The 144179-nt window shown below is 32.8% G+C and overlaps 4 protein-coding genes and 1 non-coding gene across 7 annotated transcripts; 3 read left to right on the plus strand and 2 right to left on the minus strand.

Annotated features, from left to right (window-relative positions):
• The first annotated feature begins 7065 nt into the window (after nt 1–7065).
• TRNAR-CCU (transfer RNA arginine (anticodon CCU)) lies at nt 7066–7138 on the plus strand. Its single transcript has one exon. It is a non-coding gene; the product is annotated as a tRNA-Arg (tRNA).
• A 22817-nt stretch (nt 7139–29955) lies between these two features.
• Nucleotides 29956–55882, plus strand: LOC118186169 (mitochondrial pyruvate carrier 2-like). Its single transcript, XM_035356227.2, has 5 exons — nt 29956–30138; nt 36323–36363; nt 40116–40200; nt 45272–45383; nt 55739–55882. Exons 1-5 carry the CDS (start codon nt 30054–30056, stop codon nt 55776–55778), a joined length of 363 nt encoding a protein of 120 aa, XP_035212118.1. The 5' UTR covers nt 29956–30053; the 3' UTR covers nt 55779–55882.
• A 2424-nt stretch (nt 55883–58306) lies between these two features.
• On the minus strand, nt 58307–110703 carry LOC118186170 (EEF1A lysine methyltransferase 1). 2 transcript variants are annotated; one of them, XM_085827330.1, is made up of 4 exons: nt 110571–110703; nt 78521–78603; nt 58883–59163; nt 58307–58557 (listed from the first exon to the last, which is right to left on the minus strand). In XM_085827330.1, the coding sequence occupies exons 1-4, from the start codon at nt 110583–110585 to the stop codon at nt 58394–58396; spliced, it is 543 nt and encodes a 180-aa protein (XP_085683456.1). In that variant the 5' UTR covers nt 110586–110703; the 3' UTR covers nt 58307–58393. The 2 variants fall into 2 exon arrangements, with proteins under 2 accessions (XP_085683456.1, XP_085683455.1); XM_085827329.1 differs by lacking the exon at nt 110571–110703 and adding an exon at nt 83698–83866.
• On the plus strand, nt 63466–96735 carry LOC118204598 (ubiquitin-like FUBI-ribosomal protein eS30 fusion protein). Of its 2 annotated transcripts, none has more exons than XM_085827331.1 (5): nt 63466–63496; nt 84841–84919; nt 87014–87155; nt 91735–91790; nt 96535–96735. In XM_085827331.1, the coding sequence occupies exons 1-5, from the start codon at nt 63477–63479 to the stop codon at nt 96658–96660; spliced, it is 423 nt and encodes a 140-aa protein (XP_085683457.1). In that variant the 5' UTR covers nt 63466–63476; the 3' UTR covers nt 96661–96735. The 2 variants fall into 2 exon arrangements, with proteins under 2 accessions (XP_085683457.1, XP_035232797.1); XM_035376906.2 differs by lacking the exon at nt 63466–63496 and adding an exon at nt 84072–84191.
• Nucleotides 110704–121051: 10348 nt separating the features above from the next.
• On the minus strand, nt 121052–124873 carry LOC146994434 (uncharacterized). Its single transcript, XM_085827328.1, has 2 exons — nt 124624–124873; nt 121052–122448 (listed from the first exon to the last, which is right to left on the minus strand). The coding sequence occupies exons 1-2, from the start codon at nt 124777–124779 to the stop codon at nt 121063–121065; spliced, it is 1542 nt and encodes a 513-aa protein (XP_085683454.1). The 5' UTR covers nt 124780–124873; the 3' UTR covers nt 121052–121062.
• Nucleotides 124874–144179: the final 19306 nt, after the last annotated feature.

The following is a 144179-nucleotide window of genomic DNA, read 5'->3' on the forward strand; positions in this document are numbered from 1 at the left end:
CCATTCACGGGCTGGCTGCATGGGCCATTCGAACCTCAGACCGAACTACCAGTGTTCAGCGACTTTACCGCTCGGCCGCTGGTGGGCCTCGAATTACAAAAAGAAATGCGTGCTGTGGTTAAGGCAAACCAATTCATTCAAAACTGCTCTGAAGCATTTTAGATGAGTGTAACATAGATCCTCCCATCAAAGAATTAATTAAACAGTGGCTGAAACAGTTTTCAGAAATTGGAAGCATCCTTTTTCCAAGCAAAGGAAATTAGCTAGACGTAACGCCTCTGAAAAAAGAAGCTGATGCCATGCAAGTATTGGAAATAAAAGGAAACATTCCACTTGTCTTCCATAAGTTATTTCTGCCTAGACAGCTTTTTGGGACTGGCGATGGTTAAATCTATAGCTCAGGAAATGGTTTCAAAGAAATTAAAATTTAATCTTATTAGTTGTAAATTGTGTACAAACATTGTGACAAGTCAATGTGTCGTCAGGCATTCATCATAAAAATATTTAGTTAAGTATGTCACCATAATCAAATCTTTGCTAATTCATTTAGGTAAAGTAGCTTATAAGGACCAAAAACCACACTTCAAAGCTTTAAAAAAAAAAAAAGTAATCGTACAGCTGCTAACTTTGTAGATCATGGATCCTATGTCATCTGATAATATCGAACAGATAGCCGAAAATCATTGTAGGTTATTCACTGGCCTCCATAACTGACACATTTCTCTTAGACAAACCAAGTGTCAGCTCGATGTTCGGCAGCTGGATCTGACACCATATCTTGCTCTAGTACCCCTCTCAAAAAATAATGTTCAATTTCAGTCCTTTAAATGCATTAGTTTATTATTTTAATTTCACAACTACACAAATACATAAATTTATCAATTTTTATTAATCTGAATCTATACTATCTTTACTGCTATGAAAGATTAAGAAAGTTCAGTTTGACTAAGACTGTTATCTTTCTTTTGAAACAGACCACTTCTTCTCGGGCTGGTTGAAATAATATTTTGATACTAGAACTGCCAAATAGCTTCTCAGCGCTCTTTCAGTATCAAGATTAAAAATGATGTCATATTGTCCATGAATATAAAATTGCTCTTGAATCTCGCCGGCACGTGACCTTTTGTTCTGGAAGAGACGCGTCCTAACTTCTCCGTTATTGATGTAACGATAAAGAAAGTCTTTAATAAGAAAGACTTTTTTTTTTTTTTCATTAGTTACCAAAAGTCTGGGCTCCTTCGGAAACTAGAATTCTGTTATCTTCTTGCCCCAAGAATTTACTAAGAAAGTCTGACGTCATAGTCTGAGGTCCTTTCAAGAGTTTCTGTTATTCAAATTACCTGAGACCTAAAGGCTTATGCATAGGCCTTGCATGGTCCTAGATGGTCTCTCTAACCCACAATACCCAATTTCTACCTGTACTCAGTTTCCATATTTCCCTCCTATTCAAAAATAGGATTTGACGAAGAAAGCCTTTGCTGTACAAAGACTTATTTTTATTTTCATCAGCCACATTAGTCATTTTATTAGTCTGGGCTCCTTCTGAAACTAGAATTTTCTATCTCCTTGCCCCAAGGACTGATTAAGAAAGTCTGAAGTCATAGGCCCAGCATTGTTTCAACCGTTTCTGTTATTCAAATTCCTTGAGACCTAAAGACCGGGGTTTTTAGGCTTAGGCAGTAATCAGGCCTTGCATGGTCCTAAATGGTCCCTCTAACACAGCACCCAATTCCAGTTTCCATATTTCTTCCTTATTCAAGGATAGGATTTGATGGAAATCTTCGTCAATGTGAATTTGGCAGTCATTCTGATTGGGCGCACGCAAACAAGCGCATATATTTTTAGAACCAGAGAATAATATAATTTGTTATTATGAAATTTTCGCAAAAATAATTATCGTTCATAATGAATGTCTGAAAGAATCGATGCGTAGGAAAACGTAATCATATTTTTTATCCTTCATACATAGATACAGCAGTTTATATGGTGCATGCTTAAACATATGATATTATTTTTGATAAGAAACTAACTCGAGATGATAACATCACTCGAGGCACTTTTTTTTGCAGTGGAATTCAAACCGAATTTTCTATACTATGAAAGATACGTTTGTTCCTTTTTATGACGAATGCGTTCTTTGATAAGACACCACCGCTATATCTATCGATGCAGACCACGCAGGTAACCGTCGAGAGTTGAATCATAAAACGATTCTTATTAGCAGCCCGAGTTTCGCCGGAAACAGTGTTAGATAAACACGAAACAAGATGCAAGCGCCAAGACTTTTTTTGGAATGATTTTGCACATTCTGCAAGGCTCGTAATTTGTAGATACTCCCGCTATCTTATCGTATGTCCTCCCTCAGCTAGAAGTGAGAATGACAAATTCGACACCTCTTATCGACAGTCGCCCACCATCGCTTCTCTTATCTCCAGAGCATCACTTTTCCATTTGCGGCAAGTGCAACGAGGTCCGAAGCACTTGTTGACGGCAATAGGTGGATCTGTTGCCAACATTCACGAAGCAGAAAGCTTGTTTCCCCAGAGTATTTATGTTTTCAGCAAGACTTCCATATCTAGTATTAAAAAATTATAGTATTTTTAATATCGTTTAATTCGAATACATGATGATGCCCTTTTTACTTCCTTGTACGAAGTAAAAAGGAAGTATTGTAATCGCGAAAAGTTGCAGGCAGCATATTTCAACGAAAATATCCATTTTGACCGCTTTCGAATGCAATTTAGCGATGTTTTTGCGTGATATCTGTACGTGAAGACAGAATAAAATACTCGTTTAGACAGAATAAAATTCCTCCAAAAAAATTATAAAACTGTTTTAAAATTAATTCTGAAGAGAATGTTTCGTGGTGTCTGTACGAACGTATGTACGTACGTACGTATCTCGCACAACTCAAAAACGAGTAGCCTCAGAACGTTGAAATTTTGTATATAGGACTGCTATAACATGCAGATGTGCACCTCGTATTTTGGCCGCACCAAACGTATATAAATATATTTATATAAAAATTGTAGAAAGTTCGCCTAAAAGTTACCAAGAGCTGCTGCTCCAAAAGGTTTAAAACGTTTTCAAAAATTAATACACATGAAAAGCAAATCATTAGACATGTAAAACATAAATAAAATTAAAAAACTGAAAAAGTTAAAAAAGTAAGCGGAAAATGGTAAATTAGCCCAATTCGACTTCCAAACAGGCTTTTCAAGGGAAATTTCATTTATTTGAACGTCGAATTAAGCTAACCCCATTACGCGTTTCGCCGAAACAGACAATTGAAACTTTTTCGCTAAAAAAATTTTTGACAAAGTGTCTTGGAAATTTTAATAGTCTCAATTCTCTGTTCCAATTTCCCGACGCGTCCATATGTTAATCAAAATCAAAACTTCCTAAATCTAGTCTAAAATTAAAATCAAAACGAAAATAAATAGCGATGAGCTATTAGTCCTAAAAATACAAAAACATACGGGCTGGGCCTGCAAGCTTAAAGATTAACAATTTAATTATAAAATAATAGATTTTAGAAAACTGTAAGAAAACCTGTAATTAATAAAAAATAAAAAATTAGGAAAAGAAATGAACAAACTCAGTGGGTCTTGCTAAGACCAAGAAAAAGTTGTAACAAAAGAATATATTTATATATATATCCACTCTGTTGCCCGGCTCAGTGATCTCAGTTTCTTTACTCTTATATGTTTGTAAATTGTACATTTTTTGCATTAAAAATATTGAATTATGTTGTTTTTATCTTCCGGTTAAGGTTTTTATGCCTTTAGTAAATCTGTATGCAATATTTTTAGAATTATCAGCAATTTTAAAGTTGTTTAAGTGCCGCTAAGCCGTTTTTTTTTTTTTTTTTTTTTTTTTTTTTTTTTGATGGAAGCAATTGATTGTTTACATTTGAAACAGCAGACTAGTGGATTTGTTGCCAATCTAGAGAGATTAAGCTTCGCAACAACAAAGATAACGCAGGAAATAAGTGTTTAAGATTTACTTCGAAATTTTTAATATAGATATTTTGACTTTTCATGTATTTTTGCCTTGTCGCGAAGTGAGAACTGAATTAATTGAATGAGAAGTATTCAATTGTCTGTGAAAAACTGTTTCTTTTTTGTTTTGTTTGCCTAATTTCTTTTATTCATCGTTCTAGCTTTATTATAGTATTTGAATAGAACATGTGGCAACGATTAGATAATTCTGTTCTTTAAATGATATAAATTTTGTGCATTCTTAGTTATAATATGAACGAAATTTAATACTGTTAAGTGAACCTTGCGCCAGAGTGTCACTATGGTAAACAAATACTAGAGTGAATTTTAAAGAATGCATTTATTCTATTTGAATTTTATTGAAAGTAATTTGAATGTAAATTGTTAAAAATGTTTAACGGGGACTTGAATTAAATCATGAATAACAAAATTTCAATTGCAAAAAGAAATTAAATTAAAAGCAAGTAATCATTGCCATTGATCGGAAATTAGTTGACTTTTCAAGGGGAACAAACCAACTTGCGTTCAATGAACAATAATTAAGAAATAAATACGACGGCGTTTCGTCCTTTACTCAAGTAATAAGGCGATGTCAAATTGGCAATTTAATTTAGGCCAAATATTTCCGTGAACCGAAGGGTACAAAACAATTCTTTTGAAAACAAAACACAAACATGCCTAGTATTTTTGCGCATAAAGCTGCAGAAAAATTATCGTTAAAGACATAAAGTAAGAAATTTAGAACTAATATTTCACAAAGAACCAGAAATTGAAATTTATAATTAATAAAATTTCAAATAATCATATAAATGCAACAAAGAATTAAAAATGTTAAAACCATAACATTTCAAACAAGCAAAACCCCACCTAAAAAAATTAATGAAATGTAAAGAAAGATGAACAAAAACAGAGGAAGAATTCAAGCAATCTCAGTGTCACTTCATCAGGGGTTAGGACTTTGAAATTAATTGAAATATCTCTTATACAAAATTCCTTGCTTTTCTGTACCCAGAATTAGCCGATGAACCATTTCAATGTATTTTAATTATAATTATAATAGTTCACCCGAAAGTTCCGGCCCTTCCCTAGTTTATATATATATATATATATATATATATATATATATATATATATATACGTATATATATATATATATATAAACTGGCTTTGGGTGGCAGAAGCTCACGTATTAAATGCTTCATTTTAGCTTAAATAGGCAAACTACAATTTTCATGAACTACTTTATATTATAGCAACTTATTGCACGTAGATCATAGATGTTCCTCTGTTGTGAAATAAACGGCTTTTGTAGGGCCTTCATTTCCATTGACTTATCATGCAGTAGCAACTTTAAGAGAGCTAAGGAAGGGCGACATCCCGTGGCGCTGAATGCATCGCACCGAATAATCAAGACATTTTGAGATCAAGAAAACCCCTTCAAATACAATGAGTCTGGCCCTGCAATTATGTATTAGATTCTGGCTTTCGTTTCACATATTCTTATAGATGCATAATATACGAAACGAAACTAATTAAAACAGTAGCGAAAATTGTGAAGCATACGAAAACATACAAAAGAACAATTTGTATGAAGGATATGAAAACATACGAACGAAAAATTATTTGTACGAAGGATATGAAAACATACTAAACAATTTGTATGAAGGATATGAAAACATACTAAACAATTTGTATGAAGGATATGAAAACATACTAAACAATTTGTATGAAGGATATGAAAACATACGAACGAAAAATTATTTGTACGAAGGATATGAAAACATACTAAACAATTTGTATGAAGGATATGAAAACATACTAAACAATTTGTATGAAGGATATGAAAACATACTAAACAATTTGTATGAAGGATATGAAAACATACTAACGATCAATATGTATGAAGCGTACGCAATAGAAAAACAGTTTGAATACCCTTCTTCAGGTCTTGAATCCATCCATGTTTTTGTAATGTCTTCCGTTCATAATGTTTAGATAACTTTTCCATGAGTTAGTGAATGCACTCCAAACTAGATGCTGCAAATATTGGAGGATCTGGACACAGTGCCGTATAGGCTCCCATGGTACAACTCTTCTCGGAAAGTTCGTCACTATTTGACAGCTATCTGGAGATTCGTCGTGGCAGAAGACGAAGTAGTATAAACACTTTAATGAATCATCTCTGTTAAATTTGCTCACCAATCGTATACGATGTGGAAGCTTTATCATTAATATGTTTAGATGTAATGTTTGTATGATAACCATGTAGCATGTACCATATGTAATCGTGTAGCATCTGGAAGTTTTATTATAAATATGTTAAGATGTAATGATGACCATATGTTAGATGATAATATGTTTAGATGTAATGATGACCGCCCAACCGGTATAGTGGTTAGCATCGCTGACTGCCGTGCCGAAGGACTCGGACTCGAATCCCGGAGAAGGCATGGATGTTTATAAATGTGTAGTGTCCGTGCGGCATGGGGACAATCTAAGTATGCGGCGAGCCGAAAGTTGTTGGTGATAGGGAAAGAGGGGTGGGAGACCTTTGAAGCCGTCCCCCCCCGGGGTGCACTCCATTAAATTGGGGGCGGAACTGAGCAAAATCGCACTGTCACCCAAAAGGTGCTCAAGGATGTTGCCATCGACATGTGTGAAACTAGCGTTCCTTGCCACCAGGTATTTTGTGGACTTAAGCTGATGTTATGGTCAGACAAGTGAGCATGTAACAACAACAACAGATGCAGTGATGATCATTAATATGTGTAGGATAGAAGTGACAACAACAAATGTAGTGATGATCAACAACAGATGTAGTAATGATCATCTACACATATTAATGATCATTAATATGTGTAGATGACTTTTCATATGATGTGCCTCCTATGACGAGATATATAATTCTTGAGTGTATTGCTATAATGTGTACCCTGGAAAGTATGATAGAGAAATATGTTAAGAATAAAATATCAAGTAATCGCTTTGAATCTCATTTAAGTTTAATGGCTAAAGTTACCGTAAGTCTAGTAGAGTTATTGCTAAGTTTACACCTTCAGTTGTCGCCCTCGTGGCCTAATGGATAAGGCATCGGTCTCCTAAACCGGGGATTGCGGGTTCGACTCCCGCCGAGGGTATGTGTATTGTTATTATTATTTTTTTTTTTTTTCTTTTAACAGATCTAGGTAAAACTATGTATCTTGATTTGAAAATCAAACTGCAGTTCTCTCTCGTTGAGAGAGTAAAACTAGATTTGCTACGTGAATGGATATACAAGTAACGCTTCACTATTGCAATTGTTAATTATTTAAAACCCAGTGAAATGGGAATGAAATTTGTTTTTAATTCTCATCCTGTTTTATGAAACGTTTGCTAAAATAAATGCTTTTCTGACTTTTAATTTTACTCAAAGAATGGGGCAAAATGAACACGAAGTTACAAATTTGGAATTTAACAAAATTTGCCTAATTTTAACTTAAAATATGTATTACGGATTTTGGCCCTATAGGAGTGAGTAATAAAAAGACATTTTTTTGATTTTTAAAATCTACATCTGAACACTGTACAGGTCTTATAGCCGCAATCTAATATTTAAATAAAATGATAAGAAATTCGTCACCTACCTTTCAATTTTTTTTTTTTTTTAATTTTTATTATTATTATTATTATTATTATTTTGAGGGAGAAGTTAGTATTAGACTGTAATAATTTTACTCACTTTTACCTTAAGTATGATGTTTGTATCATTCGATTGTCAACTTCTATATTACTCTCAATATATCAACTCCAGGTGTATGTAAAGCCAGGATTATCATACGGTTACGAAATGGGGGAAAACAAAAAAATTATCCGTCTTGCTTTTCTAACTGAAATATAATATCCTCTGTCCTGTTTAAAAATATTTTTTAAACTTATTTATTTATTTATTTCATTTTTATTTTTTCGTTGTTTTATATACATTTTATTTAACCGGCTTAAAATTTAAAAAAATTGGTTTTACACTTCCGCTCGTAATGCGGATACTGAAAGGATATTTTTCGTTTCTAGGTATTCAGTTAATCAAGAAGCAAAACAGATATAGTGTTATCTAGTACTCACAAAATATAGCTTTAAGATATATTTCGCTTTGATTTTTATAAGTTAAAAAACGAAAAGTTATCTGAAAAAATACATAGCTTCTAAGAAGTAGGATTAAGCGGGTGATAATAATTTCTTCATATTAAATTATAGGATTATTTTAATGGTGGTAGTGATGTTTTCTTCCATAACACAAATTTGTTAGAATATATAAAAATGAGTGGTGTTTTTTGGTAATAAATTGTGCTTATAAGATAATTTTAATATCAGGCTTAATTGAATACTAGTATATATTACAAGTTTGTAGAGATGTCTGCAATAACTAAACTGCAGGAACAGGAAGAAACTGACACTTTATTGAAGTAAATAGCAGTTTACAAAATAAGACAAAGATAGACAGTTATTAGTAGATGATAATAAGATAAATAGCTATCAATAACTGAAGGACAAAAAACAGAGATGAGGACAAAAAGACATAGAAGTCACTTTAACAAAAAGACATAGAAGTCATAGAAGGACAAAAAGACATAGAAGACATAGAAGTCACAGGACAACAGACATAGAAGACATGAGGACAAAAAGACATAGAAGTCACAGGAAGAAATTGACACTTTATTGAAGTAAATAGCAGTCTACAAAATAAGATAAAGATAGACAGCTATTAGTAGATGATAATAAGATAAATAGCTATCAATAACTGAAGGACAAAAAACAGAGATGAGGACAAAAAGACACAGAAGTCACTTTAACCTTTTAAATACATCTCTGATTACCGATATCATTCACAAAGTAAACTTTAAAGCAGTAATCACTGATAATCAAACAATTATGAATTGAAGCACTTGGCTAAGTCTTCGAAATGAACTGATTCTGAGCTTCAGCGCAGACGTATTTATAGGGTTGCTCAGGCCTCTGGAAGCTTCGGGGAAAATCGCTCCTAGGACTTCGAAAATGCATTTTCAGAATATTTCTGGTATGTCTCCGAGCTGGCGAAAAATTTCTAAATAATATAACCAAACCGGGATTAAAAACGTTTGCCAAAACCTGAATTTCTTCTTATATCTCAGTTTCTAATTAAGCTTTCTTCGTAATTTAAATGTCGATTGATTCAAAATTTATAACTTTCAGCCGGATCCAAATGCAATGTATTACATAAAATAAGCATTTCCAAACACAGTAACGTGGTTACAAATTTGATTTAATAAAAAAAAAAAAAAAAAAAATTGTAACTTCATTATTGCACAAAATTCAATAAATTAATAAACAAAGTAGCATAAAAAAACTATAAGAACAGCAGTGAAATAAGAACGAAAATTTGCATATATTTACAAAAAAATATATTAGTTTCAAGCTAAGTGTAAATATTGTTGCGTGCGTACGGGTTCGTATTGATTGAATGCGCATATTACAGTTCAAACTAATAAGAACGTTAAACACAACGCAGTGCAAAGTGCATCTAAAAGGCGGAGCTCTCACGGATACCTATACTCCGAAATTAGCTCTGAACTAACAACTACTACTTCACTCAGAAACTGATACTTTGATATTTTAGTGGACTACTCTGGAATTAGTAACTGTTTTAGTCCTGCTCCTTCCAGATTCCTTATAGAGCCCCGTCTGGGTCCTGGCGTATGTAAAAGTCCATAATTAATTTTTCTTCATCAGAGGTAGATCTAAATGGGTCAGGAACTGATGCTCTAGACGGTCTTCTATAGTTTTCATCTGGCCGCCGAGAAATCTTTAATAAGTTCCATTTCTGCAAATTACTGGAAGGCATATACGATTAAAGTTACATCTAAAGGTCTGATACGATTACAGTTGCGTGTATAGATTAATTACAGTTATTCTGTTACAGTGACCATTACAGTTATACAGTACATGACAAAATGTCACCAAATGGTTGCAAGTTCGGGCAACTTTTGGCGATATCTCGTCAGTTTAGCCAGATAGCCATATAAGATATTTCTGCCGCCTTCTTAGCATGCCTTCGTGGTGTAATGGTCAGCACGCTCTGCGCGTATTCGAGAGGTCCGAGTCCCAGCGAGGGCATTGCTCATTTTTCACTTCTGATTCCAAATAACGTAATATCTCTGCAGTGGCGCCCGAATTAAAAAAAGGGGCTGGATGATGATTCTCCATTACCAAGATTTGGTGATAGAGTCCCCTAATCCCCAGTCGTCCTTTAAAAGGGGGAGCATATAAGATATTTCTCATGCCTTCGTGGTGTAATGGTCAGCACACTAGGCGCGTATTCGAGAGCTCCGAGGTTCGAGTCCCGGCGAGGACATTGCTCATTTTTTCCGTCTCCTGCTTCCAAATAAGCTATTATCCTACAGCCATTCACTCAATGTTAAATAGGCTTGAGCCTGTATGCTTAATTTTCCTGTGAAGCTTTGGTTCTTTAGACTTTCATGCTACATAACAGAAAAAAATACTATAATTGCACATAAAATTACTTACGTATGCACGAAATACGTAACTAGGGGGGAAAAGGGGGATAAAATAAAAATTAAAGGGGAAAAAATAAAAATCTGATGTGAGCACCTTGTATGGCCTAATAAATTATACACATTTTTTATGCCATTTCATTTAAACTTATTTCGTCGAATTTCATTAGAGATACATTTCTCATTCAATTATTTTAGTTCTCTCACGGCAAAGCAAAAATACATAAAAACTCAAACACCTTCATTAAAAATGGCGAAAACAGTTAAAAAATAATTTAAATTTAGAGTTTTTATGCAAAAACAAGCAATTCGGCCAGCGGGTAAGAAGGCAGATTTTTCGGTGTAATATTGAATGTTATCTTTTGATCCCACTCAGCAGAAAGACACTAAAGATGCAGAAACCGACATAATTCTCATAATGCTACGTTCCAAATGTAAACAAATGGCTGTTCCGTTATCTTTGATCGCACTTAAACAACTTTTAAATTGTTAATAATTCTACAAATATTTCATGCAGATTAAAGGCATACAAACCTTAAACAGAACATAAGAACAGCATAATTCTTTTAAACAGCATAACTTTTAAAGCAAAAATTGCACAATTTACCAACATATAAGAACAAAAAACTAAGCTCACCGAGCCAGGTAATAGGAGAGGAATATACTGTTGCGTGCGTAGGGGTTCGTAACATATAGAATGCATAAATCCGATAAAAAGTTATCAAAATTTATTCTTATATCTATATAATTTATTCTTATTCTCTATTATCACAAGAAATATAACAAAAACGCTGGATTTTCCCTCAAAGATATTCGCACAAAATCACAATATCACGCAATATAATCAGTAGCTATATTTTAAACTACTAAAACATTAAATAGAGCACAATTCAAAGCGCAGCGAAAGTTAATAGGATCTCAAAATTACAGCAGCTAAGTAAACAACAGCAACTTATTAAACAACAGAACTGAGATGTTTTTCTCCGGCCTTTTAAAGCTTTATAATCGTGCACGAGAACATTCTGGTAAATTTCTATTTTCTCGAGGTTTCTGGAAAGCAAAAGTTACAGCTAACACAATTGCATTTATTCAAATTAAATATCAATTACGGAGATTAACTTTTATTAAATTTAAATGCACGTACTCTCGTATTTTTACTTTTCCGATGTTGCTTTCTCTTAAAATTCGTCACTCGCTGCATTGTACGGGGAAATGAAACAATTTTAATTACAATTCTATTAAAAATAGCCAACTAAATACAAAATCTGTAACAATATATTGTTACGAAATGTCCAGGCGCGATAAGATAGCTTTCCCGCAAAGCAAGTTTAGGGTTGCCATAAGATGGCAAGGGAAGACATGGTTGTCACATTTGGCGAGAAATCGCCATTTGGCGACATTTGGGGATATGCCATGGACGGATGGAGAACCTTCTGGAACGAATTCTTACCGGTTTAGCCCAGAATGTTCTCGAACAGAAGCCGAAACTATATAAACCTTGCTGGCCCGCAGTCAGTTAGTGTGTAGGTGCCTCGTCTAGAGTGCGAGATAGTTAGTCTCGAGTTAGTCAGTTCGTGAGGAGTCGATCGAGTTGACAGCCGAGAAGCGAGTGCCGAGTGGATCGGCGAGTGCACTGAAGAGTCTCTTAGTGTATCCCGGTTAGTGCATCGTCGGGAGAGTGTGTTAAGCACCGGGAACGACTGAATCGAAGAGTCGGGAGCTGTGCTCTGTGTGTCGTCGAGTGCATCGCGAGTCGTAGCGCAAAGAGACTCGAAAGTTCGTGGAGTTTCGAGAACGACCGAGCAGAGTCGGCAGCTGCAATCTGGCGCTTTGCAGTGAAGCTGTCTCCACCGTTATAGCCTGATAACCTGAAGGCTGTGTCGCTGATTGTGTCAGCGTGTTTATAGTAGATCTTCGACGACTGTAAAAGTGTTTTGCAGCTGTCCTGATTAGTACTGGCTAAATAAAATGTGATTTGATACTTCATCAACTGCTGTCGTCATTATTCACCCCAAATCCATACGAACCCCGTACGAACGTGAAGGACGAAAATAACGTAACAACTGGTGTCAGAAAAGAAAAACACAACAATATATATATATATATATTTGTAATAATAAAATTCCATAGTCAAGAATACACTTAAAATTCAAACTGTATGTTCTTTTCATTTTTAATGGCGAAGCTCTCTTATTTGAAAGTACGTGGAATTAAATCCACAGCCCCGTAGTCAGTACGTACAGATATCACCCAAAAACATCGTTCAAATATTTTGGAGAGTGGATGAAATGGATATTTTCGTTTAAACAATGATACCCGAAATTTTTCGCGGTTTCTATACTTCCTTTACTTCGTACAAGGAAGTAAAACACGGAGTTTTAACACTGATATATGATTATGTAAAAAGAAGCTTCTTTCAAAGCAAAATGATTTTTCAGCAAGGATAAAATGGAAAAAATTGTTCTTATTACATTGTTACCAACCATGGTATTATTAGGACAATAAATGATCTTAAAATGCTAAATCTGAAAAAAAATTATTATTATTAACTGAATGTTGCTGTTTCATTTATTAAAATAAATGTTAAAGCATCTTGAGATTGTAAAATGGGACGTTAAATTTAACCTGCATTCGTTTGATGAAATGATCGTTTGATCGTTTGATGAAAACGAACTATATTTCCGTAAGTTCCAGTTAAGGCTTGTCTAGACTGATTTTAGATTTGACAAGCTAGGTTACATGAATGGCGCGTTTAATGCTAAGGAAACTTCCACCAAACATTAAGGTAAAAAATAATAATAATAATAATAATAAAGAAAGAAAGAATGAAAAGCAAAGGAGATATTCTCATTTTCTGAAAGGCGTGGATAAAGATGAATGACCTAAACAGCTGGCATATAGGCAGTCAAATTCTCTTCCCCTCCTTTCTTTCTTTATAAGAAAAAAAAAAAAAAAAAGCAATATCAATAATGATAATAATATCGCCATAAAGATACAGGAAAACCTTACAACTGAGTATTCCTACTATAGTGACAGATTTGATTTGCCTGATCAATATTGTCACGTTAAATACAATAATGCTAAAATTTAACAGAAATGCAGAATGAAGACTTTAGATACCAGCTTTGAAATTTTAAACTGTACTTTATCACCTCAAAGAGGTTAATAAATAGAGTTTCATAAAATCAGAAAAATAGCTAAAATATCTTTAAAACATAAAAAATCATAAAATAAAAGAAAAAACTGAAATCTGATTTTAATATGCAGATTACAGTTTAATGTCAAAAGCAACTGGAAGTTAACAGTTGCGGCCCAACAGCGGCAGAGCGGTAAAGTCTCTGAACACTGGTAGTTCGATCTGAGGTTCGAACCGCGCAAGCGGGTTGACTGCATGGGCGTTTACGTGGTCTTCCCCATGTGTAACGTGTTAATACCAGCCAGTTTTCCTTAGAACGTCCTCCACGAAAGCATCCCTTCCGTCCGTGTAGTGCCTTAAAGCAGAACACATAAAATAATAATAATAAGTTAACAATTGCAACAAAATTCCTACTTTGAGAATTAGTTCCCCAAAATAAAAAAATATAGAACACAAAATCTTGCACATCGAATGAGTTAAAAGTTGAATTGTTAAAAGTCAAATGATAAAAAAGAAGTTTGATGAAGTTTTTTTTTAATTAAGTCACGTAGAGACTAATAACGAAAAGTCTTAATTATTCAAGATGTCGTTGTGCACTCGTTTCCCTGGATTGTTTACTCATGCGACAGTATTTCCTATTTTATTATGGCAAAAATTAATTTCCGGCGTTACCAATTCTGGCGTTGAAAACAATAAATATCTGGAAGCGTTTGCCCTTCAATGTATACGGTTCCCCTTAGTTCACTAACCATTTATTAGTCCAAAGGGGCTTTGTCCCTGAAGGACTATTGTTTTCGTTTTGCGATTTTGCGTTGGTTCACTATAAATGTCCGTTTCACTTTTCAGACTGTTGCCACCAAATGTTAGAGTCCTGCATTATATTTGGAGAAATCAAATAATGAGAAGTCTGCATAAATGTATTTATATTTCTAGCACTATGATAAAACAGCGGTACATAGAGCCATCGAATTTTGAATGACGTAATCCTATTGCGAATATGGGCATGTGGAAGCCCAAATTTGGAATTTGTTTTATTATCGATTTCATATTTTGTAAAACTTTAACGAATTTTTGAGTATCAAACTCAACGATTTAAAAGCGAGCAATGGCAACACTCTACGGGGGGGGGAGAAGCCTTTTTATCTCTAGCGCCCGCGGAACTGTGTATGAGAAATTCTAAAGATATGCTCATTTTAAAATTATTTTGGGACATTGCTGTTGAACTGAATTTTATGGTTTAAGGTTTAAGTACGAAAAACATGATATTTAATAAATAAAGGTAGCACACAAAACGGGGGGGGAAAAACCGCTCCTTTGGACGTAATTTAATAAAATCTAAAACCTTTCAGAATTTTTTTTTTTTTTTTAATTTTGGTATCTTTTTTTAATTTTCATATTTCCTCTCACATTTTCACTCCAGGATGCAAGTTAAGTAGACGAAGGAGAGTGTTTAAATGGGTAAAACGAGAAGATTAGACAGAGCATGATTTCGCTAGTGTAGTTCACGTTTGCTATTTTGTCCTCTAGCTCTTAATCTTAGGTGCTGCTATGCATTCATGGCGTTTAGTTACTCAATCGCCGGTGTAGGTTGCTGAGTCAGCCTGTTAAATTAGAATAAATTGTGTAGTATAGCACTACTTCTTCCCTTTTGAATTTATTGTTAAATTACAATTAGAATCTCCCACAAGTAGTAGGTGATTTTGTAAGCCCGAAGTCCATGCCTTTCTGTTGAAGAACTATGCTTAGTAAAAAGGGTTTTTTTACACTCTTTCCCTGTTGTGTTCATGTTCATGCCTGTGCGAGAAGTCACCAAGTTGGACCCTGAGATCTAATCACACTGTGTCATAGCTAAAAAGGCCAGATCTTACAGTACAATGTACCCAGTGGGATGTGAGAAAAAATAATCTGTTAAAAAAAAGATTACTGAAAAAATTCATAATTTTCATGGAAGTAATTTTAGTGGGTGAGAAAAAGAGGGGGGAGAAGCTGTGTCTGAAGCTAACCAAATTCAAACTTCATCCTAGAAATCGAACAAGAACGAATAAACTTAACTGAAAGTCTAGAGCAGGGTTTTTTAAACTTTTTTCAGTCGCGATCTTTTTTTATCACTGAGATTTTTTCGCGACCCCCAGAAGCCCACAAAAATTTTATGGGACCCCATAAGTATTGCGAAAATCCGATGCACGTGTGTGTGAAACTGCCAATTTTTTTCACTTGTACTGTAATATATTATTGCAGTTTTAAATCATTAACTTCAATTTCTAATTTTAAGACATAGAACAATGGGAAAATTTTAAATAAGTAACAGACGAAATGACAGCGTCACGTGCAAAGCAAGGAAAATGAACGCCTATATTATAAAAAGAATGCGTCGAAACGTTTTCGTTTTTTTCTTTATCTGCATTGTCTTATCTTTATCTATTTTCAGATATATTGTGTAAAAATATTTGGTAATTGTAAAATTATTATAATAAGTTAAAGAAATATCAAAACTGCTAAAATTTTTGGGATCACCTTCACAATTTAAGAAACCCTGGTCTAGAACTCTATTTGCTAAACAAGGATTCATCTTGTACGGAATCTCGGGTTTTTTTTTTTTTTTTTTTTTTTTTTTTTTTTTTTTTTTGAGTAAGAGAGATGAAAAATTAGCAATCACCTTCGCCGGGAGTCGAACCACGGACCTCTGAAATACCGGCTCAGTGTCTGACCATTACACCACGAAGGCACGCTAGGAAGGCGGGAGAAATGCCTTATATACTGCCCCCTTTAAAGGGCAACTGAGGTTCTTAGGGAACTTAATTCCCAAATCCTGGAAGAGGAGAAATCAACATCCACCACCCTTTTAGTTCGGGCGCCACTGTAGAGACATTAGTTTTTTTTTTTTTTTTTTTTTTTTTTTTTTTTTTTTTTTTTTTTCCGGAGCAAGAGAGATGAAAAATTAGCAGTCGCCTTCGCCGGGAATCGAACCACTGACCTCTGAAATACCGACTCAGTATGCTGACCACTACATCAAGGAAGGCACGCTAAGAAGGTAGGAGAAATAGAAATACCTAACAAAAGAAGCTCAGAACTTAAGAAAACAAATGCTTCATTCTTCCAGAACTAGAAAACACTTCTTCTTCGGAATAATGCCAACCAGCGACTGACTGAGCGGTAAAGTCGCTGAAAACTGGTAATTCAATCCGGGTCCAAAGCTTGGTTGTATTGGGGTTTCCTTGAATTCCCCTGTGTAATATGGATGCTAGCTAGGTCCCCTTAAAAATTCCTCCACGATATCATTCCTCCCTATAGGCAGAAATGAATCAACTTAACCATCTTCAAAAGATATGAAATATGTTAAGAAAATGCAAACAAATAAATATAATAACCCCCTCCCAACGGAAGTATGAAAATTTTTCAAAAAAAAAAAATAAATTGAATAAATAAACTAATAAAAATCTTAATATTAAAAGGAAATTGAACTCAGAGCTTAGTATGCATATTTCTGTTTAACACTTATTGAACCAATTAAGGCAAGCAACTATAAAGTATTTAAAAATTAACCCCCAAGAAAATAAAGGATTAAAGGTAGTGAATAAAGAATCATAAAATGAGTTTTTTTAAGACAGTCAGATGGCAGTGGAGGGAAGATGCTGTAGTCCTACTTGATCTTAAATTAACTGGCGAGAAGACATGTATGTTATTTAATGAAGAAATGATTTTATTACCGTATTTCTGAGAGCATTTGTCCTCTCGCTTATCTCCCCTAGCATTTTAACCCCAAGTTCTGAAAATTTTAGAGATATTCGCGTAATTGTAATTAAAATAGATTCGTCCCCGTAGTCCTTGTTTCGTTCTTACTAAACAAAACCTTGCACAGCGACAAAACCTTGCACAGCGAAGTCACGGCGAAGGTCACGCCGAAACGTTCCCTTCTACTGTTTATGCAAGCAATAACCGTCCCATTCCACCACTGCAAGCATGAACTGACATTCAGTCTATGATTCCGCCGAGTCAGCTGCATATTTGCCTTCTCTAATTATTTATAGATGACTTGAGGCCTAAGGAGTAGCCGTAAGAAGAATAAAAAAGGAGAAAAATTACATAAATACAGCTGGGAGTTACTGGGAAGCAGAAGCGAATATATCTCATTAGATAATTGTAATGTTAGTATTACTATGTATTCTTGGTTTCTTTTAAGTAAATAATATTCTGATAGTGACCTGTAACTTATTCATGACTACTTTCCATTTGTTATGTTCTTACTGTAACCGCAACCACCAAAACTTTAATTTTTTGCCTAATTTTCACCTCTTGCGCACGAGGTTAGCAATAAACATTTCCCTCAAGCTGCAACGTTTTCTATTTTGCCTATTAGCCAATACTTTCTACTTTTTCAGAACGGGAAAACGGAGAATTGAAAACAAAAAATACCTTGAAATTCCCCCTTCAAGATGTTTAAAAACCTGATGCTATAATAATGATTTATTAAGATTAAAGCCATGTCATTTGTTTCCTGACAGACATATTAAAAGCAATTTTATTTCCCCTAGAATAGTAGTTCTCAACCTTTTTTGCCCCAAGCGCCTCTTTCAGCATTACTAAACCATTTCCTTCTCGCTTTCCAAAATTCGGAAAATACATTCCCATTTATTAGATTTAAATCATTTTTAACGGCATAGCAGGAAGCAGGTAGAGGCAGACTGACCGCATCCCCCCTCTGAAACTATTCCCTAGTTGATAACCTCTGACCTAGATGCATAAAAACCTTTTCCCTACAATAAATTCATTGTATTTATGTAAGAGAATAGAAATGTTTTTGAAGTTCCGCACGTAAAAAGTAAACGGATTCCTAAATAAACGACTTATTTAAGTTATAGTTATAGGCGCTGATATAAACAAATGCAACAGAATATAATCATTGCAGTTGAATTTTATTACTGACGCACGTAACAGTGTATATAAGCAGAAACAAATAACTTTTAAGTGAAGTGCATAATATACAATGCTCGAAATAGCATTTTAAAGTTGTATTAACAATACAAATTTTAAACAGCCTTCTTGAAATACATCAATAGGAAATAAATATTATTTTCATATTTTTCACTTGATAAGAATTGTGCTGTTTTAGTATGAAAAATAAATCACATGTATAATATATATATATAAATAGATAGATAGATAATTTATTTACTAAAGAAATAATGATTATATTATCTCCTAATATTAATTTTAGTAGAAGTATCTAAAAATAGTGACCATAGGTAGGAAGTTTAATTCCGAAAATTGTTTTAAAGTAACTTGAACATAAATTGTTAAAAATGTTTTATGGGGACTTGAAGTAATATCCTATATAACTTAAATAGGCATGAGTTCTATTTTTATCTCGCTTTAGAATTATTAAAAAGGAACCTAAATTTTATACACATTTAAATATGATAAATGGAAAGCATTTTTCTGCAGCAAATAGCTTCATAATTTGGGAAGTTTTGAAAACTCTTATTCAATAGAAAGATTGTCTATTCGTGGAAGACATACGACCAATTTTTATAAACAACTTACTTAACAGGAAAAAAAAAAAAAAAAAAAAAAATTCTGAAATGTTTCAGATTTTAAATTACGTCTAAAGGGGCGTTTTTTAACATTTTGTGTGTTACCTTTCTTTATTAAATATCATGTTCCTCGCACTTAAACCATAAGATCCAGTGCAACAGCAATATCGCAAAATAGTTTTAAAACGAGCATATCTTTAGAATTTCCGATACAGAGACTCACGCGCTGGAGATACAAATGTTTTTTCTGCACAACGTTGCCATTGCTCGCTTTGAAATCCTTGAGTTTGTTAATCAAAAATTCGTCAAAGTTTTAAAAAATAGGAAATCGATCATAAAACAAATTTCAAATTTCAAATTTGGTCTTCCACATGCTCATATTCGTTGGAGGATTACGTTATTCAAAATTCGATGACTCTATGTACCGTTATTTTATGACAATGTGAGAAATATACCTACATTTACGCAGATTTTCATTATTTAATTTCTTCAAATATAATGCAGGACTCTAACATTTTATGGCAACAGTTTGAAAAGTGAACCGACATTTATCCGTCCGACGCAAAATGCCAAAACGAAACTAATAGTCCTTCGGGATTCAAATCCCTTTGGACTAAAAAAAACTGAAAATTTTCAGATTTTAACGGTCGCTCCAATTTTTTTTTTTTTTTTTAAGTTTCATTATTAAACATAATTTTCTTCTTACTTACGCCATATACAATTCAACGGCATAACTAAAAAAATTTTTAATGCAGCATAGCAGTCATACACGCAGAACAAGTATTAATTAGAAGTCAAACAACAAAAATATTTGAAAATATAACGCTGATATTTGTTGTTTGACTCCTAAATTAATTACAGTATACGTTTAAAGTTCTCGATTGCGGCATTCAATGCTGGCGTACATTTCGCTGCCCTTTTCAGTCTTTTCTCACTCATCATATCAGTTTCCCAGTCATCATATCAATGATCAGTTTCCCAGTCAAAATATCAATGATCAGTTTCCCAGTCATCATATCAATGATCAGTTTCACACTCATCATATCAGTTTCCCAGTCATCATATCAATGATCAGTTTCACACTCATCATATCAGTTTCCCAGTCATCATATCAATGATCAGTTTCCCAGTCATCATATCAATGATCAGTTTCCCAGTCATCATATCAATGATCAGTTTCCCAGTCATCATATCAATGATCAGTTTCCCAGTCATCATATCAATGATCAGTTTCCCAGTCATCATATCAATGATCAGTTTCCCAGTCAATATATCAATGATCATTTTCCCAGTCATCATATCAATGATCAGTTTCCCGTCATCATATCAATGATCAGTTTCCCACTCATCATATCAGTTTCCCAGTCATCATATCAATGATCAGTTTCCCAGTCATCATATCAATGATCAGTTTCCCAGTCATTATATCAATGATCAGTTTCCCAGTCATCATATCAATGTTCAGTTTTCTTATTCAGATGTTCTTTACAAAACCCTTTTTTTCCTTTTGATTATTAATGTTTTGTGTTTTCGATAGACAGTCTCGTGCGCTGAACCTAAAATATTTTATTCCGTACAGTTTTGCCACTTCTCGCCTTCGTTGAGTTTGTTAATCAAAAATCAGTTAAAGTTTTACAAAATATGAAATAGAGAATGAAACAAATTCAAAATTCGGGCTTCCTAGCCAAGTGCCCATGTTCCTAGCCCATGTTCCTAGCCAAGTGCCATTACAGTAATACGTTTTTCAAAATTTGATTGCTCTAGGTACCGTTGCTTTTCCGCAATGGGAGAAACATGCATATATTCATGTAGATCCTTCATTATTTAATTTCTTTAACTATAATACAGGGCAATAATATTTGATGGCAACAATTTCAAAAGTGATACGCCGTTTATAGTGATTCAACGCAAAGTGCCATTTCGAGACTAACATTCCATTCGAAACTATTGTCTCTTTTGGGCTAAAAGCTACAAATATTTAACTGCAATGATCTGAAGAAAACCGCATATGACACGTGACCCAAAGCACACTGGGGACAGTCACACAGAATGCTAAAAGTGCCTTTTCGAAAAGTCAGAACCATACGACAACACTTGACTTACCGATGGTCATTGACGGCTTTTGTGTATAGTTACTGTTAAACTCAGTTAAAAATGGCCGCAGATCATTTGTTGCCGTTATGCCTCATCAACAATTGTCAACAAATCTTCGGCTGTAGCGTCAAACACAAAACAGGAGAAATCGATTTACAGCGACCACCTGGTTGAGATAATTTATGCGACGTAATATACGGTATATCAGCTATCATTATACCAGAACAACTAAGTAACATCAGCGACATCATGTTCCCTAAGGCGATCGCTTTTAGTAAAGCCCAGAATGTCTGGAATCAAGGCATGGAAAACTTAGGACAAGTTTCAATAGGAAATTTCTAAAAGCAAAGCCGAACAGCAGGGAGAACAAGATGCACTCAAGTTCAAATACAGTTTTTTAAACTTTTAATGAATGACACTTGATGTTATTACAGTTTTTTTCACATATTATTATTATTATTATTATTATTATTATTATTATTGTATTTAAAAAAAATTTTTTTTGTTGACCTTAGTGGGAATTGACTTAATTTTTTTTATTTAATTAATTAATTTTCAATCGTTAATACAATACTTTTTATTCATCCACTGAAGTTCAAATACATTTTTTAAATCTTGTAGTGGATGAAACTTGATGTTAATACAGTTTTTTCACATATTAAAATTTTTTTAAATGTTTAATTTTCTTTAAAAAATTATATTTCAAGATTTTTATATTTATATATTTCTTTATTTTGTGTTTTAAATATTTTTTCTTTGTTGACCTTAGTAGGAAATGACTTAATTTTTTTTATTTAATTAATTAATTTTCAATCGTTAATACAATACTTTTTGTTCATCCACTCAAGTTCAAATACACTTTTTTAAACTTGTAGTGGATGAAACTTGATGTTAATACAGTTTTTTTTTAATTTTAAAATGTTTAATTTTCTTTAAAAAATTGTATTTAAAAATTGTTATTTTATTTATTGATTGATTTTGTATTAAAAATTTTTTTCTTTGTTGACCTAAGTAGGAATTGACTTGATTTTTTTTTATATTACTTGTTTTTAAATATTCTTTTCTCGATTTGCTACTTCTTTGCAAACAGATCCAAGAATTTAATTGATATTTAAACGGATTACTTAATTATCTTCCGCTAATTATAAAAGTTTGTACTGGTTACTGATGCGTACATAAATTTGAACCTACCTTTAACGGACCTACAGATAAAATCAAGAATTTTGTCAGTTACCCGGAAGATTCCGCTAACATGAGTACCTTGGTTTCCTATATCGAGGGTAACGGAATGACAAAATTGTTCATTAATGAAAGAGTGTCCGCTTAAGTGGGCAATCTTTTTACAGAGATTCGAGTATATTATGCTCTCGCGACAATACCATTTCAGAAGTTTTGCAATTAAAATAACCAACATTTTTTCCGGTTTATGAGCTTCAATTTTTTTAATATGCTTTACAAAGAAGTTATATATATGTCTGGCATGGACATGTATATATAACCGCGTAGTTCATTTGCATTTTCACACTGAATGAGTTTCTTCTTTCAATTTTTATGGTTCAAAATAGGGAAATGTTTTATGATTTTCGGAAAGTCTTTTTTTCTGTTACCTAAACTAGTGTTTTTCAAACGCTTCATTCCGGTTACCATTTAGTTACTGACCCAGAAAATATTCATATATAGTTGCAAATTCGGAATAACTCACAGGTTGAAAACAATATTGTCACATTATGCGATTTATCGCCACGGTATACGTTTACTAACTCGGGGGGGGGGGGGGGGAGGATTTTCCCAGAAGAAAACAGTGTAATAATAAACACACTGTTACGGTAAAAGCAATTAATCGAATTGTGCAAAACAGCCAATACCTGATGCGTTTATAAATTTGATTCATATACTATAAATTAATCGCATTTATTATTTATTTATTATCACCGGTTAATGGTAGTAAATATGATAAATCAGTGCTTAATTAATAGATATTACACATAAAAAGTGCAGTGACCTTGCACTTTTTCCATAATAGCATTATAGGTACTAAATACAAGTACAATTATTCGTTTTTCGAAACTAAAACTTCTGTAATATATATTACAAAAAAAAATTTTATTTTTTTTTTTATTCTGTATTTATGAGACTGCCACAGTTTCCATCTTGTAAATAATCTAGATTTAAATTAAAACTTCGGCGGTAAAATAGCTATAATTAATTAATTACTTAATCTTGAATCGCTGAAACCTTATCAAAAGCTAAAAAATCTAAGAACATTCTGAAACGAATTACTGAATTCATATTCATGATAATATTCACGAAGTCAGATAATTAAATGCACATACTCGTTCTTTCAATTTTATATTTAAAAAATTGAATATTCTTTACCAGGATCATTCCTGCTGGGTATTCACAGAATGCCTCTCATGTTAATTAATAGCTGCAAAATTTAGGGGCACCAAATTCGGGCTGGCATCCTGTAAAGCAGGAGTTCCCAACCCTACGCTCGCACAATAGCGCTCACCTGTCGTTTAACGTGTGTCCTCCGTTGTGCAATCACATTAAAAATGTTTTAGATCTCAATAAAATTCTGAATGAAAGTTTTCTCGTATTTAATGAAATGAAAATTGTTTCCAACACAGATACCAGCACAAAGCGAAATGCAACCAGTCTCTTTTTTTATGAACATGTATTGCGAACTCTATCCAACTAGTATAAATTCACCTTAAAAACGTAAATGGTGCCCGTCGTCTAACAGATATTCTAGAATGTGCTCTTAGGGATCGAAAGGTTGGGGACTCCTGCTGTAAATTTACCTGTGCAAGGAATCTCATTTTTTTTCCAAAAAAGACTTTAAAAAAGGCCTTTATTATTCAAAGATCAAAATAAATTATTAAATTTTATATTTAAAATTATATAGGGGTGCACCTGCACGCAGTCGCTCGAACCTCTAGGCAGAGCTTATTCTTTTGCGGACTATTAACTCGGGTCATAGAATAGCAGAGAAATATTTTACGACAAAACGAATGTTGTTACATATTCCATAGCTTCCAATAGATGGCAGCACATGACAAGATATGGAAAAGTAAAGAGTACTTTTGTAATTTATTTCTAAATTTTGTATCGATGGAACGAAATACAGGTACAATTTCTCAGTATTAAAATTATACAAACATTCTATATTGAAAGTTCTATAATGAAAGGGTGGAAGTAATTTCATCAGAATAATCACATTCAAGAATTAACATCTGCGAACTGATTTTTAATGAAGATTCTACTTCAATAAATTATAATGCGGCTTCTTTTTAAACATTATGCATAATTATTTACTATGCTTGCCAACTACTAAACAGATATAAGTACTAATTCGTTGGATTTCTGTCGATTTATTGTTATTTGCAATTATGCTTTTATTCAAAAGATACGCATGGCAAACTCTTAAAGTGAGCTCTTAAATGAAAATATGCGCGGCTTTTCATTAACTAAAGCTTTAACTGGTAATCATGTAGTATGCGATGTACTTCTTTTAGTTATTTATCTATTTTTTAGATGGTGGCACTAAAATGGCTGTTGTTTCAATAATTTCTTTTTTCAAGCCATTTTATCACCCGCTGGAAATTAAAAATATTATAAGGAGCGCCATCTAAGAAATAAATAGTTAACTAATAGCCGTAGATTGCATATTACATCATCACTCGTTAACTTAACACAAAGAACTCAAAAAAGGAATTTTAATATTAAAACCCCCCATTTCCAGAAAAAAAAAAAAAAAGGAGAGTCCTTCAATGACGAATTAAAATAACGAATCCTTCGCAAATAATAATCTCTTAAATTAAGTTCCTTAGAAATTATAATTTTACAACCACTTGATGAATAGTATTTAGAGCAAATGTTCCCAAACTTGTTTGTCGCGTAGACCACTTGCTGATTTTCTGTATTTTTTGTATATACCAGCCTAGGGATGGTTCTAAAAGTAGTCAAGAGAGTAATATTTATACTTGAGCGTTCGAAAATAGTGAAACTGAGGATAAAGTATCACCCAAGGCGTTCCAAAACATTAAGATGAAAGCAAAATGTATGGAAAAGTCTCCTGGCAGGTGCAAAATTTACTTGACCGCGACAGTTGTCAGATGAAACTTACACCGGCTTTTAGAAAGTTGAGAATATTCTAAATGAACATATTCTGTAATACTGCATTTAAAAGGTTTTTTTTTTTTTTTTTTTTTTTTTTTGTCAGCCGGTATAGAGCTACTCATTTTGACAGGGTTTACTATAGAATGGAAAATTTTAAAATAAAAAAATATGTTAAGTTTTTATTTATATATCTTTATCAATCAAAGCACCAAAAACTACAAATCTAGTAAAATTCTTACATAAAATACATACACCAAAAATCAATGCTTTTAATGAGAAGGATAAATCTGATGCTTTAACATTAAATTTTTAATATTTACTTCAAATTAGTCATGCTTAACCTTAAATCTTCTGGACCAGTTGTCTTCTTGGCTCGTGTAAAGGGTTGCACGAGCCATGAAGATGAAAAAGCTATCGGAAATGTTTCTACGATAGTCATTATGCAGAGTAAGTAACAGGTCTAACTCTTTGAAGCTAGAAATGTTGATAAATGCTTTTTAAACTGCACCTTAAGTTCTTCGTCAGTGATTATTCTAATCCTTTCTTCTTGTAACAGGACATCCGATTTTTCAGTGTCACGGTATGGACTAATAATTCACTGAGGTTTTTCCATAGTCAGAATATTATCAAACCTGGTTTTAAAGCCTATGCGAAGGTCATTTAAACGTTAAATATAGGCAAAATATCATCATCTTCTCAGTTCGTCTGTGACAAATTAGGAAACACAAAATTCCCATCATCCAATGTTGCTCCATTAGGTTAATTCTAGTAAGAAAAGCTGCAATGATGAATTGGTTTTTATTAATTATTTAAATTTAGATTCTTACCTTGTAACTGAAAATTAATTTCATTAAATTTAGAAAACAAATCTGTAATAAGTAATGACCGGTTTCCATTTGATTAAATTTTCTTCTAAAACGGGATCTTTAGCTTCCAAAAATTCTAAAACAGATTAAAAGGGCATGGGGGTGTAGTCTCGTCAGACAGAAGTATTTGATAGCCAGCATAAATTAGTGTAAATCAATGAAAGTTAACCTCATTTTCTTCACACAACTGTTAAAATAGTCTAGAATTCAACGCGTTACTCCATATTTTATTTAGTTTATGTGTTTAGAACGAATTGAGGATTAATGCAATCGACCACTTAGATTTTTAGCAATTAGATGACGGCTCCATCTGTTGCTTCTGATATTATATTTGATAAAGGGATCTTTTTTTTTTTTTTTTTTTTTTTTTTTTTTTTTTTTTTTTTTCATGAAATAATCTCTCAAAACACTTTATATTGCTTCGTCTTTAGTGCCTGTTACCAAAGTTCTGTCGAAGAACAGTTCGTTGCCAGTGGTGTAACAAGGATTCCAGCGCCCGGGAACAACTGAAGAATTTGCGTCCTTTTTTGTGTGCCAAGAATGGGAAACATTTCATTACAAAACTTCGTAGCATCAATTTGGAGTCACCTGGATGCTGTGCCCCAGAGACAGATGGGTCGATGCTATTCGCACCAGTAGAGCGGTGTCGGGGTACACCAGGGTACCTGGGCCGATGGTCTTACCCCTTGTAGATCATGTTTGAAAGTTACGAATTAGGATAAAAAATAATCTCTTAGGATTTAAGTTTTCTTTAAAATTTATTTTATAATTATTATTATATATTTTAAATTATATTTGAAAGTAAGATCATACTTCAATTATGCATTTAAAGTTTTAGGTTTAATTAATCATATGCTCTTAATTTTTTAGTTGCAGGGTGTGTCTGTAAAGACTAGAAAGCCGCTGAGTCTAGAAAGCAAAGGTATGAGTTATGCAATACAATTAGTTGAAGTACACATTACTATGCTATGATTTACATACTGTTGTGGGGTGGATGTACATACATAAAGATAGAAATATGGGTTACATGATCCATTCATTGAGGATGGCCAGTGCCCTGTCTATGTTATTTAAATCATAATGATCATAATTGGCAATTCTGATGGCAGGATTATTGAGGGTGAACTGTTATGAAATTTTTTAGCTATTTTGTAGTAGAAAGATCTTAGGGCACAGATTCCCAGTTCTTCATGAATTCTGTTGTTACGGATGTACCACTGTGCGTTACTGATTTGCCTCTGGGTAGAATTTTGAGATATTTGTAGTTTTCCTCTATATTTATTACATGAGTAAGCCCAAACAAGGCATGCATAGCATAGTAATGGACGCAGAATGGATTTATAAATGAGTAATTTATTATCTATGGATAAAACACTGTTTCGAGCAATTAGGGGGAAGAGTCTAGCTTTATGTGCTCGAAACTTCTGGATATTAGGTGTAATGAGTGGGTTCCATGAAAGTGTCTTACTGAGGATCATCCCAAGGTAAGGGACTTGCTTGGCCCAGGGAATAGAGCTGCCATAGAAGTGCAGGTTTTTCTTGAACTTTTTCTTGCGGGTGAAGGGGATGGCCTGGGTTTTGTTGATATTTATCTGAATCTTCCATTTCACTAGCCAAGTCTTTATTACATGTATGTAATTTTGTAGAATAACTGAACCAGCAAATGCACTTTGGGCAAAGATCGCTGTGTCGTCTGTATACATAGCTAATGTTGTGTTGTGTGTTGTAGGGATGTCGTTCAGGTAGATATTGAAGTAAGTAGGACCTAAAAGAGACTCCTGGGTGACCCCGGCCCTTATGGGATGTTTTGTAGAATTTGCACCTGAAACGTGAACGACAAAGTTTCTACCTGTGAAGTAGTACTTAGTGATGTTTGTGATGTAACCTGGGAAGCCCAGGTTGTGTAATTTGTAAATGAGGGCCTCCAGCCAGACTCTGTCGAAGGCCTTGGCTATATCAATAAATAGTTCACCAGTGACTTTGTTGTTTGTCATTCCATCAGAGATCATCCTTACCACCCTGCAGAGTTGGTTGGTGGTTCCTAACTTCTTTCTGAACCCGAACTGGCTAGGTATGATGATGCTTTGTTTTTCCAGGTGATTGTCTTTAATATGACTGCCTCATGGATTTTGCTAAGGGAGGTTAACAGACTTGTTGGCCTGTATGCCTCAGGATCATTAGGTGACTTTCCAGGATTCAGGATAGGAATCACTTTAGCTGTCTTCCATGGACTCGGATAGTATTGAAGCTGGAGCATTTTATTGAATAACTTGGACAGAAGGAAGATGACTTTGACAGGAAGTTATTTAAGCGTGGTATTGGTGATTTCATCGAGTCCAGGGCTTTTCTTCTTCTTTAGTTCATTGATATAGCCTACTACCTCCGAAGGCATAACTGGAGGGATATTGTTTATGTTTGTATCTGTTGTGAAGTTGGTATGAAAAGTGTGAACAAGGTTTTCTGTTGTAGGTTCATGTATCTTGTTTGTGCAAAACTGTTCCAATAGCTGTGCTAATAATTCTGCTTTCTCAGTTTCAGTGTAGTGGATCCTCGTAGGGCCTTTAAGAGGCGAAATTTTATTGTGGCATTTAGTGTAACTTGAAATTGCATTCCACAGTGAATTATCTTCTGTTGAAAGCGAATTTAGGTAGCTGGTCCAGTCTTTTTCTGCCTGTGCATGTGTAAGAGACTTTACAGCATTGCATGCGATTAGCCACTGCGGGGATGGATGTCCCCTCTTCCCTCGCCCTAGTATAGCTAATATAGCTACCTAAAATAGCTACTCCACTGTTCGTTGCACACCTATATTAATGTAAAATTAATTAAGTTTTTTAATATATTTATATCTTTGAGGCCAACGTCTATAAGAACTTGTGCCATATGCCTTGATAGATCTAGTTGGCATTGCACTAGATAATCTAGTTGGCCTTGCAGGTGCCTGCCGTTTCGGGATGGATTTTAAAATTTGTTATGATGCTCTCGCACTGCCTTTACATGTTTAACTTTATTTCTGTTTACATGATCACGATTTCGACAGCTCGTCTTACATGTCTGGTTCGTACGAGAAGAGCTATGTGATCACGGTATTTTTATGCAACTTTTGTCATTCCTTAGCATTTAGAAGCACCTCTGCTACTTCGCAGTAAAGTCGAAAGTAACTACTTACTCGATGGAAGTAGGTATGACGGTAGAAGGTGCTAGCACCAGGGTACCTGTGCGGAAGGCCCTATCCCTTATCGAACAATTTGGGTAATTTTTTAATTTTGCAAGCCATAAGGTGAAAAGTATTGAACAATGATAAAAAATTTTGGAGTACCGCTAGAAATTTAGAATAAACACTAAGTATACGTGAAACCAGTCGAAAGGTGAAAATGTCAGAGCATCTGGGAAATTGTTGGAGCTGGTGATTTGAAATGCTGTGTAAGAGAGTTTCTTTCGGTTTGGGGGAAAAAGAGTCCTCTATTGTGGCATGCAGGAAGGAGGAAGAAAATACCGTACATGAGAGATAAAGGCAGTACAGAAGCATTCGGTGAGATACAAATTAGGAATTAAGTTAGTTAAATAAATACTGTAGACAAACGATGAAAGTAAGTCGCCATAGGCCAATCCGGTGTTTTCACCACTCGAAGAAGCATTGAAGAGTTTGACGCAAAAGGTACCTTTTTTGGCAACAGTACAAAACGTAAACACGGAGCTTAAAGGAAAAAAAAGCGTATCGCTTCCGGAGCTTGCGCATTGTAGAAATGTGAATTGATTCAAGTGGAATTCAACCTTCAAAAATGTCTGCACTGTATAGAAGTTTCATCGCTGTATTAGATAAGCGTGTGCCTGCTAAGTTACGACCGCTATGGGTACATCCTGCTGGTGAGTTTCCGAAGTTTGAATAGAGTTTTTATAAAGTCTTATTAATTTATTATCTGTGTGAACTATCGTATAGTATGCTGTTGGATAAAACTAGGGAGTTGTAAGGAAGAAATGTGGGAAAACTAAGAGTTAACCTTAAAATATTTATTTTGAAATTAAATGACGAAATTGTCTAAATCTGAATTTAAAATTGTAATTTGTTAGCTACCGGAATTCATATCTCGGCACAGCTTTAGTATTAGTCCTTTTTGGCGAGAAATTTGTTTGGCGACATTTTGGAGCGATAAATGAAAAATTATGATAACCTTGGTAACCCTAAATACTGAGCTTCAAACATGCCGCCATTTCTGTCCACGTAACTTTAACCAATTTGATAGGTATCAGAGCTTTGATGGCAGGAGGGATAAATTGTGTGTTTTTCTTAAAGTTACTTTTGTGTTAGGAAAGCACAACATTTAAAATATTTTTTAAAAAGCCAAATTTTTTATAGTTAAAACTGTTGCTTTTAATATTACATTACATGAGTCTTGACATTTTTTCATATGTCAACTCTGCATATTATTATAAACTCCACCCCCCCCCCCCAAGGAAAACACATTTCCAGTAGCATGAGGTAAACTCTTGGTGTTTCTTTTGCTAAGGAGATCAAAATTACCATGGTCTAAAAATACTTATTTACCTCATATTAGAACTATAGGGATGTGTAATTGCATGAATTCATAGGTTCAAATCAGGACCAAAATCAGGTTTCCTTATTGCTTTTGTAACATTTTCATAATTTGTCTGACTATAAAAAATATAATGTTGCTTAGATTATGGAATATATTGCTTATAATTTAGAGTTCTCAAATTTTGTAAATCTTACAACCTAACAGCTGTATATGAATAACCTTCACTGAGTATTATTACTTTTATTAATAGTATGTTGACATAACAGTTGACTTTTTATTTTAAATTTTATGCAAATTTTCTACATTACTTAAACATTTTATCTAACAGAAATCTGAATTTTTTGTAATAAAAACTGTATAATAAAAGTAAGAGTACAATTTATATATAAAAATTTGACTACATGGCAAGCACTTAGATGCTGATTTCAACGTCTTAAATGTTATTATCATAAAGTTTAGATATATTCTTATTAAGTTAAGATATACTTTTATTCTATTATAAAGTTTAGATGTACAAAACAGAAGGCACACTTTGTGCTTACGACTCAGTCAACCACTTGTGGCAAGATAACTTATAATAACAATTAAGTTCAAATGTAAAATTTAAATTCAAATAAATTTGTAGCCCAAAGGCTGCACAAATCAATTTAATGCAAAGTTGGTTAGAAACTTAACTGGCATGGAATTCAACTATCAGCAATTATAATGCAAGGCTGAAGACTACAAATCTTTTCTTATCTAGCAACCTATTAATGTGGCCTCAAAAGGCAAAACGCGGTTTGTTTTACAAAATAAAAACTTCATTTGGATTCTGGTGAGAAAACGGATGAAGGAAATTGTCAGTAAAGATCCCAAGCATAAAATAACTCTGGTTATAAAATAAAGGAACATTACAATATACTTTGTTCCCTGATTAATTATTCAGTACATGAAATAGTGTAATGCATTTTTTTTTTTTTTTCTTTTTTGCATCACATACAAATTATTTAGTTTATTTAAATACTTTCCAAAACTGACAGGATTTTGCAAACATATTGACCATATTTTTCGACCTATAGCTGCAACACTTCTCTTCAGAAGTAAGATTTAGAATTAAGAAATAAGAAAATAAGAGAGAATTATGAATAGAAAATAAATACATATGCTGGCTAGCAGAAGAAGGATGCCTTCATAAAGTACTTTTTAAGAGAAACTGGCTCAGATTCATCTACGGAAAACTATTAAAACTCCCATATAGCCAGCCTGAACTACCACTGTTCAGTGGCTATCACTCCACCACTAGTGGATTCCAATGACTGTTCGAATTTTTCACAGAAATCATCATTTACGATGATTGTTGTATTATTATCATTGGTACAAAATTTACTCATTATGATAATTTAATTTTAGCTTTAAAATTATAATCATAAATTACTTGTAATAAATTGAGGGATTAAAAAATACACACTTCTTAATATTTTTACCATTTACAATATTTAATCATAAAAAATATTTCACTTGTACTGGTACAAACTTGCCCATTATAATTGAATTTATTTCCTTCACTTTGAAATATTTTTTTATTTTCTTTTAATAACAGAATCTAAGAAACTAAAGTAACATATACTAGTTTGAAATGCATTTATTAACCTTTTGTAAATTTCATTATTCATAAACATAAAAATTAACCTTTTGTAAATTTAAAATATTAGCTAAGTACTAATATAATAAAATATAAATATGAACTAACTACTTAAAATATTAATGTTTAATACATTATATTTTGTAATTAAAAATATTAACATTTTGTAAATTTCATTACTCATTCCATAATAATTGTCATAAATTCATTTACAGTAGTGTTTCAAGAATTTATCATAGCAGTACTAGAAATATTGAAAATTAGAGAAAGACTGTTTATTCTGATTAAGAGCTTATTTTTTAGGATTGTTATTTAGTCTAGATCGGGTTTTGTTGACAATCCGCCATTTTTTTCCAATCTTCAAAACAGGGTCTACCTTGGCGACGGAAGTTTGTCGCCAAATAAAAAAATCGCCAAAGGGACCAATACTAAAGCTGTTCCCATACCTCATTTTCCGATCAAAATTCTTGTGTGGAATTTTCTTGAGAGAAGAAGGTTGCACATATATCCACGTTGTTTTATGAAATGCCAGTACGATGAAAATAGTGAATATACGTATATAAATGGTTTTTTGATACAGATATATAAATAAAATAAGGCCATATCTGATAATACCATGTTAAGGTAAAGTTATAATAGTCAAGTTCAAAAAAGCATTATGCGATAATTATAAAAAGGAGGAAAACCTCTCAATTCAGTTAGTTAATTGTTGTTTTAAGAGTTTGTTTAGAAAACTGCTCCTGTTGACTGTAGAGAATTTGCGGATTAGCTTTCTCTAGCTGTTTGAGAGATGTTTGAGCTGTTTGAGAGATTCTCTAGCTGAAATGAACTTGACTATTTATAACCTGTTCTACTCAAGACCCATTTTATTGTCATTGATATGTCACTGTTGCATTAATATGAAACATTTTATATATGGACATCTTATGTCACTCACTGGAGATATGAAAAGTGGTTAATTTTGTTGTTATAGCAATGTATGAAAAGATTATTTGGTGAATGGATTCCGTCCTTGGAGGACTTATGGTCCCTGGACTAAGAGAAAATGTGCCATATTCATGTTACGCATGAAATAAATCTTAAATCCTAAGCAGCCAGTCCTTTGCTAGGATATTAAACAGAATTGAACTTCTAGTATTTGTCTTATTCTGTTGGTAAAGTTTTTTAAATATTGAATGCTTTACTATAGAAAAGTATTGTTGCATGCATATGGGTTCGCTATGAATTGAATGCACAAGTCCGATGAAAAATGAACAAAATTTGTTATTATCACAATAAATAAAACAAAATGTTTAAAATTCCTCAGATATTCAAGCAGTATTACAATATCTCACAGTAGTTATCTTTTAACTACTCAAACGTTCAATAGAATTTAATTCAGAACAGCTAGAGAAAGCTAATCCGCAAATTCGCTACAGTCAACAGGAGCAGTTTTCTAAACAAACTCTTAAAACAACAATTAACTAACTGAATTGAGAGGTTTTCCTCCTTTTTATAATTATCGCATAATGCTTTTTTTAAAAAATATCTTTTCAGAGTTTCAAGTAAAGTATAACTTTCGGTTTATCAGTTCACATGAAAATATGAAATGCTGTTTCCAGAAATAAAAGTCTTAAATACCAAAACTGAAAAACTGTGGATTATTTTTTAATTAAAATTTTTCATTAAAAACTGTTATGAAATTCAAGTAAATTACCACTTCTGGTAGTCCATTAAAAACTGTTATAGTCTTCACGTAAAGTACCATTTCCGGTTCTCCAGTTTTACCCCAAAATCTATTCAACTCTTCACATGAATGCCGAAAGCTTCAATGTGTAAAATGTCAAATTTTGGAAGTTGCATTTAGAAGAAGCTTTTTAAATCATGCATGAGATTGTTCTAGCAATTTCTTGAAATCCAAAAGAGATATTTATTTATTAAATGTTATTCAAATACCAAATCCTTAACACTGTCCTATTCACAAGGACTGCATGTCCCGGGCAGTACAATCCCTGGACAGGAAGCCAAAGTTACAACTAAGCATAAATGCAATAATAAACATTACATTACAGTAATTAAAAAACATGAACAATAAGTGCAATAACTGACTTGAACAAATCAAATGCTATGAAATACTAAATACAAATCAAATACTAAATACAAGTCAAATCAATTACACATTTAGAAACAAAAAAGACCATGGTCTTACACTATTTACATTATGTACTATGGTCATAGTAATGAGCTAATCTGTCATGAGGCACGACTTTAGGTTCAGAGTTCGAAGACTTACAGATCTGAACCACGACGTCATTCAGCCTGTTTAGGACTGTGTATGGACTATCCCAAGGTGACTGTAATTTCAGACACAGTCTTTTTCGTCAAATCGAGTTCCACAACCACACCTTGTCTCCTTCATTGAATCTGTGTCCAGTAGCTCTCGTGTCGTATCTGGTCTTCACTTTCTCCGTCGGAAAGTTGACTCGCTTTCGTGCAGAACAGTGCATCACTTCAAACCAGACCTGGACATCTTGGATGTATTCCTCAGTCGATGAAGGCTCATCCATAGGACAACCAAACCGGCAGTCACAAGGCAGATGAAGATCTCGACCGAAGAGCATCTGGGATGGACAATAGCTAGTAGTCTGGTGTTTCTCTCTGATCCTGGTATGATTTCAGCAGCTTTCTGAGTGGGATCTTTCACATGAGATGTCTGCATTTCCACGCCACCCAATTCCGTGGATAATTGGGAGTGTACTGTATTCAAATTTTTGCTATTTTTAGAATGATGTTTGGGTGTATTTCTGTGTACATGTGAGGACTATTTTTTCGTACATATAACTCTTTCTATGCAACTTCCAAAATTTTCCATTTTACACATTGAAGCTTTCTGCATTCATGTGAAGAGTTGAATAGATTTTGGGGTAAAACTGGAGAACTGGAAATGGTACTTTACGTGAAGACTATAACAGTTTTTAATGGACTACCAGAAGTGGTAATTTACTTGAATTTCATAACAGTTTTTAATGAAAAATTTTAATTAAAAAATAATCCACAGTTTTTCAGTTTTGGTATTTAAGACTTTTATTTCTGGAAACAGCATTTTATATTTTCATGTAAATTGATAAACTGAAAGTTATACTTTACTTGAAACTCTAAAAAGATATTTTTTAAAAAAAGTATAATGAGATAATTTAAAACTTCCCTAATTCGGTATTTAAAACTCACAATGTGACAGAGACCAGCATATTTATAAACATTAAATGTATTCTTGGAATTATGGCAAATGCAATGAGAATAATTTCATTATGAAGCATTTTGTGTTAACCTCGATCCTCAATTGTTTCATTTAAAAGGATGCGCCCATCAAATGTTATTGCTGTGTTTTTTTTTTAAAGAAATAATATAGCAAATGTAAATATATATATATATAGCAACACTTAACTCTCTAAAAATATGCTTTTAAAGATTTTTGCAATTTTGTTGTTGAATTTTGTGACATGAGTGTGTTCAATAAATAAACTAAAGTGACAAATAAAAAAGTGTGCCATCATATTAAGAAAACTGAATGTTGTTATCAAGAACTGAGAAAAGTCTGGAAAAAATATATGGCACAGCAATTCTAAAAATATATTGCTTTTAAAATTTTTGTAATTGTTAAGCCATTGATTTGTGAATCTGAAACAACATGACAAAATGACCAGTGCAACATTTTTAAATAAAAACATGAAAATGGATGAGTACATGGGCATGTATAGTTAATCATTTTTCATAAAGTGAAATCATTTTTTTAGTGCTTGAGCTTTTCTTTCCCTTTCTTTTTCTTTGTAAATGTTTGATATATTGTGCTTTAACATTGTTTGAGTAAAATATTTTGTATGTTTACTAATTACTTCACATTTTACATTTTTAGGACCCCAAACTGTGTTTTTCTGGGCTCCTGCTTTCAAATGGGTAAATCGTTTTTAATTTGTTATACAGTCAAAAGTCATTAATCCGGACTCGTCGGGACTTCGCCGATTCCGGATTATAGATCATCAGTTTAAATCTGGTAAGATGGCATGCAGAAATTATAAAATTAAAAATATGAAACCGTAATTTATGAAATAAAGAACAATTATGATCTAAAGGGTATCAAAATTTACAAAAAAAAAAAAAAAAAAAAAAAGCTTAATATTTATTTGTTTACTTTATTAAACATTTCTTTCAATGTAAGTTGTTTAGTTTTATGTAATAATACTTTCTCTTTAATTCTATAAACAGACATAATTTCTTCTTCAATTACAAAGTTTCGCTGTTCAAATCCCATAATTGCTGTGTCGAGAATACCGATTAATTTGTCAATCGAAATTTTTTCGTTTTCAATAATTCACTACGGAAGCGAATTATAATGACGAGGCATTTGATTTCAATCATATTAAAGACGGAGTACATCGAGATGAAATACTACATTTAGTAAGGAATTATAAGCCAAATAAAATAAAAACATCTGCCCTGAAGATAAGGATAGTGCTGACAGATCAACTTTCAATTCATTGCGCGCTCGCCGTGGTGTTCCCCTCCCCCCAGAGCAGCATGAAATTGATAAACAGATTTCGGAATGGTTAGAGAAACGAAGGATATGCCTTTATCCATTTTTTGCAGCAATTCCACTTTTTGTTTAATGGACTTCAAAACATACTTTCGCTTTGTAGATCCTTTACATATTAGTAAATTATATATCGGAAATTCTATTTGATGTATTTGAAAGTTCAAGCTTACTTTTATAAAATTGCTCTAACAGTCTGCAAAAAATAATAAGCTGGATCCAATTCGAAAATTAAGGAACAATGCAATCTGCAACATTAACTGAATTAGATAATTTTAGCTTAGCTTATACCGTCCGTTATACATTAAACGCACATGCGTAAACGTATTATGCGCATGCACACACGCATATTCGCATCCGTCAACGTGACGCATGCGCAGAAAGTTTGTAGCTTTGAGGTCCGGATTATGGGTCGAATTAACGACTTTTGACTGTATTTATGACTTATGACTGTATTTTTTGACTGTATTTAGTTCTACTGAAAGTGAAATGTTTCATGTTTTTAAAATTTTTCTTATAAACATTATTGAATATCATTTCTTTTTAAATGGAAGGAGACGGATTTGAAAGTGATAATGTATTTTTCAGCTTATAATTCTCTTCTTTTGTATATTTCAAAATAGTATCTAATTGATGAAGAATTTAAGCAAATCTTACATTAATATTTTAAAATTCTATTCAGCAGTCATAATTGCTTTTTTACCTTCCATGCAAGCATCTTTTTCCACCAATATATTTATATCTTGAAGATATGAGAAAATTCTGTGTACACTTTTGGCCAGAATAACATTTCATGGGCTTGGTCTAATGTTATAATCAGACAAGTAAGATAAGTAATAGTACACTTTTTCCTTATTCTTGATCTTAATACTAGATTACACTGTTTTAATTTTATGACACATTAATCATTTACATTTCATTTATTTAGTTTTATTTTATTTAAATATTTGTGTACAATTTATATTTTATTTAAATTATTTGTGTACAATTCCCTTAGAGATCCTGCACTTTTAATTAAAAAATTTAAGCTTTTGTTTGAAGAACTGAAAAAGCATAATTAATTAATATATCATTAATCAATTAACACCAAAAATAAAGTGTTTAACTTTTTATACATGTATATGATTCTGTTGTTTTGTGTAGCTATTTGATACTAACCACACTTTAAATGCTTAGGTATAGCCTCATCCGCAACCATGAGTGCAAACACACGAATTATTCTCAAAATAGGGTGGAAGGATGGGGAATTTATTTCCCTCGAGCGTAGCTCTTTCCGGAGAAGTGAAAACCTTTCACATCACAGCAAATAATACCGCCCCTTTTGGACGAGTCTATGTGTTTTGGCAGAGTGCCAACCAGGGTTGCGCTTGAGGCAGTTGAACTATACCTGAGCATCAGTTGTGGTGGTAACAAATATTTTTTAAATAAATAATAATAATAATAAAATAAAAAAAAATTGAAGCAAAAGGTTAGCTTTTGTTACTATAAAGTACTTAAGAAGGCTGAAAACAAACATTTAAACTAGAATTTTAAATTAAAGTACAAAATGAAAATCTGTTTATTCGAATAATGAAAATAAAATAGTCTTGCTTAAAAGCATTCTTAAACCGTTTAATTTTCATAAGTAAGGTAAGGTTAAGTAAGGTTTAAGTAATTTGTTACTTATGTATTAGCACAATCACTTTTGTAGAATGCATTAAACTCTGCCAGCTATGGTCAAAATATTTCTTCCATTTTTAATAAGCAAAATTGCCATTTTTATAAGCTCTTTTTTTAATTCTAAGTTCAAATGATTTTTATAAATAAATGGTAATTTTTTTTATCATCTTAAACTCAGTTTTATATATATATATATATATATATTGTATGGAATTTACGTGCAGTAGAAGAAACTGCAATAAAATGTTTAAAGGAATATAACATTTTGTCATAAAACTACTAATAAGAACTTTGAATCTATTTGAATCTATTCTTTAAATGATTGCCATGGAGTTTCCAACAGAGCAAAGAGGTATAAAAATCCACTTTAAGTAGATGTATTCATGATTTTTCAGAATGAATGACGTTATGTATAAAAATATGTGTGTGTAATAAACAGTTTTTTGCAGTTATAAATCATCATTCTTTTTCTTTAAAAAATCACCAAATTGCATTACATTGTAGAGTCATTAGGTTAATTGTTGGAAGCAGGCAAGATGAAAAATTAGCAACCGCCTTCGCCGGGAATCGAACCGCAGACCTCTGGAATACCAACCCAGCATGCAGAACCACTACACCACGAAGGACGCTAGGAAAGTGGGAGAAATACCTTATAACATGATTACACTAATATATAAGAACCACAAATTCCTGTGTAATATGATGCCTCAACACATAATATATACATGGTTTTATAAGAATTGGTTTTTTATATATGATTAGATGTGCATTGCTATTTGATGAAAACAATTTGAATTATTTTCTCCTTTTAATTAATTAATTTTCTATGTGCATGTGGAAGTTATTATGTTGATATCTGAATATATTTAAACATTGTATCCTTTTGGTTATTTAATTATGCTGCATGTTAAAAAGCACAGAACATTGTATTTTAAACATTAGTACAACTCCTGTAATATCTATATGCAGTCCAGTTGCAGATGCTGAATTCTATAAATAATTTCTTTCTTCATTTTGAAAATAGACTTGCTTCCCCCACTCCCAGTTAGAAAATTATAAAAAGGTCTTTGTTTTATGCAGTTTTTTGGAATAAGATGTTTAAATTATTTTAGTAATTCAAAGTTAATGATGCCAGCCACCGGCCGAAAAGTCGCTGAACACTGGTAGTTTGGTCCAAGATTCAAATTCTGTGAAGCAGCTGGCTGCATGGCTGTTTCCATGGTTTTCTTCTTGTGTAATATTATATAAAGCCCTTAAAATGTCCTTCATGAAGGCATCCCTCCCATTAGACAGATAGCTCTTGTGGCTTTGCGATATTGACATAAACCAAAGCAAACCAAAGTTAATTATATAAATTGCATGAGATATAAAATGCATTTAAAAAATATTCTATATTTTGAGACTTAAATAGAATTGTATTTTGATGGTAAAAATGATGATAAGAATTTTGAATTTTCAGTGCCTTGTAATAGCTGGTATTGGTGATATGGCCCGACCTGCTGAAAAACTCAGTCCTGCACAGTCAACTGCTTTAGCTGCTACAGGTAAATAAAATTTTATGGCTGCAAATGAATAAAATTTACTATAATGCATTATTTCTGATGTGAAGTTTTAATTGCCTACTATATTTCTTTATAATTAAAAAATAAACACTCCTGTCTACTTATTTATAATGATTAACGTTATTGCCGTATGATGTTGTTGTATTATCTCATAAATGGAAATTTACTTAGTAATGATTCTGTAAATTATTTTTTCCATCCAAATCATTATCACTATACATTCATGTCATAATTTCATAATTCATGTTTTCTAAATCATATTTCTTGAAAATCATCTCTCCCATCTAAATGTATTACAGGTCAGTTTAATTGCATGAATCATCAGTCATAGTGTAATTTAAATTCACTAAGAGAGCTTGTGTTTTCTTTATGCAGTTTTAGAGATAATTTTTATCATTGTGTTTATCTATTTTTGAATGCTTATTCATCAAAATTCTTGATTTACAATTTATTTTTTGAGTAGCAATACATTTTGTGGTATCCAAGTGAAATGTTGCTACTGAATATTAATTTTTGAATGTCGTAAAGTTTTGGCACACATTTATTTTTATTTATTTAATAAATTATTTTAGCTCTCATTAGAAACTTTATTGAAGTGATCACACTCAAACATTTAGAACAAAGTAACATTCCTTTCACCTGTGTGGTGACCATGTGTGAAAGAATAATCCCAAAGTAGACTATGCGTGTCATAAAAGGTGTTAAAATACACTTTTTTTTTACACACACAACACTTAGTCTCCATACACACAAACACACACATACTAAAATACAACACACACTTAGTATCCATGGATATAGCAGGGTGCCCTGCCCTTGAGGATTATATCAGGGATCCTTCAGGTTTGGGGTTGGATTTGAGGCCGACAACTTCACCTTGTAAAAAAATTACATGTTAAGAAATCTCAGGAAAGAAAAACTGGATGGACCTTATCCAGATGACATGAAATGAAAAAGGGCATGAGGATTGGATCGTGGAACATACACACGCTCCTTAACTCCTTCGCAAAAGCATGTTGCTGAGCTAAAATCCCTCTGCAGACGGGTGTGTCATATATGCATCAGTTCCAAATGTCGCTAGCAGCTGGTGTAACACATTGTCTCCAAGCTTATTTGCACTAAGTGTCATTCTGTCTGGTAAGAGGATTAGCTGCTGATGCATATATGATATACCGTCCTGAAGTTAAGAGTGGAGCACTGAAAAATCTAATAGATGAAGTGAATATATATAAAATATTGGCTGTGCAGGAGATAAGATGGTTAGGAAAGGGAAACTAGACAAGAGAAGTTACAGCCTATATTTTAGCTGCTAAGAAACATTCCAAAAGCCAGAGAGAAAGACAAGGAGAGAAAGACAATGGACAAGGTGGCTAGACGGTATGGAAAAGTGTTTAAAGAATGTTGGTGTTAATAGGTGGAGGAATGTGGCATTGCATGGATTAAGATGACAGAAGCTGTCTGAAACAGCCTTGGCCAGAAATTAAATGTAGAGCATAGGAATAATAATATTACTTTAATTTATAGTTAAGTATACAAGTGGATAATGATACTTGGATAATGATACCCCCAGAGCAGCGTGAAATTGATAAACAGATTTCAGAATGGTTAGGTCATTTTATGCAGCAATTCCACTTTTGTTTAATGAACTTTGAAACATACTTTCGCTTTTTAGATCCTTTACATATAAGTAAATATATATCGGAAATTCTATTTGACATAATCAAAAGTTCAAGCTTACTTTTATAAAATTGCTCTAACAGTCTGCAAAACATAATAAGCTGGAAAATTAAGGAACAACGCAATCTGCAACATTAACTGAATTAGATAATTTTAGCTTAGCTTCTACCGTCCGTTATACATTAAACGCGCATGCGTAAACGTATTTTGCGCATGCGCACTCGCATATTCGCAGCCGTTAAGGTCTTACACGCATGCGTCAACGGGATGCATGCGCAGAAAGTTTGTAGCCTTGAGGTCCGGATTATGGGTGTCCGAATTAACGACTTTTGACTGTATATATATATATATGTAAAAGTTAAATAACAGCTGAAAATTTTGAATCTTAAATAGTAATAGTTGTACTGAGAGTGTAAAACATACATAATGATGAGATGTATGTGTACAATAGACACTCAATTAATCAGACTGTTAGCCTGATATATCAAGGAATAGTTAATCAAATTAATTTTGCATCATTATTTATGCACAAAATTTACTTTCTAGGGTTATAAATGAAATTTAAATAATTGCTACCCCAAAACTTCACATGATAATGTGGAAAAAATTAAATTTTAACATTTAAAGTTAAAAAAGTATTAAACATCATAGAAGTAAATAATTCTGTACTAAATTCCCCCGCCCATAATTTGAACATCACCAAGATTATTGATAAATTGCCAATGTGTGTTGCAAACCCTCGCCAAACAATAAGTCACTAAAGTGGTTCTACCTTTGTATATAATAATGGGATCAATAATTTGGTGGCCATTTTCATGTTTGAATGCAGGGTAAAATACCTGTTTTTGGAAGAATGATATGGTAACTTTCTTACTTTTTAAAAATTCAAAAATTCTTAAAGCTTTTTGAAAAAACGGCACAAATACAAGTATAACATGGGGCCTACTTAAAGCTCCTCTCTTGATTGTCTAATAAGTAACTGTGATTAAAACTTCTGCCATTTGGCCATGGTTTAGGATATATATTAGTAATTTATCAATCAATCAATCAGCTTTACACTGTTATGGGACATATTAGCAATTTATCAATCAAAAACCTTTGCACTCTTTAAAGAAAGGAGGCCATAATAATAAGGAAATATTACATAACATAGTATTAGAAACTTTTATTAATTACAAAACTGCTGTTAGTATTGTAATTGGGTGTATTAAAATTTAAATATATTTTAATATATATATATATATAATTTATTATTAGAAAAGGTATTTATATATCATCTCCAAGGAAAAGAAATTTTTATTAATGCTATGAATTATTAGAAAAAAAAACTTTAGTAAGTATTTTTAAGTAGCTTTTTAAGTCAGTATCCAAAGTTATCTAGATCTATTGTAGTAGAAAGTATTTAAAATCTGTTGTAGTAAAAATTATGTAAAATTTGTGAAGAAAAATCCTTTGACCATAAAAATTTCAAATATTAAATTCAAAATCAAAGAAAAACTTAAAAAGTAGCTATTATTATTGATTGCAGATTGACTTGTCGAAGAAGAACAAATCAATCTATATATATGAGGAACATATGGTTTGCTAAGTAACAGTACTTTGAGAAGTAGCTGTGCACAAGCATAAAGGGAAAATAAATTTAAATATTTTGTACATAGTGCTGACACTTAACACAACATGTGGATGAGTAATGCTGCTTCTAAATTCTTTTTATTCTTTGTCTATTAGTTTTTGAGGCATGGTCATATCTACAAATTATATTTTGCCAGATTGGGGTTTTATTTGTTAAGTGAAAGCAACATACCTTCTTCAAATTGTAAAAGAGTATTTATGTATATTAGATATAAATTTTTTTTCCAAAAATTGTTTTATTTAAAAAATCAGTGACTTTTATATTTTTTAGATTTTTGTTTGAATTTTCATTTTAAAACAAAATTGTGCAGTTTTACCAAAAAAGTAATATGACAAATTGGTATGCTTTTAGTGTATCTAATTATTCATTTCAGTAATTAATATGCTGTACTTATTTGAGCATAGCATTTCATAAACTAAAGAAATATACAAGAGTCTAAAATGTACCAAGTAACTCAGGTGCACAAGATAAATTAAAGCATGAGCTAAAACTAAAACTGTATCTAAAATATGAACTTGAGAGCTGTTAAACTGTGGTATGAATGTTTTAGCTGTATTTTATCATCTGGGGATAGTAACATCATATTTCCTCATGTATTCCTTATGAATAGCTTGATAGTTAACAGTGGTTTATTCATAAATGCTTTTGGTTTATAAAGTACAGTAACCAAATAACAAATGAAAGTATTTATAAATCAACTACTGGTGACTATCAAGCAAGCATTTGGAGGGAGGGATACAGTAATTTATCTTAGACTATTTTTCCCTGGAATTGGCAGTGAAATTTTATTAGTGGAAGAGAGAACTCTTGATGAAAGTATGACATGATGAAGCCAGATTGGATAAATTCAAGTCTGTTATACATATTTACATACATGCTGTGATTATATGCATGTGCATATGGTATCTATTTGTACTTTCTGATTTTCCACTGAGTAGTGATTGAGTGGATAAAGTCTTTTGTACACACTTACATATATGATGTGATTGATTATATGCATCTACTTTTTGCAAAATTTCTGATTTTCCACTGACTAGCGATTGAGTGAATAACACTACTGAACACTGGCAGTTTGATCTGGGTTCTAATTGAAGCATGTCAGCTGGTCATATGAATATTTTATGGGTTTACTCATGTATAACTGAATACAAACTAATTTCCCTTAGACAGTCTTCCACAAAGATATAGCTTTCCTTCGGCAAATACTCTAATATACCTTACTATAAATCCACTCTCCTGCAGTTCTGCTTTGCCATTTTATTTGTAGCCTTTTATATACATAATTTGTAACCTCTACACAAAGATGGTATTTGAGTTTTTCATTACATTATAAAAATTTACATTTAGTATTATATGTAACTTTAATGCACAAAGATCTTTTTGAAGTTAATTGTTAAATATACATTAATACATAATTTCTTTATTTGATGTAAATATTTGAGTTTTTCTTTCTGTTGGGAAATTTTTGTATAACAGATGTAATGTTGGCATTTATGAGGGAGAAGAGTAGTTAATTTGCATGAATATTTCTTGATGCATATAACTTATAAATCATTCTTGACTTCAGTAAGAAAAATATTTTTAAATACTATTCATTGTGTAGATTTTGAAGTGAAATGAATAGATATCCAGGTTTTAATTAGATGTTCTAAAGTATAAATGCAGATATAAGATCAGTTTTATAATTTTTTTTTGTTAATAATTTAGTTTTTCACTTAGTTATAAACTATTTTACCATTTTAGGTATTATTTGGTCCCGTTACTCAATGGTAATTATACCAAAAAACTGGAGTTTACTCAGTGTCAATATATTTGTCGCTTTAACTGGATTATATCAACTAGCAAGGATTTACAAGTAAGTTCTCAACAAAATGTATAAATAATGTACAATGTTTCAAATATATCACTTATATGTACATGCCTTAAATATAAGGATAAGCAATATTTTTGCATATTAAAAAAGAAGATAAGAATTATATGAATATAATATGAAGATAAATATTGCAAGTTATTTATTTTATAATTCTTTATGCACGATAATAACAATCTTCCTGTTAAAAATAAAAGAGTAATTATATTAAGTCTTTTACCAAAGAAATTGCATATAGGAGTTGAGCATATGCAAAGGTTGGATGAAAAGTATTTAAAAATTTTAAGGTAATTTGATTGCTGAAATTAAAATACAGTCAAAAGTCGTTAATCCGGACTCATCGGGCGATTCTGGATTATCGATTTTTCCGGATTATAGATCATCAGTTTAAATCTTGTAAAATGGCATGCAGAAATTCTAAAATTAAAAATATGAAACCGTAATTTATGAAATAAAGAACAATTATGATCTAAAGGGTATCAAAATTTGCAAAAAGAAAAAGCTTAATATTTATTTGTTTACTTTATTAAACATTTCTTTCAATGTAAGTTGTTTAAGTTTTGCTTCGTTTCATGTGATAATACTTTCTCTTTAATTCTATTAAACAGACATAATTTCTTGTTCAGTTACAAAGTTCCGCTGTTCAAGTCCTATAATTGCTGTGTCAAGAACACCAACTAATTTGTCAATCGAAATTTTTTCGTTTTCAATAACCTCTGTCACTTTTCTTCGCTATCGGAAGCGAATTATAATGATGAGGAAGAACTTATTTTAAATCGTATCAAAGACGGAGCATATTGAGATGAAATACTACATTTGGTAAGGAATTATAAGCCAAATAAAATAAAAACATCTGCGATGAAGAAAAGGATAGTGCTGACAGATCAACTTCCAATTCATTACACGCCCGCCGCGGCGTTCCCCCCCGCCGAGCAGCTTGAAATTGATAAACAGATTTCGGATTTCAAAACATACTTTCGCTTTAGATCCTTTACATATTAACAAATATATATCGGAAATTCTATTTGATATAATCGAAAGTTTAAGCATACTTTTATAAAATTGCTCTTACAGTCTGCAAAAAATAATAAGCCGGATCCAATTCGAAAATTAAGGAACAACGCAATCATCAACATTAACTGAAATAGATAATTAGATAATTTTAGCTTATACATCCATTATACATAAAACGTGCATGCGAAAACGTATTCTGCGCTTGCGCACACTCATATGTGCAGTCGTAAAAGGTTTTACGCGCACGCATAAACGCCTATGCACATTTGTCCACGCGGCGCATGCGCAGAAAGTTTTTAGTTTTGAGGTCCGGAATATAGATCATTCCGAATTATGGGTGTCCGTATCAACGACTTTTGACTGTATTTATATCTTCTGCTTGCCATTGTGTTGCCATCTGGCTGTATGTAACTACTTAACTTTTAAATTTAATCTGCCTGTTATTGATTAAAAAACTAAACAATTTAAAAATAATAAATACAATTCTTAATTTTTAGTATATATGCAGTACAAAGTTTGAGATCCAGACTGGTCAGGATTTCACCGATTGCAGATATTAGATCAACAGTAGTAAGATGACATGCAGAAATTATAAAATTAAAAATATGCAAGAGTGATTTATGAAATAATGAAGCATTTGTGACATTAATGGAATTAAAATTTACCAAAGGAAAAAAAAAAAAAAAAAGAAGCTCAGTATTTGTTTGCCCTATTAACCATTTCTTTCATAAGTTGTTTAATTTGCTTTGGTTTTTGTGCTAATATGTCTTTATTTCTATAGGTAGATCTAATTTCTTGTTTGATTACAAAGTTGCACTGTACAACTTCTGTAAATGCAGCATTAAGAATTTCCACTAAATTGTCGATCAAAATTTTTTTATTCTGAACGTCTTTCGCTTTTTCATTATTGATCACAGTATTACGTGGATTTAGCACCATACTATAGATTTCATCATCTCTCGGTTGATTAATTGTTAGGGCATTGTCATTGCAATGAAAAGCTTCTGTTCTGTCATCTTCATTTATTACCCTCTCCATTAATTGGAAAATTTCGCTTTTTGTATGTGATATCTGAAAAACTTCAAATTTGTGATTATCATCATAAAGCTTAGATAGTGTTTGCTGTGCACTATTGCCGATGTATCATGAGGTTGCCAACTAAAGACATGTTGTTCCACTGCATTTTTTCTTATTTCTGTCACACTTTGATGAAGTTAAGCATGAATTTATATTAGTTTAAATATTTATTATACGAGGGCAATCCCAAAAAAAAGGTCTCCTATATTTTTAGATATACAAAGAACCGTTTATTTTCTATAATTGCTATATCACTTTAAAGATTGAAGAATGCTTTATTTTTCAACATAATCGCCATTTCGGTCGATGCATTTTTGTAGATGCTGTGGCAGTTTTACAATGCCCATGTCATACCAGCTTGCCGCCATGCCCTTCAGGAAGTGTTGAGAAGCATCTAGATGATCCTCCGATCTTTACGCATTTTACGAACTCAACAATCCCGAAACTCAAAGAATATGAACTCAACAATTGCGATCGCGATTCTCTCGTCGGCAATTGACAGTCTCCCGCTCCTTTCTTCGTCATGAATTTCAGTACGACCGGCTGTAAACTCTCTACACCACTTGCGAACGCTTTTGACATCCACGCACGACTGTCCATACACTTCCGTCAATAGGCGGTTAATTTCAACCGGTTTAATGCCTTTTGCGTTCAAAATCGAATAACTGCGTGCACTTCGCGGTAACGTTTATTGGGAGCTCCATTTCGAATGGCTGCCAAGCCAAGACTGAGCATCCGAGCGAACAGTGTTGCCAACAACCATATTAAAACTTTCTCTACGTCCCCAAAAAATAGGAGACCTTTTTTTTTGGGATTGCCCTCGTACTTATGACTATTTCCCACACATGCTTAAGGTTTATCTGAATTTATATTAGTTTAAATATTTATTATTATTATACTTATGACTATTTACCACACATGCTTAAGGTTTATCTAAGACCTGAATGAATAAATTCCCACATATACTTAAGTTAATCCTGTGCGAGTGCTAAGAATTTAATTGGCCAGCACAGTAGCCATCAATCCGAAATTTTGCTGCCAAGCACCTCCCTAAATTCTAAAGGTTTTGTCATCCCTTAATTTTGTTATTGTGTGCTTCTCTGACTTCTAAAAATGTTGCCTTTCACTAAATTCTGCCACCAAATGCAGCCACACCAGTTCTGGTGCTGCTCTTGGGCACAACTCAATAACTTCTCAATTTAAACAGCATTAAATGTAATAGTTTGGGTATGAGCATCATTTACAAGATTTTTAATTTCTCCTTGTCAACACACTTTACACTTCAAGCAGAGTTATATGGAGTCTGTAAGCATCACCAAGCATGATGTCAACATAAAAGGTCACCATGCTGTTTGATATTCAGTTACCAATATTAAAAATTTTAAATTGTTTAGACATAGTTGCATGAGTCATTTGTCAAACTGCAGTGTGTGATGAAAGCAAAAAATAATAAATAATGATTCAACAGATTAGCATCTGCGTCAAAGTGAAATTAAGAATCAGGAACTCTCTGCAAATTTTAATATGAAAAACTACACAAATTCAGAAGCGTAAAGCATTAAGAAAAGGAAAAGAGAAGGGGGGAAAATGAGGTTACTAGTGATTTGGAGGTTCAGATATCTGGAGTCTCGATTTTAGACTGTGTACTGTATATATATGTAAGATATAACAAAATACAATACCTACTTTAAAAATAATTGGCGACCTGAAAATTAACGATTCTAGATTTGGTGCTGTCTACCCTAAATTCATCTGTAAGGTCATGAATCATGATAGGGCATAGAAAAACCTGCCAGTTATGTCCTTGATGCTTTCTCATGTAATAAACTTTCTGTTGCTTCACTAATGCTTTTCTGCCACCCTGCTCTCCCATTTTTTTTTTTTTTTTTTTGAAGGGGGAATATGTAAGACATAACAAAATATGATTGCTTTTAAAATAATTGGCGACCTCAAAATTAATGATCCTAGATTTAGTGCTCTGTTCATCTGTTAGTGCCCTAAATTCATTTGTTCTTGCAAATTTGAAATTGTTGTATCCAACCTTAAATTAACCAATCACAGATTAGCTCTACTTTTATCTCAAACTTAGTATAAAGCTGATAGAGAAAATGAACTAGCATCTTAATAGGAAAAGAATCTTAAAAAAGATCTTAATAGGAAAAGCATGCCATTATCCAGTATGGAAGCTCATCTAGAGAAGGTTTTGGTTTAGGTTAGAAAGGTTTAAGTTCTCAAAATTTTGAGTTCAAGTTTCAAATTACTTATGTCATCAGCGTTATGTAAGCCATGGGACATAGATTAATCTAGAAATGGTACAGTGCAGAAAAGTTATTACTACTTTTAGAATACAGAGAGGAATTGCCCAAACTAAAAATGAGGAATTAAAAGTGTTAGTAAATTAAATTATAAAGCTGATTTACATATTTTTAATCTTGCTTATATATTATATGTTATTTTATGAATTAATTCATGATGAAGACACAATAACACGCCGAATAAATACTAATTCAGAAGTCAAACAACAAAAATCAGCGTTATACCTACAAAATTTTCACAGGACTAGTTTCGATGGTTTTACCGAACCATCATCTTCAGCTGCAAAACCGCAAATGAACAAGATAGGAAATAATGATTAGATAAGATAAGAAAGCCTGGACAAGAATAAGAAAGTGGCGCCATCTGTTGGTGAAACCAGAACTAAAACATAATTTGTGAAAATGTTTTCACATTCATAAAAATCTTTCTGTTCTAGTTAACGATCCTAATTCCAATCCAAATTTGCCTTCGGCTTTTAGAGAAATTATGTTTTAGTTCTGGTTTCGCCAACAGATGGCGCCACTTGCTTATTCTTGTCCAGGCTTTCTTATCTTATCTAATCATTATTTCCTATCTTGTTCATTTGCGGTTTTGCAGCTGAAGATGATGGTTCGGTAAAACCATCGAAACTAGTCCTGTGAAAATTTTGTAGGTATAACGCTGATTTTTGTTGTTTGACTTCTGAATTAGTAATTCATGATGATTTTAACAATATGGGTATTAATATAACTAAGAGAATGAAACTTTCATAACACTTTGCTCTTCCAAATTGAGCTGCAATTTCAGTTTCATCATATAACCTACATAAAGCTTTAATACTGTTGAACTCTTAACTGGTTTTAGATTTAACAACTTTTTGATAAATTGATTAATAATCATACCCCCTTAATCTTTCCTTCAGAGTTTTTATACTCTTATCATAATTTCCATTCAATACTAATGAAGATACTACATTACTTGCTGCACCTGAGCAATGTTTTCAGATATGTGAATTTTTCTATTGTACTAAGACTTTCGTTTTTGTATATAGTGCTTTTGTAACTGCTCCAAAACACCCTGAATTTTTAGGATCACCTGAATGTTGTTCTAACTCTAGTTTTGTAAGTTTTGAAGTTCTTTGTACATTTTGAAGCCTAACTATCTTTTGATCAGGATCTTTAATACTTATTCTCTTTTATTCTAATACTCTATTACAATATAAAGTTCAAGATCCTGACTTGTTGGGACTTTGGCAATTCTGGATTTGGGGTTTTTCCGGATATTGGATCATCAGTTTTAAATCTAGTAAGATAGCATGTAGAAACTATAAAATAATGAAGCATTTATGATCTAAAGGATATCAAAATTTACAAAAACTAAAGCTTAATATATATTTATTTACTTAATTAAATTTTTTTTAAATGTAGGTTGTTTAAATTACTTCGTTTTTGTGCTAATACTTTCACTTTAGTTCTGTACGCAGACATAATATATATTATAAAGTTCCATTCTGTAACTGCTGTGTCAATAATTCTAACTTGTCAATCAAAATTTTTTCATTTTCAGTAACTTCTCTGTCAGATTCAGTAGTGGTATTTTCTGGCCAAACCTTTTTTAAAGTATCTGGAGAAACATTCTCCCATGATCTTGTGATGCTTCACACAACAGATTTTATGCTAAAATATTTCAAAAATTCTTGAATAGTCTGGCCATTAGTTAAGAATTTTAACATGGATTTTAAAAATGCTACTTTATATTTGAATTTCAGCACATGCACTATTCCCATATTCATAGGCTGAATAATCGACATATAATTTGGGTTAAAGATTTTTTCTACATTATCTTTCACTAAAACTTTAAGAAGTATGAGTTGAACAGTAGTCTACAATGAAGACAATTTTTGCATTATCAGGTAAACCAACCAAATTCAAATTTGGCCGAGCCTTTGTGTGATCTCTTCTAACCAATCATTAATTAATTCTTGTGTCATCCATGCTCTTTTATTTGCATGATATATAACAGGTAAAATCTGTACTCCTTTAAATGCTTGAGGTTGTGTATTTTTACTGATTACGAAAAGTTTACACTTGCACATTACTGCAGCATTTGTACATGCTAAAATTGTTAGCATCGCTTTGGAATCTTTGATACCAGTTGGAGCCTTTTCTGTAGAGGTTGCCGAGGTATTTCACAGTACATATTGGCAGAAAAGACCAGTTTCATTTTCAAATTTGTTCTGGAGATAACATTTTACTATTAATGAGTTCAATGAATTTATCTGTGAATAGTTTGGCAGCTTCAGTATCAGCTGAAGCTTTTTCACATAAAATTTTTAATTGCCTTATGCCATGGTGATTTTTAAAGTTGGTTAACTAACCTGTCGAATATCTGGACTCAGTTTTTAAGTTTATTTCTTCATGAAATATTTTGGCTTGAGCCATTAGCATTGGACTTGTCAGTGGCATGCTGTCCCTGTCTGTTCACTACTATTCCGTCATCACTTGGTCATAATCGTCACTTTTGGCATAATGAATAATTTTTCTGTTATTCATTGTGAGGTGTGGGAATCCACAAAAAATTCAAAAAGATCCTTTTTCTGTTTTCTTATGTCGTATACAGTTTCCAATGTCATACTTCTCACATAATTCTAGACAGATATGCCTTTGTCTATTTTCTGCAGCAGTTCTACTTTTTGTTTAATGGGCAATTGAAACATGCTTTTACTTTATAGATCCTTTTGCAGCTCCAGAGGTAGATATTCTTTTTGACATATAATCAAGAATTCAAACTTTAATTTTTCAAAAAATTGTTGTAATAAAAGCAGCCTGCAAAAAATAATAAACTGGGTCAAATCAGAAAGTTAAGGAACAGCGCAATCTTCTATATTAACTGAAATTCCTTGGAATCAGCAAAGTATAATTTTAGCTTAATAGAAAGACAAGTTGTTTTGCTAAATTTTGGCTTGTATGCACTGAGACAATTAAGCTGAATTGTATTAGTTTTTTTTTTAATACCCAAGTCTATTTCTTGCACATGTGTAAGGTTTATCTGAGTCCTGAATAAATAAATTCCTTTTCTACTTCAGGCTTATTGAGGGCAGGCACTAGATATCTTACCGCCTGATGCAGTCACTGTGGGTCCTACTACCATGTGCCTCCCTTAGTTCTCAATTTTTTATCCCAGTGCTTTTCCTAAATTCTACAAATTTTATCATTGCTTAATTTTGTTACTTGGTGCTTCTCTAAATTCCAAAGTTTTTCATCCCTAAATTCTGCTTCCCATTGCAATCATACGAGCTCTGGTGTCGGTTTTGGGTTTATGCAAATAACAAATCAGTTATTAACTCAAACAGCACCAAATGTAATCTTTTGGACTATGCAAAATCATTAGCAAAATTAGCAAAATTTTGCATTCATTAGGCAAATCTATTTTTAGGATGTGGAAAGAAATTTCTGTTAAATTTTTTCTCATCAACATTTCTTAGCACAAGTAATTTAAATCTGTAACTATCACCAAGCATAATGTCAACATAAACAGCTACCATACGTTTTGTTATTCAATTACTAATGTAAAAAAAAAATTTAGGCATCACTGCTTGAGCCATAATTCAAGTTGTCACGTGTTGAAAAACATGCTATTATGAAAGCAAAATATAACAATTAATGATTTGCCAAGTTGGCATCAGGAATATAAAATATTAGTAGGTGTAAAATCAACGATGTTTCTATGTAGAATATTTCAGTTTCAGATATATGTCAATCAGATATGCAGCTACCGAGCCAAAATATTGATCACACAGATTTATGCTAAAATGAATTTCTTCAATAATGAGAAGAATACCATATGTTTTATAATCGTTATATGTTTATTAACCTATTTATCATTCATGGCTACATATGTTTTATTATGGAAGGAAAAACATCAAATGTGCACACAAAAATAATTATTTCAGAGGTTAGGTTTTAAATTATGTCCAAAAAGGCACTTTTTTTTTAACGTATTGTGGGTTACTTTTATTTATTAAATATTATGTTCTTTGTACTTTCTTCTTTGTCCATAAAATTCAATTCGATAGCAATATCTCAAAATAATTTTAAAACGAGCATAACTTTAGAATTTCTGATACACAGTCTCGCATGCTGAAGATAAAAATATTTTTTTTCCATACAGTGTTGCCATTGCTCGCTTTGAATTAGTTAAGTTTGTTAATAGAATTAATCAAAAATTCGTTAAAGTGTGACAAAGTATGAAATGAATAATAAAACAGATTTGTCCAAATTTGTTCATTGAGATGCAAATATTGGGTGGAAACGTATGTTATTCAAAATTTAGTGGCTCTAGGTACCATTGTTTTATCACAGTGCAAGAAACATATATACATTTATGCATCTTCGTTATTTAATTTCTTTAAATATAATTCAGGTCTCTAATATTTGGTGGCAACAGTTTGAAAAGTGAAAACAGACATTTAAAGTTTTCGATGCGAAATGCCAAAACAAAATTAATATCCCATCTGGGCTAATGCCCTTTTGGCTATAAATTAAAAAAAAAAAAAAAGTTTGTTGGCGATTTGAGGTCTGGATTTTAGATTATTCTGGATACTGGACGTCCAGATCTCGGGCTTTGTAATTTATTTAATAGCCCCAAAACATATTTCCTGTTATTCCTTGGAACTGACTACATCCACTTCCAAAGAATCTCCATCAATTTACAAAATAAATTGCGTCATCTCATTCTTTCGCACTACTTTTCCTTTCCAATAACAATTCGTATAATTCATCTGTATCTTTCTTTGCTAAACCGTCCTCGACTTTCTTTAACAGTTTAGAAACTACTCAGTTCTCAGTGTTTTCTTTTATTTTAATCCATCAAGTTCTGCCATTTTCACATTAATATGTAAATGTACCCAAGAATGCAAATTATCAAAATTCAAATCAAATTATTTTAATACTAATTATGCTGTTACATAATTCTTAGGACTTGGTCTGAACATGTCCTTCTGTATGAAGGTCATAATTCCTTGTTTTTTTACAAATCAGAAATTCCAGGCTTGATTCAACATTTAAGACCAAAAGTTGGCTCATGTAGTAAACACAGCATCAATTGGTTTTTTTTTAACATATATAATCATTTTATATATACGTATTTACATTAATATGTAAATGTACTCAAGAATGCAAATTATCAAAATTCAAATCAAATTATTTTAATACTAATTATGCAGTTACATAATTCTTAGGACATGGTCTGAACGTGTCCTTCTGTATGAAGGTCATAATTCTTTGTTTTTTTATAAATCAGTAATTCCAGGCTTGATTCAACATTTAAGACCAAAAGTTGGCTCATGTAGTAAACACAGCATCAGTTGGTTTTTTTAACATATATAATCATTTTATATATACATATTTACATTTGTCCTATTATTATGTGAACCAAACTTTACAGAAATTCAATTGCATAATGAAATGATCTGTGGTTTCCTTTTCATTCCTTCATTACATAATGTTCACCCGCCAATACAATTTGAATTAAAACGTTTTCTGTTTATATTCATTCTGCTGCTTGTACTTTCTCTATTTTCAAATCTAGCAGTTTTTCAGGATTTTCTGCAGTTTTAAATTTCAGTTATTCAAATAAAATATAATTTAGATAATGTTTCTAATTTCACTACTGATCAGGAATTTTTATTTTTTTAATACTTGTACAGAAGTAAAAATCATAAAATTTCTAGCAATTAAGTAGCTACTGCAAAAAAATAATAAAAAATAGGAGGCATCAGGGCATGTTGTGTGTAATGTTGTTGTAAAAAATATTATCTATTAAATCTGTTGTCTGTCTATTCATTTAATATAATCAGATTCAAAAATATTAAATGTATTCTAATGATATACTTTTACTATTCTACATATAAGTCTTTATTAAAACTGAATGTAAATTTTTTTCCTCCATTTCAGGTACAGACAATCTCTTCCAAAAGAAACTGCTAGTAAATAATTTTTGTAGAGAAGCACAATGTAGTGGCCTTTATTTATAAAATTACTGAAAGTTCTTAAGAGTACAAAAGTTAGTTAATAAATTAAATGTTTTGTTATTGTTAATGACTTTAATTATTAAATATTTGTGATTTTATACTTCATATCACATTAATAAGTAGGAAATAATTATATATATTCACAATCTTGTTAAACATGGATACCATTATTAACTAGATTTATTTAAATCTGGGTTTATAATCTGTAATTATATGAAATTTATGTAATATTAGAAGTATTAAATTAGAGTATTTATTTATATACTGTAACGTGCTAAACAATATGGTACAGTAACCTGATACAGTCAGAAGTCGTTAATCCGGACTCGTCGGGACTTCAGCAATTCCGGATTATCGATTTTTCCGGATTATAGATCATCAGTTTAAATCTGGTAAAATGGCATGCAGAAATTATAAAATTAAAAATATGAAACCGTAATTTACAAAATAAAGAACAATTATGATCTAAAGGGTATCAAAATTTACAAAAAAAAAAAAGCTTAATATTTATTTGTTTACTTTATTAAACATTTCTTTCAATGTAAGTTGTTTAAGTTGCTTCGTTTTTTTATGTGATAATACATTCTCTTTAATTCTATAAACAGACATAATTTCTTGTTCAGTTACAAAGTTCCGCTGTTCCAGTCCTACAATTGCTGTGTCGAGAATACCGACTAATTTGTCAATCGAAATTTTTTCGTTTTTAATAACCTCTGTCACTTTCTTCGCTATCGGAAGCGAATTATAATGACTTATAATGACGAGGCATTTGATTTAAATCATATCAAAGACGAGATGAAATACTACATTGAGTAAGCAATTATAAGCCAAAAAAAATAAAAACATCTGCCCTTAAGATAAGGATAGTGCTGACAGATCAACTTCCAATTCATTGCATGCCACAGCGTTAAAGATAAACAAAGTTTAGATAAACAAAGGATATACCTATATCCATTTTTTGCAGCAATTCCACTTTTTGTTTAATGGACTCCGAAAGATACTTTCGCTTTGTATATCCTTTACATATTAGTAAATATATATCGGAAATTCTATTTGACATAATCGAAAGTTCAAGCTTACTTTTATAAAATTGCTCTAACAGTCTGCAAAAAATAATAATCTCCAATTCGAAGATTAAGGAACAACGCAATCTGCAACATTAACTAAAATAGATAATTAGATAATTTTAGCTTAGCTTATCCCGTCCGTTATACATTAAACACGCACACGCAAATTCGCAGCGGTAAAGGTCTTGCGTGCATGCGCAGAAAGTTTGTAGCTTTGAGGTCCGGATTATGGGTGTCCAAATTAACGACTTTTGACTGTAGTTTATAAGTTCTTTCTGGGAGCACAAAAGGAAAAAAAAAGTTACGATCTTCATAGGATCATTTTATTGGCAATAAATACTATACTTACCACAGAGGAGTATATAATTTTACTTTACCTAGAGATATATAATTTCTCTGTTCCAAAATTGTTTCACTGCATCCCCATATGCGTTTCAGATTATGTAGGTGACCATGGCAAGATTTGACATTTCTAAACATCTTTACGGTTGCACACTATTAGATGAAGGCAAACCCCATCAGAATTAACTAACATTAATTAATTAAGGCAGCAGCAGGTATATCTTGTCAGAAAGGAGGAGGATAAAAATATTCACCTGCCAGAGACAGCTGCAGATCTACCAGGGGTCCGTTTGAATGCCAGCTTAAACAAACCCCATACCACTAAGAGATCACCACACATAAATCCTTCTATCTGCTGTAAAAGTCCCGCAAGCTTCAACTATTAGACCATAATACACACAAAAAAATAAGTAAATAAAAATTTTAAGAATTCAGTCAATGAAAATTGCCATTCTGAGGCTTAAAACAGCTTTCACAGACATATATTTTATATATACACTGGTCATTGCAACCAGTGTGTATACAAAATGACTTATGTAGTACGCATAGCATTATTTAATACTGCAACTGCCGCATTCCAGTTCTGCAAAGTTCTACTGCAGAGGGCACATAGCATTAGAATTTGCAGAAATTACGATATTCTCTAGAGAGAAAGGCTAACAAGGTGCAAAAATGGAGCTGTAAAGCATCACAGGCATGAGAGAACTCCATGTCAGTCATTCAGATATACAATTCAGTGATATATGCATTAAAATTATTGCAAACAATTTTTAAATATAAAGAAAAATTGTACTGTAAATCAAGAAGTTGAACAAAAATAGTTTTTCTCCAAACTTGCAAATTGGACATTAGCTTTTTTATTATGAAGGTACAAAATGAATAAAAATGTTTGTCACTTATTATGTGCCTGCTCTGTAGAAAACTATATATATGGCTATGTTTAATTAATAGTTAATTTCTCATGAGTAGAATGGCAGTGCTATAAAAAGTATTGCTGTATGATTTTTTACGAAAATGCTAAAAAGTGCATGTGTTACTAAAATAATTACTATACCCAATATATCTTAAAACAGATGTAAAAATAGGATTATAAAGCAAATTTTTTAATATTAAAAATTTATACAACTTTATTCAGAATAAAAATAATTGCATAAAATATAAAACTTTTATTAGCTAGATGATAAAGATTCTCTTGAAATGTCTTTTAAAAATTCATCAAAATTCCAATTAGTATAACACTTGAACTCATTGCCTAGTTTCCTTTTGTGTTGTGGTGTGAAATTCGTAGCTATGACTCCAAGTAATTTTTTGGCACAGTCCTCCATGACTGCCCCTGAAATAAATGTAAAAATGAATCTATTATTTTTTCAGAACTGTAAAATACTCTTATTTTAATTATTAAATTTAATTTGTAATTTGAATTTAGAAATTATACACAAAAATGCTAAAAAGAATTAAAGTTCTGTGAATATCTTCTTAAATCATTAAATATTTCTAAAATAATTTTTAATGCTTTACATAATACAATTTAAATACATTAAAATTTGGATGAAATTACACAAAAGTAATTAGATTAAAATGGATGAGAGGTTTGGGTATAGTAAAAAACTCAATATATTTTACTGACTTAAATAATATGATGAATGATATGCAATTACCTGTACATAACACAATTTTGTCTTTAGTCAGAAACTGAACAGTTTCAGAAGTTTTTTCTAAACATTCTTCAGATAAATAAGGTGGATCAACTATAACAATATCAAAATATGCTTTGAACTTTTTATCAATGTTCAATGGATAACTGTAATCATAATAGACAAAATGTTCAGGAAACCTTTCCTGAAATCTTTTATCATATTCAAATAAGTAATGTCTATCAGAGTCTGGATGTAATTCTTTTATATGAGTATATGCGGAAGGACATGAAACACAAGCTATCCTAAAAAGGAAAAAAAAACTTTTAATTTATAATTATCAGAGTCAAATTAATCAATTATCAATCAAAAAAGAAAAAAAATCACAAAAAATTAAGTCGGAGGGAAAAATATATATTTATAATAATAATCACTCAAAACATCAATGAGTAACTCAATATATAAAAAAAAATTAAAAGGAAAATTTGCAGCCCAGAAGAAGTATTTGGAAAAAGCTTATCAGTTACTAATGGATACAAGACAACAACATTAAAAACACAAGGCAACAAACTAGACAAAATGTAAGTAATTTGTTTAAAAAATTAAAACAAATCTTGCAAAACAAAAAGGTGAATATAATAAATATGAGATCGCAGTGTTATAATGGCCTTCATTGAAAAAAATTCACCGTCTCAGCAATTAATTGCCAAAACTGATTGTTGATTGAAAAACATCCTACTTAAGATCTCATAACTATTCCAGTCAGTGATTGTTTCAGACATTTTAAACTGTTTCTCACATTTAAATGACAGAAGTTTCTCTGCCCAAAGGTTAAAAAAACTGCTATATTTTAAGAAATACTTGCCAGAAACCACAGAAGCTAAGCATGAAAGGCCTTTATTCTACCTGTAATATTTAATGTTGCGTCTCCATTTGCTCTCTGGCTTACAGGTGCATTTCATAATCATTCTTTGCACATTATATTATAAGGTAAAATGTCTTGACAGAATGTTTCATATATCTTGACATCACACTGAATTTTACCTAACAGAATTATATAATGGTAGACTAGTATAACATAAATGTACCATAGAAAGGTTGGGGGGGAGCTAAATAAATATAAGGACATCAAATATATAACACAAAATTTTAACTAATTTTATTTATACATTTGTAACAATATATATAAAATGCCACTTATAGCTTACATATTTGTATCTATAATTGTCATGGGAATGTCAACATTACACACAGTTAAAAATCTGAATATAATATTCTTCTCTTAAAAATTTAACCTTTAATATCCTGTCAGTAACCTAATGCCTTATTGAACATAAGTTCTATATTAATGCATATTTATGCTACATAGTGAATGCTTCTCTACAAAAGCAAATAAGTTCACAAATAAACAAAGCCGGATTTAGCATTTTTCCCAGGTGGGGCAAAAACTTAAACGAAGATGGGTGAGGTAGTTTTAAATTTTCTATAAATTTTAATTTTTTTAATACATTTAAAAAAGATAGGGTTTGATATAAAATTTTAAATCCATTTTACAGTCAGAAATTCTTTATGTGCCATTTTTATTATAAAAGAAATTACAGTCAAAAGTCATTAATCCGGACTCGTCGTGACTTCGGTGATTCCGGATTATAGATCATCAGTTTAAATCTGATAAGATGGCACGCAGAAATTACAAAATTAAAAATATGAAACCGTAATTTATGAAGTAAAGAACAGTTATGATCTAAAGGGTATCAAAATTTACAAAAAGAAAAAGCTTAATATTTATTTGTTTACTTTATTAAACATTTCTTTCAATGTAAGCTGTTTAAGTTGCTTCGTTTCATGTGATAATACTTTCTCTTTAATTCTATTAAACAGACATAATTTCTTGTTTAGTTACAAAGTTCCACTGTTCAAGTCCTATAATTGCTGTGTCAAGAACACCAACTAATTTGTCAATCGAAATTTTTTCGTTTTCAATAACCTGTGTGTCACTTTTTTCACTATCGGAAGCGAATTATAATGACGAGAAACTTGATTTAAATCATATCAAAGACGGAGTACATCGAGATGAAATACTACATTTAGTAAGGAATTATAAGCCAAATAAAATAAAAACATCTGCCCTGAAGATAAGTATAGCGCTGACAGATCAACTTCCAATTCATTGCGTGCCGCGGTGTCCCCCCCCCAGAGCAGCGTGAAATTGATAAACAGATTTCGGAATGGTTAAGAAACAAAGGATATACCTTTATCCAGTTTTTGCAGCAATTCCACTTTTTGTTTAATGGACTTCGAAACATATTTTCACTTTGTAGATCCTTTACATATTAGTAAACTATATATCGGAAATTCTATTTGACATAATCGAAAGTTCAAGCTTACTTTTATAAAATTGCTCTAACAGTCTGCAAAAAATAATAAGCCGGATCCAATTCGAAGATTAAGGAACAACACAATCTGCAACATTAACTGAATTAGATAATTTTAGCTTAACTTATTCCGTCCGTTATACATTAAACGCACATGCGTAAACGTATTATGCGCATGCGCTCACGCACATTCGCAGCCGCAAAGGTCTTACGCGCACGCATAAACGCCTATGCGCATGCATCAATGCAACGCATGCGCAGAAAGTTTGTAGCTTTGAGGTCCGGATTATGGCTGTCCGAATTAACGACTTTTGACTGTATATAACAAATGCTTTAGTTTCTTTACTTATGGCAAAGCATAAGAGGGCTATCTGCCTACGAGGTGAGATGCCTTCTCTGAGGACTTTCTAAGAATAATTGGCTTGCATGCAAGTTACGCATGAGCGAAACAATGACCTCCTCCTCAGGCTTTAGCTTGAAAATTATTTTCCTATACTTATAGAATGGTTGATTTCTGAGGTTGTTCTTAATGCATTATTTTCGCGATCAAGATTTAAGAATCCGCTTGAATAATTAGACAAAAACAGCTAACATTAATTTATGAAAATTACTGAATAAATATCATTTTGAAAATAAATTTTCAACAGCCAATCCAATGACTCACTTCAAACAAGAACAAAAGTTAGCAATGAATATTGCGGAAATGCGAGAAAAAGCGGCAAGATCCATGTTTAGAAAGTCTGATTATATCTTACTTTTTAAACACTTCTTTTATTAGCTGCCAAAAAATAAGGTAAAGTCAAAACCTTTGATATGCTTTTCTCTGGTTTCATTTACGTTACCTTAGTTTTTATAGTTTAAGAGGGCAGTGACAGGCTCGTCTGACATTGTCAGCGATGCCTGGAGTCCCACCATAGTCCTCTCTGTGATCTTATCGGAGTCGTATTTGGCTGTACTTAGTTTTCTTTTAACTGTTTGTTCCATTAAAAGGTTTCTTAAAAGAGGTTTTTAAACCTTGCTTTAAAACTACTAATTTTGTATCAAAATTAGACAACATTCCACCTGGGGAACAGACCCCCGCTTGCCCCCCCCAGATATGGGATTGCGAATAAATTATCTGAATAAAACCTGCCTCAGATGTTGAACGGTGTCTTGAGCTAGCAAGAAATGATTTTCAGATAATATCTGATGCTGAATTAACACTCAGACTTCTAAAAACATCATTGTAATATTTTCCATTGCTTAACTCTCATTAAAAAAGCCTAGCAGCAAGTGACTTACAGGTCCATGAATATGGCTTGGAGGAAAATGTGACCAGATTGTGTTGCAAGCAGAGATTTTAAGGGTTTTTATATTGAGAAATTTTTTGTTACCTAAGATACTGTGTCTCTAGGCAAAACCATAGGTCTGGAAATTAGCAATGTAGAAGATGAATTATTATTAGAAGGCCATAAAAATAACTCAACAGGAAAGAAATACAACAACATCAGAAGCAGCAATCAGAGTTCTCTGATCCATGAAATTTGTGCAAAATGGAATCAGATGCAGGTAATACATGCAGGTTTACATAATACTATCACCCTGAGAAAGCTGTAGCAAGCTAACAACATAAGCATTTTCAATGATAATGCCTTATGTAATTTAAAAAAATTTTAAAATGTAGGCAACAACAGATCACATTGGACAGATTTTGAATGAAAAAGATGTTCAAAAAGTCTCAAGAGGAGTGGCACTTGGTGACAAAACAAAAGGTAAAAGATGCCTTTCTAATGAGTTACCTGATATTTTTATGGGAATTTAAATATGAACAATACTGTCATCTTCACAATTTTCCACTTATGCTGTCCACTCTTCTTTATGCAGTTATAGAACAACTTCCAAAAGCATAACAGATGGCAGTTGTGGAGAAAATGAAGGAAGAAAAATTGAAACCTATTCTTCCATGAAATTTGTACAAAATGGAATAAGTTTCAGGAAATGATAGTATCCTGATAAAGCAGTAGGAAGATACAGCATCAGCATTTTCAAAGATAATATACCATATCTCACTTTAGGAACACTTTAAAAGATAGGCAAAAACAAATTGAGTGAAACAGAGACACAGGGAATCATCAGCATAGTTAAATGGCATTAAGAGATGCAGAAAAAATAAAAGCTGCTTCAGAAAAATAGTCATCTAGTATTTCCAGGAAAAAGGTAACATCCATTATAAAATAACATCTCTTCCTTATGAGTTTCCACTTATGCCATCGACACACTGCAAGTATAGTATAATTAAATGTATTTTATCTGTTTAATATTGTGTATATTATTGTATTTTATTTATTGTCTTACATTTAATTATTTCCATTCATTTTATGTTATAGACTTATCCACAGGGTACTATAACAAATTTTAAATAATCAATCATGCATCATCCAGGAACAGATTAATCCATTTTGCATTCATTCTTATGGAGAAAACAGTTTCTGTTTACAAATATTTTGGGGTACTTGCATATTATCTTATTGACTGTAAAAGTTGGCTACCATTGAATTATGAAAATTGGTGGAGATCTTATTGAAGTTGTGCCAATAGTTCCTGTGAAATCGATCCCCTTTATTTAGTAAACAATTGGTATTCGACCTGCTTCATTTCTGTGCTTTGTAAAAAAGGCTTTTGTTGATTTCTACTATTTTGTTAGCTGTGCAAAGTTTCCACAAGTAACTGTTCCAAATTATTATTACTGTTTTGTCAGCCGTATTCAGTAGACGATATCTCGTCTATCAATATACACTCTCTTTAATGGCATGATCCCATAAATTTGAAAATAATGTACTGCTTGATGTTTTGTACAACACAGGTCCCAAATTTCAGTAATATATTTTTTTTTTTTTTTTTCAAAAATGTACAGAAAACATACAACAAAAATCTGAAAGGTTTCAGATTTTAAATTACGTCCAAAGAGGCGTTTTTTTAACGTTTTGTGTGTTACCTTTATTTATTAAATATCATGTTCTTCGCACTTAAACCATAAATTTCAGTTCAATAGCAATGTCGCAAAATAATTTAAAAATGAGCTTATCTTTAGAATTTCCACTATACAGTTCCATGCGCTGGAGATAAAACGGTTTTTTCCCTCCTGTAGATTGTTGCCATTGCTCGCTTTCAAATCGCTGAGTTTGTTACTCAAAAATTCGTTAAAGTTTTACAAAATATGAAATCTATAATAAAACAAATTCCAAATTTTGGCTTCTACATGCCCATATTCGCAATCGGATTATGTCATTCAAAATTCGATGGCTCTATGTACCATTGTTTTATCATAATGCAAGAAATATACATACATTTATGCCGATTTTTCATTATTTAATTTCTTCAAATATAATGCAGGACTCTAACATTTGGTGGCAACAGTTTGAAAAGTGAAACGGACATTTATAGTGATTCAACGCAAAATCGCAAAGCAAAAACAATAGTCCTTCAAGGACAAAGCCCCTTTGGACTAATAATGGATAATTTTTATTCCTGTTCATTTAAAAAAATGGTTTATCGAGAATCAGTTGGTGTTTGCACCAAATGAAATTGCAGATGTTACCAGTGTGTTGTTACATCATGCTTATCTATAATAAAACAGTAATAATTTGCTAACAAAACAGTAATAATTTGGAACAGTTATTTGTGGAAAATTTGCACTCATAGAGTTTTAATCAAAGCTTTAGGTAAAATTGTGGAGCTAATAAAATAGTAGAAATCAGCAAAAGCCTTTTTTTACAAAGTACAGAAATGAAGCAGGTCGAATACCAATTGTTTACTAAATAAAGGGGCATCAATTCCACGGGAACTATTGGCACAACTTCAATACTATCTCCACCAACTTTCACAATTCGATGGTAGCCAAATTTTACAATCAACAAGATAGTATGCATTAAATCATTTTGCTTGGTTACAGAATCATTGTTGATGGGATAATATGTAAATACACATTACAAATGGCTTTCAGGAACAAATTAATTTTTACACAAAGTTTCACTGCATTATATTTTCACAAAATAGTAATCTTAAAATAAATTTACTATTGTGTATTGAGATGTTAGCCAAGGTTTCACTACATTATATTTTCACAAAATAGTAATCTTAAAATAAATTTACTATTGTTAATCGAGAATCAGTTGGTGTTGCATCAAATGAAACTGCAAATGTTATCAGGGTGTTGTTATGTCATGCTTATCCATAACTAGCATTAAATCGTGCTGCTTGGTTACAGTTTCATTGTTGATGGGATAATATATAAAAATATATTACAAATGGCCTTCAGGAACAAATTAATTTATTAGCCAAGGTTTCACTGCATTATATTTTCACAAAATAGTAATCTTAAAATACATGCTATACCACTTCTTGCTGAATCATGTCACAAAATACCTACATATGCAACATTATATTCACAATACTGCATTAAAAACCTAGAGTATATATCATAAAATTTAACTTATCCTTGATATATTATAATTTAACCCTATCTTGGCATCACGTTTAGTTATTATAGCAAACCCTTGATAACGGAATTATTGTATTAAGATCTGCAATATTACACTAAGCATGAAGAAAAATGGTCAAAAATGACAAGCCACACTTTATTACAATGTAGTATTTGTCAGACTAATGAATTATTCAGGATGATCATCAGCAGTAAGAGATGGATAGAGAATTATTACAATAACTTGATACATGTTCCGGGACCCAAGGTCAAGAAAGCAGATTTCGGGGCAGTGGTCCACTACGGCTGTTGCGCCACTGTATTTAGTTTGTAGTTTGATACATGTTCCAGTTAAATTTATATCAATGATTTATCTGTAAATCACACCTACGATTTTCCTATAGAATTATTACAATAACTTGATACATGTTCCGGGACCCAAGGTCAAGAAAGCAGATTTTGGGGTACTGGCAGGCCGTGGCCCACTACGGCTCTTGTGCCACTGAATTTAGTTTGTAATTTGATACATGTTCCAGTTAAATTTATATCAATATCTGTAAATCACACCTATGATTTTCCTATAAATTTTATTTACATTTTTCTCACTGTCATGCTTCCATATGAAGTTTGCTGTGCTCATTGACTTGAGAAATTTTTAACTCTTATAAATATCTTACTTAGATTTTATGTTATTTATTTTAGATTTTATTTACTTAGATTTATTTGGAATACCTAACTCTAGTTTTTTAATTTATGTGCACTTTGCCAGTTAGTTCACTCAAACTGTGACAAATTTTCACCTATATTCTAATATGTTTACTTGAGAAGAGCTATAAAACATGTTTACACTTCAAGGATTATATCAATATGATTCAACAATATGTGTTTCCAAAGAAATTTACAACTTAGAAACAGAGTTTTTAATACAATATAGAATAGTCTTTTATATCATACAGGTAGCTGTGGCACAATATTCAGCTGTTCTTCATGTAGTCCTTATTTTCACTTATGAACAACATAACATGGCACAGCTATTGAAAAAATGTTGAAGAACCATGTGACAGTCACTTGTGAATAACCTTGAGGATATCCTCAGTGCTGATATACGAATGGAAATTGTTTACAGTGAAATTAACTCATCTTTGCTGACAAGTGCATTGTTTATTTTCAAGTGAACAGACGTATAAATATGCAAGTTCGGACTTTTTAAATAGTGCATGGAAGGATCAAAACCACCAAACAATTTGAGTTTTGGAGAAAACAAAAGTAAATTTAAAAGGCATGGAAAAAAAAAATTACCAGATTTACATGTTAGGACCTAGTGATAATACTAAAGTGCCAGAAATTAGTAGCTATTTCTTGCACTAGAGAAATTTAACACATTTGATTTAAGTGAAAAAATATAAAAGATTGAAAAAGTCATTAAAGCTTTTGAAAATTACCGCATACTGAAAGCAATACTGTTAATAGGCATATATTTTTTGATGTTTACATATTAACATAATCACACTGGCTCAACATGGCAATTTTTTACAGATCAAAAGGTAAAAGTTACTTATCGGGTACAAGTTGGTGGTTTTGTGCCCTTTTTTTTTAGAAAGATTCCCAAACTATCGATGTTTATCATAAGTCAGTAAACATTAACAGCATACAAAAAGAAAACACACTCTAGCAATTTAAAACACAAATTTGAATTAATGAAATAATTATTACATGATACATTAAAAAATTAAACATTTACATTCTTCTTCAAATCTTTCTGTAATTTTTTTTGTTCCAGAATACACAACAATCTGTTTTTGTTTAAGAAAACCTAAGAGAATTGAAGGGAATTGGCTTCGTACAATTCTCAGCAGCAGTGGCTACCAAGGAAATGCATTCCCTTATTCCCCTCTAGAGAATCTTCAGCAAATATACCACAGTATTTCTGCAGAAATTTACCACAGTTTCTTCCACTGCGGGCAAATTCTACAAGCTTATATTTTAAAACTAAGTTTAAGGCAAAATATATCAGGATTTGTTCATAATAACTGTTGGAATACAACAAAAAAGAATGCATACAAAAACAATGGCATTGCTTGACTGAAGGATGTTATGGGCATGGTTGCCAGAGTTGGCCCATTCTGCATATTTAGCAACTTCTACTAAGGTTGATGCGTTAATATTTATTTTTCTCCCGAAAACCTATTTTTCTCCCAAAAGTAATGCACAAGTGAATCCTTTGATGATTTCTTAATAATAAAATTAAATACTAACTGTGGATTTTCAGAGGTAAGGGATAGTTTAAATAGAATAATAAGTGAATTTTAAATAAAATTCTTAAAGGTAGACTACTGACTACATTTAAGGTAACATTCCAACTAACATTGGAATAATAATGCATTAAAATGTGTAAAGCTGCTGAATTAGCAGAATTCCAATTGAAAATTTTAACAGAAGAAAGAAAAATATCACATTCAAAAGGGCAAAAATCAATCAGATAACAAAAATACTAGTACTTCTTTATTATACTCAAGATTGAATGTCACAAAATGTTACATCATCTTCAAATTCTCAAACAAATAAGTTTAGTAATTCAAAACCACATTGAAAATGTGACACTTTTCACATATTATATAATTGTCCTGCTAATAATAAGATTTGTATACTATAACAAAAAAAAAAAAAAAAAAAATGATGTGACTAAAATGTGCACAACTAAAAATTTTAACATTGTAGTTGTGGTGGTGATATGAAGTGAGTCTTGCGCCCCCGAGTACAAAAAAATACAGCAACCCAAGGTAGAAGTGTGCAGAAAAAAAGGGAGAGAGAGATCTGCTGTTCGAGGAGGAAAAACACTTTCTTTGGATTTCAAATTAACATTTTTTGGTGTTTACATATTAATGTAATCACACTGGCCCAACCTGGCAATGTTTTACAGATCAAAAGGTAAAAATTACTTATCGGATGCAAGTTGGTGGTTTCGTGCCTTTTTTTTTTTTTAGAAAGATTTCCAAACTATCGATGTTTATCATAAGTCAGTAAACATTCACAGCATACAAAAAGAAAACACATTCTAGCAATTTAAAATACAAATTTACAACAATTTACTTAGACTTTTCTTATAGCAAAAATCGATCTTTATTTCGAGACTTTGAATATGCGTGTTTTTCTTCCTCGAACAGCAGGTCTCTCTGTCCCTTTTTTCTGTGCATTTCTAACTTGGGTTGCCATATTTTTTTGGCATACACTCAGGGCCGCAAGGCGGGCTCTACTCTTTTGTGATCTCGAGGATAAAAATTGATTTGATTTTGCTTTGGAGGCATTGAGATGGCAATCCATCAAAAGTTAAAGTACTTGCGAGCTATTCACACGGCCTGATTTAGCAAAGTCCAGAAGTCACTATTGTAGTGTTTGTTGGGAAGAGTTCCATTTTTGTGATTTGTTTGCCGGAAGTAAGGACACGTCAGAGCTGGTATCGACGAATAATGAAATGTTTGTTCTTCGGTCACGAACGAACAGGCGACGTGATATTTGAGGCAAAGAATAAGTCGCTTCTAATCTTTGCTGGTTTCGTTTCCCTTCCATGAATAAGGTTTGATACACTTGTCTTCTCTACGTCATTTTCCAAAACATCTATACCAGTAAACAGAATAATCCCTCCTTTGTGAACTGCTCCTTTCTTTATTGCGATTTCTGGAATTGGAGAGCGACCTTGAGAAGGAGAAATACGCTCAATATGTTTCTTTAATTTTTTTGATTTCTTTACACAATTTATCTTCAATAAATTGATCAACTGTAGAAGAAACTGTTCAAGTCCCTAGGGTTGGATTTACTTCTAAGATTCTGTCGGCAATTTCTGCAGCCTTATCTAAAGATAAATCGGAAACAGCTACCAAAATAGAGCGAACTGCCAAACAAAAATGCTTAAGAAACAAATCTAACATTAAATTATTGGGAACATTTAAGGATTCTGCTCTTAATTTCATATTCCTAAGCAAAGTTGATGGTTTATGAGAGCCTAATTCCTCTCCAGATAATAATTCGTAAATTTCTTGCTGAGATTATTCTCCCAATCGGTTTATTAACTTAGTTTTAAGCTTTGTATAAGGATCGGTTGGGTCTGGTTTCATAAGTAAATCCTGAACTAATGACGCAAGATCTTGAGAGGCTATGGTTAATTCAGAAGATGATTTATTTTCATCTTCTAGTATTGGATTCACCATAGGAAAGTCCAAACATATACTGATTTATTCTCCTCTAGCATCTGCTGAACATTTTCTTCTTGAATCATCAACCAATAACTGAAATTCTGAAACTCAAATGTCTTTTGATACAGATATCTTATCTGATGTTTCATTTCCTGAGTCTGATATTGGTGAACCATTTGAGAAAGAACATATTGTACTCTCAGACTGTTATGAATCTGATCAAAACGATGAATTTAAGAGGCTTCATTTTGCAGTGTCTGTTAAACAAAGTTCCAGTCAAAATGACCTGCTTGATCCATTCGATGATGAACCATGAGAAATCACGATACTTTCATTTGCAGATGTTTTGTCTGATGTAGATGAAGTTTTCGATTTTTTTGAAGGTTTGAGGCTCCTATGTGGCTTGCCTGCTCAATGCAGTTTCAGTCCAGTCAGCCCACTTTATTCATCCAATGATGTTCCTTTGAACTGGCATCAAAGGAACTGGGAGGGGGAAACCCTGTGCTGTGGTGATAAGGAGCACGCCTTGCGCCCCCGAGTGTGTGCTGAAAAAGACAGTAACTTGAGGTAGAAGCGCACAGAAAAAAAAGGGAGAGAGAGACCTGCTGTTCAGGGAAGAAAAACATGCATATTCGAAGCCTTGAAATAAAGATAGATTTTTGCTGTGTAATATGTCCTCTGAAAGTTCTGGATTAATACAGTGAGAACATTTAATGTAATATGCACAACAAGAACTCCTTGGGATCCACAACAATCCCTACATAGTACAGAATAATTTAGAACATGAATCACATAATAATAATAATGCATACATTCTTAGGATCTGTAGAAGATAAGAATCAACTATTTAAAATTTGAAGAGAATAATGTAAAATACTAAAAGTTTAAAGGTGATAAAGATGAAGTAGAATTTCATGTAGTAGAATGTGATAAAACTGTTCCAGATATTTTAGGTTTTACCTTCATTATAAAAATCTTAGTACAAATGATAAATACAGTAAATCACGAATCTAGTGAAAATAGAATCTTTAGATAGCTATCAAGCAGGGGTGTAGCTAGAGGGGGGCATCTGTCCCCGGGCACAGAATCCAAGGGGCACCAAACTGATGTTACCACATTTTAGAATTAAATGTTTTCCATCCTTGGCAAGCAGTAGGGGCGCGAAATCTTCAGTTGTCCCTGAGCGCTGAAAACCCTAGCTACGACTCTGCTATCAAGTCTTATTTAAGGAAATTGGTAATTTAACTAGTTATACCTAACATATTAAATTAAAACCAAAAGCTCTAGTCAATATGTCAAATAAAGCCCTCTAGGAAAATTACACTTCATTTATTATATACCTGAACAAATGAATTGGCAAGAATGGAAAAAGAGGGTATTCTACAGAAAGATAATCAACCTACACAATTTATGAATTCATTAGCTGTAGTAAGAAAAAAGGATAGTCATTCAAGGGTAATGGCATTCTCAGAACTATGCATAACACGCATCCGGCAATACTTTTCTCCTATTTACAGGCATGCTGGAGAATTCGCCACTTTCCAGAAGGCACAAAAATAGCAGAAGTTGCCCTCTTCCTAAAGGGAAATAAAGATCCAAACGAGGCTGCTTTTATAGGCCTATCTGCCTGCTCCCAGGCATGAGAAAAATCCTCGAAAGAATAATACTTCAAAGACTGAATTTTTAAATTCATGCTAATAAACTCATAAATACTAGGCAATATGGCTTTATAGCAGGAAAGTCAGTGGATCACGTAATCACCTACGGAACATGGTACTTAGAACCAAGCAGAATAAACTGCATACTGTTGTCATCAGTATAGACATTCAAGGTGCCTTCGATTTGTTGTGGTGGCATGATGTTTTGAAATGTCTCAAAGATATTAATTGTTTCAAAACTATATTTGATTTGATCTACAGCTACCTGAGTGAAAAACGAATTCAAGCTACAATGGACGGAGGTGTCCACATGCAAAAGGTGACAAAAGGCTGCCTGCAGGGCTCCTGCCTAGGTCCACTTCTGTGGAACCTGGTAGCAGGCAACGCGCTCAACCTGTGTGATGATGATGAAACATCAGAAATAATAGCGTATGCTGACGACTTCTTGCTAATTTCAAATGGTCACAGCCGTAACAGTTACGAGGTAAATTCCCAAAAAGTGTTAGACAAAATAGTCCGCTGGGCCAGTGAACATAAGCTCACAATTTCAAGAGCAAAAACCAAAGGAATGCTAATTAGCCCAGGAAAAAGGCACGAGCGTACCCCATGCGTAAACCTTCATGGCAGAAACATACAATTCGTGAGACATTTCTGCTACTTGGGTGTGATTATAGATGACAGATTCTCCTGGCTCCCTCACATCAAGGATCTTAAAGAAAGGCTACATAAATTGTCTAATACAATACGGAGAACAGCTGCTGCTAACTGGGGTGTCTCCTCACAGATGCTCAAAATATGGTATGTCACAGTTGCTGAGCGCATAGCTCTTCATGGCGTTTCCATATGGGGCATCAATGTCACGATTAACATGCAACATGCATTGAACTCCGCACAAAGACCTTTTCTTATGGGCATCTGCAGAGGATTCCGTACCCCTCCTACAACTGCATTAAACGTATTGGCTGGGCTTCCGACGCTGCACTTGATAGTACAGAGCGAGAGTGTTGTGGTGAGAGTGATCAGACTAAAACAAGACATTACTATTTGACGTCTTGTTTTATTCTGATCACTCTCACCACAACACTCTCTCTCTGTACTATAAGACCTATGTATCCTGGGACTACGAGAATCACATTACCCACTCTCCTTGCCACCCTGCAGACTTCGATAAAGAAGCAAACTGTAATCCTCCAAGTGCATTACAATCCTTAGCCGTATATACTGATGGCTCCAAAGGAGAACTCGGGACTGGCAGTGCCTGGTGTGCAATGGAGGGTGACCACATTCCTGGGCTAAGAAGCTTCATCCCAGTAACTTGGTGTTTCAGGCAGAACTTACAGCCCTAAAGGCAGCTCTGGACTTTACTGCTAACAATAGCAGGTATAAAGTAATTTACACAGACTCAATGTCAAGCTTGCAGGCCATCCAAGGTGGCCGCAGTAGACATCCCATTGTCAGAGACATACAAAAACTATTAATTTCGATTCCTGCAAGTCTGAGGCTCCAGCTACAATGGGTTCCAGCCCATACAGGGATTAAAAGAAATGAAGCAGCGGATATGATTGCGAAGGGCGCAGCCAATGAACCCCACGTGAGTAGCATTGATGTGCCCCTTCACACTCGTATCTGAAAACTACTCTCAAATGTGAACTAATGAAGCAGTGGCAAAACTACTGGGAGACAAGCATCACAGGCTGAAGACTGTATGATTTCCAACCAAAAGTTAACCACAATTTAAATAGCAATTCTTCGCACCTCACACAGTATTTGACAGGGCATGGCCCATATATGTCCTATCTTCACAGATTTCGCCTAAGAGAGAGTGACCAATGTATTTGTGGCAGTACTGGTGACCCAGATCACTATCTGTTTGACTGCTCGCACACGGGAAATTCACATTTGAAAAGACCAACTGCAATCAATATGCCAGCATGGTTCAAGAACACAATTAAGAATAAATATGCGCTCAGCCGCATTAGAGACTGCACTACCATTGCTAAAAGCATTGCTGACAATCTAGAGTGACTTCTTTCCTTGGACACCATGCCGTCAGCAGCCTGCTCTGTACATATATTGATTTACTTAATGTCTTGTGTTTTTTTGTTTGTTTTTCTGTTTTTAATTATATTTAATATTATGACTAATCCAGAACTCATTTAATGTATTCCACAATTTGTAATGTATTTGGTCATCTTTACATCTGTACCTGATTTTTATAGCACATCCTTAATATAACTGTGTGCCTAACATGTACAATAATAGTGAAATGTGTTTCGCTTAGTCTCAGCAGTCCCCACCATGCACTTTCTTTCCATGTTCTGGTCTTCAATGTTCGTCGTTTCGTGGCCAATTCCCGGAGGACACAGTACTAAGCTCTTTATTTATATTTATTCATGTATTTTTAAAATTCCATCAACGGGATCCAACAGGCTGAAAAGCACCTAACCCAGTGGGCCAGCTGTTCCATCAATGGTGAAAAGAAAGAAAGAAAGTAGTCCAAGGGTATGCTTAAATCCTCAGTACATTAACTAAAATATACTGAGAGAACACCATATATCAGCCTTTGAAAAATTTCTATCTCAAATGTCAAATGATAAAGTATTGAGTATTTTAGATGCTAATAAAGCATTGTGGCAAATTAAATTTTCAGATTCAAGTTGTGAGCTTGCATCATTTAATATTCCATTGGTAGATACTGTTTTTTATGTTGCCATATGGACTCTGTTGTCAGATTAAAATCAAATTAAATTGTCAGATTTAAGTTGTGAGCTTGCATCATTTAATACTCCACTGGTAGATACTGTTTTTTAAGTTGCCATATGGATGTTCATTACCAGAAGTTTTTCTGAAATTCTTAGTGATATAGAAGGAATTTAAAGAAGGTGTTGTGAAGAACCAGAGAAAAGAATGTTAAATTAAATTTCAATAAAAGTAAAACTGGATTAAATGAAGTCAAATATATGGGACATATATTTTCTAAAGCTGGTGTAAAACCAGATGAAGACAAAATTATGGCTATTTTAGATATAACACCATAAAAAAATGTCAAGGAATTACAGACTTTCATAGGAATAATTATATACGATTATATTACAATGTAATCAGAATTAACATCATGTTTAAGAGATTTGTTGAAGAAATAAGTCTTCTGAAATTAGAATGCAGAGCATGAAAAAAGATTCAGGAGGCCAAAAATTGTGCTATAAACCAGTTTTACAGTATTGTGGTATAATTTTGCTAGTAGTTTTATCTGTAAATGTATCTCACAAGGGATAGGAGCAGTCTAACTGCAGCATAATTTAACAGTGGACATTAACATAAATAATTAAATTTCTCCAATATATATTTGGTAAATGCTTTACATTTGAAAGTGACTATAAACTGTTGGAATCAGATTTTAAAAAGCCATTAAATAAATGTCCAGTAAGATTACAAAGAATGAATATAATATTACAGCTACATTAGTTTGAGATACAATATAAACTAGGGAAAGAACTCTTTATAGCTAATGAATTATGAAGATCATTTACTGTTTAAGGACATGATTTTTTGAAGAATACATAGAAGCCCATGTTGGAATGTTTGTAAAATGCATATCAATGTCTAAAGGCAAAATGGAATTTTTTCAATAAATATGAAAAAAAACTACATGTTTAAAAAAATTTATTAAAATTGGATGGCTACATACAAAATTTATTGTTCTAGAACTGACAAAACTATATTTTAACTTCAGATAAGAACTATCAGAAGCAAATGGCTTAATATTTAAAAATTCTTGTGTAGTTGTACCTAGAAGTTTACAAAAAGATTGATAAGAATTCATTATAATAATTTAGGAATAATAAAATACAAAAATAAAGCAAGAGAAATATTACACTGGCCAAGAATGTCAAAAGAAATTGATAACACAATGCTTGAGTTTCCAAAAATCAAACAGTAAAGAACCATTGATATCTAAAGTTCCACGGGAAGTGCTGGGAATGTATCTTTTATTTCCAAGGCAGAATTATCTAATAGCTATAGACTACTTTAGCAAATATGTAGCATGACATTTAGAAAATTTATCAGATGCAGCAGTGATAAAACAGTTGAAAACGTTTTTTGAAAGAGATGGTATCTCAAAACAAGTATACTGAGATTAATTGCCTTCAATATAATTGCAAGAAATTTACAGAATTTGCAAGGAAATGGAATTATGAAAATAGAACTTCCAAGTCCAAATTACCCATACTCAAATGGAATAATTGAAAGACATATTCAGACCGTCAAGCGAAAGTTAAAAGAAACTAATTGAAAACAAAAATCCATATTTAGTATAGCTGGAATATCATAACTCTCTTATTTTATCTGAAAATAAGTCACCGTCAGAATTAACGAGTGGAAGAACAATGAATGAACTGATGCCAGTAAAAGAGACTTTTATTCAAATTAGTGAATTGAAGAAGAAAAGCAACATTTGTTGAAAAGCATTACAAAAAGTTTATGATATGAATCATAATAAAAGTGCTGAAGGTAGGAAATCATACGTACATCAATGAGAAAGGAAAAATCATAGGAGAAATATGCAGAATTATACAAAGCAATGGAAGACTTAGAAATGAAAAGAAAAATCATCCTTAAAGGAACTAATCAGAAAGATTTCACACTGCAAAATAGTTATCAGAATGACAGCAGTGAAAGCAAAGAAGTGAATGAATCTGAGATTAGTAGGAACGCTCCAAATTTAAAGGTACTTGCAAATTCTCCTGCATGCAACAAAAGTGTTGCATCCAGGAGTTCACTATAACATTCTAGTTGCTCACATACTAACCATATATTCTAACTCAACATCAAGTCTTTACTCTATATAGGATTGGAAAAGTTGGAACACTATAGTCAAGGAGATTCAGAGAATGCTTCTCTTCTTGCCAACAAACATTAGACCAAAGCTCCAATCAGTCCATATATACATTGGAGTACATGGCAATGAAAAAGGTACACAAAACTGCGAAATTGGCAACCATGAATGAACATATGTAGATATTGTACCTACCATGGCCGAAGTTGCACATGAAAATGACCACTAGGACTCTTTGGATGGAGCAGTGGCAAAGTTCCTGGAATAATGACATACTGGCCAAAGTGTACATAATTATCTTCCCCAGATCAGATATAAATTATGCAGTGGTACTTCTGAGCTGACACTATTCCTGATGGGACATGGTCCATACATGAGCTATTTATTTCGTTTTGGCTTTTGGAACAGTGGGCAGTGCATATGTAGAGGGATTGGAGACACTGACCATTATATTTTTGACTACTCATAAACAAGTGCTTATCATCTCCGCATTCCATCAGGTGAAAACAAACATGTGTGGGCAAATAACAGCTGTTGTAACACATAGGTGCTCAGATGTACCCAGTAATGCTCTGAAATAGCTCTTGAATCTCCAATCAACTAAATAACTAGATCACGTCCTGCTATAGCGAAAGGCAGTAAAAAGAAATGCCATAAACTTGAAAAATGCATAATATGCATATTTTTTCAAGCTAGTGGTATATCAGCAAACAAAATAAGAATCACTGGCAAGGCTTAAACAGGTTGATAAGCACCATTTTCAAGTGGACCAACTGCTCTATCAGTGGAGTAAAATAACATAAAGAAGTGATGCATCACCAGATTTTCCAAATGGACATAACTATGTTATTTCATTTGGTATGATAGTTAAAAAACTCTATTATTTAAAAAAGTATTTAGAATCTTTTTATTTCTGTTAAAAAGAGAGATGTCACATATGTAGCTGTAGCTGTAATACAATGTATGTAACCATAACTGTAGTACAGAATTGTAGCAAGTAGGGTAGAATAAACAATGTTCAGCTGATCTTGGTGTAATCCTTACTTATTAATAACATATAAATAATATTACACTTACCAAATATTAACGCCTCCTTTGAATTTCCAATAAAATATTTGTCTTAATAGACATTTTATCATTCCATTCATGTTACACAGTACCTAATCAAGGCTCATTTTTAAAAGGCTTCATTACTAGGTTCTGTATTATTTAATATTAATATAAACTATCCAACTTTACATTCCAACAATATTTCCCCAAACACTCTACAACTTCACATTTTGCACTTGGCTCACTTTGAAGAACCTAACTTCAAATGTTTCAGTTGTTTCCTTAGATGAATACCAAATTTAAAATCCCTAAATCTGCATTTGATGTCTAAACTGCTAAAAATAACATTCTTTTGATACTCAAGATCACCCTAAATGCTTTGCAAAAACAGCTTCGATATTTTATGAAAAATTAATAACAAAACAGGTATTGTTTTAAAAGTTATCAGTTAGTTTTACTATTCAAACAAATTTTACACTGACATGATTATTTCCTCCTTATTTTATTTGGCAAAAATATTTTTGTTCCTGAAGAAAAGGATCTGCATCTGACTGCTTTTGAAACTGATCGTGTTTTATTGAAAATCTCTGACAAACTTAAGGTCACCTTTTTTCCCCCCGATTTTACACTTATTTTCTTCACTAAAAAAAAAAAAAGAAGAAGAAGAAGAAGAAGAAAAAAGAACTGTGTAAAAATATCTTTGAGAGTTCCTGCAACAATTGTAAAATAGAATTTGGAAGCCTGAAAATTTTATTACCAAAATAAAACTTCACCCTAGTACCTATAAAAAAGTATTCTCAATTGAAAGAACTTCATTTTTTTTTAACTGGAATTTGAATTTCAGAACTCAAATGAAAAACTTTTATCATTTTATACATGATCATAATAACAAAAAATTTTTTAATCCAGTTACATTGTGTCAAAGGAAGAAAGAATCAGAAAAGTACTGAAGTACCTTTCTTGATTATTTCACCAAATTAAAATCATGCTTATATTATAAAAACATTAAAATAAATTGTCATATTCTATAAAGGTGCATTTTATTCACAAATTAAAAAAAAATTCATAAATAACAATTCAGCATGCAACATACTTTCCATTTTCTCCAGCTGCTTTGAGAGCTATTCTGGCCAATGTTTTAGCTGTAGTTTCATCATACCAAAATTGACTGAACTTCTGTAATTCATGAAATATGTTAATAATAGAGATATATATACACAGATGTATATTCAGTAATAAAACCTTTCATCAAATGGTAAATTAAACCACATAACTAACACTTAAAATGTATGCACATGGTGCACACACGTATATGTACAATATGTATGTGTACACTGACTACCAATAAGTATTAGGACACTTATGCAAATGACGATATCTGAGGTCCTAAGGTACATCACTGACTCCGCCGGTATATATCATGTAGGAAACAGCATCGGCTTTAGTCGCATGCAAGATGCCTCGCAGTTCAAAGCTCTATGATTTCGAGAAAGGTATAATTATCGGGTATCACAAATACAGCCGATTCTTAAGGGACATATCTAGCGATCTGAAGTACCCAAAATCGACAGTGGCCTATGTGATTAAGAAGTGGAAGATGAGCGGCGATTGTTGGAATGTGCCCCGAGTCGGCAGACCAACGAAACTGGGAGACAGAGACCGACGAGTGCTGTCCAGAGAAATTCGGAAGAACTGCACCCAACCAATGGCCCTCGCATTCAAGAGGGAAGAGTTTCAACAGGCATCCGGGAGTATTGTTTCAATGAATACCATCCGTAAGGAAGCACATCTGCTTGGTTTTCATGGTCGTGCTGCTGCCCATAAGCCTTTGATCATAAAGTCCAACCGCGCTGCTCGGTTAATGTGGTGCAAAGCACATTGAAATTAAACCCTAGATCAGTGGAAACGGGTTCTTTGGAGTGACGAATCAAGGTTCACCCTTTACCGTTCGGATGGCAGAGTCTGGGTCTGGCGTCTACCTGGAGAACGTCTCCTGCCAGAATGCATTGTGCCAACAGTCAAGTTCGGCGGAGGTGGAATTATGGTCTGGGGGTGTTTCTCCTGGTATGGGCTGGGACCCTTGGTCCCCATTCATGGTAAGCTCAACTCCGATGCCTACTGCACTATTTTGGATGACAATGTGCTTCCTACGTTGTGGCAGTTTTACGGGTTGGACCCCTGTTACTTTCAGGACGACAATGCCAGTTGTCATGTTTCGACGTTAACCAAGGCTTGGTTAGGGGCCAATGGAATTCATCGAATGGACTGGCCTGCCCAGACTCCAGACCTGTACCCTGTCGAGAACCTCTGGGACGAGTTGCATCGCCGAATTCAGGGGTGCACTACCCGTGCAAAATCGGTGAAGGAACTTCTATGTCTTCTCCAAGCCGAGTGGAAGAAAATACCACTAGCTGTCATACAAAGACTTGCGGAAAGTGTGCCCCGGAGGGTCTACGCTGTAATTACCTCTCGTGGTGGCTCTACCAACTACCGATTTTGAAAAAAGTTAGTTTTTCTTTTCTATCACAGGTGTCCAAATACTTATTGGTAGTAGAGTAGATTTAATGGTGGCCCTTGAATTATCGCTAAGTTGTTGTTTCATTTATGGTAACTTGAGTAGCTGAATGCCATGGAAACCCTATTATGACATAATTGGTTGAATGATGCGTGACTGTGGTGAATTTGAATGATGGGAAAAGATTTGGAAAGAAGTATGTTGTTATTTTGTGGTTCACTCGGTAAAATGGCTGAATGTGGTAAGATTAATTTGAAGTTCCTGTACGACTTGAAACGAAAGGGGGGAAAACGTTAATTGACTGGTGTGAAAATGAAGGTTTACTTAGTAGCCATTGTAAGTGTCCTGTTTGTAGGAAGCAAATGCATATGGTTGAACGTCGGAGATATCGGCACTATGGAGGATACTTTTGACTTTGATTTTTGTGAATTTATGTGGTGATGCCAGTATACAGATTACAGATCCTAGATCAGATAATTTTAGGAAGTTTTTGGATGTTGTTGAGGAATTTTGTTTGACTGAAGACACGAAAATTTTTTAATAAAGTAAGTGGATATTTTCTTTGTGTAGTGCTAAGATAAATTTACTTTTTTATGTTATTTCACTGTTTGATTTAAAATGTAGTTTAATTGAGATTATATAGCTTTTGTTGGTGCTCCTTTGACTTTTTACGTGAATATAGATCAATGTATACATAGCCAAAGGGAGTGCCTAATGCCTAGTTTGTGCAAACCTCTGATGTTTTTTTAAGTAAGTCAATGTGTACATGGATACCAAATTTCTGCAATTTTTTGACTTGTTATTTTGGATTTGAAGAAATTTCAGATAAGCGGCACTTGGCACAATTTTTTCCCGCCATCTTGAATTATGAAAAATTGCCATATCCTCGGGAGGGATTTTTTTACACCAAGAGAGAAATGGCATTAAAAGGCGCTTTCCAAAAATTCCATCTTCAGCTCAATATTGAAGAAAAGCTCTTCCAATATCGGACGAAAATCGCATAAGGCAAAGTGTAACATTTGCTTCGAGAAAGTAAATCATACACATAGAACAAATTGTACTCGATTAGTTGTTATGATTAGGTAAATATACGTACTTTTTTTCATCTTAGCATTTTAGATTATGATATAGATAACTCCAGCATCATTAACTTTTATACTTCTGCTTTTTAGTTCTTAGCATTAATTTGAACAATTATCCATAATAATGGTTATACATGTTCTTTATATAAATGCAGCAATGATCATAAAAATGCAATATATATCACATAGTTAAAGAAAGTTTTAAAAAATAAAATATGCATGTATTTCCAGAACAATATTAAATCTCCAAAATGTATTCAATCATCATCCAGTCCGGTTTATATTGGACATTCTGGATTCTTTTATGCACACAATTTCTCTTAATAAGTTTAAGAGTATTATTATTTTTTTTCTTGTTTAAGTGCGAAAATAGTTTTCATGTAGGTAAATAAAAAAATGTCATCCTGAATTGCATAACAGCAGGGAAAGAAGATTTGTAACAAGCGCTTCTATGTCTTTTCATGACATAAAAGAGACCAATCAAATAAAATAGAATAATGTTAATTTTATTTGTCTATATTTATTCCATGAAAAGTTAAATCATAAGATATTATTTTTGTGCAATTTGAATGTTCTCTATAACAGTGGTTTCAAACTAGTGTCCGGCGAAGCAATTTTATGTGGTCGACGCATGTATTTCAGTTACGCATTTCTTGCAAATACAGTGATGCAAAGATTTCTATGTTTTATTTATTAGAAGTTTGAGTTTACATTAGATTCATTAGTATTAAACATGAACATAAGTAACACGTCAGAAAAATCTATAAATATAAATCTTATTCAAAGATTTGAAGACACAAATTTAATTAACTTAACAAAAGGGATTAAACAAATGACTTCCACAAATTAAAACATATATATATATATATATATATTCGTATTAAAAGTACAGTTAATTTATTTATGGCCAGACTCCCACAAATTTAAATATCAAGTAAATAATTAAAAAATTTTTCATTCTAATTAGAAATTACCTGGAAATACGAGAGAGAATTTGTATATTTTATTCTATAAAAATAAAATTATTTTATTCTGATTAAAAGCATAATTTATTGAAGTCTATAATTAAAAATTTTAGATAAATTTTTAAAAATAATTTATTTAGAAATTAGTGATATGTAATACCTGAAATAATGTGAGCCATCTTGTATAAAAATAAAATTATCTTATTCTAATTACAGTTTTAATTAATTCATTTAGAAAATAATTAAACAGCGAATTCAAAATGGCTGCTGAAAAAGTCACATGATCACATGCACAGAGATTTATCTGCAAAGTCAGGATACCCAACACAGAAAGAAAATAGTCCTTTCCTTTTCCCTATCTTAGTTAACATCTGAACTAGCAACCTAAACACTCTTGCCACAGTTTGGCACCTATTGCTCAATTCAGGAACCTCGCCAAGTGCCGCTTATCCAAGTATCCCCTGGATTTGTGTAGCAGCGATTTTTGGCCCAAAAATCACCGCTAGACAAAACCAAAATAACCAAGTCGAAGAATTGCACATACTCTGTGTCCATATACCATCAAAAATCGCCAATTATCGCCAAGGCGCACCCATAAAAATATTTTTACTCTAATTTTATACTCAGAAGGCAGAAGAGGGATCAACATCAACTGTTCTTGAAATTGATAGTATTACTATTAAAAAGCTACATCAAACAATTTTTTTTTTGCCTAATTTTAAATGGTTGACTCAAAATGAAATCAAGATGTGGCCGATTTCAACCATTACTTGCTGACATTTTTCTGCAACTTGTCAAATTTTACAACGCATGTTAAGCATTTTTAGCAACTTTATCTTTTATTTGGCTATTTTATTTCCGTTTAAGAAATTTATTCTATGATACTCTTATCATATTAATTGAATTGTTGATAAAAATAACCATTGTATTTTCACCGATTTCACATACAAATAGGTACGACTTCAGCAATTAAATAACAGTATCCAAATGCACGTTTACTCTAGAACCAAAGAAAAATTCATTCACAACAATACAATTACCATATAAAATGGATATAAATATTTTTTTTTTGTAAAATTAAAAAACTAAATTAAAGCTAAAAGTACTTTCAAAAAACATATTCAGATAGAGCAAAGCAGAATAAAATAGTGCAAACAACTGCAAAAGTTGGAGAAATGTGGGGGAAAAAAAAAACAATCAAAATCATTACCTTGCTTTCCAATCTAAAACTTAAATTTGTATAAATTACCACAAAATAATAACTATATTTCAAAACAAAAAAAAAAATTCATGTATTATATACTGCTGCATTTAGAAACAAGTCTATTGTTTATGATAAATTCAGAAAAACGAAGAAGACATTATAGTTTATTTTGTTGATTACGGAAAAGCAAGCAAGGTTTGATAGTTATCTAGTACATAAATAAACATATAACTTAGCGGGAAAAAGAAAACTCTCTCGATTTCGTATTACACAAGCAGATAATGATGAAAACATTTATGCAGCTAGCCCATTTGACAAGATCCAAGACATTAAAATGAATTTGTACATAACTTCTGTGCGGAATTTTTATGAAAAAAAAAAAAAAAACTTAAAATGAATGTTATAATTGATCCAGAAAATTGATTGTAAGCACATGTATCTAGTTTCCAAAACGCTACATGCGTATGTTTTCAGTTTGATTTAATGCTAACGTATAAAAATTACCCAGTCTTCCTCCACTAAAATATTATTATTATGTGTAGTTTCTGAAAGAGATTTCTCTTCTTGTTCTTTGTAGAATTCCTGAAGAGCTTTCAAAGTATGCTCGGAAAGTTTTATATCGTTATCATCAGATAGCATGTTGTAAGGTAATTTGTTTACATTTCATAGACGTTGGGTTTTGCCACTTTCGGAAGTAATTCTTTGTTTTTGTCATATTAAAAAATGCATAATAAGTGAAAAATTAATTTATGACAATGACTTTGTTTGAAATATTCATCAAGTTTAAATCGTGATCTCATTTTTTAAAATTGTGGTGATTTATCAAATTGTACGTATATCAATCGAAAATAAAAGTAACTTGCTTTTTTTTTTTTAAAGTCAACGCGCATGCCAGACGTAGATGTACTCAACTCTGCATCGTGTTGCTTTTGCGCTCGTGTTCGTGTGTTGAGAATTTTTTTATAATTTTGTAGTGTTCTAGAAGCTTGCGTTAACAGGTAATCGCAATTTATTTAAAACTTTTTTAAATCGGTGAAAATACAATGGTTATTTTTATCAACAATTCAATTAATATGATAAGAGTATCATAGAATAAATTTCTTAAACGGAAATAAAATAGCCAAATAAAAGATAAAGTTGCTAAAAATGCTTAACATGCGTTGTAAAATTTGACAAGTTGCAGAAAAATGTCAGCAAGTAATGGTTGAAGTCGGCCACATCTTGATTTCATTTTGAGTCAACCATTTAAAATTATTACTAATGCTATACTATTTATTACTAATGCTATACTAATAATCATAATGAATTGGTCCGTGCCGTATGGTGAAGGATAATTTCTCTGTCACAATCAGTTGTTTCATTGTTTGTCATGTAATACTGATGTATGAAATGAGTATATTTAGTCACTTGGATTTTAGCAGATTTCGTGTTTCAGTTGTTAAATTGTACGTTTCTGAGAAAATCTAACTCACGCACATACTGGCACGCCCACACATATACACACGTATGTATAGGTTTATAAACTACAATTTAGGATTTTCAAAATTATGATTTAAATTATTAAAATGTTTAAATTATTATTAAAGTAGCGCAGTATGCTATGACTGTAATATCCAGTTTTACCAAATACTTTTTTTTAACTTGCAGACTCAACATGCAGTTGTTTTTGAGAAGCCAAAATGTCCATCCTGTTGATGTGAATAATGAAAGGATTTCATATCTTAAAGTAAGTTTTTTAAGTATATTTTAGTACTATTTATTGTGATGATTTTGTCTGAATCATCATCTATACATAAATTTTCAACAAAAACTTAATTCACAAAAATTCTAACGATCTGCCCATCTTGGGACAAAATGTTGTGTGCAAATTAGTGAATTTTGTAAATTAGAACTTGAATTTTATTTACATTTTTGGGTACAGATGTACGAAACACATGGGCTGCCAAATATGGCAGTATTTAGTCTAACATAGTAATGCTGATTTTTGGCAAGATTTTATATTGTATGGTAACCCATTTAACCAGTTTAGGTATTTCTGTGGGTTTTCATCCGCAGAGAACCCCTTGGCACTTTGGGAAAGCACCTGTTGGCGTCGTTGCATTTTTACTCGCTATGCTCACAAAGAGCCGAGCCATAAACGTGATTTTTAGCGCATGCAAATTCAAATTAGCAGATAAAACAATATATTAAGCATATGGTAGTAAAAATTCACAGATAAGAAGCATGTAGATGTAAAACTAACCGGTTAAACGAGATATACGAAAATAAATTTGTATTAAATTCAAGTTAGCACAGAAAAGAATATATTATTAAGCATAAGACAATATATAAGCATTTATAACGGAAATAAAAATTTATTAAAAAAATATAAATTAGTATTAATATACTGAAATTTACTGGTTAAACATGATATACGAAAAAAATTTGTCTTAAATTCCAGTTAACACAGAAAACAATATATTCCATAATAAAATCATTTTTAAAACAAATGCAAAATTAAAATGTATTTTAATATTTAACAGCCATAAATAATGTTTAAAACATTAGATTAAATTTATAGATATTAATAAAACCAATTACTTTTTAAGTAAGGTGGCGTCATTGATTACATCATCCACAACATAAAATTATATAAAATATTATAAACAACAAAATTTTTATTTCAAATAAAAATGTAAAATTAAATTGATTTTTAATATTTAGAAGCCATAAATAATATTTAAAATACAGAAGTTATGCATAATAAAACGCATTATTTTTTAAATAAAATGACAACAAAGTATCGGTTACCATAAATAAATTATCCAGCAATGGGTTTACCATAAGTTGTATTACTCGCCAAAAGGCAAATCGCCAAAATCCGTGCAACCGTCTACCAAAGTAGCACCATTTTTTTAAGTGAAAATAGGTCGATGTGTACATGGATACTGAGTTAGTGCAGTTCTTAAAAACGTGCCAAGCAGTGGGAAATTCTGCACTTTTCCCATCTGTCTCTACCAGTTGTTATGTGTGATTGGTGTCAATTTATTAATGAGACCATTTTGGGTTATATTTGTAAAACTTGAAAAAATAGGGAGGTAAGGATAAGGTGTTTCAAAATGTCAAATTTCAATTCAGAAAAAGAAAGATTAGGTTATAGTAGATTGAAGGGTGCCCCTTGTATAATCGCGAAGTTGTTGTTTCATTTATGGTAACCTGAATAGCTGAATGTTCTGTAATTATACTTTTAAGTGAAGATATATTGATGTGTACATTGACAAAAGGAGTGCATAGTGCCTACTTTGTGCAATTCTCTGATGTTTTCTTAAGTGAAAATAGGTCGATGTGTACATGGATAAAGTCAAGGGAGTGCGCAATACCTAGTTTGTGCAATTCTGTTTTTTTTTTTTTTTTTTTTTAAGTGAAAATGCGTTAGTGTACACATGGATACCGAGTTTGTGCAATTCTGTGACTTGTTATTTTGGCTTTGTATTGCAGCACGCCATTACACAAAGCCAAAATAACTTCTAAAAATAATAAGCCAAAAACTTCTCAGATTGTTGCAGAAGAATCTCGAAGTTTTTCATATTTCAAAATTGGCAGCTATGGTTTAACTAAATCCATCGTTATGAATATCTTACTGTTGTATTCTTTTCAATCATCTTTGACGTTTGTGCTTACACAAATGTTTATCTTCTCTACAGTTTCATTATACATTAATAAATCTGCTGTTGAGTTTGAGAATCATAAAATTTAATGTTGTATATTATTCCTTCCCCCTTTTTTAATTTAATCATTGCTTTGAAAAAATACTTTGATAAGTGTTCCTTAATATTTTTAGACATTTCTTGAAAAAGTAGAAGGTATATCAAGTGAAGAACAAGTTCTTTATTGTGGTGGTATTCCATTAGATGATGATCAGGAGATTGCCCAGTGTTTAACTGATGGTGCAACAATAGATGTGTGTGTCAGGCTTAGAGGAGGTATGGATTCTGTTTGTATTTTTATTTAAAATAGCTGTGTAACTTATTTCATGTGCAGTATGAATCTATTTATTATAGTAAAACATCACGTATACATTTTTGAAGGGACCATTAAAAAGCAAATGTTATTTAGTCTTATATAGCCAGAGGGGAAAAATAATGCAAATTATAAATCTAGTAAATAAGTGAAGTTAATGAAATCATATAATTCATACAAAACTGTCGTTACTAAGTCAAATGTCCAGAAAAAACCAGCAAGTCAAAAGTCATTGGTAAAACAATCAGAATTATTGCCCTTGTTAGTTGATCTCTCAAACTAGATTTTATGCCAGAGGAACAATATACTACAATTAAACCAAAATTGTGCTGCCAAATTGTATATATTAATAAATACAGGGTGTTTATAAAGTCCCGGGCCCATTTTGAGGTTTAATAACTCATAAAATAATAAAGATAGATTAAAATTACTAACGTAAATGGTTAGATAGACTCGAAAAGTTTCATGACCCTTGTCAATGAACTTCCATGTGTGCCCCATTCGTCGCACGGAGAATATCAAGTCGATATTCAATTTCACGCCAGGTACCAGCAAGCGTGTCGGCATCCACAGAGGCTATTGCTGTTGTAATTCTGGCTTTTAGGTCATCAATGCTCGACGCTGTCCTTCTGTAAATGTTGTCCTTTACAAATCCCCAATGGAAAAAGTCCAGCGGCCTTATATCAGGTTATCTGGGTGGCCAAGGAATTGGACCTCCTCGCCCAGTCCATCTTCCTGTAAAATGGTCGCTTAAAGAACTATGAACGATGGTACCCCAATGAGGTGGTGCACCATCTTGTTACAAAAAGACATATGGCTGAAGCTTTTCTAGTTGTAGAAATACGGAGTTTTCCAACGTGTCTAAGTATACGACTGATGAGACCGTCTTTTCTGTAAAAAAGAAAGGCCCAATGACTCGGTCGGGCATTAGTTCACACCACACATTAACCTTTGGGGAATCCCTTTGTGCCTCACGCAGAGTTGCCAACTCTCCCGATTTAGGCGGGAGACTCCCGATTTTCGACCGCTCTCCCGCCAACCCGATTTACAATATATTTCTCCCGACTTTTTCTTATTCTTAATATTTCTCACGATTTTTATGAAACTTGGCTTAATACTTCGTTATATGAACCAAAAAAAAGTGATTTTGGACGTCTGAAAGCAACTGAATTTTCTCTAGATTATATCTAAAATGAAACCTTGCGAATCAGATGAGAATTTCTGCTTTGTGATTGACAGCATGCCTATCCAGAAACGTCGTTCTCCAGTTGTCCAATGGGCATCGAGCTCCACTGCGTGTCATCTGGCATATATTAGCCAAGCTCAAGGCCGTTGGCCGTTCTTTGGATGTTCTTTCGCTATTTTGTTCATCTTGTCCTGAGTTGTGTGAGTACACGTGCCTTTAGGAAATAGTTTTAGAAATTATCGTCTTTTGATATGTCTGTGAGAAAGGTGAAATACTCGTGCACGTTTCAAAAATTGTACACAGTTGACTTTCCTTCCATTATTTCTTCAAGGAAATGTAATAAATTTGCGAGGTGTACCATCTGTCGTTGCGATTTTTCGATTTCGCTTGGTGGAAGGGCAGATGTTCTCAAACATGTGCATACACAAAAACACAAGGACAACATGAGTTGTTTTGAAAAAACGAAAAATTAAATTTTTCTTCGGAAACAAAAGACCAAAAAGTGATTAATGCAGAATGTCTGTTCTCTGCCTTTTTACTGGAGCACAACCTGCCACTGAATGCATCGGATCACGCTGCAGCTTTATTTAGAAAAATGTTTCCCGATAGTGAAATCGCTAAGAAATACTCAAGTGCAAGGACCAAAACAGGTGCAATTGTTAAAGAAATGAGTTTGAAAAATAAATCTTCAGTTATTGATTGCATTAAAACAGCTCCGTTCTGCCTCTCTACGGATGGAAGCAATAATACCAATTCAAAACTGTATCCAATTGTTGTTTCTTTTTTTTTTAATTCAGAGTCTTCAGAAATTGAGTGCAGTTTACTTTCTGTCCCCACTTTAGAAGGACATTCGACAGGCTTTAATATAGCACAGCTAATTATTAAAACTTTAAAATAAAATGCAGTCCCTCTGGATAATTGCTTAGCGCTTGGTGCCGATAATGCACCAGTAATGGTAGGCTTGAAGACTGGTGTTGCAGGCATCTTAAGAAAGGCAAATTCAGATTTGCAGATTATGAGGTGCACCTGTCACCTCTTAAATTTAGCAGCTGAAGAAGGGGCAGATTCTTTACCATTAAATGTGGATGAACACATTGTTGATTTTTTGTAATTTCTGCATCATTCAGCAATTCAACTGGCAGTTCTCAAAATAATACTGCAAAATATAAGCGTAAAGCTGATACAAATTTCTCTCAAAATAATAAAAAAAAATTGCTCAATACATGAAACATTTTTCGATTACTGTAAGTTTATCTTCTGAAGAACGAATGTTTATGTTTTTTTCTTCGGACCTCAACAAAGCTTTCTGCTTTTTTTTTTTTTTTTTTAAATTCATTTTGCCATCATTCGATGTTCTGAACACAATTATACAAAGCAGAATTCCATTAATTCATGTTTTGCAATCAATGATTTATGATCTGTTTAAAGACATTTTATCAAAGTTTGTAAAACCAGTCTGTGTTTTGTCTTGTAATTCTATATATGATGTGATTTATGGTGAAACAGAAAATCAGAAGGAAGATGAAGATTTGGTAATAGGAGCTGCAACTACAAAAGTAGTGGAAGAACTTTCAGAAGAAGACAAAAATAAGTTTTATCTTCATGTTAGAAGTTACTTCTGTCGAGTATGTGATTACACACTACATAAATTTCCAGTCAACGATGAAGTGATTTTGCATGCTAAAGTTGCTGATGTTTCTGCTCTAGCAAATGCATCTTTTTTTGATATAAGGTACTTTTTGAACAGATTTTCTGTGTTACTTCGTTTAGTCATGAAAGATGATGATATTGATGTTGCTACTGATATACTGCAGTCGCAATTTTGCAGTTTACAATTAGAAAACTTGGATGAAGTTTTAAAATCAGCTAGGATTGACACCCAGTGGAGGTTAATTGGAAAATTGAAAGGTGCTGATGGAATTTTAAAATATAGTGAACTCTCTAGAATTATGTTGGCCATCTTGACAGTTCCCCATAGTAATGCAGAGTGTGAGAGGATTTTCAGTATTGTTGCGAAAACGAGGACTAAATTTAAATCTAATATTAGTGATGACACATTAGAAAAACTTTTATTAGCAAAAGCAGGCCTACGTGGCAATTACTATGAACAAAATTATGAAGTTTCTTTCTTAACGAGAGCAAAATCTGCCACTGTCCATGACATTTGTATGAAAACTGATTAAAGTGCCTTTTTTTTTAAACGATGAAAGTAATAAAAATGTTTTTTATGTCTAAGGTATTTTTGTTTTGCTTGCATTTAAGACTTGGTAACTATTTAAAGTTAATTCATTATTAAAAACTATATTTTTATCATTTAAAAAGTCTTTTTAACATTGTGAAAAATCTCCTGATTTCTTAAAAAAATCTCCTGATTTTTGAGTGTCATAGGTTGGCAAATATGCTCACGGTATTCATGGGGATTTTCAGATCCCCATATGCGCACATTATGGTGATTAACATTGCCAGAAAGATGCCAAAAACAAAGGAGAGAAAAATGCAATTAATAAGCAGATGATATTTAAAAAAGTACAGATATTTAGACTGGAAAATGAAATTATCTGAAATTGACCATAAGTGCAGACAATATTTACAAAATTAAAGATACTCAAACCTGAAAAGGAAAATATATAAGTTATTCCATCAATAAATGCCATAAGTTTAATTAAGACACAATAACATGCCGAATAAATACTAATTCAGAAGTCAAACAACAAAAATCAGCGTTATACCTACAAAATTTTCACTGTGAAAATTTTGTAGGTATAACGCTGATTTTTGTTGTTTGACTTCTGAATTGCCATAAGTTTGTTTATATCTTCATTATTTTATGAGTTATTAAACATCAAAATGGGTCTGGGACTTTATAAACACCCTGTATATTATTTTCTTTTGTTATGCTAACAATAAATCATGAAATTATTTTATAAAAATTTTAAGAAATTGCTTTCAGTTTAGAAGTTATAGATACTTAATATATTATTATAATTGAAATTTTTATATGTCCTTTTGTGGTGATTTTTTTATTCAGGTATTTTGGCAAACTTTTATGAATATTATATTTTTCCATATAGCCCATTTAAGTGTTTTTCATTCATCTCTAGTTACATTTTTTTTTTTTTTTTTTTCTTTTTGGCAACAGATGAGATATTCCCTTTGCCATGTAACCTTTACATTACAGTTTTGAATAATATTTAAGAAACACTCTTTGTTTTGTAATGTATACTGTCAACACCTCGTTGTTCTGGTAACAGTTTCCCAGCATGGTTTTTTTCTTGTAGTAAATCAGTAATTTTTTAGTGTAATTATATAAATTAATTATACTTACCTATGATATTCTTCTCTTTTTGTTTTAATAGGTAAAGTTCATGGTTCATTGGCTCGAGCTGGTAAAGTCAAAGGCCAAACCCCCAAGGTATAATATTTTTCTAGTGTTGTAGGTTAAGCTAGTATTTACTGTTATTAGACATGAAAAATATTCAAATCATTTGTATATTTTACATAAAATTTTTTATAAGAATATTCGTTTACCATATAAAAATGCGATACTTGAATCAAACGAAAAATATTTCTGCATCTGTCTGATAAAAAAAAAAAAAATCTTCAAGCTCTTTGAACTAGCATTACTCTCAAAGAGCCTTTTTTTTTTTTTTTTTTTTAATGTTTAATGTGCTACCTTTATTTATTAGATATAATTTTCTTTGCACTTAAACCACATAAAATTAAATTCAACAGCAATATCACAAAATAATTTAAAAAGAGCATGTCTTCAGAATTTCAGAAACATAGTCTCACACATTGAAGATAAAAGTGTTTCTTAGTTTCCATTGCTCGTTTTGAAGAAATTATTGAGTTTGTTAATTGAAAATTCGTTTTAAAGTATACAAAATTTGATGGCTCTAAAATCCATTGTTTTTCCACAATGCGAGAAACATTCATGCAGATTCTTCAGTATTTAGTTTCTTTAAATATAGTCCATGGTAATAATATTTGATGGCAACAGTTTGAAAAATGAGCCAACACAGAAAATAAAATAACTCAAAATGCTGTTTTGAGACTAATAGCACTTTCGATCTAATGTCGCTTTGGGCTAAAAGAAAAAAAAAAGAACTGAAAGAAAGAAAATATCATTTGTCTCTTAAAACCTTCGGAACTTGAAATATAATAAAGTGAATGCATCCGAGAATCATGGCATTGCTGTTTAAAACTGCAGAAATGGTATGCATGTGGTTGCCGAAAATTGTCATATTCTGAAAATTTCATGACTTCTGCTAAGTGGTTGTGCTAATATGTGAGAACCTAAAAATTTAGGTACTTCCTTATTATCGTCTGCATTTTTAAAACATGAAATTGGTGCCAGGATTATCATCAAATTCTTGTTTACTTCTCACATGCAATAGTGCAAGCTTCCATACTTCAGCTTCTTCATAATAACTTTTTAAATTGTTGCCACCAAATGCTATCACCCTGTATTATATTTAAAGAAATTAATTGCGATTGATTTTAAAATTGCATCATTAACATATTCTTGTCTTATGGATTTTTTCCACAGGAGTTCTATTAAGTAAGACTCATAATGACAGCAAACCATCTCCATTGATTTATATACGGTCATTTAGTGGAGTGCCACAGTGTTTCAGTATTTTGTATATAATTAGTAGTGGTTAGACAAACAAAATGAAATTTACAATCACAATAAAATGTCTCTAACTTGTTTTTCTCGTTCCTCATCAACGATCTGAAACAAACTGTTAAATCCCCTTTATACATGATTGAGGATTTTTCCCATGAGTGTTGTTACCGCTCTATTCGGAACCTCAGCAAGAAAGAATTAGTTTCTCGACATAATCTGTGAAATATCAGTACTGTGGAAGAATTCTGCCGGCTTCATTTTTTTTCTCATATAAGAACAGATGGTTTATGACCTTAATGATTCCAGGTCCAGTAATTTGCTTACTTGGTTTCTCATATAAGAACAGGTGGTAATCTGAGTGGGATTAGATGTAGAGAACACAGTTCTTTCATAAAAATGTTCCAGTCATTATAGACATCAATAGTTGTATTCATAAAGGCTGAGGTGTTTCTTCCACTACTTAACCGACATCAATTTCTCTGCCTGACAATAAATAAATCGCTGTTCTGTTACAGTATTCTGAAACCACTGAACCAGTTGTAAAAATATATGCTTTTCCTTACATACAACTTTCCACGTTCCTCCTTCAAATACTTTCATTCATATATGGTTTTGTGTAATGGTCCTTTTCATTTGTGAAATAAAATGCTTTTTAGAAGAATGAAGTAGCATCTTCCTCACTTATCTGTAAATAAAATGGTTCTTAACCCAAAGGGGCCCAGAAGAGCTATTAGCCTCAAAACGGCTTTTTGTGGCATTTCACTATGAGCGGCAAATAACTTTTTAAATTGTTGCCACCAAATGCTATCACCCTGTATTATATTTAAAGAAATTAAGCTATAAAGAATTTGCATTCATGTATCTACTCGCATTGTGAGGAAACGACAACATGTAGAGCCATCAAATTTTGAATATGTGATCCTGCACCTGAACATTCGAATTTTGAATTCTTTTTATTATCTTTTTCATATTTTGTAAAACTTTTAATAAATTTTTTATTAACAAGCTCAGACTTCAAAACGAGCATTGGCAACATTGTGCAGGAAACAACAGCTTTATCTTCAGCATGCAAGACTGTCTATCGGAAATTCTAAAGATACGCTGTGTTTTTAAATATGTTGTGATATTGCTGTTGAATTGAATTTTATGTGGTTTAAGTGTGAAGAACATGGTATTTGATAAATAAAGGTAACACACAAAGTGGTAAAAAAAAAAAAATGCCCCTTTAGCTGAAAGCATTGAGAACCTTTTTTCTTTCTTTCCACCCCTTTTTTTAAGGAAAGAAAGTACATTAACATGTGGAATACTTGGGAGCTGCTCTCATGATGAGAGAATTATGAGTAATCATAAATTCTGAGCATTTGAATGGAGGGAATATGATACATATAGTTTACTCTGTGGTTTGTTTGTTTTTTTTTTAATCATGAGCAAACTATTAGTAATCAGTATTAGGACTACTGACCATTTAAAGATGCTTTGCATGGGTGATTTATTGATAATCTTAGCACTGTTCACAAAAGATAGTACCATACTGATTTCTGTGGGAATAAATTAAAGTAAAATTTGCCTATAATGTCTTTTTTGTAATCAAATTATTAGCCTTAGGCTATTAATTTCATTTTGGCATTTTGCATTAATTCACTTTTCAAACTGTTGCCACTAAATATTACAGCCCTGTATTATATTTAAAGAAATTAAGTAATGAACGATCTGCATAAATATATACGTGTTTCTCGCATTGTGATTAAACAATGGTACCTCGAGCCATCAAATTTTGAATAACATAATCCTCCACCGAAAATGGGCATCTGGAAGCCCTAATTTGGAATTTATTATCTATTTCATATTTTGTCAGATATTAAAGAATTTTTGATTAACAAACTCAATGATTTCAAAGCGAGGAGTGACAACACTGTGCGGGGGAAAACATTTTGATATCCAGCATGTATCTGAACTGTGTATCTGAAATTTTAAAGATGCTCATTTTAAAATTATTTTGCCATATTGCTGAATTTTATGGTATAAGTGTGAAGTACGTGATATTTAATAAATAAAGGTAACGCATAAAACGTTTTAAAAAAAACCCTTTCGGGCGTAGTGTAAAATCTGAAAGCTTTCTGAAATTATTTTTTTTAATTTTGATTTCGTATATAAACCAACCCTAAGATTTCAGTAGCCCCCTGTCCAAAAAAGTTTTGAGCTTATACATTTAAATGGAACAGTAATTCTTCAGCTACATCTATTAAAAATTGAATTCTTAGTAATTGATTTTGTAGTTTCCTATTGTTCTACTTTTATATTATTGATAGAGATTGATGTGGCTGAGAAATGTTTTTTCTGATAAATTACATTACTTAATACAGTAAACTATAATTGTACTTCTGCAGAGCATCTACTAAATTGCCCATAATGTTGCTACCAATGATACAAATGCATTTTTTGCACATAGCAGCTTTTGAATCACTCTGTGCCTGCTCTTTATTACTTTCTTTCATCAGCATTGACTTTTATTTAGTGATTAACTATCTTAATTTTCAGGATTAAATAAGTAAAATAATTTTTTGTTGTACCCTCTACATTTACTTTAGTTCAAAAAAGTTAATGTATAGTATAATTATTCATACCTATTGTAAACAAATATTTATAATATACTATTCGTTAATAGATAAAAACAGGAACAGTGTTGAATTTTGTGAAAATATCTCGCATATTTTTAATATGTAAATATGTTTTAATTTGTCATGTTATTTGTATTTTAATTATAAGAACAGTCACCTACAAAAAGTTTGTACTCATAGCATTCTAAACAGATCTTCTCGGGAATTCTAACAAAATAATACAAAACTCCAAAAACTTTTTTTATGTAGTGAAGAAGTGAAGCCAGTTGAATGTGGATTGTTTATTAAATTAAGAGGATTCTGTCAGAGCCGTACCAATGGTTTTCAGCAACCAAGGACCGCTGAAAATTTTATGCCCCTTCCTGTTTATCAAGAATATTAGCAAAAATGTGGTATCAGGACTAAGGGAAAATAATTATGCACTGTTTTCACCATGAAAATACCAAATACGGTTAATATGATTTACATAAATATAAATTGTAAACTGAATGGAAAAATTACGTGCATGTTGCTCATTTTAGTTCATCAGTCTTTCATTTATTGTTATCTGCTGTAATTATAGTTGAGTTTAATAAATTCTTGTTCGTAAGGATTTATAAAACTTTTGGTAGATTGTCAGAATATTCAGTTACTAGTAGTTTTCTGGCTAATCTCTCTCTATTTATTTATTTTATTTTTTTTAAAAAGATTTAGAGTAATGGTCGAGTTTACTGAAATTTCAAATTTGGCAGTTCTGTGTATCAAATTATTTTTTTCTGTTGTTCTTGATAAAAAGCAGACAATAAACATAAGCTGAAACAGTTATGATATTTAGCCAATTCACTAAATGCACTTTTATGTTCAAATGTCAGTTTAAAATAACTTTTTTTTATTAAATTAAAAGTTTGTTCTTTTTCTTCAAAAAATAGGTAGAGAAACAAGAAAAGAAAAAGAAGAAGACTGGGCGTGCTAAGCGTAGAATGCAATTTAATAGAAGATTTGTAAATGTTGTTGTAACATTTGGAAGGAAAAAAGGACCTAATTCTAACTCTTAAATGTTGATTCTTCTTTGTATGCCACCTCTAAATTGCTTCTAAATAAATTTTGTTTCTTGGCAACTCCAAGATTTACATGGCTGTTGAAATTTTTACCATACGCTAGGTAAGGGAACTAGTGCGCATAATATGTTTTGGGATTAATGTTGTTTTATGTATAGGTACCTAACTCACTAATCCTAAAATTTATCACACTATATTTACTGAAGATTTAACCGTTTTGATGGAAATAACTTAGCTTTATACCAAAAATGATCCTTAGAATTGCATAGTGCAATTAACTCTTAAAAATCCAAGCTATTTCCAGAAATGGCACCTCAGAAAGATTTTCCAAAAATTATGTCTCTTTGATAAGTCCCATCTCATGGGATAAGACCATTTAGCTTGGTATTGCATTGTACTTTTTGTGCTTATTCAAAAAAGACATGGATAAATTCAATTATATCACCTGTAACATATGGCGGTAATTTAGTACCAAAAATAAATTCTTTAAAATAACAATATTATACGAAATAGTGCACAGGCCTGTTGTGTTCTACTTGGGCTTGTGCTATGATATTTTATGGTAGTTTCCTCAATGATATTTGCGACTCAGATAAATCCAAATAAAAGAAACCATACATAGATAATTTCAAAAAAAAAAAAAAAAATCATGAAAAAGGTGAGGCCTATACTTTTAGTTAGGATCGTGCAGCAAAAAAAAAAAAAAAAAAAAAAGTGTAATTAACTTCAATTTTTAGTAAATAAGTATGTGCAAAAGTGACGTGTTAAAAACTCAGCCTATTTATATATATTAGTAATACAGTGGAACCTCGAGATATGTGTTTAATTTGTTTCAGCATTGAGCTCGTTTTCTCGTATATAGAAACAAACCTCGCCTTTGAAAATAATGGAAATCCAATTAATCCAATCCGCACCCCCAAAAATATCAACATATAAATCAATTTTCCTGATAAATGCCTAGTGTTTATTTGAGAATGTGCAAGTACAGATTCTTACCCTTATCACAAAAGATAGCTTAGGTTCCGGCAAATGCTTTCACTACCATCTGGGTTTCACCATCAGCTCCTGTCCTCTTGGATCTATTGTTCAGATTCAGTCTACCTTCTGCGTCCTTTGTGCAATCACTTGATGACAGCCGGAACAAATCGAGCATTTTGCTTGATAATCACGGCAAAAGAGGAACTTGGAACCATTTGGGTACCTGCGAATGACGCTAACTTAGCGTTATCCAAATTAAGTGATTTTTGAATCCATAAAAATTTCTAACAGAATTCTCCAATGATTGAAATGGCAATATGCAATCCTTTCTGGAGATAGCTTTCGACACTAAATTGCCTTTTAACCGATTCTCGTTAATCCACACCAACAACATCTTCTAGGAACTTGGAAATAACGGTAACTCGTTTGGCCAGATCAGGTGTGTTAATTTCTTCAGAATAGTGCAGATCGTCGATGTCGTACGGCCAAGTTTTCGCCAATTCTGTTATTCTTAACCACACTTATGTTTATCTATGATTCCTTTTTTGCTTTCAATGACCATGGCTTCCTTCTTTGCAGCAATATCTGAGCCAACAATCTTCTTGGGAGGCATTGCAACATAATTATTTTTATGTTAAATGTAAAAAACAACTCGTAAGTGCGCAAACACGTAGATCAAAGAACACTGAGTGCTCTGATGAGGTATTCCCCCGAGTTGAGCCTGATTGCGAAACTTTGCCACGCATACCAACAACCTGGCTAATTACTCGAGTCAGTGCTCATATTTAGAGACGAATTTTTAACTCATCCTTTCCTTGTATATAGAGGTGCTTGTATCTCAAGGTTCCACTGTATATTAAAAATTCTGAAATCCACAAATGTAATACATATACTTTGCATGCCTGCTAGATTTCACTTTGAATTAACATTCCCACTGTAGGACACATGAAAAGTTAATTATGCTACCGAATTTTTTCATATAAAGTAAACACTGAATGCGGAGTTATGTCATTAATACACTGCGCATAAGGCAAATGTTCTGCGAAGTTAACTTTCTAATCTAGGAAATCTATGAATTATAATTCAGATGAAAAAGAACACGTATAATTTAACTGGTGTTATAAGATCATCCAATTCTTCACAGTCATTTCTTGGACTACTTTTCTCATAACTGAGAATCCTTTGCTGCAAAGTAATTTTGCAATTTGTACACTTTCTTTGACTTAACTTCACTCAATGGAAATCCTTTAAAATTTCTGATAACTTCTGGCCAGAGTTGATACCAGTAAGCATTTAATGTCAATGAATGAATTTTGAACTGCATGTAAATGAAATCCCAGTATTGTAAATATTAAGATAGAAACAAAGTGAATGTACTATATGGGAATCCATGGCTCATCAAGCATGTACTGTATTCTGATCTTCAAAATAAAATGCATATAAATGAAAAAAAAAAAAAATTTACGTGAAACATCAACCAATTCCATCAATTTTGTTCAAAATATTTGCCTTTCTCCATAGAAAAATGAACTTTTCCAGTAAGAACTACATTCAATAAATATCATTTTAGCATTTTATACTCGCCCTTATGCACTGGGAGGTACCACATTCTAGAATTACCGAAGTTTGATATTTACCATTCCGATCAACACCAAATGTATACGTAACTTGCTTGGCCTTGCTAGAGCTACATTGTACTAGAAGAAAGAAAGGAACTAATGACTTTTTTAACTTCCTTGTAGGAAGTATTGGAATTCCGCAAAATTTCGGGTATCATATTTCAAGGAAAATATCCATTTTGACTCTCTCGAATCTATTTGAAGGATGTTCTTTACATGTCATCTGTAAGTGAAGACAGAATAAAGGACTCTTTCCTAAAATGGATTCAGAAGAGACTTTTTGTGTGTGTGTGTGACATCTGCATGTACGTATGTATGTATCTTGCATAACTCAAAAATGAGTAGCCTTTGAATGTTGAAATTTTTATTTGGGGCTGTATAGCATGTGGTTGTGCACCTCCCTTTTTTTTTGGTTGCAAACAGCTGCACCAAAAGTGCATATAAATGCTGAGTTGCCAACTCTCCTGATTTAGGTGGGAGCTTTCTGATTTCTGACATATTTCTCCCAATTTTTATCTGGCTTCGTTTAATACTTCTCTATTGGCACCCCAAAAAGTTATTTTTGGCATCTGAAAGTGCATGGTTTTTCTTTAGAATACATATAAGAGAAAATAAAAGTCATCAGTGAGACATTATGGCACGCTTCTGATGTGTGAGAGCACATTTATCTAAAAACATCATGTTCCAGTCCTTCAATGAGCATCAAATGCTACAGCAGGCCATCTAGCCCAAAAGTTGACTCCTTTTCCATGAAGTCGCTTATTCCGCTGAATAGGGGATAAAGATTTCCCTTCTGGCAGTAAAATGTTCCAGGTGCATTTATTAGCATAAATTTAGGTATTTTGCATAATGGAACTCGAAAGGCATACAAAACGAACATGTGCCAAGATATATATTGGCGAGAGAAAGTAAAGTTCATGAACAATGCAGTATATTCGATTCTCACCTTAACTTCTTGTACCTGGCCAAAGGTCTAATGCAGTTAGTACTTTCTTCTCTTTCAGGTATTGTGTCGAAGTATGTTCGTGTTTCTCTTTTCTTTTATTGCCTAAAATAGGTAAGCCTGATATTCGCGACTGATGATGATTCTATGTAAGTTATCTTCTTTTCAATACTTCAGTGTTTTAATGTCTGTGAAGATTATTACTTTTTATTATGCTTAAGTTAAGCAAAATTCTACTGCTTTATTAAATAAAGATTTCGTAGTTAATTTTTGACTTATGATTCTTTAATGAAAACTGTGCTTAAGGAAACGTACTCATTATGCCTTCAGTGCTAATGCACAACCAACAGCATTGCATTTCAATCTTGGTTAGCATCAAATACTGTATCTTAGATTTTCATGGGACAAACTTGGAGGGGTGGTGGAGCGTAGTAAAACATGCCTTTTTTTAGGAATGTAGGGTCTAATGTGACGGGTTAAGGCAGGAACGCGAAAAACGACACGAGAGTAAAATGTGTTTATGTACAAAATCAACGAAAGTGCTTCTTTGAAGCAATACAGTAGTCACAAACAAATGTTCAAAATTGAGACCACCAGCAGTAATACATGCTTGGTAACGTCGCAGAAGGGATTGACGAACATTTTGAAAAAAGACGGGCACTTCGCGGATGCTTGCTGCCGCACTGGATAGTCGTGCAACAAGGTCCTCCAGTGAGTCAACAGGAGTCTCGTAAATGATGCTCTTCAGATGGCCCCATAAAAAAATCCAAGCTGGATAAATCTGGCGAACGGGATGGCCATCGATCGGGTCCACCACGGCCAATCTATCGGTCTGGAAATGTCACATCCAAGTAATTGCGGACTCGCACGTGGTTATGGGCTGGTGCACCATCATGCTGGAACCACATGCGATCAGGAACGACAGCCGGAACATCCTGCAGCAATTCCGGTTGCACCTCTTGCCGAAACATATGATAACATTAGACATTTGTACGTGCAGGTAAGAGGTATGAGGTTAGTTTACAAGTATGTTGCAAATCTCCTAGCCGATAATAATCGGCCTTATGGTTAACGCAGCATAGCCGACGCAGGCAAACAAAAATACAAATTAAAAGATAAAATTAAATGAAAAAATAATCCATTACATATTTAGTTTTCAAACATATTTAAACCCTACAAATTTAAATTAAACATATTAATTAAATATTTTAAATTTAAATTAGTAACCTATGAGGTAGTCGTTAACAATACCAGCACACGGAGAAGCGATTTTGGAATGCATGTGGACGTATGCCGTGTGCATTATGAGTTGCTTACACGTGCATGTTGTGGCTATTGAAGATGCTGTCCTGTGAGAAAGTTGCCTCGTCCGTGAATAGAACATCCGATGGGAAATCCGCCTGTGCCGCACACTTCTGCAAGAACCAATGATAGAAATGAACTCGAAGAGGATAATCTGTCTCTTGCAATGATTGGACTCTCTGCAAATAGTATGGGTGCAATCCATTTTCATGCAATACTCTCCAAACGTGGGAATGACTCAGCTGCACACGACGTACAATAGCACTTGTACTTGTCAGAGGTGATTTATGCACAACGTTCAAGTTGGATTCTTCAATGCGAGGTTGTCGTGCACCTCTTCTTCCACTCCTAGTGTAAGAGGTGGCTTCAAATGACCCGTTTTCACACAAAGACCGATGCAACCTCTCGAACATTGTGTGCTTCGGCATACGCCTGTTCGGAAACCATCCCTGGTACAACCGTAGCGCTGCTCTGCCGTTCCCATTAGCAGCACCATACATGAGATGCATGTCAGCTTTTTACCTGAGCGTAAACTCACCCATCACGCTTGACATCAGAGTTGCGAATGATCCTCTGTTCCAAGTTCCTCTTTTGGCGTGATTATCAAGCAAAATGCATAATTTGTTCCGGCTGTCATCAAGTGATTGCACAAAGGGCGCAGAAGGTACACTGAGTCAGGACCGTAGGTCCAAGCGCGGTCACGGACACTCAGCCGACAACCACTTTACCCACGGGTCACTTAACCAACACAACAACAAAACAAAAACGAGAAAGAGAAGGAATAATAAAGTTCATCTTATGATCTTAAGAATTCCTACGCTAGAAAACTCCCAGATAATATCCTTAATACTATCAAAGAAAGGAATAGATTAAGGAAAAGGCATAATATGACTCAAGACCCTACCTTAAAAAGGCAAATTAATTATTTAAGCAGAAAAATTTCTAATGATATTAATGATTTTAAATCAAGCAGTTGGGAAGATTTATTGGATAACATAGGCGCAGATAGAAACACAGTTTGGAAAATTGCTAATGCTGTGCGGAAAGAAAAGACGAATCATATCGCGCCGTTAAATCACAGGGGCTTGACCTACCACTCCGAAGCTGACATTGCGAATGTCTTCGCTGATACGCTGGAGGAGACTTTTCGCCAAACCATACGACCAACCCGCAACACGAAGGAGATCAACAATGAAATTGATAGCATCAAAGGCAGAGATAACCAAGATTTTATTAAATTTGTTTCACCAGGTGAAATTCAGTACATCATCAAAAGACTTAACACCAGGAAAGTCAGAGGTTTTGATGGAATAAACAATCGAGCCTTGAAAACCCTTCCCCACAGATGTTTCGTATTACTCGCTAACATTTTGAACGCGTGCATAAGAAACTGCTACTTCCCCTCTCAGTGGAAACACTCTATAATTATTACGAACTTAAAACCGGGAAAAAACCCATCGGAAGTTACCAGTTATCGTCCCGTCAGCCTTTTACCGGCGATTGGCAAAGTATTCGAAAGAGCTCTTAACTCGAGAATCACAAGTCACCTAGAACGCCTTGATCTGATCGACCCAGCACAGTTCGGCTTCAGAAAGCACCACAGCACGACCCACAAGGTGCTTAGTGTTGTAGAATTTATTTCCAGAGCTTTTTTCCACAAGACCGGAGTTGCGGCGTGTTTCCTAGACTTGGAGAAAGCGTTCGACAGAGTGATTTATAAAATCAATAATTGTATGTTCCCCATCAGTTTTATGAAGCTCATGATTTCTTATCTGAAGAGAAGAACTTTTTAAGTTCGGGTTGGAGATACTCTGTCACAGAAGAAAGTAATATGAAATGGGGTCCTGCAAGGCTCAGTTATCGCACCAAAGCTTTTTAATATTTTTATAAATGACTTACCTAATCCATTGGGGTCTAAAACACTAAAATATGCAGATGACACAGTGATTTTGTCGCAATCAAGAATCCCGCAGTTAGCTCTAAACAACCTCCAACTCTACGTGAACGTTGTCGCCACCTGGTGTCAGCTCTGGAAGGTAAAAATTAATACCTCAAAATGCAGTATTGTTCACTTTCGTCGTTACAGGAAAAATGAGAGAACAAATAGTGACATAAAAATTGGAAATGATATCATCCTAGTCTCTTCGTCTGCTAAATATCTCGGAGTGATTCTTGATAAACGGCTTAGCTTTAAAGACCATGTAATTAACCAAGTTACCAAAGCAAATAGAGCTTATATGTCTCTCTATAATCTCATAGGACAGAAATCTAAACTTAGCGTTAAAATTAAACATACTCTGTATTTAGCACTTATTAGACTGCTTTATGCAGCTCCGACCTGGGCCACGGCGTTAAAGACAGAATGAAGAAAAGTTAACCTCCTGCAAAATAAAATACTAAGAGCGATGGTTAATGCGCTTTGGTATGTTAGAAATACGATCATTTATGAAGATTTAAAAATTAAACCAATACCGGGGGAGATCCTAATGGATGCTCACAACTTTTTTGAGAAAATAGAGAATTCACCAGTCAATACTTTGAGAGAACTTACGAACTATGATCCTACTGTGAAAAGCGTCGTGAAACGACTTAGCGTCTTGAAACGAAATTCACCACAATGTAAAGTGGTAGCTGTAAATATGTATATAGTTTTATCCAACTTATCTCATTTTACTGAAGTATTTAATCAAGCATTTAATCCTAGTATTTATCCAAGTATTTAACCAAGATTTATTTCATGTTTGTGAATTTGTGTTTGTGCTTATTACTAAGAATATGGACTTAGTGCCTGGACAGGCAAAGACTTTTAGTATTATTTGTACAAAGTGTAAATAATGGAACTCACCATGCCTACCACTGTGGATCCAAACGTATTGGCTAGTACCAGTCACGTGATACTCATACCCTGAATTCTCAAGAATTAGATATTATTATCTCAAATCTCTCACTAAGCAGTTTTATGTTCTTCAGTCAGGACAATTTTGTAAGGGAAAGAATGTAACATGATGTATTGAGTAAAATAGTAATCAAACGTAAAGGTATTAGAAATCTGAAAGCATTTGGAAGAGCAAGATTGGAAATCTAATATCATTAAGTAAACAAGAAAAATTAGTGATGTGATAGTGTTCAAAGCAACCCGCTTGATTAAATGAAGAAGCTTTACGGATAACTTTTGAAGATCTCATAATGAAATGTAATTAAGTGACCGCCGTACTTAGAAAATTCTTTTTTCCTTTCGAAATTTAATTCATATTCCCCTTGACGAGAAATTTCAGCGCTTTTCAATTTGGCCAATGTACACTGAACTGCACGACACAAATCAAACAATGCTAAATTAACCCAATAATTAAAAGCACATATGAGATCTTAAAGAATCGAAAAATGAATTTTACTGATAGGTGGAAAAATAACTGAAATATTGAACTTATGGATAAGTCGAGAAATTTTGTAATTCATAGTAAGTTTAAATAATTATTGGGTATGTGTGAGCTAAATGTCACTGTCGGCCTAATGTCCTGTTGACTAAATGTCTTGACAGTTAAATGTCCCGTAGCTAAATGTCTTGACGGCTAACTTTCTGTGTCGGCCAAATCCTGTTGGCTAAGTGTCCTTGTCGGCTAAATGTTCTGTCGGCTAACTGACCATGTCGGCTAAGTGTTCTTGTCAGCTAAATGTCCTGTCGGCTAAATGACCTGTCGGCTAAGTGTCCATGTCGGCTAAATGTCTTGTCGACTAACTGTCCATGTCAGATAAATGTCCTGTCGGCTAATTACTGTCAGTTAAGTGTCCCGCTGGCTAAGTATCACGGACCCGTCTAAGAGGGCAGGAGCTGATGGTGAAAGGGGCGTGACAGCTTGTCACATGAGCTGTAAGCAGAATTCCCAGGGAAATTCTGAAAAGTTCAACAGGAAAGTTAACAAGACATAATGATAGAGAGTCCACAGGTCACCTGTGTGGTCACCCACCCAAGTGAAGGCTCAGACGCATGCTGCTTGAGTTTTATAACTTCGTAGGAATGTTACAGCAGTAAAGTAATCAAGTGGGAAAGTCATGATTTTTCTTTAATAGATATGCAGCATAAGGATGTAGAAATCTGTCCTCATAGAAAATCTCATAATTGAACAGGTCAAAGTCTCTAACGCAGTTAACTGCTCCGTTAGAGAAGTTGGCATTGATTTTATGGATGAATGTTACCAGAGGATCATTATGAAAGACTTGATTCCGAACAAAATAGTGTGCATTCGTCATGATTCTGAGGATTTTATTTTGCACTGTCTGAAGCTTTTGTATATCCTTTGCTGTTGCAGCGGCCAAAGCAGGTGCAGCGTATGTCATTATCGATCTTACTGTTGAATGATAATTCAGTCTCTTATTCTGGAGGCTCAGTTTGGAGTACTTCCCAATGATATTGGATAGAGGCATTTCATAACTCTCAATGCTTGGTTTCGGACGTTTTAGGTATGAGTATTTCCAGTTATCCAGCTGTTAATTGTGATACCAAGGTATTTAGCTTTACTGACAATCGGCACAGGTTCGTTAAAAAAGTACAAATCCTTCTTTACGGGTGCATTTCTCTTTTTCTTTTTCACAATGAGCTGCGATTTTTGGGCATTAAATCGCACTTTCCAGCGCTTGCACCAATCTTCAATGAAAGGAACATTGTCTTGTAGTTTTTTAATTGCATGATTAATATTTGCTGACCTGACTGCAAGAGCAGTGTCGTCAACATAGCATGTTAGAATTGCACTATTATTGTAGTGGATTTTCGGGAAGTCAGCAACATAATATAAATAAAGAATTGGCCCAAGGAGAGAACCCTGCGGAATACCGCTTTGCATATATCTCACGGTGGAGGGCGTGCCTCCTACAGAGACTCTAAACGCTTAAATGCTAATTGTTTATGCTTATATTAGCCTAGTTGGGCTTTAATAAGCTATATTGATCTAATCCCCTAAGGACAATCAGAATGTCAACTATGAGCTAGTTCCCAGCCGGGAAATCGGAACAGGTAAGCAAAAGAGGGTCCATCGGCCATAGTGACAAAAGTCGAATTATGAAAGTAACTTAAGTCTTATCCCTGAAACAAGAGTAATAATCACGTGTATGGAGCTATGAAGATGCAAAATAAATGAAAATACATGAAATATGCATAGGATACAGTGTTAAACATTTAATAAACCAATGAAAGTGAAGTAATGTATACATGAAAATGCGTTATTTACATATTTAAAAACGAGTGGGCTAAGTGACAAAATTGTGATCCCTCATTCTGTGAGCCGTAAAAGGTCTGATATTGTAGTCCTCAGGAATGCAGACATAGTTCAGTACAGCATTAAAGTTTCATTTACTGCAATTCAAACCCTTTTCAAAGAACTTGCTGTTAAGTTTTTGCAGATATTTCTTATTATATTCAACTTGTAAATCATCGTGCAAGAGTTTGTTACGGATGTAAAAATGCGCTCTTGCAATGGTGCGTAAGATTTGTTTTGAGTCACCTGCAATTTGTTGATATCTGAGCTCGTAGCAGTCGCCCAGACAGGGGACGCATAACACATAATTGGTCGTAAAATAGAAATATAAATCTGCCTTTTCCTTCTCAGATCTAACTGCGAGCTGCACCCTAGCAGTACTTGTAATTGTTGAGCTACTCCTCTAGTCTTGTTTACAATGTAATAAACACGCGTATTCAAAGTGAGTCTTTTATTCAAGTAAACACCTAAATACTTGTCCTTGTTTACCATCGGGACACCTTGGCCGAATGGGTAAAGTGACCAGTATTTTCTTCCTTCTAACAAGAAGTAGCTGTGATATAGTCGCATTGATAGAAATCTTCCACTTGAACCACCACTCCTCAATGTCCATAATAATATCCTGCATAACAGAAATTGCCCATAGAGACTCTAAACGTTCTGCTGGAAATAAATGAAAGAAGCACAAGGATCATTTCTCTTTCAAAATTTTGATCGATCAGCTTGGAAATTAGTCTCTCATGCCAGACGCGGTCGAACGCTTTCGCCACATCCAGCATGAGGATAGCTGTATTTAAATTCAAGTGGAGTGCTTGGCCTACAAATTCAGTAATTCTCACTAATTGCTTTGTTGTAGATAGCTGCTCACGGAAACCAAATGGCTCCGGTGGAAGTTGTCTAAAAGGAAATGTAGCCCGACTTGGTGAGATTTCATCCTCGCTAGTAAAATTCTTTCATATATTTTCTCAATTGTTTGATAATATTCATGATTTCCGAAAGAGTAGTTAATTTCATTAAATTGTTGGCAGTGGGGAAGTTTAACCACTCCTTCACTTCAAACAGTGTTTTCTTTTCAAATCCAGTATTCGCTGGCCAATCATTTAGCAAGAACTCTTCCTCCAAATGTGAAGCGAATACAGCAGCCTTTTTCGCGACTGGAAGTAGCAATATTGTTCTTAAAATGCAGGGGAGGATTACCAGAGTACGTAGATTTTAAGTTTTTAATAAAATTCCAAAATGTACCTTCTTTTGTATCTAAATTAAGCGTCTTTATGTAGCTTGATTAATTTTCTTTGCTGAGATGGTTAATCTCACGTTTGATTGCAGGAGACCAAGTCAGGTGATATCTTTTCCGAAGCCTATTCCGTTGCCTCATGAGAGAACGAATGGGGGATGGCAGTTTTTAGATTTTTTCTCTTTCGGTGATTTCTTCACTAGTCTCAGTAGTAGTATTTTTAATTTTGTTAGTTAAAGTCGAGATTTCTTTGTCTATATCAGTCACTGTCTTTAAGTTACTTTGGGCGAAAGTCCAATCTTTCATCAAGTTCTCAAATAGCTGCCAGTCAGTGTAAGTTCTGGTCATGCTAGTAGAAACTTTGCGAATTCCAAGAGTTGCTATGACAGGTAGGTGGTCAGAATTTAATTCATGGACCACGTCTAATGCAAGTGGAATGGTAGTAGTTGAAGATCAATATCAAGAATGTCCGACCTTTCAAATCGATCCTGTCCGTATACTCGCTAGGAGCATGCAAAACCACAGGGTGACTTATGACATAATCGTGTAAAACTTTTCTATTAGCATTACCCCTTCTACAGCTCCAAGCCACATTTTTTTAATTAAAATACCCGGCTGCAATTGTAGGAATGCTCTCAGGTAGGATAGAGTCAAGAAAATCTTCACTAATTTTGTTTTTAGGTGGGGTGTAGACAGCACAAAAGTTAATGTCACCAAACATAGGAAACACAATTTTCCCAGTATCAATTTCACAGTTATTATCTGTGCTTGAATTAGTAAGACATAAAGGGTAACTTCGTTTGACAAAAATCATAACTCCCCCTCCTCTATGGGTAGTGCGATCACAATTATATGCCACATAATTCAGAATTTTTAGACGATGGCATGATTTTGCGTGAGTGTCTGTAATCATGCCTACATCAATATCATGACCTATGCAAAATTGTTGAAGCTCGCTGACTCGGTTATGGAGGCCCTTGGCATTCCAGATTATGAAGCGTATAGTAGTCAGCGTTTTAGCGTACTTATCCATGAATGCTGGGGCACGTAGTAAGCTCCTGAGATGTAGTTGTAGTTTCATCTGTTTTCTTGCATAGAAGAGGAATTCCCGCCTCTTTGATAAAGGAAACCAACATATTGAGCTGTTGAAACACTTGTTTGGCCTCATTAATCATTTTCATGGATTCCGGAGCAAGTCCGCTAGTTAATGCTTGCACATAGGATTTATTAGTCACAATTCGTTCTGCAACCGTGTTGGCAACAGGAGCCACTTTCTTAGGAAATTTTTCACAACTTCTAAAGTTGGCTGTGTGGCCGATCTGCGAGCAGTTAGCACATTTTGGGGGCTTAGATTTATCTTCCTTGCATTGGAAAGTTTCATGAGCTTCAGCACAACGAACACAGCGTGGCTCATGATTACAATCTGCTTGTGAGTGGTGAAACCCTTGGCAGCGATAACACTGCAAGGGTCCCGCTCTTCTTTTGTAATCTTCTACCTTAATTTTCATTTCTAGAAGAAAAGCTTCATGATTTATCCTTTTGTTTTTCTCTTTTCTTGCAAGCGTGATCAGAAAGAGTGTCAGGTTAACGACTTCACCGTTTCGTCGACGTTTTAATTGCTTCACTCTTATAATTTCAAAGCTTTCTGCAGTTAATTCCTCAGCGATTTCATGAACTTTGATGTAGGCAGATAAATGTCTAATTACTACTTTCAAGTTCCTTTTTTCCGGATAATTCAAAGCAATGAAAACTAACATTTTTGTCTTTAAGGATTTGTTGCAATTGTTTGAAAATAGACGGTAACTTTAGAAGTATTTTAAATCCACCCTGTATTTGTTTTTCGAAGTAGTCACTTTCCCAGTATAGGTTGTGCTTCTTGAGAAGCGCTCTTGCTTGATTCCAATTGAAAAGAGAGTCCTTAATTATAAATGAAAGTAGCCTTCCTCCTTTCGTGCTGGGATTTGCAACTTTGGGGGAGGTTTCGTCATCCTTCGAAAGGGTAATATCCATATTTTCAGAATCGGTAGCTGTAGCAGCAGGAAGATAGAAACCACACATTACAGCTAGTATACAGAAGTTTCGAGCTCGTAAAGCTAGACTCTTCCCCTTAATTGTTCGAAACAGTGTTTTATGCATAGATAACAAATTGCTCATTTATAAATCCATTCTGCGTCCATCACTCTGTTATGCATGCCCTGTTGGGCTTATGCCTGCAATAGATATAGAGAAAAACTTGAAATTGCCCAGAATATTATGCTCAGACAAATTATAAATGCTCCTTGGTACATTAGGAATAATCGCATTCATGAAGAACTTGGAGTATGTATGCTAAGATCCTTCTATTATAAAATTACGAAAGAGTTTCATGAAAAACAAAGTACCTGGGAGAACCCAGCTATTAAAATTGCTACATATGATTACAATAACCTTGATAACAAAGATAGGCCATTGGCTATTTTAAACATCTGAATTAGGTAATTATTGTCATATATTTACTGTAATATGTTCTATGTGACTTTATATATTATTTTATGTATTTATTCATCTTTATATCCTATTTAATACCTATTTATTATACTTACCATCTGCATTTCCATACTTGTTAATTATGCTCCCATTATTGTATTATTTGGCCCCAAGATTCTCAAACTTTTCTTTCTATGTATTAACATTTTGACTTTCAGGGCACACTCACCAGCTCGACTGCTTTCTGGCCTGCTGATAAACAAAAATTCAAAGATTAATCTTAGATCTAATACAGTCTTTCCATTTAATATAAAACTCTTTAAAAAAACATATATATATATATATATATACTTATTATTTGAATCTTTTGGCTAACCTCAATGCAATTCGCAATGTCTTAATTATTATACATGGGGTAGTGCCTTGGCACAGGTACCCAGGTCTTCAGAAACACCGTTCTACTGGAAGCAGCAGGAAGCGCAGCCGTGGGCTGGCTGGTGGGCGTGGCTATGCTCGGTTGAACAGGTTCATTTTGTGCAGAGTCTCTGATTGGTTGCGGCGTCTTAGCACGGATCACCGTCGGCGAATCAGAAGTCATCTGGTTGCTTTTGTCGGCGTTGAGTTTCCAAGAAGCTGGAGTTCTCCCTTTGAAGCGGTGATGCCTGGGTATCTTCGAAATTTTAGTCAAACCGTGGTCAGATTCATTATCTTGACTGTCAGCGTCTAGGGAAATTTCCTGTTTATTGTCATCTCCAAACGAATACCGATTTGCCACTGGTACACTGTAGTCATGAATAGGACTGAGAGGTCTTTTTGACTTGTGCGAAGTTCATCATGGTTTTCCATCAAGGTGCTGGTGACAGATTTCCAGGTGAGGTGGGTTGTTAGCAGTCGTTGCGGCGTTAGAGCTGGGGCTAGCAGTCTTTGCAGCGTTACAGCTGAGGACAGCAGTAAGATTTTTATGAATACAAAACCCGAAAGCCTTCTAGCATGGTGAAGTCTCTGGCTTCTTGCTCGGAGAGCTGAATCTTCGAATCTCGCTTAGCTTCAAGCACAGAGATGAGTAATCAATTACATCTAAAAGTCGTTCCATCGTCACGCAAATCGTAAGTCGAAATCCGTAGAAGGGGTCAAACTCAAAATAAGCTAAAACAAAAATGCAAAAGTTCCGTGAGGCCCTTTTACAGCCAACAACCGTAAGGTCGTACGGCCAAAACCTGCTTTGAGCTGAATGCAAAAACAGAAAATGCTACGCAGTATCAACAGAGTTACAACACGAGCGAGCGGACTAAGCACCTTCACGCTTCGTATCACAAGCTGAACTCTTTATCCAGCCAATTACAGATGTAGTTCCTATTACTGATAGTGTTCCCTTTTTTGAACATTTATTGTGAATACTGTATTGCTGCAAAGAAGCACTTTGCGTTTAATTTGTACATATTTTTTTTTCCTCTTGTGTCGTTTTTTTTGCTTTCCTGCCTTAACCCGTCACTTTAGACCCTACATTCTTATACGAAAAATGCATGTTTTAGTACGCTCCACCACTCCTTCAAGTTTGGCCCATGATCTGTGAAACACTCTGTATAATTCTCTAATTTTTAATATTATAAATACTACTTATGTCATGAAAAAAACCTTAACTTGAATGAACAATGACGAAAAAAATATTTAAATTCTGCATTGTTATTTTTAAAACTCGCACCTCATATTTGACTAAAAATCAAATCTTGTCATTAAATATTTAGTGGAACAGATAATAAAATGAAGTTAAATAGATAAAATATATGACTTGTACTATATTCACACTTATATTCTGCTTGAAAAATCACGTCAATTCCTACAGAGGATGCAAAATACACCAGAAGAGATTCCAAAAACTAACACTGAAGGAATTAAAACTGCACCTTCTCCTCCTACAAAGAAGATTTCCCCACTACGTTCAATCTATCTAATTCAGAAATTCCTAAGTTATCTAAAGCAAATTATAGCACTGCCCTTAAAAATACCTTAAAACCAGAAGAAAAATCTCAGAAATTCTATCAAGAATCTCTGATAGAATTTTCTTTCTCAGAAAATCTTTCAAGAACCGAAGATATTTCAGAAATAGCCCATCAGATAAAAAAACACCCATAGCTCCACGAAAAAAGTGCTTTCAGCATTCCGTACAGTTGAATTGAGGCTAAAATTCGCAGATGAAGATTAAATTGTAATTTCACTCTAGATCAGGGGTTCTCAACCGGTGGTACGCAAGAGAAAAACTGGTGGTACGCAAAAAGAAGCAGAGTATTTTTAGTCCAAAGGGGCTATGTCCCTGAAGGGTTTTCGTTTTGTGATTTTGCGTTGAATCGCTATTAATGTCCGTTTTACTTTTCAAACTGTTGCCACCAAATGTTAGAGTCCTGCATTGCATTTGTAGAAATTAAATAATGAAAAATCTGCATAAATGTATTTATATTTCTCGCAGTGTGAAAAAACAACGGTACATAGAGCCATCGAATTTTGAATAACGTAATCCTTCACCGAATATGGGTATCTTGACGCCCTAATTCGGAATTTGTCTTATTATCGATTTCATATTTTGTAATACTTTAACGAATTTTTGATTAGCACACTCAAAGATTTCAAAGCAACCAACGGCAACACTTTACGGTAAAAAATTTTTTTATCTCCAGCTCGCGAGACTGGAAATTTTAAAGATACATTCTTTTACACATTTTATGATACTGCTGTTGAATTGAATTTTACGGTTTAAGTGTGAAAAACATGATATTTAATAAATAAAGGTGACACACACACACACACACAAAAATAAATAAATAAATAAATAAATAAATAAACCTAAAAAAAATCTGAAATGTTTCAGATTTTAAATTATGTCCAAAGGGGCGTTTTTTAACATTTTGTGTGTTACCTTTCTTTATTAAATATCATGTTCCTCGCACTTAAACCATAAGATCCAGTGCAACAGCAATATCGCAAAATAGTTTTAAAACGAGCATATCTTTAGAATTTCCGATACAGAGACTCACGCGCTGAAGATAAAAATGTTTTTCTGCACAACGTTGCCATTGCTCGCTTTGAAATCCTTGAGTTTGTTAATCAAAAATTCGTCAAAGTTTTAAAAAATAGGAAATCGATCATAAAACAAATTTCAAATTTCAAATTTGGTCTTCCACATGCTCATATTCGTTGGAGGATTACGTTATTCAAAATTCGATGACTCTATGTACCGTTGTTTTATCACAATACGAGAAATATACATACATTTATGCAGATTTTTCATTATTTAATTTCTTCAAATATAATGCAGGACTCTAACATTTTGTGGCAACAGTTTGAAAAGTGAACCGACATTTATGAGTCCGACGCAAAATTCCAAAACGAAACTAATAGTCCTTCGGGATTCAAATCCCTTTGGACTATAAAAAAAAGAAAAAAAAAAAAAAGTATTGGACGTAATATAAAAATTCAAAGTGGTTTTTTTTTTTTTTTTAAATTTTTATATATTACTATTCAGAAATCGAAAAACAATCAGTGTAAAATGTAGGGGTGGTACTACCGGTTTTCAGTTTTTGTTTAGATGGTACGCGTTAGTGAAGAGGTTGAGAACCTGCTGCTCTAGGATTATGCCATGCTCCCTCTTCCAAGGCCAACTTATAGTCAAGGCCTGCCAATGTGAAAATATTCTTTTGTGTTTTCGGTGGCCTCTGTGAAATTTCTACTGACCGCAAGAGGGCGCTACTATTCCGCTACGCTTTGCGACGTTAACAATGAGCAGAATGGTACCCCAGACAAATAATTGTCTTGTTATATGCAAAATTTAAAAACGATTAATCTGTAGTAGTCAGAAATTATACATTTTTTTAAATAAAATATTTTTATTTAGAGAGAAAGCATGAAATTTCAAGTTAGCCGTTTTTTTTTTCGTATATAACCTCAGCTACTTGATTCTGATTTCAATTCCTGCTTGTATCTAGATATACGCTATTTTTAATTGTGCTTATTTGAGTTACCTATTCTAATTTAAGGGTAAGTTAGAGCACATGTTTTACTTTTAAATTATTTAAAGAGTTTTAGTACTCAGTTAGCAGGTAGCTTCAGAACATAAACTATTTCAGCGCAAAATTTTCATCATATTAATATGTTGTCCTGCGCAACAAACTAATTTGGAGCCACTATTAAATATGTAATTAAGAAATTAATAAATGATAATCTAAAATTTGTTAATACATAAGAGAAAAGTATTTCTAAAAGAGATTTGGTTTTAGGTATTGAAGATTCTTTTTCTGTTTTTAATTAATATAAAATACTTTTTTTAGGAAATATTAAAAAAGTAAAATTTTAAATAATGCAGATTTAGAGCTCTGAAGGGTAAACACAGCACTACAGATATTCAAAATACTGCCAACTACAGCATATAATAATGACATACATGAAATTATTTACCATGGATCTTATATAAAACTTTAACCCGGTAGTGATGAACACCAACTATTTCAATATTACTTACAGCTTATAATAATAACATGTATGACATTATTCACAATGAATCATATACCCCCCTAGCTCTAGTGTAGAATTGGGCGCCCCTTCGATTAGCGATAATTTGTTTTTTAATTTTGGCGATGAAACCTCATTTCTGGTTACCACGATAGTTTTAACTTCATTTTAGCTTCCTCATTTTATTTAAATGAAAATAGATTGATGTGTACATGGACAAATTTAAGGCAGTGAGCAATGCCTAGTTTCTGCAATTCTAGGTTGTTTTTTTAAGTGAAAACAGATCGATGTGTACATGGACACAGAGTTTATGCAACTCTTTAACTTCTTATTTTGGTTTTGTGTAGCGGCCATCGTGAAACCAAAAGAGAATCGCAAAGAAACAAGGGGCTTCCGATTGTAAACTTTTACCTACTCCCTCTGTCCCAAATTTGTTGCTACATTTGAGTACTGATTATTGATACTGAAGATTTTTTCTGATTCTGTTTGCACATTTTCCAGATTTTCAGGGTGCTACGTTATCAATCAACAACAACTTTACTTTTAGCATACCCTCCTTAAATCAGTACCAAATGAGTTTCAAAAATCCAGCTTTCGCACACCCTTAAGCCACGCCCCATTTTGTAAGGGCTCATCCATCAGTAATCGCTTTAAATCTTCAGGCTAATTAAATGTAAATTCAATGATCCGCCTCGTCTATACGAGCCAGTTTGCCTCAGAAATTTTTCCATCCTTCAACTTAGACAGCCCTCGAGGCTTTGCCGTAATCACATAAACGCGATCTTTCTGAAATACGGGCGGTATAGTCCTTACAAAATCGGGCGTGGCTTAACAGCATGTGAACCCTCTGCATTTGCGTCTATAAAATTGTCCCAAAATAAGTGCTACATCTGCGGAAATTAAAAACTGAGAATGAAAATCTATTATGCAGCGTTACATTCCTTATAGCACATTGTGTAATTTTACAGATGTTGATCTGCTAAACTGCACCGAAAGTTACTTATGACACCACCTACTTGAAATGTAGCACCATTTGAGAGAAAACTTTCAACCGAAGTGTAGCAACTAGTTTGGGACGAAGGGAAAAAACAATTTTGAGACTGCTAATTTCAATATCATTAACAGCATATTTAAAAAAATAAAACCATATTCCTTAAAACAAAAAGTATTACATCTATTAATTACATATATCTATGGATTCGACATGAATCTCTATTACTTCAAGTGCAACCACAAAACACTCAACCAGGTAGAAAGAAATTTATGTACAGCATCACACTAATTAAAATGAGATATGCGCTTTAAAATTTGTGCGTATATGTGTATTAATTATTATTGTGCGTATATGTGTAAGAAAATGTATTTTAATTGTTCCATTTTTAATGTATGGAAGGAAGAATAGGATGCCAATATCGAAGATTATTTACTATAGCAAATAATCACGTCAAGATAAATGTTATATAGAAATCTTGGGAGTGTAAGGGATTATAAGAGTACTTTTAGATTATACTGAAAATATATGCACTTCTGCTAAAATCTGAAGTGAATCAGTATGAAGTGACTTTTCACTTTAAAAAGAATGTGATAAGTATACTATTTAAAAGTATAATGACGGATATTAAGAAATCTGTAGAATTTTATGGTATTTAAATATGAATTTGTTAAGTCAAATCTTTTTATATATATTTTTGCTTGAGATATGTAATTTAAACTAAAATCACGATCATATATTTCTCATGGAATGTCAAAGTTCATTTGTATTAAAAAAAGTGCATGAGCAATGAAAATAAATAGAATAATACTTTTTGATTATGTTTTTGCCATGGTCTTAGCAGTTATGCCATCATGTGTTCTGTTCAACAAGATTTATTTAGTGCAAACAATACTACGAAAAAATATTTAAAAATACCTTGTTTTACAATATTTATTTCCCTTAATGAACTTAAATATCGTTTTTCATTTTCTAATGCTTTCCTTTACGAAAAGAATTTAATGTTTACAATTATTTTCAGCATTCGTACGAATTCTGTGCATAAAATAAACATTTTCTTTAACAAAATACTTAATCGGAAAGTACATACCCGGTATTTCCGGTGTATCTACCACAGATAAAATGATCGTTTTGCTTTAGTTTACATTCAAGATCGATTGGAGGGTTCAGTTCATTGGAGGGTGACCCCCACGTGACTACCACTGTCCAATCTCTGTTTTACAGCAAGGATGAATTTGAATATTTTGTTTAGGTGAGCACCCACGTGACAGGCTCCTGCCAATCATCTCCCTCCACGCCACAAAATTTGACAAGTTTCGCCTAGTTGGTGCGGCGTAAATCGCCTTAATTAAAAACTTAAGTACCAACGCCTTAGGGCAATCTACCAACAGAGACAGTTAAAGTAGCGATTGGCTACTAATTGCCGCCTAGCCATTGACTCGATTTCGATTTTTAGTTTACATTTTTTCCATTACCAAAATCATGTAGCAGACGCGTCGGCGGATTTTCTTGTCTCCCGGGTGGCGTCACTACCAGCAACCAACGGCACGCTTTTTCCGTTCCTGGCCTAACCTTAGTATGGGCCCTAGTCTGGACACCGTCGAGATAGAAGAACGGGTCTCTTTTTGCGATCTACTCGACAGAGCCAGTACCTCCTATAAACGAAGCCACGGCACGCCGCACACTACGTCACTAAAGTCGGCCTTATGTACAGAAAGCATGGTTGCCACATGAAACCACTTATCGCTGTTATTCCTTTAAGAGGAGAGAAAATGAAAAGTAGTTTTTATTTCCTTGCATAAGGCTTACTATATCGTTTGGTTTTAAATATATATATATGTGTGTGTGTGTGCAAATATATATATTCCGATTTGATTTCATCGACTGCATTTTCTAATTTCAAATACCTAACCTTACTTTCCTTATATATTTTTATGCTTAAAATAATAACAGTATAGTAAAGAAATTAATTCAACATACTTCAGATTAGTAGTAATAAATATATACTGAATATCTGGCTGATGCTGGTTTGCTTTCTGAAGAATATATATTTTATTAAATATTTTCTTCCTTAACAAAGAGGATAACGCATAATTAAGCAAGTTTACAATTGATTAACACTAAAAATCCTTAAATTAATTTTAATCAATTTTTAACGGCATTTTCTGTTTCTCATAAATATAAATTTACACATAATTGTTTAGTCATTTTCCGCTTTTTTTTTCACTTCAGTGTGGGACTGAATTTCTTAACAGATGAGAAACCTGGAGAATGATTTGAAAAATACTATTTTTTAGCATCTATCAATATTTATTCATTGGTAGTTTTAAAATACGGTAGCAAAACATTTCATATATTTAGGCATTTTAAATTAGATCATTATTTGAGAATACATAACTGCATCTTCCCCAATAATAAAAAAAAAAGAAAAATTGTAAAAATTCAACAAACTTGACACTTGCTAGGAATTCAAAATTCTTATGTTTCATTCTTATTGTTAAATGTTTGTAACACCCCTTTTGTCTAATTATGTGCATATAATTTTTTTTTGTAACTTGTAAATTTTTGTTCCTGAAAGCATTTCATTGTAACTTATTTGAGAATTTTTTAGCAAATGATAAATATGAAGTTTATATATGTATTTACTGGAATTTTTATCAGGGTAATCAGTAGGAACTTTTAAAACATCTAAATAGATCAAATGTCCTCAATTCTTAGAATTGAAAGAATAACAAGTTTTATGTATTTTCCTATTAGAAATGAAAATAAATATAGCCTGATTGTTAAGATGTAAAGTAAGATTTAAAATTTTCAAAATAATTCAGATTTTTATTAAAGGAAAGCAACACAATTAGGATGCAAAACATATAAAAAGGATTTTATTTATTTATTTTTTTTGGCCTGAATTTTTTGTACCAGTAAATTTATAACTGGAAGTAATAGGAAATGGCATTGCATACTACAGTGGGAAAAAGGGTGGGATGACTATTTATTTATGTAACTTGATGCTACTTATTTTTTATTACAGTTAAGTCTTTTTAATATCAAAATAATTTAGTATAACTGCATGAAGCCTTACAGCTGGGAAGGATTAAAAATATTTTTTTACTCAATTTATTTTTGATAAGTTTTCCCCTGTATATGTACAACCACATCATTAGAAATTTTAATTCCAAAGTATTTAATTTTAGTTTTGACAGAATTTAGCATGTATTACAATGAAAATATTGTATAAGAATACAGTGAATTTCCTCCATAAAAATGCATGAATATCTATAAAAATGACTCATATGGAATTGTAGGTAAAAACAAATTGTATTTATTTTCTTCTTACAGTGTAAAATTAATGTAATAAACATGTCTGCTTCAATTAAAATAATATTAAAAAATTGCAAGATACTGATTTCAAAATCTAAACAATAGTAATATTAATTGGCAAAGTATTTTATCTTCAAAAATCAATATTTCTCTAGTTTACAATAAATACACCTATTTTGCACAAAATGATATTATATAAGAGACTTAACAACTTTAGCACTTTACTGTCATAATTAGTTATCTATTACAAATGCTTTTTTTTTTTGTGTGTGTGTGTGTGCATGCATTTTGAAAGAGTTGGTAAAGATTTCACAACACAAATAGAAAAAGCACTATTTTTTTATTTAACATACTATCTACATTCTGCAAAAAATATTCATTTAGATAAAATGAATTACAAATTAAGTCTGAAGATAATAAGAAACAATAGATTAGTGTCACTATCTTATTTTATAAAGTTTACTAACTTATAAACATAGTATATGTCATTTCTGCTGTATGCATAAATTATTTTTTTAATGTTTTCAATTTCTGTTGCTTATTTAAATTGTTACTTAAAAGATTATCATTCAACTTTTTGCAGTAATTATTTAGAAAAATATTCGTTGATGCTTGTATGATGTTTTTCAAAATAATTTGAGGGTCATGAAGTTTAGGACAGTCATTCAACTCTAAAAAAAAATTTTCATGAAGTAAATTTAGAGTAATTTTACACACTGTAACTCGTGGATTTGCCGAAAATAAAAATTTTTGCTCATATTCATCTGAAATAAGTTTCTTAACAACAATAAAATTGTATATAACAGCATGTAAAATATCAGGATGAGGATACATAAGACCTCTATCAAAAACCTTAATCCATGAATGAATATTTTCATCGTTTTCTAAAGCTAACTCCTTATCAATAGTAATATTGGATTTACATACATCACATTTTAACTTTTTTAGCATACTATAACAGCAATATCCAGCTATATAAGTCAAAATAGGTACATCCAATTTTATGTCGTGTATATCACTATCTTCAACTGTTATTTCATCTATGAATGTTTGTACATCAGGGTCATCAAAAGTTTGTTCTTCAGTGTCTTTAAAATTAGATACATGAAGAGGAATATTTCCAAATTTTGAAGAATTTATTAGGGTTGGTAATGTACTCTGAAGTCTTAATTTACCCTCTATTTCATAAACCTGTCTGATAGAAATATTATGGTGAGCTCCAGCCAGTTGCCTGTACTTACCAAATCTAGCCTCTAACATATCTGTGTATTTTTCCAAGTAAAAGGTATTTAAAACCCAACTCATTTATACAATACCTTGATATCTCAATTAAAGCATACGTTGTATGGTATACTGCAAAGTGAGTTTCTTTGGTTAGGCAACCAGAGGTTAAATTCAAATTTTTCCAACTATCTAGCCAATTCAAAAAGTTATTCATAAAAACATATTTTTCATCATTTTCTGCCACAGTGAAAGGTGTTTCAAATACATTATTTTTATGAACCCCTTTAAAAATAGATTTCACATTTACAATTGACCACCATGTGTTTATTATTTTAATAAAGTTTCCAGTTTCTTGGAAATTTATTATTTGTTTCTGCTGCCCAAAAGAAAATAATGCTTCAACAACATTATCATTAAAAATCTGCAATGCAAGCTTTACACTTTGTTTTTCTAAGTTAGTTGGATATAGAGCTTTTATTGTCAGACCATAAGCATACTTTAATAACTTACCAGTTTCAGATTCATGTAATTTTTTAATACAAGAAAAAGATGCAGTTTCAATATGTGAAGCATCATCAAAACTTGGGAAAAACATACTGATTATTATTTTTTTGATTTATCCAGTTATTTCTAATGCATTTTAAAATATGCACTGTATCAATAATAAAAAACATTGGCCTAGATTTGTCAACAGGGTTTTGATAAACAATACTAACTTTAGGTGGTTCGGAAAACAGAGACATAGCCTTTTTATTAATCGAATTATTGTCAGTGACAATAGCAATAATTTTAAACCCAATATTTTTTAATCCCACAACAATTTTTTTAATATAAATATACAAATTATCCGCACTAAGTGTTTTCACCGGCAAAATATGTACAACATCCTTATAAACAGATAATAGGCTGCGAATCATGAAAACATATGCACTAGATGCAGCGTTTTTGCAATTATATGCCATTCCACACAAATTACCACCTTTATAATCAAATGCTTGATTTAGATGAATTTCATCAATCATTAAAATAACAAGCAGATCTTTTTCTGATAGTTCTTGAAATTTAAATTTTATGTAGCTTAGGAACTTTTGGTTGTATTGTTCATTTATTGGATATATATTAAAATCTGAAAAAATTTTTTGAATGGTCCGTGGATGAGGCATAATAATATTTTCTGAATTTCGAATAAAATTATATGCATGTGGTGAAATTGTGTGAAGTAAAGTGGAAAATATTAGAAAGTCTGCAGAATACCTATATTGTTGTTTTTCTGAATTCAAGTTTGATAGTTGCTCAACGAGAAATTTTATTTCATTGTTTTTATGTGGAATTTTCTCTTTTAAAATTGTCATTAATTCATTTACAATTTGTAAATAATTTTGAATACTGTCTTCAGATGAATCATTTGAGGCAAATAGGTCTAATTTCTCTAAAATACTTAAAAGATCTTTAAGGTTGTTAATTTTTGATGGGATTACATATTGCTTCAGTGATTTAATAGGTATATTTCTAATTGCTACAGATATATTCAAATTACAATCAATCAATAATGATTTTAGAATTCTTGGATGATTGTCATTAGAAATATTAAGAATCATAGTATGTATAGGCCTGTGTATAACTATCCAGTTATCTGGTAAATTCACAGTATTAAAACAAATTTTTAGTTCATCTAAATTATAAAACATTTGTTTTCGTTCATACTCTTCCTTTTCAGCTAAGCTACAGGCTAAGGCTTTTTCGAGTGCATCTTGTTCTCTTTTGAGTCTTTTATGCTCTGGTGATTCCCTTGATGAAACACTGGAACTAAGATGACTCGGACCATCAGGAAACAGACTTGGAATTGCACCATTCTTTAAACGAGGATATGACAATGGTATAATGATCTTCTTTCCAGTTTTCTCATCAAAGAATTCAGTTTGCCTCAGAACATCCTCTTGCTTGAAGTGAAGTTCACACACCTTTTAATATGAAAAAGAACAAATAAATAAACATGTATCAAAAGGTTAAACAATTATAAAATCGTAAGCATTCGCCATCCTTTAAATACATGCACAGTCTAATAAGGGTTTTATTGTATTTTTATTTAATCATGGCAAAGCACTCAAGAGCTATCTGCTTAAGGGAAGGGTTACCGTTGTGGAAAACGTTCATCATTTAATTTCTTTAAAAATAATACAGGGCGATAATGTTTGGATGGTAACAATTTGAAGAGATATAGCCATTTAAAGTGCACAACGCAAAAAAGTGATGCAGCCATTTAGAGTGAATAATGCAAAATCTTAAAACAAAACTATTAACTCTTTTGGGCTAAAAAGAGCCATGGATGCTGTCATAAAGTTTTGAAAAGTGCAAATAATTAGCACATGTTTGTTGTCATATGTCAAATGCATATAACATAAGTAATATTTAATTGATACATCCTCAGGTAACATACAATTGCTCATGTATATATAATTGCTACATCCTAAATATTTCTTTCTTCAGTTATTTGAAAACAACACTTGGTTATGGAATTATATTCAAAATGGTGATAATACAGTTATAAAAAGAATAAGATTAACCATCAGTTGATGGATAAGAATAAGATTAACCACATTCATTCGTACCATTCAAATATAAAGTTACTGGCTCTTTTTCTAAACATTTTTACAAATGATATGTTCACAACCAGAAGTACAAATTTACTTGTGTGCCTATGAATGTTTATATTTAAGAGCATAAAACATCATTAGTCATTAAAAAAATTCATTTTTCTTGAATTATTAAAACATGTATAAGTGCTAAAATATGATACACAAAGAAAAAAACAAGAATTTGTATATTTAACAGTTTATTTGCAGTAATTAAATATTTTAGGCTATTCTTATGTAATTTTGGAGTGAAATATTCACATTCATCAATCGTGTTTGACATTATATTACTGTGGAAGGCTCACTAGATTGCTTATTTTCCATATAATTTTCTTAACTTTTTTCAAAAATTTTAAAAGTTAAATAACTTATTAATACAATGAAACATTTTCATATTCCACTGCAACAAGTATAAATAAACAAAACCCCTTATATAAGTGTTTTTAGATAAGAAATTAATGTAAATTTCAAGCCCACAAGAACTTACTGCCAGTAGCAAGTGAACCACTGTAACAAGGTAGGTGTTATTGGCATAAGAAACTCGTACTTTTATAGATGTGTGTGTGCATGAAACAATTTAATAGGCTAATTAGGATTTATGCTAACATGTAATGAAAACTAGTAAGCTTACAATCTTAGGCAATATTATTTGAACAAGACAGTTTAATTTAAACACCTTGTAACTTATTCCAGAAATTAAAATAATTACTGTCAAAACTAGTCCATTTCTACGATTGTTTTCTTTTACATATATTTCATAATTTTTTTAAGGATTTTAGAATTAATAAAGTTTAGAACATTGCATAATTAGCATTAATTTCCTGTTCACATGAGTTACGAGCAAAATGCATTCTCAAATGCTCCTAGCATATAATAAAGGGGCATTGCATACATTCAGTTTTAAAAAGAAAAAAAAATAAATAAATAAATAAAATAGGTGGAACGAGACTTATCTAAATCAAAAGAAATAGTATACCCAAACAGTTAAATACTTATATCTAAAACAACTTTAAATTAACGGCTTTAAAATTACGACTTGAAGCATTTTATATTTATCTACTTAAAGTTATAATATGAACTTTATAAGGTTGGTGGATTTTCTATTGACTAGTTATTGAGAAAAGGGTCCATTTTATAATCACTTTAAAATTCAGTATAAGCTCTGTATAACATAAATTCCTGAAAGATTAATCAATCCCAAATCAATGTGCGTGTTATAAAGATCCCGACGCCGAAAATATAAATTACTGAAAGAATTCATTAATAATACTCATTCATAATGGGATAAGAGAAATTTCTGCCTAGTAAATAAATATATAACTATGCTTGTATAGAAAGTAATTAAAACTTCGTTTTATTTTCTATGGTTGAATGCAATGGAACTTTAGTAAATTATTTCCCTTGCATTGAGAATTTTTTGTTTTCGCATTTTCAAGTCATGTTTCTTTCAATGACATTAATCTTTCAGGAATTTTCTAATTTAAAAATGAAATGCATGCTTACCTTTGAATGTTTCGTAGGCTTGAATCCATCTTTTCGTTTGCAGTTCCAAATCCATTGTTTTCTCAGTTGTTCTTCCGTAGGAAAACTAAATACAGCCACCTTCGGGCCATTCTTATAATTTCCTTTGCATGTTGCAACACAGCATTTATGTGGCATAATAAAAAATAAATAAAGTAATTTAAATTAAAAATGTTCTATTAGAGCACACTACACTTTGAAACAACAGTCAGTTCACTACGCTACGACACCGAAGTATATTCTTTCTTTCTTTGCCACGAGGAAGATGGTAGGAATGACGACTTAGATGACGTCAGACCGTTCAAGCAACCCTAGAGGCTTGGCTTCGTATATAGGAGGTACTGACAGAGCGCGAGTCTGGTGTCATCGTCTCGATCATTACAGAGATCGACGCGTCGGAAATTTTTCCGTCAGCTGGACAACTGCCGTTTAAGTTTCTAACTGTCGTTTTAGAGCTAAACTGAGGACGGCGGAGGTCACGGATTGTTTTTGAAAGTGTACGTAATAGATATTTTAATTTCTTAAGATTTGTGAAAAACTCGAGTATTTCGCTATAGAAATAACGCATTTGATGCTGACGATTCTACATTATTTATTTATTCTACATTACCAATGCCTTAATTAAATTTTAGTGAAAATAATATATTTGGTATTTTTCTATTTCACATATAAAGAAGGGGTGTATACTTTTAATTTAAAATTGTAATTTTTAAACTAATGTATATATCAATGTACTTAATTTCATGTTTTGATGAGTAATTTATAAATTTTGAAATTTTATGTTTTAAATTATAATGTATTTCCTTCTACTTTTATTTGAATTTGTAGTGTATAAAAATGTAATACATTAGACATGCATTAAAGAATATTCAGTATATAATTCAAACTATGCACATCCTAAATTCAACATTTGCATTAAATTGCTTTGAGTTCAAAAATTTATTTAAGTAGTTTTAACTGTATCGATATCGTCAATTTCCAATAGTTTCTAGAATTTCCTGTATAAAACAAGTTAAATTCCTGTATAATTTTCGGTTAAATTTTTGTCAATATTATAATGCAAGATTTATAATTAGTTATCAGATTTTTTAATGTGGTCTACTTTTAGATATTACATCAGTTTTGTGTATATTTATTCAGATCTAAAAAATGCTTAGTTTTGGTTTTATGTAATTACGGCAAAGCCTCGAGGGCTATCTGCCTAAAGTGAGGGTTGCCTTCGTGGAGAACATTCTAAGGAAAACTAGCTCATATACACGTAACACATGGGGAAAACCACGAAAACGTCCATGCAACCAGCCCGTTCGCGGAATTCCAACCTTCGACCGAACTTCTAGTGTTTAGCGATTTTACCGGCCGCTGGTGAGATCGATTTAAAAAAAGGGTATAAATATACTGCAATTCCTTTCACTGCATCTGTTAATATATTTATACAGTTATATATATATATATATATATTTATATTTAAAACAGATTTTCTGTGCCTTAAACTTCTATGCTTCTGGAAGTTATCAATGATATATCTATCTACACGCATGCGTCCAGCCCGTTCGCGGGATTCGAACCTCGGACCGCATTACCAGTGTTCGGAGATTTTACCGTTCGGCCATTAGTGGGATCGACTTAAAAAGGGCATAAATAGGAATATGTACTGCAATTTCCTTTCACTGCATATATTAATATATTTATAATACATTTATATATTCATATAGTTATTTATTTAAAACAGGTTTTGTATGCCTTAATTTTTTATGCTTTTGGAAATTACGAGAAATATGTTGGTAATGACAGATATATTGGTTATCAGAGATATGTTGGCAATGCAACAAACCCGTTTGCTGTATTCGGACCTCAGCCGAACTACCAGTGTTCAGCGATTTTACCACAGGGTCACTGGTGGGATCGATTTAAAAAGTGTATTAATAGGAATATGTATTGCAATTTCCTTTCACTTCATATGTTAATATATATGTGTGTGTGTGTGTGTGTGCGAGATAATATGTTTTATGATTTAACCTATAGTTATTTAATTTTTTTTTTCTTCCTATTACTTTTGTTAAATGTTTGTTATATTTTTACTCACTGCTTATTGGTATCTACGATACGTAGTATATTTGTACCTACGTGATAGGTATAATTCCTGAATAAATAAAATTATTGATATAATCATGGGTTGCTAAAAATTAAAATTTTTTTTGATTCAAATTCATTAGGAAAATTAAACACGCGTACGCGGTGCTATATTTCAATGATTTGACTTACGACGTTGTTGCATTAACCTTTTCAGACAAAATAATGTATTTTAATCATAAAATTCCTGTTAACAAATAGTTTACAAACATGTAACCTTTTAGAAAATTTCCATTTTGTAAAAGATCATAGTAAATCATTTTGTAAAAGATTGTAAAATTATGTTTACGTTTCTGCACATACCTGAAGTTTTGAAAAGGCCATTTCTTTCTGCATTTAAAATATCCATTAACGTTCCCCATTTCTTTTTTCCATACTCTTTACTAAATTCAGCAGCATATTTTTTCAAAAAATTTCGCTATTTACTCAAACACGATTTTTTTTCTACCGCCATCCTCAGTATTAAGCACGTGCGAAACAGTCCCTTTGACAACAAACTACCCCCTTTCCCTGAGCCTGGAGCAATGTAGAGGTGAGATAAACTGGTTGCTATGCAATAAACGTCACTTCCGCACGGAATTTCCACTTCACTTTCCGCCGACGGAATTTGAAGGGGCCAGACTCGCTCTCGCTTCAGCTGTCGAGTGGAAAGAGAATCCCGACTGGTTTTCCGATATCGATCTCGACCGGTGTCCAGACTAGACCCCTATATTAAGAATCTTGGCCAGTATCATACTTTGGAACTTTGCGGTTATACTGGCTTTCAGCAGGAAATTAAAGTCCTGCTCTTGCCAGTTCCTGATGTGATCCCATGCGGGGCCTGACAGAGTAGAAACCTGAAATCATAATTTATATCAAATAAAAGAGAGTACTTTTTGAGTGGCAAATTAGTGGTTTGTATTAATGTGCTTCTGCACCTCACAGAAGAAAGCTATATGGACTTTAAATAAATTTAAAACAATATAAAACTTTATTTTTTTGTGTGTGTGTTCCTGTCTCATTACATAAGTGTTTGTACTAAATAAAGATTGGCACAACGATTAAAAAGCTTGTTTGATTAAGTGAAAACATTACTGCAATGAAAAAGTGGATTGTGTACGATATAAATTCAACATAATAAATAAGTCCTGAACCTTATTAAATCATGTGAACGTATCATATAATTTAATGATAATTAAAAATTCAGATTTTTAATCTTTACAAAATGCGGACTAATATGCATATTTTAAATGAAAGGATTTGAAAATTTACTTTTTATAACTAATCCAGTAGCTAAGTTTTAATTTGGTATTAAAATCTTCTTAATAAATTTCAATAATTAAATATTAGATCATTATATAAATTAGCATTGAAAGCTAACGGTAAATTAATCAGGATATTGCACATATTTTTATTTCTTACATAGTTGATTTCTGGTAAAATAAAATCTTGTATCAGTATCCGTATCCAAATCCTAGTGACTGTTATATGGCCTTAAGAAAAGCTTTTACCAGTACATTCTGATAAAAGGAGGTATACCAAGTAAATAAGAATGTGTGTAAAAAGGGCAGTTAACGGTTAGAAAAGCCTAATGAAAGGAAGAAGAAATTTCCGGGATAAAATTATAAAAAAGTTATCTTATTTGTTACCAACTTAAGTGAACAATATTTTGACTCTAATATTTTTGTTTATATTTTTTTGTAACTGCAGCTTCTGAGTAATATTGCACGAGCTTCAAGCAGATGTAATCGTTTTCTTTACTCTATAGGTTTTTTTTATTCATTATCTATTATATTATTATTATCTATGTTTTGTAACAGTTTATGTTTTCACAGAATGGCAACATACAATGATGTTCTTTTTAGAGAGTTAAGTGTAACTTTTGTTTTCATCATTTGAGAGTATGCATAAAAGAACTATTTAATTATTGTAGAGTCTTAAATAACTAAAGAGATATAGATAGTTATTTTCGAGTAATAAATAGTTCTTGAGGTAACAAATTTGGTCAGAATTTTTTAACATTTGGCGCCCGCGACAGGATTGTTATCTGTAAGTAGTGAAGTGCAAACGATCTCAGTTTAGGAGATTGTTTACAAAAGCTTTAAATGATTTTGAGAAGAATGAAAATGATTTATCTTTAGACGGAAAAATTTCGAAACTTAAATTAGTTGAGGACAAAGCAAAACCTATGATTGAAATAGAACAGACTTATAGAGAAGAATTGATTAAAATTGAAAAAGATGAAACTGTGATAAATAACGAGTTTGATGAGTCGAAATGCTATATTGATAAGTGGAGAATGGTAGAAATTAAATTAGTTTCGATTTTAGCTGAAAAGGAAAACGTTTCTGTTGTTAATGAAAGCTTAACTCAAAATTCTACTATTCGTTATCCTAAGCTTAAACTTCCGATTTTCGATGAGAATATTAAAAGCTGGTTAGGATTTTGAGGCCAGTTTAAAAAGATCGATAATGATCCCAATTTAGATGATCATGATAAATTTGCATATTTATTGCAGTCTATGGAAAAAGGGTCATCTTCTGAAGAGTTAATCAAAAGCTTTCCGCCTGGTGGCGAAAGTTATAGCAAAGATTTAGAACAACTACAATCGCGTTTTGGGAAAGAAGACCTTCTTATAGAAGTCTATGTTAGAGATCTACTTTCGTTAGTATTATTAAAAAACTCTCAGCAGAAATTTTCATTACGAAAACTCTATGATAACTTAGAATCGAAACTAAGAGCGTTAGAAGTCCTGGGTGTTGCTATTGATAAATACGCGGCGATGTTATATCCTCTAGTCGAATCGCCATTGCCGGATGATACATTAAGAGCATGGCAAAGATTCCGAGTTATTAATCGCAGTCAGAGTAGTGAGCAAAAAGAAAAATTTGCGTCAACACATCGCATGGATTTAGATAGTTTGCTTTCATTTTTGCTCGATGAAATTGAAGGTGAAGAGAGAGTATCTATAGCTACTCAGTGCTTTACTAAATATCAGACACTTAAGCCTGGGAATGTTAAACACTTTGGTTTCAAAAACCGTGGAGAATTTTCCAAAACACCTTCTGCTTCTACTCTAATAGCAACATCTGAACAAAATTTAACTGGATGTATTTTTTGTGCTGGAAATCATGCATCTGGTGATTGCGTTAAAGCAAGAAAGATGACGTCTGAGGAAAGGCAAGAAGCAGTCCTAAATAGTCACAGTTGCTTTTTATGTTTAGACAGAAAACATGTAATAGCTAAATGTAAAAAACGAACATCGTGTGTGATTTGTGGGAAGAAACACCACATACTTTTATGTAGAAATATCCAAGCTGAATCAAAATCTCCAGTTCCTGTTAGCACGAATAAGGATGGAAATACGGATGCAGTACTTGAACGAGATGAAACCCTCGCCAATTTGGCGAGAACAACAAATGTGTTTTTGCAAAATTTAACGGTTACATTGAAAGGGCGAGATAGAAAGCGCCAGGCCCGTGCTATTATCGATTCAGCTTCACAGAGATCTTATATTTTAAAAAGCACTGCAGATGAAATGAAATTTGAGAGTTCATCTAAAGAAAGATTGAGCCATTCATTATTTGGCGGGTCATGTACTGATGTCATAAACCACGATGTTTTTACAGTGTTCTTGTCTAAAACGGATGGAACTTATCATTGTAACTTCAAAGCTCTTAGCCAAGATATTATTTGTGGAAGTATACCACCAGTTGCTAATGGCGAGTGGATTCAAGAGCTTAAAGAGAACAATATATCCGTATGCGACGATAGTAATGGACCAATAGAAATACTTATTGGCGCTGACATTGCAGGGAAGTTGATGACCGGAGAATTTAAATTGCTTACTTCAGGCCTTGCTGCTATAGAAGCAAAACTTGGTTGGACTCTTTTTGGGAAAAATGGTATGCGTGAGATCTCGGACAATTCCGCACTGCTCGTCACATCCATGTTGAATAAGGAAATATTGATATCCAATCTATGGTCTCTAGATTCACTTGGAATTCTAGATCCATCAAAGAAAAGTAAATTGGAACTTCAAGAAGAAGCAGGAGATCATTTCTTGTCTACTGTAAAGGTGAACGAAGAGGGGCGTTTTCAAGTCAGCTTGCCATGGCTTGATAACCATCTACCGTTAAAAGATAACTATGACTTAGCTGTAAAGAGATTAGCTTCTACAGTAAAACGACTAAAAGCTGATGCTTATGGAGAAGTTTTTAGTGAATGGGAACAAGAAGGCATCATAGAAGAAGTACCAAAAAGCGAAATTGATGTAACATGCCATTATCTACCACATCGACACGTAGTAAAAGAAAACAGTACTACACGAATCAGGCCAGTGTTTGATGCTTCGGCCAAACAAAAAGGATCCCCTAGTCTCAATGATTGTCTAGAAAAAGGTCAGAACCTTATTGAACTGATTCCTTCAATTATTCATAGATTCCGAATGAACAGAATAGGAGTTTCTGCAGATATACGAAAAGCATTCTTACAAATAAGTCTCAACCATAAGGATAAAGACTATCTAAAATTCTTATGGTATAGAACTGATGGAAAACTGAAGTATTACAGGCATTGTAGGGTAGTATTTGGAGTTACAAGCAGCCCTTTCTTGCTAGTTTCTGTAATTCACCATATTCTAGAATCCACTTTGAAACAACTAAATGGAAACCCAAAGTATAAAGTGGATATTATTGAGCAATTGAAGAAGAGCTTTTATGTAGATAATTGTTTAGCGAGTGTGAAAAATGATTTAGAATTGCAACAATTCATACAAGTTGCATCAGATACTTTATCTACAAGAGAGCTAGAATTGCGTGGTTGGGAATATAGTGACCCAACAGATAACTCCTCTAGTACCACAAATGTATTAGGAATGATTTGGGAACGATGTGGAGATTATCTTTGTCTTAATATTACTAACATCAGAACTAAAACAGCAATATTTCAAAGAGAAGATACATCTGAGTTCAGAACTCCTGCTATTTAGCCAAGTGATCATCCTCTTATAAAAGTTTAATTATGGAAGAACATAAGTTGAAAGGACATGTTGGAGTTTCTCACGTCCTAAATTTCTTAAGAGAAAGATTTTGGATATTAGCTGGAAGAAGAGTTGTGTCATCCGTTTTGAAAACTTGTATAACATGTAAGCGTTATTCAAACAAAAATGTTAACCCACCAGCGCCACCACTTCCTAGAGATCGGGTACAGGATGCCTCAGTATTTCAAATAACTGGCATAGATTATGCTGGACCTATATTTCTAAGAGACTACAAAAAGGCATGGATTTGCCTATTCACTTGCGCATTGTACCGTTGTGTTCATTTGGAACTGGTTACATCCTTAACGACAGATACATTTCTACAAGCGTTTCATCGTTTTTCTGCTAGACGTGGGAAGCCATCCATAATTTATACTGATAATGGAACAAATTTTGTTGGAGCATGCAATGCACTTGCTTCAATCGATTTCAATGAAATTGCAAAAAAAGGAGCTAATGAACGTATTATTTGGAAGTTCATTCCCCTAGGCGCTCCATGGTGGGGGTGGCTGGTGGGAACGCCTCATAGGAATGATGAAAAGAATATTAAGAAAAGTTCTTGGGAGAGCTTGCCTTAGTTATGAGAAAATGTGTACTGTTTTGTGTAACTGTGAAGCTATCTTAAATGATAGACCTTTAACAGTTGTATCGGCTGATTCAAGTCCCACTTCCATAACACCTGGAAATTTTTTACGAGAAATACAAAACTATTCAGTGTTAATTGTGAAACATGACTTCAATTCTAGCTTTTATAAACGTAGATTGCGTTATATCCAAAATGTTAACCAGGCTTTGAAAACAACAAGCAAAAAATTCGCTAGAAGTTGTAAATTAAAAGAAGGAGACATTGTCTTAATCGGAAGCGATGACAAAAGGAGATTAAATTGGCCTCTTGGTAAAATCATACAATTATTTCCAGGTGCCGACGGTGAAAGTCGACGAGCCAGAATTAAAGTGCAAAATGGAGAAGTCATAAGAGCTGTACAAAATCTTTATCCTTTGGAATTATCGACTGCCGAGGAACTTCGAAATTCAGCGGAAGTGAACGATGCGAAAATACTTCGGTAGAGCAAACTCCAATTGATGATGTACCTGTAGAAACAAATAGAATAATCCATACCCATTTAAAATCGCCCACGATAACCAAATCAGGAAGGATAATTAGAGTTCCTCATCGATTGGACTTGTGAGAACAATGTTTAATTTTTTATTATTTTGCAATACTCAAACCCGAATTTCATATTGCAAGGTGGGAGGATGAACAATATTTTGACTCTAATATTTTTGTTTATATTTTTTTGTAACTGCAGCTTCTGAGTAATATTGCACGAGCTTCAAGCAGATGTAATCGTTTTCTTTACTCTATAGGTTTTTTTATTCATTATCTATTCATATTATTATTATCTATGTTTTGTAACAGTTTATGTTTTCACAGAATGGCAACATACAATGATGTTCTTTTTAGAGTTAAGTGTAACTTTTGTTTTCATCATTTGAGAGTATGAATAAAAGAATTATTTAATTATTGTAGAGTCTTAAATAACTAAAGAGATATAGATAGTTATTTTCGAGTTTCGGCGTGAAAACCTCTCAATTCGTTATTTAGTTAGTTGTTGTTTTAAGAATTTGTTTCGAACACTGCTCTGGTTGACTGTAGCGAATTAGCGGATTAGCTTTCTCTAGCTGTCTTGAACTAAGTTCTCTTGAACGTTTGAGTAGTTGAAAGGTAACTACTGTGAGATATTGTAATACTGCACGAATGAGAAAATTTAAGCATTTTTGTTGTGATAATAATAAACTTTGTTCATTTTTTTTCACCGGACTTGAGCATTCAATTCCTAACGAACCGGTAAGCACGCAACAATTTTTGGTGTCAGGAGTGAGGTTTTTGAATGCCAGTTACAAGAACGATGGAAGAACAGTTCAGGCAATTGATGACTGCATTTGCTGCTTTCCAAGAAAAGATGGAAGGGGCGGTCAACTCTGTTAAAGGAGAGATGTAAGCAAGTCAGAAAAAGATGGAAACTGGCCAAGCATCCTTTAAAGAAGTGATTAAATCGGGACAGGAAACCGTTAAAGAAAAGATCGAAGCGATTCAGAAATCTTTTAAAGACAAGATGTAATCTAGTCAGGAAAAAATGGAAGAATCCGTTAAAAGGGAAATGGAAGCCGTTCAAGCAAAGATTGAAGCAGGTCAGGAGAAAATGGAAAGAGCGTAATAGCGTAATCGAACGAGCGAAACCTGCGTAATAGAAAATAAATTTGAGGCTATAAACACAGAATAGGAGCTGTCGAAAATAAAGTCGGACAAATTGAAGAAAAGGTTTTCTTTCTTTCAAAGATGAAATAGGAGTGTTTATGCACGCACTAATGTACACTATTCGAATCAACGAACAGCGCTGCCTAAGCATCTAACTATGAATCTAACGACAGAGCTAAATGCCACATCTAAATTTCTGCAAGCGGTGGTTCAGCTATAATTCTATAATCAAATACTCAATCTAGTTTTAAAAGGATTTATTAAAATAATAAAATTAATGTAATCTAGAATCTAGAATCGAATCTAATGTTACATCTCATGAGCAGCGTTCTAGCTGTGTCATAACAAATCCAAAGTCAAATCCTCACTGTTGCCATTCCGAGGCAGAGAAAAGTTTGTTTCTAATCAAACCAGAGTGAAAGTTTCTAGTAAAACCGGAACATCCCGGCCCCCATTGGACTATTCTTCAACATCATTTCGAAATGGGAGTGGACTGATATTGGAGACGGCTCGACGAAAGATTCCATCTGAAGTTCTGACGTCTACGAGTCGTACTATTCTATCTGGACCAAGAAAGGTATCCTCGATACGAGCTAGTGTCGACTTCATGGGTGTCTTGTTTTTATCGTTTAACAAGACTAGTTGTCCTGCCTTGAGATTGAATTTCACTTGATTCCATTTTGAACGGTTCTGCAAATGATTAAGATATTCCACGCTCCAACGGTTCCAGAAACTAGCTCTAAGTTTTTGAATTAAGGTCCATCTAGAAGACAAGGTCAAAGAATCTACAGAATCATTCGGTTCTGGTATCGACAAAAGCGGAGCTCCTATTAGGAAATGACCTGGAGTCAAAGGCTGAAGATCTGTTGGAGCAGCCGAAATAGGTGACAGAGGTCGAGAGTTCAACAGGCTTCTATTTGTGTAATTAATGTATGCAGCTCTTCAAAGTTTAAAATTGTCGTTTTCGCGACCCTTGTCAAATTCTCTTCATTGATTTTATATTAGACTCCTATAATCCGCCAAAATGCGGGGAAGAAGGAGGAATAAATCTCCATGTTATACCTTCTTCGGAACTAAAGCGTTGAATGGGATCCGATCTACAAATTCTAAAACGTTTATCAAGAACATTCTTCGTTCCCTTGAAGTTCGTAGCGTTATCACTCCAAACAATGGATGGTTTAGTTCGTCTGGCAATAAACCTTCTAAGACATGCTAGAAACGCTTCAGTAGACAAATCCGATACTACTTCTAGATGAATAGCCTTTGTACTAAAGCAAATAAATATAGCGATGTATGATTTTAACGTAATCCTAGATCTTTTCAAATTAGGCTTGGTGATAAATGGACCTGCAAAGTCCAGTCCTATTTTTTCGAATGGTCTAGTTATTACAACTCTATCTCTAGGTAAGTCTCTCATCATTTGGTTTACGGTGTAGTTCCTTGTCCGAAAGCATGTCATGCTTTTATTTATTGTCCGGAAGGTATCCAGTATAATTGTCTAATAAGAGAAAGTGTTGTTTGAACGCCCGAATGAAGAGGTTATTTATGATAATAATCTATGAGTACTTCGGTAAAATGATGTCTTTTGGGTAAAAGAAATTGATGTTTCTGGTATTCTGAAATATTGGAGAAACGTATTCTCCCACCAACTCTTAAAAGTTCATCTTCATCAAGAAATACAGTTAAGGATAAAACCTTACTATTACTTGGAACTGATCGTTTCGACTGCAGGCACTTAATTTCAGGTTTAAGTTCAGAATGATGTACACATTTGACTAGCACCTTTGTTGCATTCTGCAATTCAGAAGCACTCAAAAAACTTTCTTTTTTTAACGGTGGATTGGTTCTACAGATGTTCGCAAACCATAAACAATATTATGCTAATATTATTATAATTGTTAAACAATATTAGCACCATGCAGTAGTTCTAATCAATTTGCTAAATGACGAATACCTTTTAATGAATTACTTCTCAATGGAATTTTCACCTGTGACTGTTGAGTTCACTACAGCTCCCCTTCGAAGGTCAAACTCTTCATTATCTTTAAAATCTCTTTCTGATTCGGCAAGTTTTGGCCACTAATCGATGCTCTATAATAGCCACTTAGGTCCATGCCCCCACATGTCACTATTTCATAGTTCAGATAACGTTATTACTTTCGTGGACTTTGTCTTTGTTTCTCAGGTCAGCATATCAGCCGGATTTTCATCTCCATGGCAGTAATTCCAGAACTCAGGGGATGTTTCCTCTCGTATTTCCATTAGTCGATGTTGGATGAATGACTTCCATTTGTTTAAATCATAAAATTTATTAAAACCATTTTTTCATTGTGTTTTCAAAGTCCAATGTTAACGGATCATCTCAATCTACTCCAAGTTGCCAAATTTCCTGCACTAGTATTTTTGCCCTAATAGTGAATGGACTTATGAATCCAATGGGATCGTAAAGCTTTCCAATAGTTTTAAGAACTTCTTTTTTTGTCATTAGCTTTGTTTTCCCTTGAACTTGATTAGTTAGATTTTCTGATTCTATCTTCAGAAGGTCTTCCTTGTAATTCCATTTATAGCCCCCAATGGGATCGTAAAGCTTTCCAATGGTTTTAAGGACTTCTCTTTTTGTCATTAGCTTTGTTTTCCCTTGAACTTGATTAGTTAGATTTTGTGATTCTATCTTCAGAAGTTCTTCCTTGTAATTCCATTTATATCCCAATACCTTATGTTCCAGAACTTTCTGGATTTCACCATTTTCGAATTCGTCAAAAATGCCCAGCAAATTCGCACAATTTGTTTCCATTTTCGCATGTTGAAACCAGCAGCCTTCAATATATCTCTAATATCTTCACATATCAGTTTGGCTTCGTTTCCGTCTTCATCCCCGCCTATTAAATCGTCTACGTATAAACATTCATTCAATAGTTTAACTGCTTTCTGATTTGTTTCTTTAAAGGTATTTATGTGATGTTTGATAGTAGCGAAAAGCAAAAATGGGCTGGATGTAGCTCCAAACAAAACGCGAGTCCTTCTAAGGATTTTCGTGTTAGGTTTCCCATCCTTATCTGTAAGGTTATTTGCCCAAAAAAATCATACAGCATCCCTATCTTCAGGTGACAGAGAAATCTGGAGAAAGGCTTGTTCAATGTCGGCAGTAAATGCTATGTGTACGAAATTGTATTAATATCTCTAACAATGGTGGATTTAAATTAGGACCGGAATAGAGACAATCGTTTAAAGAATATTCGTTTTTCGCTTGGCTGGATGCATCAAATACAACTCACACGGGTTTATCAGGTCGAATAACCGACTGGTGACGCATGTAATTAATTCTTCCTGTTTCTTCAGAAATTTGATCAATTTCCTCAGCTATACCCATTTTTAAATGCTGTTCTATAACTGAGGGATACTGCTGATGAAGCAGTAGATCATTTCTCAACCTTTTAACCATTTTATTAAAGCGAACTTCTGCATTTACGTAATTCGTTTTTAATTCAGACAAATTTTCATTCCAAGGGAGCTTAACTTCATATCGCTTTTCTTTAAATTTGATAGTTCTCTTAAAATTCTCTAAAATGTCATTATCTATTTTACTAATTTCCTTCCCTTGTTCAATTCCCAATGTTTCTAATTCCCAAAACTGCTTTAACTGTGTTGAGACCAATTTTTCGTCAACAATAATGTCCATGTTTACCAATTCACCGTTAGAATCTGTCCGGCCTTGAAGGCACTATCCAAATATTTGTTTTGGAAGCTATAAGTTTATTTTTAAAACGTTTAAGTCTACCAGTTATTACTTCATGATAGTAATCTCCTCCGATCAAAACAGCAATATTTTTGGCACTGAATTCACAAGAATCAGCTAATTGTAATCCTATTAACATTGTTAATTTTGGAAACGGATATCAGAAAAAGGTAAATTAGTTGCACATATTTGGTTTGTTTCTAAAGCTTCAATTTCTATATTTAGGGATGGTTCACTTCTGTTTACGAGTTTGACTTTCACAACATTGTAAGTTTGTTCTGTTGCCTGGTTAACCCCAAAGGCAAATACGGACAAAGTTTCCTTTTGAATAACAGGTAATTTACACTTGTCTGAAATGTCCCGAATTATAAAACTTCTCATCGACCCATTGTCTAATAGAATACGAACTGGTTCTAAATTATCCTTACAAGAAAATGGACGTATATCAGAAAATAGCTTTCATAATCTTATCACTATACAACGTATGCCATTTAATAATTAAAAACAATTATGTGATACAAACGCCATAGGTTTCAGTGTTAAAGTCAACCAGATCGTCCCTACTCTTTCTTGTGGACATGTCGGTGACGCGCGCCTCACCAACTGGGTTCGTCTATCTCTTATAAGGCCCATGGATTTCCATGAACGTCTAATGCCAATGATTTGCAATTTTCGGAGTGCCTATGGTTCAAAACCATGTACCTCCACATCAGAATTACTAAAAGTGAGCAGAAATAGGAAAAATTTGGCATAAGTGATTTACTTGATGCTCAATAGAGGGAGCCACAGGCTCGAGAAAGTTTAGGGATAGGGATAAGAAAATAAAAACTTAAATATCATAATTCTTCTATAAGTTTTTAGGTTTTAATAATTTTTTTGTACTTTTATATTTTATAATTTTTTTGGTTTTTATAATTTTTTAATATACGAAAAAACACTAAAGCAAAAAGCGGATAGGAAAGAGTTTACGGTTAATAGGCTGATTGGCATGTGGCTTGTGTAGGATAGTGCAAATAATAAAAAGGGAACGCGTTGAAAATATTCATAGGCAGATTTAAAATCTGCGGGAGATGTGATTCTATGCGAACAGATTGATAACTTTGCTTGAAGATCTTGATTGCAGGTATAGATGATGGAAAAAGCAATTATATGGCAGCTCGCTGAAGAACGTCTAGGAATGTCTAGGAACGTCTAGGAACGTCCATGAACGTCTAATAATCAGATCCGCCTTATAGTAACCTTTTTTTTTTATAGACCACGCCTCTTACTTAGGAAATCAGCTACAAAATTTCTACTCAGAGAACTAAACTGTTATATTATAACCTTAATTTAGGAAGAAAAACGTTTTAATGTTTTTTATTAGCAGGTTAAATATCTGCAAAAACTAAATTTGCATCTTCAAACAATCTAGAATTTCAAAGTGTGGTTACACCTACTTTATATTTGAGGTCCTCCTATATATGAGTATAGACTTTGTTGCGTCTAGAATTTTAAACAGAGCAATCTAATTTTTTTTTCCAAATGTCGCACTTGATGTTAAAATTCTTTCTGCAGCCAAGTAGATAAATTTGTAATAAACAGTTGAAATAAAATGAATTTAATATAGCTTATATTTTACTTAAATACTGATAAATTTTCTATTGTTTATAAAGTGTTACTACACCTTTTTATTATATTAGCGGCTCATAATAAGGAATTTGTGTAGAAGAGCAAAATAAATGGATAATGTTTACATCAAATCAATCTAAAATTAATTAAAAAATTGTTTAATGTTGCACATTAAAACTTAATCTTTCACAAAAGTTCCTAGTTATAGTATATTATCTAAGTGGTACGTTATAAATTTTTGATTAGGGGTTTGATAGTCAAGGTAATAGTGAATTGAGATGGCGTTCTACAATTTTAGACCAGAAATTTCTTCTACGTTTTAAATCACATATTTCCTCTTTCAGTCATCTTCCTTTTTAAACATGAGTTGATCTTTATGCGTTTAACTAACCGGAATATTTTCTTATACGACATCTCCCTACTTTCCTGGATAATCGAATTTTTAGCATCAATAACAAAATTTGTGAAATGGTTGTAACTATTTGCTTGAGTGAATTTTGTATATTGAAAATAAAAATAACAGAACTAACACATTAAAAAAAAACTCTAGAATAATGTCGCCAAAGAACGCTTAATGGAAGATATTCTTTTCTTTATGTAGGTATATAAAAATATTTGAACATACTTATGAAATTTTTAATATAAATAAAGTCTTTTACAAAAAGCTGTTTTAGTGGAAATTTAAGATTTGAATTAAGGACATTGTGTATCAAAATGAGGAAATGACAAATTTGCAAAGCAAATTAAGATCTCTAATTATTCAGCTTAGAAGTTTAATTTCTTTTCTAAGAAGAAGAAAAATGTCATTGGTAAAAATATTAAAAATAACTTAAACAAAGGGGAAGCAGGAATAAATTGGGAATAATATATTTAAGCAAAGAAGAGAACCCGTTCCATATTGCTTAAGGGAAGCACAAAATTAAATACAGACATTCCCTTAAGAAGGAAAAAAAAATTAATTCGTTTAAAATAAGTCAGTTTACACCTTTAAACAGAATTGTAATTGCAGTAAATATCCCGGACTTTTTAAGGCACATACGATCAGAATGCTATCTGGCGGAATATCAAAATTCGAATACCAATTATAGCCTCGGTAATTCAACCTACCATCTAGTAGATTACAGCAACTATACTAGCATGAGAAATGCTGTGACGCCAATGTAAATTAAGCAGCGGTACTAGTCTAAGGAATACAATCACATAATATTGAAATATATAAAAACTGAAATTATTAAACATATCTGCCGGTTTTCTTTTTGGAGAATTATTTAGTTGTTTAGAAAATGTGATGTTACGCTAGCTCCGGTTCGACGGACCAATGTTTTATTAAAATAGGCTCTCATGAACTACGACTTCGAGAGAGTCTGAATATTTATATCCAGTAAGAAGCTTAAAATATGTGAAACTGCTATACACAGTTCTAGTAGATAGCCCTCCGCCTGAGGGCAAGTAAGTGTCTACATTCCAGACTTCACTCTGGAGGAAATGAATATTCCCAAACATAGGTAGATAATTGGACAGAGGTTTTGGTATTTTCCCGCTTAAGAACCACGAAAAAAGCTTATTTTCTCAGATTTTTTTTTTTTTTTTTTTTTTTTTTTTTTTTTTTTTCCAGCAGTGAATAAGGTTGAAGAAAGTATACGGCGTAACGGAGTTTATCTGCAGTTATTTACCCTATGGGGTATTCATGGTGATAAATCTTAAAATCCACTAAATGTGGAACCTAAAGCAAAACTTCCCTAAGTGAAGTTGATCGAATATTGCGCCATCTATAGGCCACTAGTCCAACTGTTGTAAAAGGCTGCGACTAATATCAAGGTTCTTTAATATACTAAGGTTAGGCCAGGAACGGAAAAAGCGTGCCATTGGTTGCTGGTCGTGACGTCACCCGGGAGACAAGACGCATCGGCCGACGCGTCTGCTACATGATTTTGGTAATGGAAAAAATGTAAACTAAAGCAAAATGATCATTTTATATGTGGTAGATATACCGGAAATACCGGGTATATACTTTCCGATTAAGTATTTTGTTAAAGAAAATGTTTATTTTATGCACAGAATTCGTACGAATGCTGAAAATAATTGTAAACATTAAATTCTTTTCGTAAAGGAAAGCATTAGAAAATGAAAAACGATATTTAAGTTAATTAAGGGAAATAAATATTGTAAAACAAGGTATTTTTCAATATTTTTTCGTAGTATTGTTTGCACTAAATAAATCTTGTTGAACAGAACACATGATGGCATAACTGCTAAGACCATGGTAAAAACATAATCAAAAAGTATTATTCTATTTATTTTCATTGCTCATGCACTTTCCATGAGAAATATATGATCGTGATTTTCAGTTTAAATTACATATCTCAAGCAAAAATATATATAAAAAGATTTGACTTAACAAATTCATATTTAAATACCATAAAATTCTACAAATTTCTTAATATCCGTCATTATACTTTTAAATAGTATACTTATCACATTCTTTTTAAAGTGAAAAGTCACTTCATACTGATTCACTTCAGATTTTAGCAGAAGTGCGTATATTTTCAGTATAATCTAAAAGTACTCTTATAATCCCTTACACTCCCAAGATTTCTATATAACATTTATCCTGACGTGATTATTTGCTATAGTAAATAATCTTCGATATTGGTATCCTATTCTTCCTTTCATACATTAAAAATGGAACAATTAAAATACATTTTCTTACACATATACGCACAATAATAATAATAATAAACTTGCCTTACATCTTAGTTTCGGCCCACCAGTGGCCGAGCGGTAAAGTCGCTGAACACTGGGTAGTTCGGTTCGAATCCCGCGAACGGGCTGGCTGCATGGGTGTTTTCGTGGTTTTCCTCATGTGTAACGTGTATACGAGCCAGTTGCCCTGAGAAAGTCCTCCACGAAGGCATCACACCTATTACGCAGATAGCCCTAGTGTGCTTTGCCATAATTAAATACACCACCACATCTTAATTTCAATTCAGTCTGTACACAAATTCAATATTTTTAATCACTAATGTATTTTTATTAGCTTGTTTCTTAAAATACTTTTGTTATACTCGAAATATGTGTTCAATATTGAATTATTTTTCTTTCTCTTATAATTAAAAACAAGTTATATGGAATCAAAATTAAAACATATGCAGCAGTTAAATAACACTGAACAGAATATCTTACTTTCTCTTTCGCTATTTGTATTCTAGCATTATACACAGATTTGTTTTCCTTTAGGTTCAAGCATGTGTAAGTTATATCAATTAAATTACATCACACATACCTGTATGCATCAGTTAAATAACACTGAAGGAAATATGTCACTCACTCATTCGATGTTTGAAGCATAGTGTGGTCGAGAAATTGTTCTTTCCTCACGGTGAGGCATGTATCAGTTTACTTAGTTCGCAAAGCTTAACCCAGACGCTGCTTCAATACATAGAGTTACGTTTGGGATGTAAAGAAAGTAACCAAAACATGTGAATGAAGTTGGATACGCAAATTTATTAACTAATCATTTAGGTACTCAGTATTGGTAAACATGACACTGAGTTTAAATATCTCACTACGATGTAAGTCTCATACACAAAATGAAGATTATGATAAAAAAATGATTTAAAATGAGAAATTTTTCAATATAAATGTAAAATAGCAGTAAAATGAAAAATAAATGTAAAATTACATCACAGTTATGTATGAAAACTACATAAATTCATTAAAAAAATTGTTATTTTATCTGATTGTAAAGAGTGTTTTCCGCCAAAAAACGTATTAACGTGTATAATTCTGACACAACGCTATAGCACAATTTGCCACTTCCGCTTAGGTATAATAGCAAATTAACAACACAAATCAAATCAAACTGTTGATGCAACGAAAGTAAACAAACGCCAAGAACTAACGCTGTCACCCACATGACGTCATGCGTATGTGGCATAACTTTCTCCCTGCACTGCGCATCGCTCTTGGGCCCCCTGGACTAATATGTCGCCATCTATGAGTGAAGTCGGAGAAGAGGGAGTTGGAAGCAAGGCCAACCGTATGTGTGTAAAATGTGTAAAAGAATGTATCTTTAAAATTTCCAGTCTCGCGAGCTGGAGATAAAAAATTTTTTTCCCGTAAAGTGTTGCCGTTGCTTGCTTTGAAATCCTTGAGCTTGCTAATCAAAAATTCGTTAAGGTATTACAAAATATGAAATCGATAATAAGACAAATTCCGAATTAGGGCGTCCAGATACCCATATTCGGTGATGCATTACGTTGTTCAAAATTCGATGGCTCTATGTAGCGTTGTTTTATCACACTTCGAGAAATATAAATACATTTATGCAGATTTTTCATTATTTAATTTCTTCAAATATAATGCAGGACTCTAACATTTGGTGGCTATAGTTTGAAAAGTGGAACGAACATTAATTGTGATTCAACGCAAAATCGCAAAACGAAAACCCTTCAGGGACATAGCCCCTTTGGACTAAAAATACTCTGCTTCTTTTTGCGTACCACCAACTTTTCTGTTGCGTACCACCGGTTGAGAACCCCTGATCTAGAGTGAAATTACAATTTAATGTTCATCTGCGAATTTTAACATCAATTCAACTGCTTTTCCTGAAGCTTTGGGTGTTTTTTATCTGATGGGCTATTTCTGAAATATCTTCGGTTCTTGAAAGATTAGTAGAATTTCTGAGATCTTTCTTCTGGTTTTAAGGTATTTTTAGGGACAATGCTATAATTTGCTTTAGATAATTTCGGAATTTCTGAATTAGATAGATTGAACGTAGCGGG

Source organism: Stegodyphus dumicola, chromosome 11 (assembly GCF_044657685.1).
Source record: "Stegodyphus dumicola isolate Sdum_Otavi_A_Nest chromosome 11, ASM4465768v1".
NCBI lineage: Eukaryota > Metazoa > Arthropoda > Arachnida > Araneae > Eresidae > Stegodyphus > Stegodyphus dumicola.

Coding starts and splice junctions, on each gene's coding strand:
- LOC118186169 (XM_035356227.2), top strand. CDS start 30,054: ATGTCTGCACTGTATAGAAGTTTCATCGCTGTATTAGATAAGCGTGTG. Junction 36,364..40,115: donor GGGCTCCTGCTTTCAAATGG/GTAAATCGTTTT, acceptor TTGAATTTTCAG/TGCCTTGTAATAGCTGGTAT. Junction 45,384..55,738: donor CAACTAGCAAGGATTTACAA/GTAAGTTCTCAA, acceptor CCTCCATTTCAG/GTACAGACAATCTCTTCCAA.
- LOC118204598 (XM_085827331.1), top strand. CDS start 63,477: ATGCCATCGACACACTGCAA. Junction 63,497..84,840: donor ATGCCATCGACACACTGCAA/GTATAGTATAAT, acceptor TTTAACTTGCAG/ACTCAACATGCAGTTGTTTT. Junction 87,156..91,734: donor GTGTGTCAGGCTTAGAGGAG/GTATGGATTCTG, acceptor TTGTTTTAATAG/GTAAAGTTCATGGTTCATTG.
- LOC118186170 (XM_085827329.1), bottom strand. CDS start 83,832: ATGCTATCTGATGATAACGATATAAAACTTTCCGAGCATACTTTGAAA. Junction 78,604..83,697: donor TTTTAGTGGAGGAAGACTGG/GTAATTTTTATA, acceptor CATGAATTACAG/AAGTTCAGTCAATTTTGGTA. Junction 58,558..58,882: donor CAAAATTGTGTTATGTACAG/GTAATTGCATAT, acceptor CATTTATTTCAG/GGGCAGTCATGGAGGACTGT.
- LOC146994434 (XM_085827328.1), bottom strand. CDS start 124,779: ATGCCACATAAATGCTGTGTTGCAACATGCAAAGGAAATTATAAGAAT. Junction 122,449..124,623: donor AGCCTACGAAACATTCAAAG/GTAAGCATGCAT, acceptor TCATATTAAAAG/GTGTGTGAACTTCACTTCAA.